The sequence below is a fragment of the Leptodactylus fuscus genome, chromosome 2 (assembly GCF_031893055.1).
Source record: "Leptodactylus fuscus isolate aLepFus1 chromosome 2, aLepFus1.hap2, whole genome shotgun sequence".
NCBI classification, from domain to species: Eukaryota; Metazoa; Chordata; class Amphibia; order Anura; family Leptodactylidae; genus Leptodactylus; species Leptodactylus fuscus.
The window spans coordinates 131,077,123-131,199,520 of NC_134266.1; the positions used below are offsets into that span (position 1 = coordinate 131,077,123).

The 122,398-nt window shown below is 43.1% G+C and overlaps 3 protein-coding genes across 3 annotated transcripts; all 3 read left to right on the forward strand.

The window, feature by feature from the left end:
• Positions 1-40,613: 40,613 nt before the first annotated feature.
• Positions 40,614-78,769, forward strand: IFNLR1 (interferon lambda receptor 1). The gene is made up of 4 exons (XM_075266404.1): positions 40,614-40,697; positions 73,112-73,259; positions 78,364-78,527; positions 78,723-78,769. Exons 1-4 carry the CDS (start codon positions 40,637-40,639, stop codon positions 78,767-78,769), a joined length of 420 nt encoding a protein of 139 aa, XP_075122505.1. The 5' UTR covers positions 40,614-40,636.
• A 1,775-nt stretch (positions 78,770-80,544) lies between these two features.
• On the forward strand, positions 80,545-88,818 carry LOC142193748 (uncharacterized). Its single transcript, XM_075262748.1, has 4 exons — positions 80,545-80,684; positions 83,082-83,229; positions 85,229-85,353; positions 88,102-88,818. The coding sequence occupies exons 1-4, from the start codon at positions 80,580-80,582 to the stop codon at positions 88,786-88,788; spliced, it is 1,065 nt and encodes a 354-aa protein (XP_075118849.1). The 5' UTR covers positions 80,545-80,579; the 3' UTR covers positions 88,789-88,818.
• A 19,605-nt stretch (positions 88,819-108,423) lies between these two features.
• On the forward strand, positions 108,424-120,612 carry IL22RA1 (interleukin 22 receptor subunit alpha 1). Its single transcript, XM_075262749.1, has 7 exons — positions 108,424-108,556; positions 109,911-110,043; positions 111,829-112,022; positions 114,256-114,437; positions 115,660-115,798; positions 116,544-116,665; positions 119,829-120,612. Exons 1-7 carry the CDS (start codon positions 108,514-108,516, stop codon positions 120,606-120,608), a joined length of 1,593 nt encoding a protein of 530 aa, XP_075118850.1. The 5' UTR covers positions 108,424-108,513; the 3' UTR covers positions 120,609-120,612.
• The last annotated feature ends 1,786 nt before the right edge of the window (positions 120,613-122,398 follow it).

The following is a 122,398-nucleotide window of genomic DNA, read 5'->3' on the forward strand; positions in this document are numbered from 1 at the left end:
ACTCTTTTGTAGTCAGGCGCCTGTATTTTATTGAGCCCTCAATTAGAGCGACAGGAAACAACATTAGACACCCAAAAACACTTTCACATACAAATATACTCGGTTGGTACTGGGTTTCCAGAATCCAAAGTCCCTTTACCTTGAGCAATCTGTAATTGATTTATTTTCATCAGTGCGGTTATAGGCATAATTTTTTTTTTATATTTACCTCAAAATATATTATTAGTAGCAATTTTGAGTGTACAAAGAAAATATGATTTTGAAAGGGCACAAGAACTTTCTGTGATACTCTGTTGTAAAGTACAGAAAACACAGCCTGTCTGATGTAAACCTCATGTTCCATTGTCTGTCTTTTTGATATATTCGTAAGAGGGTTAGGAAACCACAAGTGTCTGCTGGATAGCTGCTTGTGCTTCCTTTCTTAGATTTTATGCTTTATTACTTTTTATTTAAGGAGGAAAGCTGTAAAATATTACACATTACCTTATAATTGCACAAATAAAATTAAAATTGAAATTCCAGTTATTTGAGATTTAATACAACATAATATCACTTTTTCTGTGACATGGTCAACAAGATATGTGCTATTCTATATAGCACCAAAGTTCCACTTGCCCTATACGCATTCAAGAAAAAGTAATATGGCCCAACCAATGTGCCACAGCAATAATGCAGCATGTCTGGTGCAGCACATGGCATATAATGCTGAACACGTACAAAGGCTCACCACAAAGCCACAGATATAAAACACTCACTAGGTACATACATGTAGAGATAGATATCTATAGATACACACACAGTTATGGTGGCAGGCCAAAGGATGTGGCAGAGACTTAAAGCCCACTGTTGTCCATATACCAAGATACCAAGAATGTCACACAAGTTTCTGTGGTTAGCTCTTATAGCTGGCTAGTGATGGAACGGGGACATTTAATCCATGTCAGTGTCACATTGTATGGAACCTTCAGTCCCGTTAGACAATATAGTGTTCATATACATCATATACACCACGTCCTGCAGGTCACTAGGAACTCCACCATCTAGGAGCTCCAGATTTTTACTGTAGATGGTGAAGTAGAGCAAGTCTTGTACAATAACATCTCTTTCGGCTTGCAATTGGCTCTTTAAAAAATACTACAGTCAGCCATCAACTACTGATGTCTACTACGAGCTGTTGGCCGACTCCTGTTGGAGCCGACTGCCATTGTTCAGTTGAAAAAGCTGGCACCAAGAGCTTGCTCGTTCGTAAACAACACATCACTGCTGTCATTGTCCCCTACATGCCTAAGAAGATTGTTGTTTCCCCCACCCCAATTTTATTTATTGTCACAGCCTTTTATTAGGAAGGGTATGTCACTCACCAGTGGTGAGTGGATGGATATATATGGTCTTATTATCTGAGTCTCTGAGTAGATCTTTGTTGACATGGATAATTATTGTTTAACGTTATGTATGTATGAGTAACATTTTGGTTAATGGTTGTGCTTCTATATAATACTTTAATAAAATGGCTGTGGACATGCTCAGCCAACTAAATAATGTCCACGTGTTTTTTCTATTTAGTTAATTTTCATTATTTATGTAGAATGAATAAGATTATAGGAGTGTGATTTATAATGTGCCAACCTTATAGGTGTGAGGATAGGTGTTTTAAGGGGCTCAGAGCAACGACCCTGCCTGTGCCACAGGATAGACAGGGCAACTTGTTAGCTTTCATCCAGAGAGGGTTCTGGCAAAGACTATATGAGACTTTTTGTGTTAGAGAGAAGGTGGTACACTAACTAGCAAATCCAGCCTTAGTAAAGAGAGCAAAGAGTGCCAGCCAAGTATACCAACTGCCAGCTTAGCCCCTACTCACAATGGAAAAGTTGCAAGACATATGCCAATGTGTTTGGTAGCTGTTATATTGCATTCTACCTCAAATAAAATTGCAAGTTACCCTGTTAATACATGATGCACTATTACATATATATTCACTAGCTTCTGCCTGCGACTTTGTCTGCGGGTTGTTGGCGTTGATGACCCGTCCTATATTCAGCAAATTGCTGCCGTCGATGGTTTGCCTGCTCTGGTCTTTTGGCAGCTCGCAAGCTGTCCTGCTGCTGAGCTTGTTCCTCACACCGTGCCTGTGTTGGTTCCGGCATTTCATCAGCTCGCTGGGACGTCATATAATGAGCATGTTGTTGGTGTTGATGATCCGCTTGCTCCAGCATTTCTGCAGCTGTCAAGCTGGCCTGCCGCTGAACTCATTCCTCGCGCTGTGCCCGTGATTGTTCCGGCATGTCAGCAGCTCACTGGGATGCCATATAATGAGCATGTTGTTGGCGTTGATGATTCCCCTCAGTTCTGCTTGAGGAGAACTCTGTTGACTTCTAGTTTCCTTCATAGTTGTCGTTGTTTGCGACAAATTAGATTTTCTTTTTCCAGGCATGTTGAAAATTGGCAAACTGCCAATTTGGATTAAAGGTGTTTGCCCATGTCACTTTGTCTGCACTGGAGCAGATCAGATAATATGCAAATGTGTATACACACTGAGGGTCAGTGTGTGTTTACACAGAGAGATAACAGCCCTGGTTTTCTCAGAAGGTGAGATAAGAGCAGTGTAATATAGTATATGAACAAAAATTCATAACAGTCATGAAGTCATGTCATTTACCGGGATAAAAAGCAGCTTATGTGTTAATCGAGGTTACAATCTATCTTTGTGCCAAATTTTTATTCAAATCCGTTCAGCCGATTTTGCATGATTGAGGAACAAACATCCAAACACACAAACATCCAAAGATTTTTTTTTTTTTTTTTTTAAATGTAGATTGTGAGCCCCACATAGGGCTCACAATGTACATTTTTCCCTATCAGTATGTCTTTGGAATATGGGATGGAAATCCATGCAAACACGGGGAGAACATACAAACTCCTTGCAGATGGTTTTATGCCCTTGGCGGGATTTGAACACCAGGACTCCAGTGCTGCAAGGCTGCAGTTCTAACCACTGAGCCACCGTGTGGCCCCCAACATCCAAAGATTTTTATAATATTAGTAGGATACTTTTTGTTTGTACAGATAGGGTCCACTGGATATGCATAAACATATGTGTATTTACATGCAATATTTTATATGTTTTTCTCTCTGAGTATTTTCATGCAACTCATTGCTTATTTGAGGTACGATTCAGTGGGATATATGATTTGGCTATGTATGTATACAGGATTTAGTTGGCACTTTCCCTTTTATTTTCTGCTGTCTTGTGAGGGGTTAAGTACCAATTTAATTCAAGTATGTTTTAATTAATAGGGTTTTTTAAAAGTAGGTGTATTCTGTTAGTGTTCAGGCTATGACTAAGGGACATATTCCTGAAACGCATAAGCCAGATATCACTTTTTTATTATTGTGGTGATGTTCACCTATTAAAAGTTAAGTTTTACTTAATTCCTGAGTCTACTGTGTGTTGTGTGGTGAATGGTTCAGGTTTTTGCCAATCATTTGAGTTCAGTATATTTACTTCATTGTAATAGCAAAAATGACGAACAAAAGCCGGCAACTGCTCCGAAGGTGTACTAAACCACCTGAACCATCACCGGACCGAGTTCACCGGCCTGGAGCTACCACAGAAGCCGGACATTGAGTCTAACCTGAAGAGAATCTACACCATGCAAACAGTACAGAGTATCTGGAGTGTATATAACAATATCTCCCCCACCCCCACCCCCGTTGCACTGCGCGTGACTCGTGTATAAGCCAAGGGGGGCTTTTTCAGCACGAAAACTGTGCTGAAAAACTCAGCTTATACTCGAGTATATATGGTATTTCTCTATGCAAAATGCAAATAAATTTATAAAATTTATACAATGTGATTTTCTGGATTTTATTTTTGACATTCTATCTCTCACTGTTAAAATTAACCTTCCTTTAAAATTATAGACTGTTCAGTCTTTGTCAGTGGGAAAACTTACCAAATCAGCAAAATAATTCTTTCCTTCTCTGTGGATGCAAGGTGTAGAAACACTTCTGCAAGGTACTATGGTTAGGTTTATAACCAATTTACTGCTGACAGACTCTCTTTCATTTGACAGTCTGGTAGCTATAGTCAGATCATTTGTCAATCTGCAGTCATGGTTCATTGCCCTGCTCACCTTATGAACTATGCATATGTAGCAATGACTGTGAGGATAATTTTGGATGGACTTCATATCTACCTTGGTTTTTGTGATGTTGGAGATAATTGAAGCACACCTTTTAGAAGAAGAGGAGTACCATCACTCAGCCTCAGCTCCAGCCTTTTGGTGTTCCTAAGAAGTGTACCTCCATTCTATAGAAGAGTTGTTACTGCTACCTGCCTATTCACTGTGTCCTGAGTCCTCTGTCCTACATTCACCATACCGGGAACCTCCAATCACCATCAGGCTGAGGAAGGCTTACTATAGGAAAGTGTCACAGGGAATACTACTGCCACCACCTTCCACACTGCAGGACTTCTCTGCACTGCACCAGCCATGAAGACTGCTTAAAGGGTTGGTCGAACCAATTACAGCCATTGTGAGCCCTTTGGCTGCTGCACAGAGAACAGAGTTATATATTTTGTAACATAAACTGGTTTCTATAACTCCACCTTGCAAGAGAACTTTCCATAAATACTTTCCTATTACTATTATTTTTTTTAAATACCACATAGACCTTATGTGCGTAGCAAACCTTGTAATACAGTTATGTGCATGAGTTCTAAATGTCACGTAAAACTGAGTTGACATATCAATGACAGATGGAAAGTATATTAGGAAATACGTTAACCGTCATCGTCCCATCAACAACTAATGCACTTTTACACATATATGATGATTCAGAGCTGACAAATGAATAACTGGCCTTAGGGCGCCATGGCACATGCAAATTTCAGTCAGGTTTTTTAAGCAAGATTTGAAGATTACTCCAAGAGTTCTTAATACTTTCTTGCCTTTTAAGTTCCACCCCTAGTTTTAGCAAAAAAAAAACCTGTATGTGGGACATCAGTCTAAGAGAAAGGTGAATATATTGGGGTCCACCTACTATATATAAAGAAGATACTTAATGTATTATCACTAAAAGTGACTGCATGTGTCATGGGGTAGATGGGGTAGCAGTCAGGGCCGGCGTTAGGGGGGGCAAACTGGGCAATTGCCAAGGCCCCAGCACTTGCATGGGCCCCCTGGCGTTGGAATACTTTCCCTATTAATATAGGGACAGTATATGTCACAAGGACACTGTGTGTAACTGCAGCGTCTAATACATAGCAGCCAGCGCATGAGCTGCAGGTGTTGAGAGAGGAAGCTCCATTCAGTGCTGTCAGGACGCTTCTCCCCTCCCCCTCCCCCCCTTCTCAGGCTGCCCTCTGCCCACCAATGAGAGGGATGAGGAGAGCCCAGAAGGCGGGGCTTATCCCTATACAGAAGATGGACCCTGCCGAGCTCCTGCCGTTACATGCTGCACTAATATAGTTTTAGTAAATCCTTGTGCCTCATATTAAAAGCAATTAACCCCATCATGTCCCTCACATTAACCCCTTATGTAACCTTTACACTCCTAATTTCTTCCAGACTGAATTCCTCACTGAGGTACTTAACAAAGTGGCCACACTTCCTCCTGCTGCCATAATTTTTAACATGTCCTTTTCAGATGCAATGGATTATCAGACTTCTATTGGATGCCTGCCTCGTATTACCCGAAATCAGATGGTACTTTATGTATGACTTATCGCATAATAACCATCCTACAGACAGGTAATTTACATATTAGGGAATGCAAGTATTGGCAAAATTAGTGTATTAGTGTCACTTACCGATCCTGGCTGGGGCCGGAATCAGTAAGTTATGCCATGGGCCCCACAAACACTATTATTATACTTCGGGGGGGGGGCTTTTCAGCAATTAATTTTGCAGTTTCCCTCGGCAAAAGAAGGCAATCCTAATCCTTCCCTCTTCAATCTCAGACCCCTGTGTATAATGATCGGAGGCCCAGGAGAGGTAAGGGAACATAAAAAATAGTGTTAATTACCTCTCCGGGCAGGCTTCGGGCCTAGTTGTGTGACATCCATGACGTCAAATGACCGGGACCTGCATCCCAGGTCATGTGACGTCCCGAACGTCATTGAAGATGGCTGACACCACTGAGGAGTGCAGCGGAGCCAGAGCTAGGTAAATGACAGTGTTTTTTATGTTTGTTTCCCCCCCACCCCCAGTCTCCGATTATACTCTGAGGCCTGAAAAGACCCCAGAGTATAATAATAGTTCATGGCTGTTCACAATGGGGCAAAATACTGTGTATATCGGCCACTATGGGGCGTAATATTAAGTGCAGGGGCCACTCTGGGGTGTAATAGTAAGTGCAGGGGCCACTATGGGGCGTAATAGTATGTACAGGGGTCACTATGGGGTGTAATAGTATGTGCAGGGGCTACTATGGGGCATAATAGAGCGCGCAGGAATGCGTTGGGGTGGTCAGTCAGGGTCTTCAGCGCCGGTCGGGCATGTCAAAAGTTCACCACGGGGCCTCGCCATTCCTAGTTACACTACTGCTCCTGTTATGATAGACCTTACTGCTTGTAATATATGCACCAGAGTCTGTCATTGGTAATGAGGGCTTTTCCAGAGGGCAGAAATGAAGGAGCAGCTCTGGTCAGTCATTTTTTGAGCTGAGTGAGAAGTCAATCTACTTGGAGGCATTGCTCTGGGAAGCCCATAAAGCTGTGATTCGTTGTCATTGTATTGTATTGGTACTAAACTTACATGTGATGACACTTCACGCCTGATTGAACTCTCGTCCCAATTATGGACTGCAGAACAGTATCTGTTGGTCTACTCGATGAGGCATCTCCTCAAAACCCTAATAGACGTGAGAGCACAGATCAAGAACTTCATGCTTCAGGGAGTTCATAAGTTATTGTTATACACTAAACAGCGTTATTATGACCGTGCCATAAGCCTCATATATTTCTGGCTAGGCAGCTTAGGGATTGGGCAAAAAGGGGCACAGCAATTGCTCTGCAGCATGCTGACAGCATAGTGATTTATGATCCTACTGAAATAGGCCACATTTCATGAATTTTATTCCAAGGATTATTCTTTACGTTCTGATCTTCCCAGGTAAGAGGGAGACTTTAGGAGACTACTTGCATTCCTGTCATTTACCTGCCCTCTCTCCCTCTGCTCTTACCCTCCTAAATAAGATTATTTAAGTACACATCTTAAGAAAACATTGGGATATCGTAATAATAGATCCTGACATCTGAAAAGCAGTGGGTGAATATCCTTCTATGACGTATAAGAAGGGGAGATTGTTACGTGATCGATTTCTGCATGGTCACTTTGAACCACCCAGCCCTACCACTTTGCTAGATACACAACTTAAAGGTTGCTTTAGATGCAGCGGGTGTGTGGCACGCACAGCTCTGACACCGGGAAAGAGTTTTAGGTAAAATGTTTTAAATAAAACTTTTAAGATACGACCGTTTACCATCTGTAGATCTAGAGGATTGAGAGGGAACATGTACATGCGGATTACAATATATCAGAAAAGCCAAAAGAGAATTGAGAAGGAGAATAGGGGAACATCTCGGGGATATCACTCATGAAAGAGACACATCCATAGCTCATCATGTAAAAATCTTTCATTCAAATGATAAGGGATCTATCAAATTTATGGGGATTGATTGTGTATTTTATCCAGGAAGAGGGAAGGATTAGCATTGCCTTCTTATGCAGAGGAAAACTAGGTGGATTTTTTGGTTGAACACAAGTTGCTTTTTATAAAGTGACATATTATAAATCCAACCAATACCCATTTGATGAGATGGTATAGATGGTATTCTATACTTCCCTTTGCTTTAGTATCCCTACTGTTCCCCTTCCCCGACTTAATTTAATCGAACTTAATATAATTTATTATTCTCCCCTTTATCCGTAGTCATTTTTTGCTAGTGCTCAATATGTACTTGTTGGTATGATTACAGATGATTAGAGATGAGCGAACACTGTTCGGATCAGCCGATCTGAACAGCACGCTCCCATGTCTACAGATGATATATTTGACAGTAATAACAATTGTGGTATTGTTTAATTTGTGCTTGATATTCTATCGATTGATTAAGTTAGGCTGCCAGCTAAAAGTTCAGGTTTCTGTTTTCTTTGAGTTCTATGTGACTTTTTATATATGAATTTAGACAGGCTGATCTAACCTTATGGGATTCGATCCAGGGTCTATATGGGTATTCTTTATCCCAGCAGACTGTAATTTTGGGATGCTCTAACCCAGGGGTAGGGAACCTTTGGCTCTCCAGCTGCTGTGAAACTACAACTCCCATCATGCTCCATTCACTTCCATGGGAGTTCCCAGAACGGCAGAGCCAGTATGCATGCTGGGAGTTGTAGTTTTGCAACAGCTGGAGAGCCGTATGTTCCCTACCCCTGCTCTAATCGCTCTGCTATATGGACTGAGAGTAGTAGAGAGGCCCACAGTAATATGGAAGGTTGTCCAAATACCTAAAGTGTATTGATGCGGGTTCGGTTGTGAATGCCTTGAGGGATATGGCCGTGGGGGTAGGGATTCTGCTCCTGGTCACGTCTCCATCTGCTCCTCTCAAGCCACTCCTGATATTATGGGTGGCGGAGATGTGGGCGGTGCTCCAGAATTTGGAACCTGTCCTATTGGAAGACAGAAGTGTGGTGTGAGACTGCACCTGCCACTGATGACGTTCTCACAACAGGAAGTTGGTATGACGTGGGAGGATACAGGAAGTAGGGCGGTAAGTGTTCTGTAGTTGGGGCCATTAGTCGTTTGCTCAGTGTTTGTTATCTGCATCAACTGCCAGGTAATTGACCCCCTGACAACGGATGTGGTTCTTTGCGAGTTCATTTAAACTCCATGTTATATGCAGACTATCAGTGGCAGGATACTAGTCTAAAACGCTAACTTAACAGAATGGAAGTGGTCTGAGACTTGTTGCTATATTAGATATATATAATAAGTATCCCCTGATGAGTCATTCTCCACAAATGATGAAACGCATAGGGTAAGACAGTGGTACAAGGGTGAGCTGTGGACTGCCCTTATAAGGGCGGGAGCTTTGAGGGTGACGGATATTGGCTTAGTAAGGGCATGATAAAGCCCTGGACAGTGGACATAAACGGCTTCTACCTCCATGGACAAGAAGGACTGCTATACATATGTGAAATTGGTGAGATTGAACCATTTATTTTACTGACAGTCACACTGTTTTTACAGTTTGGTATGTGTACTCAGACTCTGGCAATTGAAAAAGTTTTGCCTTCGGATTGACATAGCTGAGTATTACATTTATTTGCTGCAAGTGGCTTTTTTTTTTGCATGCTTGATCTTTAGAATTTATATGGGTACTTTTTGTATTTTATATTGTTATAGTAAAAGTTAAGTTTTATTCCATGGTGCTGTACTGACAACTTTTGATTGAGAAATTTTGTAATTTACTTTATTAAAGAGGACCTTTCACCATCTGGGGCACATGAGGTTTTATACACCGCTAGAAAGCCAACAGTGCGCTGAATTCAGCGCACTATCGGCTTTCCTGCTCTGTGCCCCTGGTGAAGAGCTATCAGTGCCGGTACCTTAGCTCTTTTCTGACAGTCAGGAATGCCCTTCCTCACAGCAGCGTCTATTGCACTGTACTGTGAGAGCGGTGAGGAATGGCGTTCCTCAGCAAATGAGAAATCGTCAAAATAATAAAAAAGAAGCAGTGCTGTCAATTAATGCAAAGAGAACAAGATCATATTCATTTAGAAGCAACAATACGAATGTTTTAACTCAGGAAGTGTTCAGAAATCAGTATTTGGTGGAATAACCATGATTTTTAATCCCAGCTTTCATGTGTCTTTCTATGCTTTCCACCAGTCTTTCACACTGCTTTTGCGTGACCTTATGCAACTCCTGGCACAAAAATGTAAGCAGTTCTTCTTTGTTTGATGGCTTGTGACTATCCATCTTCCTCCTTCATCCACACATTGATTGACCTAGCTGTGTGGCATGGCACATTGTCATGAGATGGGGAACATTGCCTGAGTAGAAGGAGGCAGGGTTTTTTTCAGGATAATCTTGTATGCGGCTTGATTCACCCATCCTTCAAAAACATTAACCTGCTCAATTCCAGCCTTGCTGAAGCATCCACAGATCATCACAGATCCTCCACCAAATTTCACAGTGGGTGCAAGACACTGTGGTTTGTACACCTGTCCAGGTCTCCGTCTAACCATTAGATGACCTGTTGTTGGGCAAAGCTGAAAATTAGACTCATCAGAGAAGATGACCTTACTCCAGTTCTCTATGGTCCAATCCTTATAGTCTTTGGCAAACTTCAGCCTATAGCAACTCCAGTAGCCTAGCTAACGTCAGAATGGACGTCCAGGTGCTGCACAGATTCTGGTAGAGAGTGTAAGGGTAAGTTCACAGTGGGCTTTTTGGCGGCCTCAGGTTCTGGTCCAAAAGCCAGGCAGCCGCGACTGAAAGCCGGTGCACTGCACCGACATCCTGCTGTGCACTCCGCTCCGGATTAGGCCCAATGAATGGCCGTAGTCTGGAGGAGGGAGTGTCTTAAGGCTGAATTGCGAGGCGACTTGGCCTGAAGAATGAGCATCTCGCATCATTTTTCTGGGAACCGGAGGAAACGGCTCCCGGAAAAAAGAACTGACCAGCTCCCATTGATTTCAATGGGAGCCATCTTTTTGGTCAGGATTTTCAGGCGGATACAGCCTCAAAATTCTGGCCAAAAAACTATGTGTGAACTTACCCTAAGTGTCCCTAGGGAAAGGGACATCATCTTATACAGTAAATGCAAATGCAGATGAACCGCAGAAGCAAATACAAAAAAGCAAATGGATCAGATAAAAACATAATAAATAGAGATGAGCGAACAGTGTTCTATCGAACTCATGTTCGTTCGGATATTAGGCTGTTCGGCATGTTCGAATCGAATACCGCGTGATAAAGTGCGCCATTACTCGATTCCCCTCCCACCTTCCCTGGCGCCTTTCTTGCTCCAATAACAGCGCAGGGTAGGTGGGACAGGAACTACGACACCGGTGACGTTGAAAAAAGTAGGCAAAACCCATTGGCTGCCGAAAACATGTGACCTCTAATTTAAAAGAACAGCGACGCCCAGCTTCGCGTCATTCTGAGCTTGCAATTCACCGGGGACGGAGGTTTCCGTCCAGTTAGCTAGGGCTTAGATTCTGGGTAGGCAGGGACAGGCTAGGATAGGAAGGAGAAGACAACCAACAGTTCTTATAAGAGCTAAATTCCAGGGAGAAGCTTGTCAGTGTAACGTGGCACTGACAGGCTCAATCGCCGCAACCCAGCTTTCCGCGGATCCTGAATGGAATACACTGACAGTGTATTCCCGTATACCCGATATATACCCCCGATACCCGTTCCAACGGTGTGCCCCCCCACCTTCACCCCAGAAATACCCTGCAAGTCCCCTAGCAATAGAATTGGGGCTATATACACCCACTATTTTTGCTACTGCCATATAGTGCCATTGTCTCACTGGGAATTCAAAGAATATATTGGGCTTACATATAACTTCAATTCCAGGGAGAAGCTTGTCAGTGCAACGTGGCACTGACGGGCTCAATCGCCGCAACCCAGCTTTCCCAGGATCCTGAATGGAACACACTGACAGTGTATTCCCGTATACCCCATATATACACCCCAAATCCCCGTTCCAACGGTGTGCCCCCCACCTTCACCTCAGAAATACCCTGCAAGTCCCCTAGCAATAGAATTGGGGCTATATACACCCACAATTTTTGCTACTGGTATATAGTGCCATTGTCTGACTGGGAATTCAAAGAATATATTGGGGTTACGTGCACCCACAATTTTTGCTACTGGTATATAGTGCCATTGTCTGACTGGGAATTCAAAGAATATATTGGGGTTACGTGCACCCACAATTTTTGCTACTGGTATATAGTGCCATTGTCTGACTGGGAATTCAAAGAATATATTGGGGTTACGTGCACCCACAATTTTTGCTACTGGTATATAGTGCCATTGTCTCACTGGGAATTCAAAGAATATATGGGGGTTACGTGCACCCACAATTTTTGCTACTGCTATACAGTGCCATTGTCTCACTGGGAATTCAAAGAATATATGGGGGTTACGTGCACCCACAATTTTTGCTACTGGTATATAGTGCCATTGTCTGACTGGGAATTCAAAGAATATATGGGGGTTACGTGCACCCACAATTTTTGCTACTGCTATACAGTGCCATTGTCTCACTGGGAATTCAAAGAATATATTGGGGTTATGTGCACCCACAATTTTTGCTACTAGTATATAGTGCCATTGTCTGACTGGGAATTCAAAGAATATATTGGGGTTACAAATACCCTCATTTCTTGCTACTGGTATATAGTGCCATTGTCTGACTTGGAATTCAAAGAATATATTGGGGTTACGTGCACCCACAATTTTTGCTACTGGTATATAGTGCCATTGTCTCACTGGGAATTCAAAGAATATATTGGGGTTATGTGCACCCACAATTTTTGCTACTGGTATATAGTGCCATTGTCTGACTGGGAATTCAAAGAATATATGGGGGTTACGTGCACCCACAATTTTTGCTACTGCTATACAGTGCCATTGTCTCACTGGGAATTCAAAGAATATATTGGGGTTATGTGCACCCACAATTTTTGCTACTGCTATATAGTGCCAGTTTCTGACTGGTAATTCAAAGAATATATTGGGGTTACGAGCACCCACAATTTTTGCTACTGGTATATAGTGCCATTGTCTGACTGGGAATTCAAAGAATATATGGGGGTTACGTGCACCCACAATTTTTGCTACTGCTATACAGTGCCATTGTCTCACTGGGAATTCAAAGAATATATTGGGGTTATGTGCACCCACAATTTTTGCTACTGCTATATAGTGCCAGTTTCTGACTGGTAATTCAAAGAATATATTGGGGTTACGTGCACCCACAATTTTTGCTACTGGTATATAGTGCCATTGTCTGACTGGGAATTCAAAGAATATATGGGGGTTACGTGCACCCACAATTTTTGCTACTGCTATACAGTGCCATTGTCTCACTGGGAATTCAAAGAATATATTGGGGTTATGTGCACCCACAATTTTTGCTACTGGTATATAGTGCCATTGTCTGACTGGGAATTCAAAGAATATATGGGGGTTACGTGCACCCACAATTTTTGCTACTGCTATACAGTGCCATTGTCTCACTGGGAATTCAAAGAATATATTGGGGTTACGTGCACCCACAATTTTTGGTACTGGTATATAGTGCCATTGTCTGACTGAGAATTCAAAGAATATATGGGGGTTACGTGCACCCACAATTTTTGCTACTGCTATACAGTGCCATTGTCTCACTGGGAATTCAAAGAATATATTGGGGTTATGTGCACCCACAATTTTTGCTACTGGTATATAGTGCCATTGTCTGACTGGGAATTCAAAGAATATATTGGGGTTACAAATACCCTCATTTCTTGCTACTGCCATATAGTGCCAGTTTCTGACTGGTAATTCAAAGAATATATTGGGGTTATGTGCACCCACAATTTTTGCTACTGGTATATAGTGCCATTGTCTGACAGGGAATTCAAAGAATATATTGGGGTTACAAATACCCTCATTTCTTGCTACTGCCATATAGTGCCAGTTTCTGACTGGTAATTCAAAGAATATATTGGGGTTACGTGCACCCACAATTTTTGCTACTGGTATATAGTGCCATTGTCTGACTGGGAATTCAAAGAATATATTGGGGTTACAAATACCCTCATTTCTTGCTACTGGTATATAGTGCCATTGTCTGACTGGGAATTCAAAGAATATATTGGGGTTACGTGCACCCACAATTTTTGCTACTGGTATATAGTGCCATTGTCTGACTGGGAATTCAAAGAATATATTGGGGTTACGTGCACCCACAATTTTTGCTACTGGTATATAGTGCCATTGTCTCACTGGGAATTCAAAGAATATATTGGGGTTATGTGCACCCACAATTTTTTCTACTGGTATATAGTGCCATTGTCTGACTGGGAATTCAAAGAATATATTGGGGTTACAAATACCCTCATTTCTTGCTACTGCCATATAGTGCCAGTTTCTGACTGGTAATTCAAAGAATATATTGGGGTTATGTGCACCCACAATTTTTGCTACTGGTATATAGTGCCATTGTCTGACTGGGAATTCAAAGAATATATTGGGGTTAAAAATACCCTCATTTCTTGCTACTGCCATATAGTGCCAGTTTCTGACTGGTAATTCAAAGAATATATTGGGGTTATGTGCACCCACAATTTTTGCTACTGGTATATAGTGCCATTGTCTGACTGGGAATTCAAAGAATATATTGGGGTTACAAATACCCTCATTTCTTGCTACTGGTATATAGTGCCATTGTCTGACTGGGAATTCAAAGAATATATTGGGGTTACGTGCACCCACAATTTTTGCTACTGGTATATAGTGCCATTGTCTGACTGGGAATTCAAAGAATATATTGGGGTTACGTGCACCCACAATTTTTGCTACTGGTATATAGTGCCATTGTCTCACTGGGAATTCAAAGAATATATTGGGGTTATGTGCACCCACAATTTTTGCTACTGGTATATAGTGCCATTGTCTGACTGGGAATTCAAAGAATATATGGGGGTTACGTGCACCCACAATTTTTGCTACTGCTATACAGTGCCATTGTCTCACTGGGAATTCAAAGAATATATTGGGGTTACGTGCACCCACAATTTTTGCTACTGGTATATAGTGCCATTGTCTGACTGGGAATTCAAAGAATATATTGGGGTTACAAATACCCTCATTTCTTGCTACTGCCATATAGTGCCAGTTTCTGACTGGGAATTCAAAGAATATATTGGGGTTATGTGCACCCACAATTTTTGCTACTGGTATATAGTGCCATTGTCTGACTGGGAATTCAAAGAATATATTGGGGTTACGTGCACCCACAATTTTTGCTACTGGTATATAGTGCCATTGTCTCACTGGGAATTCAAAGAATATATTGGGGTTATGTGCACCCACAATTTTTGCTACTGGTATATAGTGCCATTGTCTGACTGGGAATTCAAAGAATATATGGGGGTTACGTGCACCCACAATTTTTGCTACTGCTATACAGTGCCATTGTCTCAATGGGAATTCAAAGAATATATTGGGGTTACGTGCACCCACAATTTTTGCTACTGGTATATAGTGCCATTGTCTGACTGGGAATTCAAAGAATATATTGGGGTTACAAATACCCTCATTTCTTGCTACTGCCATATAGTGCCAGTTTCTGACTGGTAATTCAAAGAATATATTGGGGTTATGTGCACCCACAATTTTTGCTACTGGTATATAGTGCCATTGTCTGACTGGGAATTCAAAGAATATATTGGGGTTACAAATACCCTCATTTCTTGCTACTGCCATATAGTGCCAGTTTCTGACTGGTAATTGAAAGAATATATTGGGGTTACGTGCACCCACAATTTTTGCTACTGGTATATAGTGCCATTGTCTGACTGGGAATTCAAAGAATATATGGGGGTTACGTGCACCCACAATTTTTGCTACTGCTATACAGTGCCATTGTCTCACTGGGAATTCAAAGAATATATTGGGGTTACGTGCACCCACAATATTTGCTACTGGTATATAGTGCCATTGTCTGACTGGGAATTCAAAGAATATATTGGGGTTATGTGCACCCACAATTTTTGCTACTGGTATATAGTGCCATTGTCTGACTGGGAATTCAAAGAATATATTGGGGTTACAAATACCCTCATTTCTTGCTACTGCCATATAGTGCCAGTTTCTGACTGGTAATTCAAAGAATATATTGGGGTTACGTGCACCCACAATTTTTGCTACTGGTATATAGTGCCATTTTCTGACTGGGAATTCAAAGAATATATTGGGGTTACAAATACCCTCATTTCTTGCTACTGGTATATAGTGCCATTGTCTGACTGGGAATTCAAAGAATATATTGGGGTTACGTGCACCCACAATTTTTGCTACTGGTATATAGTGCCATTGTCTGACTGGGAATTCAAAGAATATATTGGGGTTACGTGCACCCACAATTTTTGCTACTAGTATATAGTGCCATTGTCTGACTGGGAATTCAAAGAATATATTGGGGTTATGTGCACCCACAATTTTTGCTACTGGTATATAGTGCCATTGTCTGACTGGGAATTCAAAGAATATATGGGGGTTACGTGCACCCACAATTTTTGCTACTGCTATACAGTGCCATTGTCTCACTGGGAATTCAAAGAATATATTGGGGTTACGTGCACCCACAATTTTTGCTACTGGTATATAGTGCCATTGTCTGACTGGGAATTCAAAGAATATATTGGGGTTACAAATACCCTCATTTCTTGCTACTGCCATATAGTGCCAGTTTCTGACTGGTAATTCAAAGAATATATTGGGGTTATGTGCACCCACAATTTTTGCTACTGGTATATAGTGCCATTGTCTGACTGGGAATTCAAAGAATATATTGGGGTTACAAATACCCTCATTTCTTGCTACTGCCATATAGTGCCAGTTTCTGACTGGTAATTCAAAGAATATATTGGGGTTACGTGCACCCACAATTTTTGCTACTGGTATATAGTGCCATTGTCTCACTGGGAATTCAAAGAATATATTGGGGTTATGTGCACCCACAATTTTTGCTACTGGTATATAGTGCCATTGTCTGACTGGGAATTCAAAGAATATATTGGGGTTACAAATACCCTCATTTCTTGCTACTGCCATATAGTGTCAGTTTCTGACTGGTAATTCAAAGAATATATTGGGGTTACGTGCACCCACAATTTTTGCTACTGGTATATAGTGCCATTTTCTGACTGGGAATTCAAAGAATATATTGGGGTTACAAATACCCTCATTTCTTGCTACTGGTATATAGTGCCATTGTCTGACTGGGAATTCAAAGAATATATTGGGGTTACGTGCACCCACAATTTTTGCTACTGGTATATAGTGCCATTGTCTGACTGGGAATTCAAAGAATATATTGGGGTTACGTGCACCCACAATTTTTGCTACTGGTATATAGTGCCATTGTCTCACTGGGAATTCAAAGAATATATTGGGGTTATGTGCACCCACAATTTTTGCTACTGGTATATAGTGCCATTGTCTGACTGGGAATTCAAAGAATATATGGGGGTTACGTGCACCCACAATTTTTGCTACTGCTATACAGTGCCATTGTCTCACTGGGAATTCAAAGAATATATTGGGGTTACGTGCACCCACAATTTTTGCTACTGGTATATAGTGCCATTGTCTGACTGGGAATTCAAAGAATACATTGGGGTTACAAATACCCTCATTTCTTGCTACTGCCATATAGTGCCAGTTTCTGACTGGTAATTCAAAGAATATATTGGGGTTATGTGCACCCACAATTTTTGCTACTGGTATATAGTGCCATTGTCTGACTGGGAATTCAAAGAATATATTGGGGTTACAAATACCCTCATTTCTTGCTACTGCCATATAGTGCCAGTTTCTGACTGGTAATGCAAAGAATATATTGGGGTTACGTGCACCCACAATTTTTGCTACTGGTATATAGTGCCATTGTCTGACTGGGAATTCAAAGAATATATGGGGGTTACGTGCACCCACAATTTTTGCTACTGCTATACAGTGCCATTGTCTCACTGGGAATTCAAAGAATATATTGGGGTTATGTGCACCCACAATTTTTGCTACTGCTATATAGTGCCAGTTTCTGACTGGTAATTCAAAGAATATATTGGGGTTACGTGCACCCACAATTTTTGCTACTGGTATATAGTGCCATTGTCTGACTGGGAATTCAAAGAATATATGGGGGTTACGTGCACCCACAATTTTTGCTACTGCTATACAGTGCCATTGTCTCACTGGGAATTCAAAGAATATATTGGGGTTACGTGCACCCACAATTTTTGCTACTGGTAGATAGTGCCATTGTCTCACTGGGAATTCCACAAATAATTTGGGGATTCATTCACCCTACATCTCAGGCTCTTGCCATATTCACCCAGGTTGTCAGTGCTGCACCAGCTCATTCCCAGACAGCTCGGCCCGAAAAACACGTTACCTATATAGAGGATTTGGACAATGAAGACAACATGTTCTAAATCTAATGTCTGCACCTTCTCCAGAATTAAAATAAAGGCAGCGTTTAACTTTCAAATAGCACTGCACAAAGGAAGAGCTTATCAGCTTGTCTCATGACATGTTACTGAACAGTGTCATTTGTGTATCTTAATGTAAATATAGTTGTATAAGCTTTTTGGGTTTTAGGCACTGCCAAGTTATTTATTACCACCCGCTCCCTTATAATGATGATGACGCCAAAGTCACTGTGCGTGTTCAGAGCTCACAGCTTTGGTTGACATTTGTCTTGCTCTCTGTCGGTACCAGCTGTCTTTTTGGATACCGTAAAGTTATGTTGACTTTATTAACAGCTATAGAAGCTTTAGCCAGGTTGTGACGGTGTGTAACCCTAACAACACTAAGTGGGATACACATTAATAGTCAGTCTATGTACGCTAAACGTATCACTGAAGTAATTTTTTTTCCCTCTCCCCTAATATAAGAAAGGAACAGACATTAGACCTAGACCGGGGTTCGAGGCTTGTAAAAATCCAGTATTATTTGTTCTTCATGATGTGAAATATGTGTTGAAAAGCAACCCAAGATGAAGTCAGCCATGTGTGCCAGTGTGTTACTTGGCATGCCTTTGCTGGCCCCAACTGTAAGGGTCACTCTCCATTTCCGCCATTTTCCACTCCCCTTCACACCATTTGTGGTGAAGCAATGGGATGCACTGAAGTGCACCCTCTAGCCTCGTGTGGGACAGGGACATCAGATGCCACTCCAACCCCCTTGTCTTCCTCCGCCAGCCAACGGTGCGAAGATGAGAGGAGTGTGCTCTGAATGTTTTCTGCCTAGCAGAGGCTAGTTCTCACTTACGAAAATGGCCCCACTTTGACCTGTATATCAGGCACAATGGTGTAGGTTTCAAAGAAACATGGCACCAACAAGTTGGAAAACGTGGGCCATGCGTGGACCGTGTTTGAGTCTGGCAAGCTCCAGATCTGCTACCAGGTTCCAGCCATTATCACAGGTGCAAAAATGCCAGGCCCCAGGTGTAGCAGGGAAAAAAAAATGCCATCTCAGCCAGGATGGCATCCCTGACCTCGGAGGCACTGTGCTGTCTGTCCCCCAAGCTGATCAGTTTCAGCACGGCCTGCTGACATCTCCCCATGCCAGTGTTACAGTGTTTTCCGCTAGTAGCTGGGGTGGAGGTTGCAGCATCGTAGGGTTTCAGTCAACTCCTGCCATGAATTTTGGCCTGGGAGAGGAGATAGGCCACCCCAGTTTGCACCCGGGGAACAGACTCCACCACATTCACCCTGCCTGTCATTAAAGATAAGCACTGCAGCATCCCTGACCACAGGCGCTTGTCCATGTGTCGGTGGTCAAGTGGACCTTGCAGCAAAGCGCAGAGCTCTGGGCCCGACTGATGTTATGGGACACATGCAGGCGCAAGGCAGGGACAGCACACCAAGAGAAGTAGTAACGGCTAGGCCCAGCATAGGGAGGTGCCCCAGCTGCCATCTGCTGACGGAAGGCCTGGGTCTCCAGAAGCATAAACAAACACCAACATCTCCAGGGCCAGCAGTTTATCGATGAGGCTGTTAAAGGCTTGGGCATGGGGGTGGGTTGTGTTGTACTTCTGCCTGCAATGAAAAGCTTGGGAAATGTGGAGTGGCTGGGAAGAGGCGCATGATGGTGCAGGCCAAAAGGGCGCATGAGGGTGAACTCCCCAATGTGTCAGAGATAGGTGTGTAGGTGTCGTTGCATCATATACTTGCACCATATTTGGCTTTGGAAGTTAATTTTGTGCCAAAAAGTGGTTAAGACAGCGATCCCTCAGCTACTCCCGTTACACTGTCTAGTGAAATTACCATCTTTGGAAGTGGACCACCACTTGTAAGATCCCAAAGGAAGCAGGCAAGAGATGTGCAGTGCAGAAAAAAAGATGAGAAAATAAGTGTAGGCTGTAGAGCACAGAGGGATCGGAGAGGACAGAGCTGGTGTCGGCCAGGTATTCCCACAACATGCGCCTATACTTGTCCCTCCTGGTGACACTAGGCCCCTGAGTGGCAGTAATTTGTCCAGGGGGGCCATTAACGTGTTCCAGACCTAGGAATAAGTCTTCCAACAGGGTAGAGTTTTGCATGCCTTTGCTTCTACCCACTGTTTTTGCTGCTTAGCTTCCCTCCACATCTACACTGCTTTCACCCCTAAACATCACCCCAGTTTATGCCTTTGTTTCTACCCTTTTTTTTTGTTGAATTAGCTTCCCTCCACATCTACACTGCTTTAGCCCCTAAACATCACCCCAGTTTAAGCCTTTGCTTCTACCCTGTTTTTTTTGTTGAATTAGCTTCCCTCCACATCTACACTGCTTTAGCCCCTAAACATCACCCCAGTTTATGCCTTTGCTTCTACCCAGGTTTTTTGTTGATTTAGCTTCCCTCTACATCTACACTGCTTTAGCCCCTAGACATCACCCCTGTCCATGTGGGGTCGGTGGCCTCGTCATCCACCAACTCCTCTTCCAATTGCGCACTGGCCCCTTACTGCAAACCGCACATGACCACAGCTTGCCCTGATGGCAACTGTGTCTCATGATCCCCACTTAGGTCCAGACAAGTCGGTGGCGGGTCCAAAACCCCAAAATTGGAAGGAAATGGCGGATGCTGCAGTATTTCTAACACCTGTTCCTGGTGCTCGGGCCTGGTCTGTGTTGTACCCTGCACCCTGCTTAACGCAGCTGCCATATCCGAAGTTGTGCTGAGCGCATGCTAATGTTTCGTGTCCAGTGCAATGGATGGGATGGGATTTCACATAAGTCTGCCACCCATGGCCACTCATGGTTGAGCAACTGAGGGAGTTGACTTTGACGAACCCGAGGGTTTTGGAGTTGGAACTACATCAAAGGTCTGTGCTGCTCACACACTCTGCTCAACACATGATATGTTTAGTGCCAGCAGTGTGGAGACGTCGCACAACAGCCGTTGTTCCAGCAGGTACAGGCGTTGTAGGAGTGCATAGAGGCTAGCAGCGGCAACTATAGACTTTAAAAACTATCCGCACAAGCGCCACACTTTCACCAGTAGCTCAGGAACATTGGGGTACCTTTTTAAAATGATTAGCAGCAATGAGTTAAAAACGTGGCCCAGGCATGGAATATGTTGCAGGCTGCCAAGCTACAGAGCCAATCCCAGGTTACGGCCATTATCACACATGACAACATGCCTGGGCCCAGGTGCAGTGGCAAAAACCACATTGCCGTCTCATCGAGGATGGCATGACTCACTTTGTAGGCAGTGTGCTGTCTGGTCCCCAAGCTGATGAGCTTCAGCACGGCCCGCTGACGTCTCCCCACACCAGTGTTGCAGCGTTTCCAGCTCGTAGCTGGGGTCAATTTAACAGCGGAGGAGGGTGGTGTTTCAGCCCTCCTCCCAGGAATGTTGTGTGGGGAGACAAGTCAGGCCACCACATTTTGTGACCCGGTCCACGCCTCAACTACATTCAACCACTGTGCCCAAATTGAAAGGTAGCGTCCCTGTCCGCATGCACTTGTCCATTCGTAACTGGTCACATGGAACTTTAGGGCTAAGCGCTGAATTTAGGGACCGCCTCATGTTTGGGGGAAAGTGCTGGTGTGGACGGCACAGTGCGGTGGCGCAGTAGACACTCTGCCCAAAAAGGGCAGAGTGTCCCCCAGCCGGGATTCCAACATCTCCTGGGCCAGATTTCTTGAGATGAGGCCGTTGAAGCCTTGGGCATGTGGGTGGGTTGCGCTGTACTTTAGCATGAAATGAAAGGCTTGGGAGATGGGGAGTTGCTGGGAAGAGGCGCATGATGGCGCGGGCAAAAGGAGAAATGGCAGGAAAAGGTGAGGATAAGGGTGAACTCCCCAAAGTGTCAGAGGCAGATGTGGAGGTGTCCTGGCTGCTGGTCTGGACTGCAGTGCCAGCCCTGTCAACAGTGGGAGAGGCAGTGGCCGCCAGGCCAAACGACGATTATCCTGCGCTTGCTCTCACCCACTGAGCCCAGGGCTTGCCTTCCAAATGATGGCACCCGCAAGAGGTGGTGAGATTCCTCTCCGCAGATCTCCAACCCATCTTGGACTTGCAAATTGCACTAAATTTGTCATGTAACTGACATGTATATGATGAGTCTATCCATTGTCTGTTCATTTTGGTGAAAGTCAGCCTGTCAGCTGACAGACAGCTGTGCTTGTCAGTGATGATGCCACCGGCTGCTTGTACCCCCAGTTTTTGCTGCTTAGCTTGCCTCCACATCCACACTGCTTTTGCCCCTACACATCACCCCTATCCATGCCTGTGCCTCTAGCCATAAGTCTGCCACCCATGGAAACTCATGGTGCAGAAAGTGAGGGAGCTGACTCTGAGGAACCCTTGGGTTTTGTAGCTGGTACTCCATCAAAGGTCTCTGCTGCTCACACACCCTGCTGAACATACGGTATCTAGGGTTAGAGCGTGTGGTGACCTCGCACAACAGTAGGTGCTTCAGGCAGATGTAGGCCTTGCTGGAGTGTATTGCGGCTAGCTCCAGGTACTGTAGACTTGGGAAAGTGGGTGTCCAAGTGCCGCACTTTCACCCTTAGCTCAGCTAATTTGGGGTATGTTTTTAAAAATCATTGCACCACTACATTGAACACGTGGGCCAGGCATGGAACGTGTTGGAGGCTGGCAAGCTCCAGAGCCCTCCAACAAGACAAAAAAGCCTGGCCCCAGGGGCAGCGGGGATAAACAAATTGCCATCTCATTCAGGATGGCATCCCTGACCTCAGAGGCAGTGTGCTGTCCGTCTCCCAAGCTGATGAGCTTCAGCCCAGCCTGCTGACGTCTCCCCACACCAGTGTTGCAGCGTTTTCAGCTCGTAGCTGGGGTCAATCTAACAGTGGAGGAGGAGGAGGGTGGTGTTTCAGCCCTCCTCCCAGGAATGTTTTGTGGGGAGACAAGTCAGGAAAATTCTTGAAACAGGGGAGAGTTTTGCATCTTTGCCCTTTCTGCCTATGGACATCCCTTTGCCTCTAGCCACCATTTTCCCTGCTTTGCTTGCCTCCACATCCACACTGCTTTTGCCCCTAGACATCACCCCAGTCCATGCCTTAGCTTGTACCCCCAGTTTTTCCTGCTTAGCTTGCCTCCACATCCACACTGCTTTTGCCCCTAGACATCACCCCAGTCCATGCCTTAGCTTGTACCCCAGTTTTTCCTGCTTAGCTTGCCTCCACATCCACACTGCTTTTGCCCCTAGACATCACCCTAGTCCATGCCTTAGCTTGTACCCCCAGTTTTTCCTGCTTAGCTTGCCTCCACATCCACACTGCTTTTGCCCCTTGACATCACCCTAGTCCATGCCTTAGCTTGTACCCCCAGTTTTTCCTGCTTAGCTTGCCTCCACATCCACACTGCTTTTGCCCCTAGACATCACCCCAGTCCATGCCTTAGCTTGTACCCCCAGTTTTTCCTGCTTAGCTTCCCTCCACATCCACACTGCTTTTGCCCCTAGACATCATCCCTATCCATGCCTCTGCCCCTAGCCATAACTCTGCCACCCCTGGAAACTCATGGTGCAGAAACTTTGGGAGCTGACTTTGAGGAACCCTTGGGTTTTGTAGATGGAACTCCATCAAAGGTCTGTGCAGCTCACACACCCTGCTCAAGATATGGTATTGTAGGGTTTCAGCGTGTGTGAATGACGGACAACAGCCTGTGTTTGGACAGATGTAGGCCTTGCTAGAGTGTTTTTAGGCTAGCAGCGACTCCTGTGCACTTGCAAAAGTGGGCGCACAAGCACCGCATTTTCAACAGTAGCTTCGGTACATTTGGGTATGTTTTCAAAAAACTTTGCACCACTAGGTTAGACGTGGGCCAAACATGGAACGTGTTGGAGGCTGGCAAGCTCCAGAGCCGCTACCAGGTTCCAGCCATTATCACAGGCGTAAAAATGCCAGGCCCCAGGTGTAGCAGGGAAAAAAAAATGCCATCTCAGCCAGTATGGCATCCCTGACCTCGGAGGCACTGTGCTGTCTGTCCCCCAAGCTGATGAGCTTCAGCACCGCCTGCTGACGTCTCCCCACACCAGTGTTTTAGCGTTTGCCGCTAGTAGCTGTGGTGGAGGTTGCAGCGTCGTAGGGTTTCAGTCTACTCCTGCCATGAATTTTGGCCTGGGAGAGGAGATAGGGTACCTCAGTTTGTACCCCGGGACCAGACTCCACCACATTCACCCTGCCTGTCCTTAAAGATAAGCAGCATCCCTGACCACAGGCGCTTGTCCAAGTGTCGGTGGTCAAGTGGACCTTGCAGCAAAGCGTGGAACTAAGGGCCCACCTGATGTTGAGTGACACGTGCTGGTGCAAGGCGGGGACGCCACACCGGGAGAAGTTGAGATGGCTAGGGACGGCATAGTGAGGTGCCACAGTTGCCATCAGGTCCGGGAAGGCGGGAGTTTCAACAAGCCGGAACGCCAACCTCTCCTGGGCCAGCAGTTTAGCGATGTTGGCGTTCTAGGCTTGCGTGGGTGTGTGGTTAGCGGTGTATTTTTGCCGGCGCTCCAATGTCTGAGAGATGGTGGGTTGTTGTAAGGAAGCGCCTGATGGTGCCTTTGATGGTGCAGGAGAAGGAGATAAGACAGAAACAGGGGAGGATGAGGGAGAAGTCAACAAAGTGGCGGAGGCAGATGAAGTGGTGTCCTGGCTCGTCCTCTGGAGTGCATCGCCAGCACTGTGAGCAGAGGCAGTGGCATGAACGGCGGGCGACGTTTGTCCTGCCTTTGCTGCCTGCCACTGATTCCATTGCTTGGATTCCAAATGACGGTGCATTGAAGTGGTGGACAGGTTGCTCTTCTCAGGGCCCCTACTCGATTTCGAGAGGCAAATTGTGTAGACGACACTATATCTGTCCTCGGCGCATTCCTTGAAAAAACTCTACACCTTCAAGAAACGTGCCCTCGATGGGGGAGTTTTTCTGGGCTGGGTACAAAAGGGAACATCTTCGGACATTCCGGGTCTGGCCTGGCTTCGGCAAAGCAGCTGACCTCTGCCTCTGGACATGTCTCTTCCTCTAGCTACCCTTTTTGGTGCTGCACCTGCCTCAACATCCACACTACTTTCCCAGCTTGACATCCACCTTGTCCAGGTGGGGTCGGTGTCCTCGTCGTCCACCACCTCCTCTTCCAACTCCTGTCTCGCCTCCTCCTCCTGCACAATGCGCATGTCAACTGGCTGCCCTGACAGCAGCTGCGTCTCATCGTCGTCGATGAGGGTGGGTTGCTGGTCATCCGCCACCAAATCGACCGGAGATGGAGGAAACTCTAGTGTTTGAGCATCTGGACACAGATACTCGTCTGTTAGGTCTGTGGAATCGCAAAATGGAGGGGCAGGTTGCGGTACAGTCAAAGGAAGGGAGAACAGCTCTGGGGAGCAGGGACAGTTGGGGTTATTGTTCTGGGAAGATTGGGAATTTTGGGTGGAAGGAGGACAAGACTGTTGGGTAAGAGGAGGTAGAGGCTGACTGGCTGGTGGACAATGTGCTTTAAGCGTTATCCGACAGCCATTGCAAGACCTGTTCCTGGTTCTGGGGCCTACTAATCTTTGTACCATTCAGCCTAGTTAATGTGGAACTTTTGTGCAAAGCGCAGAACTTAGGGCCCGCCTGATGTTAAGGGACACACGCTGGTACAAGGCTCAACTCACCCTAAGTGCCAAAAACACTGCTGGTGCAAGGCTCTACTCATGCCAAGGGCCTCAATCTCTGCTGGTAGCTCAGCTTAAGGTCCTGTAACTTTGTTTGGAAGGGCTCATGTTAAGGGCTAGAAAAGTGAATTTTGGAAGGTCTTACCACATCACACACACACACACACTCAAAATGACAGTTAAGGGTGAGGGCTTTTGGAATTCCCATTGCCTATTCCATTTGTGGTTGTCATGGGGAATGTGATTTAAAGGGGTGGTTGTTACTGTTTGTTGAGCTTAAATTGGGGTTTGTGTCCATCCATTTGGGGAGTAAAGAAGGTTTCCAGGTATTTTCCCACTTTGATAGAGGTTTTTTTGAATGTGGAAAGTGTGTAGTTGTTAGGCAGTGATGTTGGGGTAATAGAGGGTCTTTGGTGTGTTAGATGCCCCCAGACATGCTTCCCCTGCTGTCCCAGTGTCATTCCAGAGGTGTTGGCATCATTTCCTGGGGTGTCATAGTGGACTTGGTGACCCTCCAGACACGGATTGGGGTTTCCCCCTTAACGAGTATCTGTTCCCCATAGACTATAATGGGGTTCGAAACCCGTTCGAACACACGAACATTGAGCGGCTGTTCGAATCGAATTTCGAACCTCGAACATTTTAGTGTTCGCTCATCTCTAATAATAAACAAAATATTATAATAAAAGGCATCATGTTGCGGCTAGCCTCCGTGTCAAAATCCGGTCCAAAAATCTGCGTGTGAACTTACCCTTGTAATCCTAGGCTCAGTCATGGATTGAAGGCAAAAGCAATATGTCGAATATCAGTCCATTTGTTTTGCCCTATGAACAAATAAGACCAGCAGGGCATCCTTAGGGTCTGTTGACGCTGAGTTTTTTGGCAATGGATTAATTTTTTATTTATTTTATTTATTTTGGGTGGGCAGCAAAAATAGTGAGTTTATTGACCCATCAATCGTGCATAGGAATGAAAAAATTGTAGATACTTAGTAGGGAAGATAGAGTGGCTTGCAGAAGTTCTCACACCCCTTGACCTTTGTCACATTTTGTCACAGCCACAAACTTCAATGTATTTTCTTGAGATTTTCGGTGATAACACAAAGTATCAGATAATTGTAAAGTGGAAGGAAAATGCTGGAAGGTTATCACATTGTAATTCAATAAACATCTGACAAGTGAGGTGTAAAAGTCTTCACCCCCCTGCACACTCCCCACACTGCACCATATATTCCCTTGGCAGTGAATTTTGACATGGAATCCACCTCAAAATCCTCTGCCCAAAACGGCTCCCATTGACTTCAATGGGAGTGGCTCACTTCTTTTTTCTGCTAGCTAGTAGTGGAAAAAAGAAGCAAGCTACCCTATCGCCATATCTTGCTGTGGATTCCGCAGCTGACTCAGCCGTGGAGTCTGCGACGCGAGGCTCCCTCCGGATTAGGCCCATTCATATGGGCCTAATCCGGAGCAGAATGCTGCGACAGGATGCCAATGCAGTGCACTGGTTGGCCGCACGGAGTATTCACACACGCAATGCAAATTCCACTGTGTGAACATACCCTTAGCTGGTCACACACTACAGTTTAGCCATTAACCCTTTAGAAATGCAGTGGTATTTTGAGTATAACACATAATACAAGAAAATTACAAACGTCATAGGTTTATAATAAAGGAAGAGCTATTCTAGTAAATATAAGTGACTATCTTGTGGATAAGCAGGAACTATCTGATCAGTGAGGGGTTAACTACTGAGATTTCCCCACCGTCATGAGAATGAGAGTCCTGTGTGAATGTAGTGACAGCTCACGTGTGCTTCACTCCATTTAATACCATGCCACTGCCGGAGATAGTCGAGCACTGTATTTGCCTGGTTTAAAAGCCACATAAAAAACCACAACTAAACGAAAGTCTGTGAGAAATGAGACATTTCAGCATTGTATTACCACCTACGATGTGCAAATTGTCTGTCGTCATAAAACTTTTCCACCCTGGGTTCTCCCTCTCATTTCTTTCTGCCATTTAATATTCTTTTAAAGCAAAACTTAAATGTCAGTACATGGAAAGTAAATCTTAGGTGTTCTTCAGTCCAGTCCAAGTCAGATGTTATTACTATGGGTCTGGAAAGCTAGAACCATTTGTCAGAGCAATTCTATCATGTAAAATGACATGCTTTGCCTCTTCGAATGCAGGGTAGTTTTTTTTGTTGTTGTTGTTGTCTTTGTTTTTTAAGACCTGGCGACTTTTCTCATACTTTCACTGTTTTGTAATATCCATAACTTTTTTGGTGACAGAGCCATATAATTGCTCTTTCTATGCAGGGCAAGTAGTTGCTTTTATTTATGTCAATTTCGGTATATACAACTTTTTGATCAATCTTTAATCCTCCTGAAGATCAAGCACGATGTTTATTTTTCTTAGCTGGTGGAAAAAAATCAGCATCTGCCGTTCATTGACATCAATGGTGACTGGTTTAAAGGGGTATTCCCATGTCGCATACTCACCACTCTTTGCTGCAGTAAATTCTTCTGTCTTCCGGCTTTGTTGTGTCATTGGTGGGCGGGCGGGGTTACATATGCAAAGCCAGCGGCGAGAAGTCGTCGCTTCTATGCCGCTGGCCCTGCGTGTGCGCTGCTGATGCACTAGGCATCGGACATACAGCCTTCACAATGTAATACAGACCCGGCATCCGCCTCTCTATTACAGCTCTATTACAGGAGCGATGCTGCTATTCCGCTCCTCCGCCCCTCCCTCCCCTCCGGAATATCAGAATCACTCCTGCCCCTGCTGGCTTCACCTGTGCCGGCGTCTACACTCCCCGGCATCCGCCTCTCTATTACAGCGGATGCCAGGTCTGTATTGGTGGCCCCTTCCCCCCCCCAAAGTGTAAACTACCCCCCTCCAGGCTCGCTCCCGTGCACTTAGCCCCTCCTCCCTCCCCCCTTAGAGCAGGCAGATACATCACTTGACTTATGACCAGATAAGTCAAGGGATGTGTAAAAAAAAAAAAAAAAAAAAAAAAAAATTGAATAAAGTGATATAGTGGACAAACAAAGCAGTTTTGCTGAAGCAATTTATTTAGGAAAAGTCTTACATTCACATTATCAAGCAGTATAGATAGGATCCTTGTGATGGGACAACCCCTTTAAGGAGGAATCCATTAGTGGGATTTCATTGCAGTAATATCCTCCCTATTAGAGATGAGCGAGTACTGTTCGGATCAGCCGATCCTAACAGCACGCTCCATAGAAATGAATGGATGCACCTGGTACTTCCGCTTTGACGGCGGCCGGCCGCTTAACCCCCCGCGTGCCGGTTACGTCCTTTCATTTCTATGCGAGCGTGCTGTTCGGATCGGCTGATCCGAACAGTACTCACTCATATCTACTCCCTATCATGGTGTCACATGCCCCATAGGGAATATCATAAAGAACAACATAAACAACATTGTATAACACTCACTTAAATAATCAATAACAAAAATAAAGACACAACAACTTCTTAGTGGAAATAAATTGGCCGTGGTGTTTTATTATGGGGTTACCAAAATTAAATAAATAATTCATTCAAAATTACTTTCCATAAATAAAATAATAAATAAATAAATGTTATAATAACAGATAAACCATAACCACAAATAACCAAAACTGGAACATTGCAGTCCTCCCAGCGATTAAAACCCCCACTAATAAAAACTCCACAACAGTAATGTAAGAAAACAATGGATGGGCAGGCGGGCTTCTTCTTCCTCCAGATGTTCTCCTCAGAGACTGACAGACCAGTGACAGCTGCACCCTCCTTTATACCCGAATCTTCTTCTGATGACAAAACAGCTGTCCAATAAGCTGCTGATACCGTTGCTGAGCAGAACATCTGGTTACCATCCGACAAGCCCGTTGCTGGACAGAACTTGAAGCAAAAAACTTTCTAGAACCTACTCATGCACTGGCATAGCTGACCTGGATTTGACCTCCACCGACAAGTACCATTCATAGAAATTACCACAAAGATATAGGAGTATAAGAAAAGACCAGATCAATACTCAGTTTAATCAAATGAATATAAACCAGAAAACTTCCCAGGGACAGTGATACCATGAGCCCCCTATTCGTATTAAACTCCATGGGGCTTTACATTGGTAATAAGTCTGGCTCCTGCTGGTATGGCACTAGGCCAGTACATGCTGAGTCACACTGGTGAATTGTTCGTACCTTTTGTGTTTTTGTGAGGAGGAATTAGTAGCACTGACTCCATTTGTGTATTGAAGGATAGGTAGGGATTGTTTCTCTCTCTGCCTTTCTCACAAAGGATTTGTGGCCAGTCGTATTTAGTACTGATCATCTGGCAGGAGACTTACTATATAGTGCTATGTACTAACCTAAAGCAGTGTATTCTGGCTCAAACACGGTCATCTGTATATGGCTCCATTCTCACGGAGTAACGCGTCGCTCATTTAGACACATATACACGTGTCAGGGCGCGGCGCTTCAAAACAGATCCCATAGACTTCAATGTGTGCCAGCTTACGTGTGATACACATTGAAATCAATGAGAGGCTTTGTAACCCATTGATTTCAATGTGTATCGTGCGTATGCCTGCACACATTGAAGTCTATGGGATCTGTTTTGAAGCGCCGCGCCCTGACATGTGTATATGTGTCTAAATGAGCGACGCGTTACTCCGTGAGAACGGAGCCTAAGAGTTTGTTGTACAAGACGAATGGCAAATATTTATATTTGGACTTTTATTAAACGTTAAGTTTTATCTGCTACTTCTGAGAAGGTGACAGGCAGAGTGCTGAAGTCTAGATGTATCAGCCCCAGGTTTCTGACATATGTGTGATCCAGGGCGGATCTGGAGTAGGCCTCAGCCCAGGCGTAGATCCGTGGCTCATTACTGGGCCATAAAAGGCTGCAGCTCCTGCATTGTGTGCAGTTCTATGAGGTAAAAGGTGTGTGGTTCTCTCCTGTAACCCTGATCCCTTTCTTGGCTGTTTGGGTCCACACCACTGCTTCTACTGAGCTAACTTCCCCAACACTTTACACAACATATTCAGCGAATATTGCACACTTTGGGGGAGACTGAAGACTGCAGTTTTCATATCTTCTGTGCTGAAGGAGGATTCCGCAGATTTATGATGATACAGTTCCTATCATATATCAAGCACATCCTCCAGCGGGTCATGCGTCTACAGTGATAGTTATGCCACCAGGCATCATTTATACCAGAAACTCCTCGCACACCCTCTTTTCAGAAAGCAGTGATGTAGCATAAAAATGAAATTTCTCTTACAATTGGTTTTTACAAAGTCGCTGCATCTTTTTTACACTGGAAAAATGGCATAGCCAGATAACAAATATGCACCTTTGTGCTCTTTATTAGAGATGAGCGAACAGTAAAGTGTTCGAGGTTTGATATTCGTTTTGAGTAGCCCCTCAATATTCGACTACTCGAATCGAATATCGAACCCTATTATAGTCTATGGGGGGAAAATGCTCGTTTGAGGGGTAGGCAACGTTCGATCAAATTATACTTACCAAGTCCACGAGTGAGGGTCGGGATGGATCCTCCGAGAAGTCTTCTCCTTGCAGCATCCCCGTGGCATCTTCCGGCTCTGAATTCACTCTGCCAGGCATTGGGCCTGGGCAGAGCCGACTGCGCATGTCCGCTTGTAGTGCGGGCATGCGCAGTCGGCTCTGCCCAGGCCCGATGCCTGGCAGAGTGAATGAAGAGCCGGAAGACGCCGCGGGGAAGCTGCACGGAGAAGACTTCTAAAGGTAGGAGAAGAACCAGCGTTGATTGGCCAACTGTATAGCATTCGGCCAATCAATGCTGGTTCTGCATCAAACTTTTACATTCGAATAGCGAGTGGTACTCGATCGAGTACAAGTATTTCGAATACCTACTCGATCGGGTACTACTCGCTCATCTCTACTCTTTATTGTTACAGGGCAGATACTTTTTTTGTTACAATTCAACCCTGGTGTAAAATGTGCCAAACTGTCATTGCACTTTGGTTCATATTGCTGCTTCTTTTTGAAGTCCAAATTTTTCTGGACTTGCTTGCGCTGCATAAATTTTTTTCTGTCTAAGATACTGTACTAAGGACAGCCAAATTATGTTCTGTTTTTTTGTTTAACCCTTCAATGAGGGCAGATAGATAGAAATTTAATTTTCCATATTCTTCAATCAAAAAATGAACATCCTAAATAACAGCACTGGTGAATAGCAAATGGGTAACAGTGCCAGGGCACAGGGAGATTGTGCCAATGTACAGTATAAATGGTTAAAATCAGGCAGTACTCCCAAAATAAAGCGAAAAAAGATCAAGGTACTTTAGTAACTCATAACAGAGACATTTCATCTCGTATGCTCAAGCCTTTCTCAAGGTGACCAAATTTAGGGGAAAAAAACCCCCCTCAAAACCTACTTTCTACCTTTTTTTTTAAATGTACATATATTTTTCACATGTATCTCATATCTGATCAAATAAAATTTTGATGGAAGTATACTAAAGTAATCAGAAATGTATCAAAATGTCACCAAGCACTTAAAACATATGAGTATTCCTGCAATGTGGAACCGAAGCGATCAGGACACTTCCTGATCAATGCTGAGTACTAAGTTTACAGAGAGGATTGCTAAATAATTCTTGCCTGACCAGAATTTCCACCATGGAGGAGCTAGCATTGTAATTTTTTATAACCCCTTCCTGCCGATCCCATCCCCCCCCCCCCCTTCCCTTCCAAACCCCATAACTTTTTTATTTCTTTGCTCCCAGAACCATATGAGGTCTTAATGTTTGCGGGTCAAATTTTTCTTCATGATGCTACCATTAATTATTCTGTACAATGTACTGGGAAGCTGGAAAAAAATTCAGAATGGGGTGGATTTGAAGAAAAAGTGTGGTTTTCTTACGTTCACTTTGCAACAAAAATTAAATATCACCTGTATTCTATGTTTCGGTACGATTCCAAAGATACCAAATTTATATGCTTTTATTTACATTTTAACCCGTTAACAAAAATCCAAAACCGTGCCAAATTTTTTTTTTTTACTAAGTCGCCATATTCTGACACCCGTAACTTTTTTTTAATACTTCTGTCTATGGGGACGTATAGGGTGTCTTTTTTTGCGGGGCAGGGTGTACTTTTTACTTCTACCATTTTGGGAAATTGGTATTGCTGTGATCATTTTTTATCAGAGGCAAAACAGTGAAAAAATAGTGGTTTAGCACTTTTGACATTGTTCTCTCTACAGTGTTTACCGTATGGGAATTTTTTTTTTATAGATTTGTAGAGCGGGCATTTTCGGACACAGTGATACCTAATGTGTATGTGTTTCACAGTATTTAAGTACTTTTATATGTGTTCTAGGGCAAGGGGGGTGATTTGAATTTTTTTATACTTTTTTAATTTATTTATTTATTTATTTTTTGCTGTTATTAGACCCCCTAGGTGTCTTGAACCCCAGAGGGTTTTCAGGGCTATAAATTTTGTTGGCCTCTGTTAAAGATAGATTACTAATATCAGATCTGTGGAGATCTGACACCCCATCCAAGTCCCACATTGATTGGTTGATTTCTGCAAGAATGGAGCAGGACGCTAACTCACATAGCACTATTCTCTGTGGCGGAACAGAGCCATTGCAGCTTAGCTCTCATTCAAATAAACATTAGTTGAGCTGCACTACCAGGTCTGGCCATTACTCAGAAAACTGAGCTGTCTGCTTCCTGCTCCATTTTCTGTGTGTAAGATCCTGAGTACAAATGATCAATGGGAGTGCTGTCAGACCCACACTAATCTGATGTTGGTGACATTTCTCCCAACAATCCTGGATTAAGTGAGACAGTTCTAGATTGTGGTTCCTGTCCCGGCCGTCAGGAGGTATATCCTGGCTTCAACTCTTCTGCATCCTCCAGAAGCAGATGAATTGAATACAATGGTAAAGCAGAAGCTGTCTGTTCTGTGCTTCACCACTGTGCACCTCTGTGTTCCAGCCCTGGGAGATGTAGGCATGATGTGTTGACATCAGACACATCATGCCTGCAGCTCCCTGAACACTCCAGGGGCAGCGATGGCTGACAGCAGCAGGGGAGTATCAGGTATTTTTTCCATGTTAAACTTTGGGGGCAGATGGAGGGGGACTTTAAAGTGGAGGGTTGTACAGTTGAAGAGAGATATTAAACTGGGAGAAAATAAAGAAACATTAAACTGGGGAGGCAGACTGAGGGGGGCATTAAACTGGGGTAAACTGGAAGAGGACATTAACCTGGGGGAGACTGGAGGAGGACATTTAATAGCTGGAGGGGGGAATTAAACTGGTAGCAGCTGGAGGAGGGACATCAATGTTTGCCTCTAAATGCCCCCAGTTTAATGTCCCCCTGTAGTTCCCCCAGTTTAAAATGGGCACCAGCCATATTGTGGGGGCAATTGCAGGGGAACATTATAATGTGGGAGCATATAATGTTGTGGTGACTCTAATTGCACTGTGTGGGGTACCAAAGAGAAATGGATGGGAATGGGTGGAGTTGACGTAGGAGTCAGTGGAGCTAAATTTGTAATGGAGCACATTCTTTCCTTCTTTCTGCCCTTTGAAAATTTGGAGGTATGGGAGACCTCTCTGTCAGGCGTATCAGAAGCCTCTGTGTGTCAGAGATTCTCTTGTCTAGTAAGGTGGGACAAAAAGGCAGATCCTTTAAAAAGGAGGCCTGCATGGCAGCTTAGGACATGAGAGTACACCTATGGGCTAAAGGGTTAAATTGGCTGTTATGTAGTGGAGGATTATGATTGTAGGTGGAGGTGTGGGATATAGGGGGCATATTTAATTGAAGAGGGGAAAGCCTAGTACCAGTTTCTCAGGAAGCAGCACCAGAGCAACGTCCAGTGGCAAATGCAGAGCCCATCACGGGACCATCTCTTTTCTGGTTCAGCACGTTGCGCTGTCGGGTGGCACATCCAGAACCTAATGGAATCCAATAGCTCAGCGAGACCTGCAACAGGTGAGAGGATCCCCCTCCCTTAGCGAGGAGTTCTCATTAGAATGTTAAAAGAAGCTAAAAAGAAGGGGATAAAAGAGGAGGAGGAAAAACTGTAGGCATTTTGACCAGCATGATAGGAGGGAAAAGCACAAGAAAATTGTTCAGAGCTTTTTTGTTACCTAAACATAGTATACATAGAGTGTATGGGAACCAAGCGTGGCTCCGATATGATAAGTAGTTTCATCAACGTGAGGCGGTTTGGTTCAGCATATGCTGGGACCATAAAGATATAGGTTTGTGGTTTGCGTATTATGGCTCAGGCAAAGTATAGTCAGTCTTTATCCAGAGAAGCTGGGGTTCCAAATCTTGAGGGTGCTTGGTTGTTGCCCAAAAGGGCTCTGTTTTTAATTGTGAAAGGGTTTGCAAGTTTGGCTCAGATTGTAAGTTTAAGCAGTGCTTCTCTTGTGGGGGAACTCATGTAGCCAACCAATGCTTTCTGAGTAAACAAATGTGACTGGAAAAGATCTTGAAAAGATGGAGTCGTTCCTAGGTAGGTACCCAGATAGTGTTGTCGAGTTTGTTGACCGGCGATTTTCGTTTCAACTTCAAAATTCAGAAGTTGTGGGTGTGTCGGTCAGGAATAATTTGCACAGGAGCATCCAGTGGTGGTGTTGGATAAACTTGAGAAAGAGGTTTCCTTAGGAAGGATGGATGGTTTGTTCTGGGAACCCTCTCTGTCAAATCTTAGGGTATCACTGTTTGGCATCATCCCCAAAAAGGCGCTGAATATGTTTCGGCTGATACATCAGTTGTCACTTCCGGAGGGGTCGCCTATGAATGACGGGATTAATCTGGAGTTGTGCACAGTGGTGCGTATGTCCTTTGATACTGTGAATTATTGGGTCCTTCGTTTTGGGAAAGGTTCAACGTTGGCTAAGATAAATATCGATGCGGACTTAGGCTCCTGCCGGTGGACCAGCAGTTTACAGTTGTTGGGTTTTTAAAAAGGGGTTATTTTGTGGATTGTTGCCTTCCAATGGGCAATTACTAGAGATGAGCGAGTACTGTTCGGATCAGCCGATCCGAACAGCACGCTCGCATAGAAATGAATGGACGTAGCCGGCACGCGGGGGGTTAAGCAGCCGGCCGCCGTCAAAGCAGAAGTACCAGGTGCATCCATTCATTTCTATGGAGCGTGCTGTTCGGATCGGCTGATCCGAACAGTACTCGCTCATCTCTAGCAATTACCATTATCATGCTCTTACTTTGAAACCTTTAGTTAATTTCTAGAGTGGGTAGTTGGGGACGTTTGTAGTTGTCCATCTCTTATTTTTTCTGTATTGGCCCGGGTGATTCTTGTTGTTACACTTGGTGGAACTAGTTGTGGTAGCTTTTGGGGTGCCTCTGGAAGCGGATAAGACAGAGGATCCTGCAATGGTTCTAAGTTTTTTGGCATAAACATTGATAGTGTTAACATGGAATGCCAACTGCCAAACAGTAAATTTAAAAAAAAAATTGCAGTTGAAGGAAATGCAGTCTCTTTTAGTCAAGCCCAACTTCGCCTGCTGGATTATGCTTGCGTGTTTGTCGGTCCCCACCCATTATATTCATCTAGGCAAAAAACTGTGGGGCAATTTGTTGTTGTGGGATTCCTTTTTGGAGCAGTGTCGTGGGCATTCCCTCTGGATGGAAGAAGCTGATGCTTTTGATTCCGAACTCTACACTGCTGATGTGCATTTCTCATTTTCAGTTTGTGGGTGTTTTTCAGCATCATTTGCGCTCTTTGGGAGAAGACAAGGGCCAGTTTAGCGAACACTCTTTCCGCATTGGGCAGCGACTGAGACGGCGAGGCTTGAGTGACAATATAATCAAGCTCATCGAGTGTTGGAAATCTGCGTGTTTCCACTCGTGTGCGCCCCAAAATGTTGTAACAGTGGGCGCCGATGGGAGTGGCTTTTTGTACCTTTGTAATTTTATTTTGTACTTTTCTCTGGAGTTTGTCAGGAGTTCCTGAGTGATTTTTTTTTTTTTTTTTTTGGAGAGGGGGGGGGGGGGTCTGTTGTGTTTCAGATGGTGAGCCCTGTTTGGTCTGGCTACTGAGCCATTCATACAGGTTTTGGGGACCTTTGTGGGCGGTGGTGCATTCAGATGACAGTTGAGTTTTGCAAGGGACAAGGCGATTGTCCAGAAGCTCGATATGTAAACTATGGTGTAGAATGCTTCCAGAGTATCACTGTTAAACGCGGCTCCACTGGCCACCAGATACCGTATTTTTCGGACTATAAGACGCACCTAGGTTTTAGAGGAGGAAAATAGGGGAAAAAAAATTTGAAGCAAAAACTGGTAAAATATTTAATATATGGGAGTTGTAGTTTTGCAACAGCTGCAAGGCCACATTGACAGGTGACCCTGCAGCTGTACGGGGATGCATAGAGCGTTTTTTTTGCGGGGCCAGCTGTAATTTTTAGTTATACCATTTTGGGGGATATCTATTGCTTAGATCACCTTGTATTGAAAAAAAAAACAGGAGGTGATTTAGAACTTTTATTTATTTCATATTTTTAAAGCTTTTTTTTTTTTTTTTTACTATTTTATTCCCCCCCGGGGGCTTGAAACTGCGGTCACTTGATCGCAAGTCCCATAGACGGCAATACAACTGTATTGCCGTCTATGGGACATTCTGTCTATTAGTATTACGGCTGGTCATAGACCCAGCCGCAATACTAATATATAGCAGTGACAGGCCGGGGAGCCTCATTAGGCTCCCGGCTGTCACCCGGACAGGTCGGCTCCTGCGATATCACCGCGCAGGAGCCGGCCTGCAACTTTACAGGTACGGGGCCGGTGGGGACCGGCCCCGGGGGAGAAGGGGCCATGGATACTGACCCGGCATCCGCTGTACTAGAGGGGCGGATGCCGGGGAGGGATACACGCCGGGGCCTGAGACATCGCTACGATCCTCTGCCCTGCATGAAGCCAGCGGCGGGGGCACGGAGGAGCCCCTGCCGCTGCTGGCTTCATGCAGGGCAGAGGAGCGCAGCGATGTCTCAGGCCCCGGCACCTGTAATGGCGTCTATCACTTGCCGGCTTCCGTCTCTCTATTACAGCGGATGCCAGGCGCCACCTTCAGACTATAAGACGCACCCTTCTTTTCCCCAAAAATTTTGGGGAAAAAAAGTGCGTCTTATAGTCCGAAAAATACGGTATATTATTGGTGCATGTCAGCAGAAGTGATTTGGTGCTCTGGCTGTTCTGTGAATTAAGGATGTAAATTTTGATTGTTGTGGTTGCTGTTCCCTGGAATGGCCACAATTAGGTTGTATATGATTCCATGGAAGTCATGCCATGAGAGTTAGTTGAGACAACAAATAAGGCTAGGTTTAAAGTCAATACATTGGTAGATTCATAGCTCACAATGGGGCGGTCTTGGTGTGGCTTTTTGAGCTTGAGTCCAAGGAGGGGGCTTTTTAAAGACAGGACAGCGTCCATTTAAATGCAGTCGGTATTGGCTTATGGTGCCTGGCATTGCAAAGCGGTATTGAAATGGTACTTGGGGTGTGGCAGGATACTCACCTCATCGGCGCTTGTCATGGGGATCCTCAAAGCTAGTGCTTTTTGGAAATGGGTGGGGAGGGCCCTAAGGTAGGGGCTTGACTCCACGGACCATTGGCAGTGTTCAGATGGGACTGGGCTTTGGTTTGGAAGGCTTAAAGGGATAATGGCCCAATTAGGCCAGGAGGTTATGGTCGAGCACCAAGAAGCTTTAGTAGGTCGGTGCCCCTGAGCTGGTGTGGAATAGTTGGTGGTAAAAATAGCTGGTGCTATGGGTATGCATTATTTCTAAAACGGTGTTTCGATCTTTGAGAGCCTCCTCCTCGGGTCATTAGTAGGATCATATTGACTACATATGGAGTGGGATAGGCACTTGTGGTGTCTATGGTATTAAGTGTTGGTTGTATTTGTCACTTTAATGTTTATTTTTAATAAAGTAACTGCTGTAGCCTATTTAATCCATCCTGGTGTCAAGTATTTATTTTGGGAATAACTATGATTTAAAGAATATTGGTAATAGCTTACCTTACCCTTGTCTTGCTCTATTTCATGTTTCTTGTCTCCCCACCCGTGTGCCTGCAATTGTTTGGCTTTGAGACCTGCTTCTCCAGTTAACTGTGTTCAGATTGATCTGGAATAATGACCTCTTGGCTTTAATTATCAACTATGACTTGTCTACCCTCCACATAACCTCCTGGTCCAGATATTCTCAATAAGTAAATAGTAGTTTCTGGTTTATTCTCAGTAAGTGGACATTTATTATCTGTACAGTTACTGGTGATAACAATTCAGGCGCCCAATTTTACCAAGCTGGTGAAGGAATATAGGGGTCTGTCTCAGCCTTGCAGTGCTGTACTGGTTTAAAATGGGTTTTTTTGTACTTCTATCAGCCAATATCTGCATTTTCTGAAGTTTGCTCCTGGAACTCAACGAATACACTTTCTTTATTACCTATCCTTTTTAGGGTGAATTCACACTGAGTAAACGCTAGCTTATTCTGAACGTAAAACACGTTCAGAATAAGCAGCGTCTAAAGCAGCTCCATTCATTTCTATGGGAGCGGGGATACGAGCGCTCCCCATAGAAATGAATGGGCTGCTTCTTTCACTCCGTGCAGTCCCATTGAAGTGAATGGGGAGTGCCGGCGTATACGGCAAGCTCTGCTCATGCCGGAGCGTACACGCCGGCACTCCCCATTCACTTCAATGGGACTGCACGGAGTGAAAGAAGCAGCCCATTCATTTCTATGGGGAGCGCTCGTATGCCGGCTCCCATAGAGATGAATGGAGCTGCTTTAGACGCCGCTTATTCTGAACGTGTTTTACGTTCAGAATAAGCTAGCGTTTACTCAGTGTGAATTCACCCTTAGTCTGTAAAACCCTTTTAGGAATTACATTCCTTCTAGTAAATTAGCTGTGCCTTTGTCCTCTGGGCATGAAATATTTGATCTATATTTTACACTAGTTTTTGCCATAAAATTATAAGTCTGCTTGGCTGCTGAATTCATAACTTTAATTTTTTTTTTCCTTTTTTTTCCTTACCAAGTTAGCTCTGTAGTGTTATAATTGCAGCAATACAATCAATGTGTATATATTTTTATTTTTACATTTTTGCAAATTGAAACCTTTTTTATGCAAAAATATTTTTTACATTTTTATATGAACAATTTTAACAAAATAGACTTTATTTAACCTCTTGTGGGGGTCACGACCTCAGAGTTGAGAAATGCTTAGATAGAAAATCTGCTTTTAAATTTACTAAAATATATAGCAGGGGTCAGCAACTTTCGGCTCTCCAGCTGCTGTGAAACTACAACTCCCAACTTGCTCCATTAACTTCTATGGGAGTTCCAAAAGCAGCAGAGCAAGTATGCATGCTGGGAGTTGTAGTTTTACAACAGCTGGAGTGCCAAAAGTTGCCTACCCGTGATATAAGGCATAATATACAGGACAAGCCATACAGGTGTAGGAATGATACAGAAATCCCCTCACGATTTCACCCCTAGCACCGTAATGGCACACTTGTTACGTATACTCTGTATGTTTATTGCAGTCTGTCTGCAGTGAGATCCTGACAAGAAAGGGTTGCAGGCACAGTGTACACCCAGATGGACTTCCCCAGTGGGCGGACTGAAACTATGGGAGTGCTCAGGTGCTCTTTGGTTTAGTCAGGAAGCCTGGTATGGAAACACTTCATGTATACATAGAATTACGATGTCTGCCGGTCTGACATGGACTGTGCTGTTTGTCAGCAGCATGCTGGGCCACATTGCAGGTAAGTGTAATGAATTGATTTACTATAACTGTAGTAAACCACAACATGACCAAGAATTCATGTGGTGGGCCTGAATCTGAGATTTCACTTACTGATTTACTTAGTGAATTACTTTCTGTTCTGTGTAATATAAGCTCTGGTACATTTACGAAACATACAGGGAACAAGGGTCAATGTAAAGTGGCAGTGTAGATATCGCAGACCGCACATTATAATAATACCGCACCTTACTGCACTGTAGCTTGTTGTCTAACTACAGATGTCGGTGTACATTTTCATTCAGGCTCCTTTAATGACATGAAAAATAGATCTGTTGTAGTCTCATAGATATGAAGTTGGATAAGTCATACATTTTGTAACTATATAATAAACAATTGTACATGTCATAATTCTGTACGGAAGATGTAACCACAGGTGAAACTTGCTTATGACAGCATAAAGGGGTTGGAGCTGATAGCGAGTCTATCATATCACCTTAGACAGACCCCATTTTATACAGCAATTTCCCTGCACATGACGTAAAACTTGTGTGACGAAACTACCCCCTCCCTACAGAATACCTTTGATAGTGATTGTTATGGTTACTGCAGAGGTATCTCAGATACTAGAAGGGAATACAACTAGAGATGAGCGAACACTAAAATGTTCGAGGTTCGAAATTCGATTCGAACAGCCGCTCACTGTTCGTGTGTTCGAACGGGTTTCGAACCCCATTATAGTCTATGGGGAACAGATACTCGTTAAGGGGGAAACCCAAATCCGTGTCTGGAGGGTCACCAAGTCCACTATGACACCCCAGGAAATGATGCCAACACCTCTGGAATGACACTGGGACAGCAGGGGAAGCATGTCTGGGGGCATCTAACACACCAAAGACCCTCTATTACCCCAACATCACAGCCTAACAACTACACACTTTACACGCTCAATACCACCTCTCTGACAGTAGGAAAACACCTTGAAACATGTGTATTTGGCACTTGCAGTGAGGAGAGATTGTCACCAGCAGTGAATTTGGCCCTTGTAGTAAGTTGAGGTTGGCACCAACATTTGTTTTGAAAATCAGGGTGGATTGAGCCTCTAACCAGCAGAGTTTGGGCAAATTCATGGTGGAGGGAGCCTCTAAACACCCCAGTTTGGGCAAATTCATGGTGGAGGGAGCCTCTAAAAACCCCAGTTTGGACCAATTCATGGTGGAGGGAGCCTCTAACCAGCCCAGTTTGGGCAAATTCATGGTGGAGGGAGCCTCTAAAAAAACCCAGTTTGGACCAATTCATGGTGGAGGGAGCCTCTAACCAGCCCAGTTTGGGCAAATTCATGGTGGAGGGAGCCTCTAACCAGCCCAGTTTGGGCAAATTCATGGTGGAGGGAGCCTCTAAACGGCCCAGTTTGGACCAATTAATGGTGGAGGGAGCCTCTAACCAGCCCAGTTTGGACCAATTCATGGTGGAGGGAGCCTCTAACCAGCCCAGTTTGGGCAAATTCATGGTGGAGGGAGCCTCTAACCAGCCCAGTTTGGACCAATTAATGGTGGAGGGAGCCTCTAAACAGCCAAGTTTTGGGAAATTCATGGTGGAGGGAGCCTCTAACCAGCCCAGTTTGGACCAATTCATGGTGGAGGGAGCCTCTAACCAGCCCAGTTTGGACCAATTCATGGTGGAGGGAGCCTCTAACCAGCCCAGTTTGGGCAAATTCATGGTGGAGGGAGCCTCTAAACAGCCCAGTTTGGACCAATTCATGGTGGAGGGAGCCTCTAACCAGCCCAGTTTGGGCAAATTCATGGTGGAGGGAGCCTCTAAACAGCCCAGTTTGGACCAATTCATGGTGGAGGGAGCCTCTAACCAGCCCAGTTTGGGCAAATTCATGGTGGAGGGAGCCTCTAAACAGCCCAGTTTGGACCAATTCATGGTGGAGGGAGCCTCTAACCAGCCCAGTTTGGGCAAATTCATGGTGGAGGGAGCCTCTAAACAGCCCAGTTTGGGCAAATTCATGGTGGAGGGAGCCTCTAACCAGCCCAGTTTGGACCAATTAATGGTGGAGGGAGCCTCTAAACAGCCAAGTTTTGGCAAATTCATGGTGGAGGGAGCCTCTAACCAGCCCAGTTTGGACCAATTCATGGTGGAGGGAGCCTCTAACCAGCCCAGTTTGGGCAAATTCATGGTGGAGGGAGCCTCTAAACAGCCCAGTTTGGACCAATTAATGGTGGAGGGAGCCTCTAACCAGCCCAGTTTGGACCAATTCATGGTGGAGGGAGCCTCTAACCAGCCCAGTTTGGGCAAATTCATGGTGGAGGGAGCCTCTAAACAGCCCAGTTTGGGCAAATTCATGGTGGAGGGAGCCTCTAACCAGCCCAGTTTGGACCAATTAATGGTGGAGGGAGCCTCTAAACAGCCAAGTTTTGGGAAATTCATGGTGGAGGGAGCCTCTAACCAGCCCAGTTTGGACCAATTCATGGTGGAGGGAGCCTCTAACCAGCCCAGTTTGGACCAATTCATGGTGGAGGGAGCCTCTAACCAGCCCAGTTTGGGCAAATTCATGGTGGAGGGAGCCTCTAAACAGCCCAGTTTGGACCAATTTATGGTGGAGGGAGCCTCTAACCAGCCCAGTTTGGACCAATTCATGGTGGAGGGAGCCTCTAACCAGCCCAGTTTGGGCAAATTCATGGTGGAGGGAGCCTCTAAAAAACCCAGCTTGGACCAATTCATGGTGGAGGGAGCCTCTAACCAGCCCAGTTTGGGCAAATTCATGGTGGAGGGAGCCTCTAACCAGCCCAGTTTGGGCAAATTCATGGTGGAGGGAGCCTCTAAAAAACCCAGTTTGGACCAATTCATGGTGGAGGGAGCCTCTAACCAGCCCAGTTTGGACCAATTAATGGTGGAGGGAGCCTCTAAACAGCCAAGTTTGGACCAATTCATGGTGGAGGGAGCCTCTAAAAAACCCAGTTTGGACCAATTCATGGTGGAGGGAGCCTCTAACCAGCCCAGTTTGGACCAATTAATGGTGGAGGGAGCCGCTAAACAGCCCAGTTTGGACCAATTCATGGTGGAGGGAGCCTCTAACCAGCAGAGTTGGTGGAAATCAGGGTGGAGGGAGCCTCTAACCAGCAGAGTTGGGGGAAATCAGGGTGGAGGGAGCCTAGTATTAGCAGAATTGTGCAACGCTTATGGTGGATGAGTATGAGGATGCGGAGGAATTGGAGAGGTTGAGTACAGACATGGAGTTTCATGTTGGGGTGCTTTACACAGGTGGGCACAAAAATGACGGCTCTACCCAGTGGTGGTTCATTTTTATCAAAGTGAGCCGGTCGGCACTCTCAGCTGACAGACGGGTGCGCTTGTCAGTGATGATGCCACCGGCTGCACTGAACACCTCTCAGATAGGACGCTGGCGGCAGGACAGGACAGCACCTCCAAGGCATATAGGGCAAGTTCAAGCCACAGGTCCAACTTCGACACCCAATACGTGTAGGGCGCAGAGGGGTCGGAGAGGACAGGGCTGTGGTCGGAAAGGTATTCCCGCAACATGCGCCTATACTTCTCACGCCTGGTGACACTAGGACCCTCCGTGGCGGCACTTTGGCGAGGGGGTGCCATCAAGGTGTCCCAGACCTTAGACAGTGTGCCCCTCGTTTGTGTGGACCGGTGAGAACTTGGTTGCCTACTGGAGGAACTGCCCTCCCTGCCGCCAACGTCACATGCTGGAAACATCTCCATCATATTCTGCACCAATTGCCTGTGGCAAGCATTGATGCGATTGGCCCTCCCCTCTACCGGAATAAAAGACGAGATGTTGTTTTTATACCGGGGGTCAAGGATAGCAAAGATCCAGTACTGGTTGTCCTCCATGATTTTGACAATACGCTTGTCGGTTGTAAAGCACCCCAACATGAACTCAGCCATGTCTGCCACAGTGTTAGTTGGCATGACTCCTCTGGCCCCACCGGAAAGTTCAATCTCCATTTCCTCCTCATCCTCCATGTCTACCCATCCGCGCTGCAACAATGAGACGATTCGAAGTTGCCCGGAAGCCTCCTGTATCACCATCACATCATCGGACAACTCTTCTTCCTCCTCCTCCTCCTCCTCCTCCTCCTCCTCCATTAAACGCAGTGAAGCGGACAGATGTGTGGACCTACTCTCCAGCTGTGACGGATCGGATGCTATCCCTAACTCCTCTGTGTGATCTGAGTTATCCCTGATGTCAATCAGGGATTCTCTCAGAACACACAAGAGCAGGATTGTAAGGCTCACCATCGCATCCTCAGAGCTCACCCTCCTTGTGGACTCCTCAAAGACCCGTAGGATGTCACAAAGGTCTCTCATCCATGGCCACTCATGGATGAGAAACTGAGGCAGCTGACTTTGTGGCACCCTAGGGTTTTGTAGCTGGTATTCCATCAAAGGTCTCTGCTGCTCAACCACTCTATTCAACATCTGAAACGTTGAGTTCCAGCGTGTGGGGACGTCGCACAAAAGCCGGTGTTGTGGCACATGCAGGCGTTGCTGGAGAGATTTTAAGCTAGCAGCGGCTACTGTCGACTTGCGAAAGTGGGCGCACATGCGCCGCACTTTCACCAGTAGCTCTGGAACATTGGGGTAGCTCTTTAGGAAACGTTGCACCACTAGGTTGAAGACGTGGGCCAGGCATGGAACATGTTGGAGTCCGGCAAGCTCCAGAGCTGCTACCAGGTTCCGGCCGTTATCACAAACGACCATGCCTGGGCCCAGGTGCAGCAGCTCAAACCATATTGCCGTCTCATCGAGGAGGGCATCCCTCACCTCGGAGGCAGTGTGCTGTCTGTCCCCCAAGCTGATCAGCTTCAGCACAGCCTGCTGACGTCTACCAACGCCAGTGCTGCAACGTTTCCAACTCGTAGCTGGGGTCAATCTAACAGCGGAGGAGGAGGCGGTGGCGGAGGAGGAGGCGGTGGCGGAGGAGGAGGCGGTAGAGGAGGAGGAGGAGGGGGGTGTTCTTCTCGTGTCCCTGCCAGGAATGTTAGGCGGGGAGACGAGGTACACCGGGCCAGTTTGGGAAGCAGTCCCAGCCTCAACTACATTCACCCAGTGTGCCGTCAGTGAAATGTAGCGTCCCTGTCCGCATGCACTTGTCCACGCGTCGGTGGTCAAGTGGACCTTTGTGCAAAGCGCGGAACTAAGGGCCCGCCTGATGTTGAGTGACACGTGCTGGTGCAAGGCGGGGACGGCACACCGGGAGAAGTAGTGACGGCTAGGGACGGCATAGCGAGGTGCCGCAGTTGCCATCAGGTCCAGGAAGGCGGGAGTTTCAACAAGCCGGAACGCCAACATCTCCTGGGCCAGCAGTTTAGCGATGTTGGCGTTCAAGGCTTGCGCGTGTGGGTGGTTAGCAGTGTATTTCTGCCGCCGCTCCAATGTCTGAGAGATGGTGGGTTGTTGTAAAGAAGCGCCTGATGGTGCCTTTGATGGTGCAGGAGAAGGAGATAAGACAGGAACAGGGGAGGATGAGGGAGAAGTCAACAAAGTGGCGGAGGCAGATGAAGTGGTGTCCTGGCTCGTCCTCTGGAGTGCATCGCCAGCACAGTCAGCAGTGGCAGTGGCAGAGGCAGAGGCAGTGGCAGAGGCAGTGGCAGTGGCGTGAACGGCAGGCGGCCTTTGTCCTGCCGTTGCTGCCTGCCACTGATTCCAGTGCTTGGATTCCAAATGACGGCGCATTGAAGTGGTGGACAGGTTGCTCTTCTCAGAGCCCCTAATCAATTTCGAGAGGCAAATTGTGCAGACAACACTATATCTGTCCTCGGCGCATTCCTTGAAAAAACTCCACACCTTCGAGAAACGTGCCCTCGAGGTGGGAGTTTTTCGGGGCTGGGTACGAACTGGAACATCTTGGGAGATTCCGGGTGTGGCCTGGCTTCGCCTAAGCTGCTGACCTCTGCCTCTAGCTACCCTTTTTGGTGCTGCACCTGCCTCAACATCCACACTACTTTCCCCGCTTGACATCCCCCCTGTCCAGGTCGGGTCAGTGTCCTCATCATCCACCACTTCCTCTTCCAACTCCTGTCTCATCTCCTCCTCCCGCACAATACGCCGGTCAACTGGATGCCCTGACGGCAACTGCGTCACATCATCGTCGATGAGGGTGGGTTGCTGGTCATCCACCACCAAATCGAACGGAGATGGAGGAGACTCTAGTGTTTGAGCATCTGGACACAGATGCTCCTCTGTTAGGTTCGTGGAATCGTGACGTGGAGAGGCAGGTTGAGGGACAATGAAAGGAGCGGAGAACAGCTCTGGGGAGCAGGGACAGTTTGGGTTATTGTTCTGTAAAGCTTCGGAATTTTGGGAGGAAGGAAGACAAGACTGTTGGGTAATAGGAGGAGAGGAGGCAGAGTCTGACTGGCTGCTGGACAATGTGCTGTAAGCGTTCTCTGACAGCCATTGCAAGACCTGTTCCTGGTTCTCGGGCCTACTAAGGTTTGTACCCTGCAGTTTAGTTAATGTGGCAAGCAACCCTGGCACTGTGGAGTGGCGCAATGCTTGCTGCCCCACAGGAGTAGGCACGGGACGCCCTGTGGCTTCACTGCTACCTTGCTCCCCAGAACCATTCCCCCGACCTCGCCCACGGCCTCGTCCACGTCGCTTTCCGGGAGCCTTGCGCATTTTGAATTCCCAGTTAGAAATTGGCACTATATACCAGTAGCAAAAATTGTGGGTGCACGTAACCCCAATATATTCTTTGAATTCCCAGTCAGAAACTGGCACTATATGGCAGTAGCAAGAAATGAGGGTATTTGTATTCCCAATATATTCTTTGAATTCCCAGTCAGACAATGGCACTGTATACCAGTAGTAAAAATTGTGGGTGCACGTAACCCCAATATATTCTTTGAATTACCAGTCAGAAACTGGCACTATATGGCAGTAGCAAGAAATGAGGGTATTTATAACCCCAATATATTCTTTGAATTCCCAGTCAGACAATGGCACTGTATACCAGTAGTAAAAATTGTGGGTGCACGTAACCCCAATATATTCTTTGAATTACCAGTCAGAAACTGGCACTATATGGCAGTAGCAAGAAATGAGGGTATTTGTAACCCCAATATATTCTTTGAATTCCCAGTCAGACAATGGCACTGTATACCAGTAGTAAAAATTGTGGGTGCACGTAACCCCAATATATTCTTTGAATTACCAGTCAGAAACTGGCACTATATGGCAGTAGCAAGAAATGAGGGTATTTGTATTCCCAATATATTCTTTGAATTCCCAGTCAGACAATGGCACTGTATACCAGTAGTAAAAATTGTGGGTGCACGTAACCCCAATATATTCTTTGAATTACCAGTCAGAAACTGGCACTATATGGCAGTAGCAAGAAATGAGGGTATTTATAACCCCAATATATTCTTTGAATTCCCAGTCAGACAATGGCACTGTATACCAGTAGTAAAAATAGTGGGTGTATATAGCCCCAATTCTATTGCTAGGGGACTTGCAGGGTATTTCTGGGGTGAAGGTGGGGGGGCACACCGTTGGAACGGGTATCGGGGGTATATATCGGGTATACGGGAATACACTGACAGTTTATTCCATTCAGGATCCTGGGAAAGCTGGGTTGCGGCGATTGAGCCCGTCAGTGCCACGTTACACTGACAAGCTTCTCCCTGGAATTGAAGTTATATGTAAGCCCAATATATTCTTTGAATTCCCAGTGAGACAATGGCACTATATGGCAGTAGCAAAAATAGTGGGTGTATATAGCCCCAATTCTATTGCTAGGGGACTTGCAGGGTATTTCTGGGGTGAAGGGGGGGGGGCACACCATTGGAACGGGTATCGGGGGTATATATCGGGTATACGGGAATACACTGACAGTGTATTCCATTCAGGATCCTGGGAAAGCTGGGTTGCGGCGATTGAGCCCGTCAGTGCCACGTTACACTGACAAGCTTCTCCCTGGAATTTAGCTCTTACAAGAGCTGTTGTGGTTGTCTTCTCCTTCCTATCCTAGCCTGTCCCTGCCTACCCAGAATCTAAGCCCTAGCTAGCTGGACGGAAACCTCCGTCCTCGGTGAATTGCAAGCTCAGAATGACGCGAACCTGGGTGGCGCTGTTCTTTTAAATTAGAGGTCACATGTTTTCGGCAGCCAATGGGTTTTGCCTACTTTTTTCAACGTCACCGGTGTCGTAGTTCCTGTCCCACCTACCTTGCGCTGTTATTGGAGCAAAAAAGGCGCCAGGGAAGGTGGGAGGGGAATCGAGTAATGGCGCACTTTACCACGCGGTGTTCGATTCGATTCGAACATGCCGAACAGCCTAATATCCGATCGAACATGAGTTCGATAGAACACTGTTCGCTCATCTCTAAATACAACTATAGTTCACACAACTGCGGTTATCAAGAATATGCTGAGTGAGCAGTGCAGCGCCCGACATGCAAACAATACTGGGATCTGTATGTCCCGGAAAACAGCTGATCTGTTGGGTCCTATCAGTCTAAGAGATCAGTGGGGGTCCAATACCCAGGGTCCCTGTTGATAAACTGTTCGAAAGGGCCATAGTGCTTTTGAAAGTGTCGTGGCTCCTTCACTATTTACATGGAAGAGGATCTGTTTTATAGTGACCATGGAAAGTTATTACAGCCTGTAGTAATATCACATGACTGCAGAGGCTGACCATCTTCATCACCAATGTAGCAGCTCTGCCATTACCAATTAATAAATAAAGACTCTCACATCGGTTGATGGTATAAGTGGCGGTTGGCCACAGCTTTATTTAAACTCTATCTTAACACAGTAATTTAACAATGAACCTTATAACTATTTCCATGCCTAGCCTCATTCTTCTAACTTCATCTTTGTGAGAATGCCGAACCACAGCAATTCTGCTGGCATGTAGACCTCCATACTGTTAGCGTTTGGGCATGGCAAAAAAAACGCCATGCTGTGACTGAAAAGGAAAATTTTTTAAATGGTAACAGAGCCAAATCCCAAACAGCTAACCATTGGGGTGGGTGGGTGCTCTTCTTATCAGATCCAAACCTGACAGAAGGTGAGCTCCCACACCTGACCTTGTGTTGTATAACCCAGGATATGGCTCCAAATCTGATGTCATACCCAAATCAAAAGGCAGAGTGAATATTGGCTCCAGATTTAAATTTAAACTAGTGTACTATTCTCCACAGAGGCTCTCCTGCACAGTATACTATGCTCCACAGAGGCTCTCCCGCACAGTATACTATGCTCCACAGTGGCTCTCCCGCACGGCATACTATGCTCCACAGTGGCTCTCCCGCACAGTATACTATGCTCCACAGAGGCTCTCCCGCACAGTATACTATGCTCCACAGTGGCTCTCCCGCACGGCATACTATGCTCCACAGTGGCTCTCCCGCACAGTATACTATGCTCCACAGAGGCTCTCCTGCACAGTATACTATGCTCCACAGTGGCTCTCCCGCACGGCATACTATGCTCCACAGTGGCTCTCCTGCATAGTATACTATGCTCCACAGTGGCTCACCACCATGGTATACTATGCTTCACAGTGGCTCCTCCTCATGGTATACTATGGTTCATAGTGGTTCACTCGAGTCGCTACAGGCTAATCCTATGAAATTTGTTTGAATATTTGTGAAGTTCAGCTATCCGATATAAAAGTATAACAAATGAAAGCCCAGGGGAGATGAGTAGAAATACCAAACAATTACCTTGCCTCACCTCTCCTGGGCGTCCAGCATCCTCTTCAGTCCTCTTCCCTTGCAACTGAGGCAACGCGCCCCAGTTTTATGGCATGAGTTATAATAAATACATTGGTCCAAGGCATCCCTGGCCTGCACCACTTCGTCCACCCTCCTAGAAACTGACAGGTCTGGAACATCTTTGGCATAAGAAATTGGCAAAGACAAAAGATGTCATCCTAATGCCCATCTACACCAAAAACTGGCGGTTAACACATCACCCATATTACCCCCAGAAACATACACTAGATTCTTTCCTATAGGTATTTGTTCTTTTGAAATGAAGTATAGCACTACCTTTTTTTTTTTTTTTTTTTCCATCCAAGAAAATTGCTTATAAGAACTGCTATAAACTGAATCAACCTAAAGACAAAAAAAACAGTTATGGGTCAGAACAGACTAGCATAATTTTTGTTCAAAGTTTCCCTTTAGATAACCTAAAATATAATACTGAAACTCTGCCAGTCCACATACCATAAATAGCCATATCTCTTACAGTGCTAGCCATAAGTCAGCCCTTCATAAAAGCTGCAGTCACAGTGCCCCACATAGCACTGACACTCACAATGTCTATGAAGTGCAGCCACAGTGCCAGAAAAGCAGCAACAATACCCAAATAACACTGATAGTCAAAGTGTCCTCCATAACCATGATACCCACAATGTTCACATAATAGTAGTAGTGGCGTCTACAGTATTTTTTAATTTTATTTTTTTATATGTTGGGAGGCATTTATCAAAGTATTTATGCAAGGTTTTGGTGTAGATAATGTGGGACATATGGGGCAAGGATTTTATTGCACCAGAGATGCACCACATTCCCTGTTCTAAGCTTCATTCAACACTTCCCATGGATATAAGTGGAGGGGGGCTGAGAGTGGGAGGGCAGGAGCAGAGATGCCTCAGCACGCCATATTTATTATAGATCATGTAACTTATCTGGCATGTTATATAGGAATTTTACGCCAGTGACTTACTGGCGCAACCATCCTCCATAGCACAGCAACCGTCCTCCATAGCACAGGTATTACCGTATATACTCGAGTATAAGCCGACCCGAATATAAGCCAAGGCCCCTAATTTTACCACAAAAAAAACTAGGAAAACTTATTGACTTGAGTATAAACCGAGGGGGGAAAATGCAGCAGTTACTGGAAAATTTCAAAAATTAAAATGGTTGGAGTTTTTGGGTGCAGTAGTTGCTGGGTGCTGGGGAAGGGGAGGGGGTGTTTTGGTTGTCTGTCTGCCCCTTCCCTGAGCTTGAGGACTGTTTTTTTTCCCCCACTTGGAATTCAGCCTGGCTGAATATAGGGGATCTGCAGTGCTCCTATTAATCCCTTCCCGACGGAACAGGAGCACTACAGATCCCCTATATTCAGTAGACTGGGCACTTTCAGACACAGGGATACCTAATGTGTATGTGTTTCACAGTCATTTTCTACTTTTATATGTATTCTAGGGAAAGGAGGGATTTAGAACTTGTATGTACTTTATTTTTTTAAAGCTTCTTTTTTTTCCACTATTTTTTGGCATACTCTGTACATTACTATTGCAGCTGGTCATAGACACCCCCCCCCCCCCCCCAAAAAAAAAAAAAAAAAAAAAGAATTTTTTTTTTTTTTTTTTTTTTTGCTTGACTCGAGTATAAGCCGAGGGGGGCTTTTTCAGCACAAAAATTGTGCTGAAAAATTCGGCTTATACTCCATTATATACGGTAATTACTAGTGAGATCAAAGAAGGTCAGCGTCCAGGGGGGCCAGAGTGATGCTTCCAAAAGTGATCCAGTGGGTGGTGACAAGCCTGGAACTCCTGAATTAGGACCCCTGGACCTGTTAACCCCTCTAAGCCTTAGTATGGATGCTGGGGTTTATTTACATTTGCTTTTAGGTCCATGACCACTAGCATTTAAAAGATTTATAGAGGCAAACGGAAGTAAAGAAAATAAATGTGATCAGGACAGAAGACTAAAGAATGTTGGTCTTCTAACAAACCATTGATACCATATAGATTTCAAAACCTGCTACCAGGAAGCCTACAGGTAACTACCATATATACTCGAATATAAGCCGAGTTTTTCAGCACAGTTATACTTATATGGCTTATACTCGGGTCATTACGGTCATTCAGCAATATCATAGTTACAGACCTGGCATCCGGACCCGGCATACAGACACCAGGACGGGTGCTGGGCCGCAGCATCGCCACGCTCATAGCAGGAGTGTAGCAATGCTGCTCATTTAAAACTGCAGAAGTACTTACGGTACTTCTGCTAACAGGCCCGGAATACAGACCCCACCCCCTCTACTCCATCACACGCCGGGTGATGTGGCCAGGTAAGCTCAGGCCCAGATACAAGCTCAGCGTGTATCTGCGTTTCGGGCCTGCTAGCAGAAGTACCGTAAGTACTTCTGCAGTTTGAAATTAACAGCATCTCTACGCTCCTACTATGAGCGTGGCATTGCTGGGGCCTGGCACCCGCCCCGGTGTCTGGATGACGGGTCTGTAACTATAATGGCGCCGCTCTGCTTCAGAGCGGTCACTATACCAACTGGAACCTCTGCTGTAACTTTTACAGCGGTAATGTCGGAGCTCCCTTCAGTCATGCCTGCAATCAGAGATTGCAGGCATGGGGAGATAGGACATCTCCGCTGTAAGTGTTACAGCGGAGATGCTCTACGATGTCCCGGTATGAGTGGTCCGGGCAGGTGCCAGCATGTTGCTGGAGGGAGCGAGCGCGACCGCGCTCTCAGGGGCGATCCTTTAGATAGGAACTGTGGCTGGCCACCGACAGAAGAGCTTCTGTCAGGGATTCCCGTCAGCGCTCCTGCACGGCCGGCTGCAGTTCTCCTTCAGGTCTGGCCGGCTGGGGATTCCCTTCAGAGCTCTTGCCGGGGATTCCCCTCAGAGCTCCTGTAAAGGCTCCCCGGCCGGCAGTGCTTCTCTTTTGCAGGCTGCTCCATGCAGCCTGCAAAAGAAATGACAATATTTGCAATGTATTGCAATGCATTAGCATTGCAATGCACTGCATTAGTGATCAGACCCCCTGGGGTTGAAGACCCCCTAGGGGGTCTAATAAATGCAAAAAAAAAAGTATTAGTAAATTATTACTAAATACAAAGTAATAAAAATTCTAATCCTCCCCCTTTCCCTAGAACACACATAAAACTAATACTGTTAATACTGTGAAACACATACACGTTAGTTATCCCTGAGTCCAAAAACGCCTGCTCTACATACCTATAAATATATTTTTCCTGTATGGTAAATGCTGTAGCGGGAAAAAAAAGTTGTCTAACTGCCCCTTTCCCCCCCCCCCCAGGCTTATACTCAAGTCAATAAGTTTTCCCAGTTTTTTGTGGTAAAATTAGGGGGGTCTGCTTATATTCGAGTGTATACGGTAAGTTATGAGATTACATTTCACATTCGGCCTTATTATGATAAAGCTCTTTTATGACCATACAAAGTACAGTTCCATAGTTTGATGTCATAAAGTTGAACAGACACGTCAGATTTTACATACAGTCATTACTGGTTTTCTTACTGTGGAATTCCTGTTAAGGGCTCGTTCACATCTGCGTTGTGAACTCCATACTTGAGGTTTCCGTTTCCTGCCTAAAACAGAGGCAGGAGACGGAAACCTGCAGGAGTCTCTCTCACCCATTCATTTGAATGGGTGAGAGAGATGTCCGGCCGTGAGCGGCGGTGAGCGTTTTATGCTCTCCGCCGCGAAACTGGGTTTTATAATCCGGACACAGAGTCGGACATGCAGTACTCTGTGTCCGGATAAAAAAATCCGGTTTCGCGGCGGAGAGCATAAAACGCTCACCGCCGCTCACGGCCGGACCCGGTCTGAGCTTTCCGACTTCTGGCATGCAGAAGACGGAAAGCTCAGAACGGACAGGTGAACGCTAGTGTGAACCTAGCGTAACTAGAATATCTTTACAGCCAAATGGTACAGGAATCCAACGTTACCTGAAAAGCAAAGAAATTCAGCTTTATATTAGGTGTAACATACATAAGAAAGAATATAAGTACATATGCATCAGAGACCAAAAAGTACAATCTGCCATCTGTTACATTCAAAATAAGAAATTGAAATGGATAAACATAAGGAAAACACAGTAAATTTATATGGCAGGGGAGATGAGGTTACATGGGAGCACCGACTGTTCCAAAATATTAGATACGTCAAGTAGGAACATATCACTTCTTGTGTAGCAATTTTAATGAGCCCCGTGTAAAGAGCACAACTTTTATGTAGTCTGTTTAGTAAATACTTGTGTTCCAAAAGGAATATTCATTATATATGTTCATTTCAATATATACATTATAACTCTGCTTTGTGCCAGTCTCTTTGTTATTTCTGAATGTTCTTGGTACTAACACTCCCCTTGTCCCTGGGACATGCCCTTGCTCGGTCTAACATTGTTAATGATGAGAGTCTGATCCAACAATAACAAACACTGTAAGGTTATGCTTCTTTGCCAAAGGGAGTGATATAATTTATAGTGTGGCGTACAGTCTTTCCTCCCAGATTCCTAGTAGTTGCATATAGAGCCTTATCTCTTTGTATACAGTTACTACCTTACTTTATCTAGACATTCAGCATACTGCAGTTAGTATAAACTTCTTTAGGTAGTATGGAAAAAATGCTGTATTTTTCTGGTCCTGTGACAGACCAGAACAACAGATTAAATTAATAGAGATAGCATGTCTATTGAAGGACAGCAAGGGAACATGAGGGACCCCATCGAAGGATGTAAAAAAGATTTTAAAAAATGTATGTAACTGTAATAAAGTGCATATGTATTGTGAGAAGGTGAAAGGCACAGTGCTGGAATCAGTCTATATCAGCCCCAGGTTCCTAACGTATGTGTGGTCCAGGGCAGGTCTGGAGTAGGCTTCAGCCCCAGATGTGGGTCATACGCTTGTTACTGGGCCAGGCTGCGGAGCATACACTTAAGGGCAGATCCTGAGAGGAGAGGAAGTGGTTGGTACCGTGTACGGTACGGTTTTTTTTTTTTGTTTGTTTGTTTTAGTTTATTTCATGTGGTTGGTAGTAAGCCACATGTACAGTTAGTATTTTCTGTTTATTTAGCGCTGAAATGAGCGGGATTTTGACATTATTTTGCCTGAAGTTTAAGCTGTATTTTATTTTGCTCATTTTTGTGCCAATTTAAAGGTTTATTTATTTTGCTGTTTTTCTTAAACTGCTTTGTTGCATTTGTTTACCTGTCTCTGACTAGTTGGATCCGCTCCACTGCTTCTACTTTGCTACCTTCCACACAATGTGTGGGTATGCATGTATTTATGTATGTAGATAGATAGATCGATCGGTCATAAAAATAGGTTGTTTGGGGAAAAAAATGCAAAGTGAATGAAAGAGAAATTAAAATATTTAAATTAAATCAATATTTTGACACCCCCCCCCCCAATTAGCAGATAAACAAGGAATCTTTCATCTAAAACTTTTCAACTTTAGCTTTACTTTTATGACCCTCTCCTACATGACTGGAACTGTCCTCCTCCCCTTTCCGATTAAGTATGTTTGTACTGCTTGGGCAAGCATAACACCTACGTTAATGAAGAAATTGGGTGTGATGACTTGGCAGAAGATCATTATACCAACAATTGTGTATGGCCAGCAATAGTACTAGCACTGATACTGTGAAGTCATGCTGCGGCAATGTTCAAGCTGCTGGTGTTTTCACTTATATTTCTTGATTATTGCTGATTGACTTAAATGGGTTGTCCAGGATAAACTGATCTTCCTAATGTTACCCCTCTAAATTACTTTCTGTAAGCTATATCACTGAGGTGGTCATGTGACCACCGCAGACACATTTTCAGATTTTTCCAGTGACATTCCAGTTCCCTGTTTCCAGAAATAGAGCGTCACCAAAACTAAAGGCCCACTGGCATGGTTTGGGCAAACAATGGTCTTAATCATAGTATAAGTGGTGCTGCATCGTTTTTATCCTGATAAGTTTTAAGTGTAGCCGCAGCCCATAAATATACACAAATTGTTTATATTTTTCATGCATTCAAGAGAGGCGGGAGTAGGCAATGGATCCCTCATATACATGGCATGCAAAATGGCTAGCAACTTTGGTCTTATCAAATTTTGCATAATTCTATAAAAAAAAAAAGCAGTATTTTTTAAAAAAAATAAGCCCGATGACATTGTTTATTAAAAGGACTTGCCTAGAGACTCAAAATTTCCAAAAATTTTTTCTCTGACAAAACCGAAACTTTTGTACTTTATCTTAGACAAACTAAAATTACCAACGCCCCCTCTAGCACATGGTAGAAGAACAGAGTAGGAAAATCACATGGTCCTTGTGACCAAGGTGGGCTTCTGGCATCAACTGACTCATATTCAGTGCCAAAAATCTTATTTTAAGGGGGGTTCCCATACTCTTGTTTCAGCAGCTTTGCCTGCTGTCTCTTCTTCTCACTTTCTGTATTCCTTATCAAACAGTAAAAGCTGCCTCCCTCCAACTTTCTGAACAGGACACTATGAAGTATCACAATTCTTGTTATAATTACTAGAAATCTAATCCTGTATAAATGCAGATCAGATAATATGCATATGCTTCTAGAGAATGGACTTGGTGTTATCTGTGTGTTTTCATAGAATGATAACAGACTGGGCTTTATCAATTCCAAATAGCTGTAGATACCAGAGCAGTGAGTGACTTGTCCTGTATTATCACACAGATATGGTGCTATGGAAACTCTGTATAAACAATGACAGGAATAATTTCATATACAGTAGCAGGAAAACAAAGCAGCGTTGCTACAGTGATATATTTATGAAAACTCAAATTTACATAAGCTAGCAATATACACTCACCGGCCACTTTATTAGGTACACCTGTCCAACTGCTCGTTAACACTTAATTTCTAATCAGCCAATCACATGGCAGCAACTCAGTGCATTTAGGCATGTAGACATGGTCAAGACAATCTCCTGCAGTTCAAACCGAGCATCAGTATGGGGAAGAAAGGTGATTTGAGTGCCTTTGAACGTGGCATGGTTGTTGGTGCCAGAAGGGCTGGTCTGAGTATTTCAGAAACTGCTGATCTACTGGGATTTTCACGCACAACCATCTCTAGGGTTTACAGAGAATGGTCCAAAAAAGAAAAAACATCCAGTGAGCGGCAGTTCTGTGGGCGGAAATGCGTTGTTGATGCCAGAGGTCAGAGGAGAATGGCCAGACTGGTTCGAGCTGATAGAAAGGCAACAGTGACTCAAATAGCCACCCGTTACAACCAAGGTAGCCAGAAGAGCATCTCTGAACGCACAGTACGTCGAACTTTGAGGCAGATGGGCTACAGCAGCAGAAGACCACACCGGGTGCCACTCCTTTCAGCTAAGAACAGGAAACTGAGGCTACAATTTGCACAAGCTCATCGAAATTGGACAATTGAAGATTGGAAAATGTTGCCTGGTCTGATGAGTCTCGATTTCTGCTGCGACATTCGGATGGTAGGGTCAGAATTTGGCGTCAACAACATGAAAGCATGGATCCATCCTGCCTTGTATCAACGGTTCAGGCTGGTGGTGGTGGTGTCATGGTGTGGGGAATATTTTCTTGGCACTCTTTGAGCCCCTTGGTACCAATTGAGCATCGTTGCAACACCAAAGCCTACCTGAGTATTGTTGCTGACCATGTCCATCCCTTTATGACCACAATCTACCCAACATCTGATGGCTACTTTCAGCAGGATAATGCGCCATGTCATAAAGCTGGAATCATCTCAGACTGGTTTCTTGAACATGAAAATGAGTTCACTGTACTCCAATGGCCTCCACAGTCACCAGATCTCAATCCAATAGAGCATCTTTGGGATGTGGTGGAACGGGAGATTCGCATCATGGATGTGCAGCCGACAAATCTGCGGCAACTGTGTGATGCCATCATGTCAATATGGACCAAAATCTCTGAGGAATGCTTCCAGCACCTTGTTGAATCTATGCCACGAAGAATTGAGGCAGTTCTGAAGGCAAAAGGGGGTCCAACCCATTACTAGCATGGTGTACCTAATAAAGTGGCCGGTGAGTGTAGATAGAATACTTAAGATGGGAATAACCCTTTAAAGTTGTCCAGAGAAGAGCAACCAAAATGGTGGAAGGTCTGCAAACCATGTCCTATGAGGAGCGGCTAAAAGAACTGGGATTGTTTAGTTTGCAGAAGAGAAGGCTGAGGGGAGATTTAATAGCAGTCTACAAATATCTGAAAGGTAGTCACAGTGCAGAGGGATCTACCCTATTCTCATTAGCACAAGGAAGTACAAGAAGCAATGGGATGAAACTACAGGGAAAGAGATACAGATTAGACATTAGGAAAAACTTTCTGACAGTGAGGGTATTGAGAGAGTGGAATAGGCTGCCACGGGAGGTGGTGGGCGCTCCATCAATGGAAATCTTCAAGTGGAATCTGGATAAACATATAGCTGGGATGATTTAGGAAAACCTGCACTCGCAGGGAGTTGGACCCGATGGCCCTTGAGGTCCCTTCCAACTCTACCAAAAAAGAAAAAAAAAAAAGAAAAAAAAAAGTTTTTCAATAGTTAGCTTTCCTTTAAAACAGTGTCAGATTTGCTGTTAGTTTTACACTATGATCTTTGACAGTCCACAAAATGTCTTACATTACATTGACTAGTAAGCCAACTTTTCAGTAGAAAATCTAATTTTGTTGAGTGTTACATATAGCCTTTCTTCACCGTCAACGATGTTATTTTTACCTTTACTTATACTAATCCATAGTAGTGAAGTTAAAAATTTCACTTATTCCTTCCACCTCTTCTTGATCAGTTGGATGAGAACAGTCAGCATTTTTGGAAGTAGAGGAGGCAGAGATGTAAGAGGAAGACATGACTGTTAGTGAAGGTAGAATTGGAATGGGGCTGTTAGTTGTGCTGGTAGACGAGTTGGGAATTAGGAGAGTGTACAAGAATCCAGGTGTGATAGTCAGAAAAAGTGGGTGAAAACGATGACCTTGCCAATGATTCTATGGAGGAAGAGGTTGATGGGCAGATGGTGATAGTAACTATTCCAACCAATGTGCAGCCCCAACATCCAAAAAACTTGCTCAGGCAGAACTAGAGTACGCTGAGTTGGTAGTGGCAGTGCCAGAGACTTTTTCCAGCACTGCTGCTGTTGTAAGCAGCAGCTAAATGCAGTCATCTCCCATGTGGGATTTTTTTTTACATTGCAAAAGAACAAATCTATGGCACAGTGTAAGATAAATAAGCAGAAAATTAGCTGTAAGGGAAAAGGAAAAAATGAAGGAACTACATTTTTATCTACTCGCATGGTGGTACTGGCAGGGGAAGTGAGCAAAACTGTCCAACTCCTTCTCCTTGTGATTTTTCTTGTAGACAGGCCACATCCACACCTAGCACATCGTCACCACCAACATCATCATCATCACTGTCTGCGGTTTCTCCTCTTCCAAGTCAGTGTCAGCCATTCATAAGGGACTGTGTGTCCAAGAAGCTGCAAGATGCAACCAGTCAGCTAGTGGTTGTGCAACTTAACTCTTAGGGCTCATTCACACTACGTAATCGCCAGCTTATTCTGAACTTAAAACATGTTCAGAATAAGCGGCGTATAAAGCAGTTCCATTCATTTCTATGAGAGCCGGCATACGAGCGCTCCCCATAGAAATGAATGGGCTGCTTCTTTCACTACGAGCACTCCCATTAAAGTGAATGGGAAGTGCCGGCGTGTACGGCTCAGCATTTGCCCCAAAAACTTTACCAGGGCGAGCTATTGCTTCTGCTGCTATATCCTTCAGCAAATATCCCACTGGATGACTAACTCCCCTAACAACAACTGGAGAGTGTTGGCAGTGACAATGGTATGAATAATGTGACTGCACTGCGGTTGATTAGTACAACACATTGTCCCTGCTTGGCACATGTGCTAAGTTTGGTTGTGTGCACTTTAATAAAGTATACAGCGACCATAAGGAGGTTCTGCTCATGCAGGGGCGTGTCTACCGAGGTAGCAGCGGTAGACGCTGCCACATGGTCTGGGACATTAGGGCTTTTTAGATGTTTTGTTGTGTGTATTTAATAAGCAGTCATCTGCTGGAGCCTTTACTGTCTCAGTCTAATCTAGAGCGTGTCAGCAGAATGTGCAGAGGAGACAGACTGAGGACTTAGGCCTAGTGATTTCTTATACGGCCCCGAAGGATGAAAAATACAGCCCAAGGCTCTTAAGACAGCCAGGATCTGCTGCTGGAGTAGACGTTGGAGTGGAGTGTGGCACTAGAGCCTTATCATCGCTGGGCATCCTCCTGCGGCTGGGAAAGCTGAATGCTGGAGGACTGCAACCCCCATTTGGAAGCTATTTGCTGTTCAGTTGCTGAGTAAAGTATCATTCTGTTTCGGCTACACAACTGCCTTCTTGAGTTGTCCCTGTCTTACCGTCGGGGCCCTTCCGACTTCCATCTTACCAGCTCGGGGTAGAGAGGTCCCCCCTCCAACTGGAAGCGCCATGGGCCTAGCTGGTGGTGTGTCATCTACCGCTGCTGCTCCCATCCTCTGATTCTCTCCATTTGGACTGTCGCAATGAAGGAAGTGTGTAGCCTTCTGAAGTACCTTAAGAAGGCCTCCAAATTTGTCAACAGGGACAGCTGCAGCTTCAAAAATGCACTCCCCTATGGAAGGGAGCAGTGGAAGGAGCTGCCCCAGTTTGCCATGGGAGCTTTATCTTGTCCACCATCTGACCTAATGGTTCAGAGGTTGTTCAGTGCTGTTGGTGGTCTTTTAACACCTAGACGGACCAAACAGTCTACCAAAAGCATTCAAAAATACCTCTATCAAAATGAATGTATACATGAGGATTTTTATACATCTCTGGCTGTTGCCAGTGACTAGATCTGTAATGTTAATGCTGCCTTCCTGCCTGCCTCCCCTAAACAGCTGGATGTCACCTCCTGCAGCCTACTAATGTTGCCACTGCTAACCCCACTCAGCAAGACATCTCTAGCAGCCTGGTCTGACACACTATTATACCATACTGTGGGTGCCACAGTGTTGGTATAAAAAAATTTAAATAAAAAAAAGTTGCCCACTTCAAAAACACCATGCCATTACTTCTTCTACAAACATGCTTGTTTGATCGGGTTTGTGGTCTCTGCAGTCCCAGTGCATGGAGGGTCGGTCACACAAGTGCATCAGCACTTTATTCACAGGGAGGATGCAGGGGAACTTTCAGTGCGCTCTGTACTCGGGATCTCTGGGGGACCCATAGATCAGAACTCCAGCAATGTGCCATTTATCCCCAACAAATGCAAACTGTGTTCGTAATGAAGGATAGGTTCATCCCATACAACCCTGATGACCTGCTGGGAATTATTGGGAATGAACACTGTTGGTAATGTCCATTCCAATGACTGCTGCCTGATCAGATCATATAAAGGAACCTTAATATGTTTTATAATGTGTGTGTGTTTAGTTTTTGTATTATATACAGGGTTATGCAGGGAGATATGGAAGATTTGAACGGGGCGCCACGCAAGGTGGGGATAACCTTGGTGAATAAAGAGTGGGGGTATCTGCTCGTCAGGAGCTGCCATTTCAGTAGCAATGGAGACGTGGCGGATAGAACATTGTGTGTCCGTGTAAACACCTTTATCGAAACGGGCCGTTTTGTCATTCAAACACAGAGACGTTTACGGAGTAATTTCAACTTTGGCCGTCATGGTCCTGTTCCGAAGTTTGACACGATAACAAAGTGGGTGAATAACTCACCCACTGGTGGTGTTCTTATAGATGGACATCTTAAGTTGGAGAATGGACCCACTCCTGGTTCCCTTTCCCCCTCCTCCATAAGCACCACCAGATTTTGAAAGTCTGCCATGTCTTGTGGTGCAAGACCCAATTCAGCACCCAGTCTCCTATCCCGCATGTTAAAAAAAACCTTTTTCCACTTTAGTTTTTGAATAAATAGGAGGAAGTCCTTAACCCAGTTAAACGTATCGTATCCTGGGCGCATGCGCAGTAGCCATAGTAGAAGCAGCATGCTGCTGCGCATACGCCCAGGCCATTTTTTTTTTTAGCAATGTCAGTTCACGAGCGCCGGAGGAAGATGGGACCTGAGGACATCGCAGTAAGAGGAGGCGTGGATGAATAAGACAGCGGACCCTGAATGCCCGCTCACCGTGCACGATGGGTAAGTTGATCACATTCTTTTTTAGGGTATTATTTTAAAACTGGGCAGTAGTTTAATATAACATTTACGGTGCATGAATAGCCTTTTTAACGCATATTCGGGGCTCTATCAGCATGATTTTGCTGATAGAGCCCCTTTAAAGCTATCAATTGTTAGATTCCATGCTGTGTAGTGAATAGGATCGTTTTTAAAATCCGATCTCCGATTAGTAAAAAAAAATCCCATTGACTTGCATTGGGATCGAGATCGGGTTCGAATGAAAATTGATCGGAAATCGGATTTCAAAATCGATCCTGAAAAGTCAAGATCGGCTCAACCCTACACATTGGTGCAACAAATAGAGTGGATGAGGAATTTCATTTCTACCATCCATGCACCTTGAACAGATTGGGCCTGTTACGGTTCTGTATATACAGTCCTATGAAAAAGTTTGGGCACCCCTATTAATCTTAATCATTTTTTTGTTCTAAATATTTTGGTGTTTGCAACAGCCATTTCAGTTTGATATATCTAATAACTGATGGACACAGTAATATTTCAAGATTGAAATGAGGTTTATTGTACTAACAGAAAATGTGCAATATGCATTAAACCAAAATTTGACCGGTGCTAAAGTATGGGCACCCTTATCATTTTATTGATTTGAATTCCCCTAACTACTTTTTACTGACTTACTGAAGCACAAAATTGGTTTTGTAACCTCAGTGAGCTTTGAACTTCATAGCCAGATGTATCCAATCATAAGAAAAGGTATTTAAGGTGGCCAATTGCAAGTTGATCTCCTATTTGAATCTCCTCTGAAGAGTGGCATCATGGGCTACTCAAAACAACTCTCAAATGATCTGAAAACAAAGATTGTTCAACATAGTTGTTCAGGGGAAGGATACAAAAAGTTGTCTCAGAGATTTAACCTGTCAGTTTCCACTGTGAGGAACATAGTAAGGAAATGGAAGACCACAGGGACAGTTCTTGTTAAGCCCAGAAGTGGCAGGCCAAGAAAAATATCAGAAAGACAGAGAAGAAGAATGGTGAGAACAGTCAAGGACAATCCACAGATGACCTCCAAAGAGCTGTAGCATCATCTTGCTGCAGATGGTGTCACTGTGCATCGGTCAACAATACAGCGCACTTTGCACAAGGAGAAGCTGTATGGGAGAGTGATGAGAAAGAAGCAGTTTCTGCAAGCACGCCACAAACAGAGTCGCCTGAGGTATGCAAAAGCACATTTGGACAAGCCAGCTTCATTTTGGATGAAGGTCCTGTGGACTGATGAAACAAAGATTGAGTTGTTTGGTCATACAAAAAGGCGTTATGCATGGCGTCCAAAAAAACAGCATTCCAAGAAAAACACTTGCTACCCACTGTAAAATTTGGTGGAGGTTCCATCATGCTTTGGGGCTGTGTGGCCAATGCTGGCACCGGGAATCTTGTTAAAGTTGAGGGTCGCATGGATTCCACTCAGCATCCGCAGATTCTTGAGAATAATGTTCAAGAATCAGTGACGAAGTTGAAGTTACGCCGGGGATGGATATTTCAGCAAGACAATGATCCAAAACACCGCTCCAAATCCTCAGGCATTCATGCAGAGGAACAATTACAATGTTCTGGAATGGCCATCCCAGTCCCCAGACCTGAATATCATTGAACATCTGTGGGATGATTGGAAGCAGGCTGTCCATGCTCGGCCACCATCACACTGAACTGAACTTGAATTGTTTTGTAAAGAGGAATGGTCCAAAATACCTTCATCCAGGATCTGATTAAAAGCTACATGAAGCGACTAGAGGCTGTTATCTTTGTAAAAGGAGGATCTACTAAATATTAATGTCACTTTTCTGTTGAGGTGCCCATACTTTTGCACCGGTCAAATTTTGGTTTAATGCATATTGCACATTTTCTGTTAGTACAATAAACCTCATTTCAATCCTGAAATATTACTGTGTCCATCAGTTATTAGATACATCAAACTGAAATGGCTGTTATAAACACCAAAATATTTAGAACTAAAAATGATTAAGATTAATAGGGGTGCCCAAACTTTTTCATAGGACTGTGTATATATATATATATATATTTTTTTTTTAAAACTACAGAACCTCTTAGCTGCAGAACACTACAGCGAGGTCCACAGGCCCAATGGTGGGCGGCTGTATGTCTGAACTCAATGTGAACTACTGCAAGGACACTGCAGCGTGAAAATCAATGTGAACTACTGCAAAGACACTGCAGCGTGGACTCAATGTGAACTACTGCAAAGACACTGCAGCCTGAAAGTCAATGTGAACTACTGCAAAGACACTGCAGCGCGATACTTAATGTGAACAGTGTATACTGTGCGACACTCCATGTGAACAAGGTGCAACTAAAACCCTGACAGTTTAGCTCACTGGCCAGGTGCACCAGTACAAGTGAAACACACACGGCTGCCAAGGGTTAACACTCACCCCAGGCCAGCAAACACACACACTTACCCTTGCGACAACTAGGGGCCACCACAGAAGTTTTAGAACATTCTCCTGCACACAGCTTGGAGTTACCAGGGGAGTTTGCATGCTCCCGCACACAGCTAGGAGCCATACAGGAAGTCAGACAGTACACATAGGCTATCTCAGAGACCATACCTGCTGCAGATCTACAAGCTGGAACAGCATCTACTGCTCCTAGCCCTGATGTAGCTCTAACAGTTCAGGGTTTATAGGTCCTACCTAACAGCACCCAGAGGAACCCCACACAGAGGCCTAGTCTGAAACCTGTCTGAATACTGGAGCCTATCCCTGCAAACTACTGTCATTCACTCCGTGGACTTTGAGGAGATTTTAGTCAAAGTGGGAGCACCCTTGCAGGCGTCGGCTCACACTATTTAAAGGGAAGTCCCCGCCCAATAGGGGCGGTGGCCATGACCTCACAGCTCATGCTCAGTAGGGGAGAAATGGCATTTAGCTTGTGAGCAGCTCCATTACGTCTGAGCAAGGTGAAAGCTGGATGGTTAGACTGACCCGCAGGTGGCGCTGTGCGCTATGATAGCAACCTGCGGGACCCAATCCTAACACCTGTATATTTATCCGACACTCATTATTACACTATTTTAATATAAATATTTATTAAGTTATATTTTAGCTCACATTTTTTTGTTTTGTTGTTATACACCAGCACAGCAAGAAAAGTATTGTATGTGTTGGTAATGGATATAGATGTTGTTAATGTATGTCAAGTTACTGTTGATTTAGTGTTTGTTAATAATACAGATAATTGCCTGAGACTCCATCAATACTGAAGTATCTATTGTGCTTGAAAGTATTGTGCAAACTGTGTAATGTCCTGGAAGAACAGGTTTTTACTTACTAGACACACAGTTACTATATTTGACCATGTTTCCATGCTTTTTGTTTACACATCTCATACTGGCTCAGTTCCTCTTACCACAATGTCTATATGATTTTCAAAAAAATTATAATCTTTCAAGATTTGTCAGTGACTCATTTTTGTTGACTGCAACTTAAAGCCACCACTAGATGGAGCTCACTGCATAGTGTTGTATTACTGAATTTAACAATTTTCCCCTACAGCCATTTATTTTTTGTTATTTACACTCCACCTTTGAAAAGCCATAGATCCTCAGTCATATGGACATATATAGTTTTGCAGGTGAAATTGTACCTTGTAATGGTACCCTTTAATAGTCTGTACATTGCATTTGGAAGCTGGAAAACAATTCAGAATGGGGTGGAAGTTAGGAAAGAGCTTCATTTTCAGTGTTTTCTTATGGGTTTTTATGGCGTTCACTAGTCAGACAAAATGACATGCTGCCTATATTTTACAATTCAGCCTTCAATAGGTTTCCGTCTGTCATGGCAATAGGGGGCCGGCCCAGGATCCCCAGAAAATGGCGCCTTGGTAAGCCTTGACCGAGGTGCCAGGGAGGTTAATTCCTGTGATCAGTGTCAACACTAATTTCAGGCATTAGTGCCAGGTCTCTGCTGTATACTCAGGAGTTGAGCGTCTGCCACATTTAAATACCTGACATCTGCCTTTTAACTTGGTCATGGGGACATGGAGCTAGTCAAGCAGTCATGGAGGTAATCATGTCATGTGAGGTGTGACTGACAGTATGTAATGCCTCTTAAACTGCTGCTTTCTTGCAGCATTCTGTTGATCCAAGAGCCTGTTTTGGGCACATACTTATGGATCTAAGTGTGAGGTGCATGCACAATAGTCTCCTACAGCTGACCAAAGTACATGTAGAAGGGGACACTATGTCTTAAAGATTGTATAGATGGAGTTTTTGATCACTAGATTTGCATACGAATGAAGAGGGAGTGCTGGTTAGGCTAGGGCCACACACAGCAAACCTGGTGCTAAATTTCTGCCAGAGAAATGGCAGCAATGATAGTCTTTAAGTTTCTCAGTGACAGTCCACATCAGTGCCAGGTATTCCAGCTTGAAGAAACTACAATTCTGACCGTTTCATTCAGCTCCTTTCAGAGACTGGCCAGTGAAAACAATTACTCTGTCCTTCCCATCTTGCACTTTAGAATGGATAGCTCCTAAGACCTTGGCACTGGCATCAGTATGAAGGGCGAAAAGGTAAAATGTAATCCGGATAGCCCTAGGTAAGCAAAATATAGAAAAATAACTCCAGCTCACCCAACAGCTTGTGAATAATTTCCAAATACCTCTAGCCGAGATGCACGGACACCGATGGACTCCCTCGGTCAGTGTAGACTTAGATAGTAAGAACAAAATTCCAGCATTCACGGACAAGAAGATAATATAAAATCTCTTTCTTTATTTCTTCATATAAAACAATTCATTTCATAGTCCTAGAGGTGCTGTATCGGCAGATCCAGCATATCGTTAATGATAATAGCTACGCGTTTCAGGACATAGTCCCTTCCTCATGGCATCCTTGCAATATAGGAGTCTGCTGATCAAATACAACTGCCGCCTTAGAGGCTCTGCCGGCTGACAGTATTAAAGAGGTATAACTCACAGATGTATCCATGTTATATATCACAGCCCAGGGGAGACTACGAGAAAAGTCCAATCACGGAAAGCAAAATATAGAAAAATAACTCCAGCTCACCCAACAGCTTGTGAATAATTTCCAAATACCTCTAGCCGAGATGCACGGACACCGATGGACTCCCTCGGTCAGTGTAGACTTAGATAGTAAGAACAAAATTCCAGCATTCACGGACAAGAAGATAATATAAAATCTCTTTCTTTATTTCTTCATATAAAACAATTCATTTCATAGTCCTAGAGGTGCTGTATCGGCAGATCCAGCATATCGTTAATGATAATAGCTACGCGTTTCAGGACATAGTCCCTTCCTCATGGCATCCTTGCAATATAGGAGTCTGCTGATCAAATACAACTGCCGCCTTAGAGGCTCTGCCGGCTGACAGTATTAAAGAGGTATAACTCACAGACGTATCCATGTTATATATCACAGCCCAGGGGAGACTACGAGAAAAGTCCAATCACGGAAAGCAAAATATAGAAAAATAACTCCAGCTCACCCAACAGCTTGTGAATAATTTCCAAATACCTCTAGCCGAGATGCACGGACACCGATGGACTCCCTCGGTCAGTGTAGACTTAGATAGTAAGAACAAAATTCCAGCATTCACGGACAAGAAGATAATATAAAATCTCTTTCTTTATTTCTTCATATAAAACAATTCATTTCATAGTCCTAGAGGTGCTGTATCGGCAGATCCAGCATATCGTTAATGATAATAGCTACGCGTTTCAGGACATAGTCCCTTCCTCATGGCCATGAGGAAGGGACTATGTCCTGAAACGCGTAGCTATTATCATTAACGATATGCTGGATCTGCCGATACAGCACCTCTAGGACTATGAAATGAATTGTTTTATATGAAGAAATAAAGAAAGAGATTTTATATTATCTTCTTGTCCGTGAATGCTGGAATTTTGTTCTTAGCCCTAGGTAAGCGGTTGCTGATTGAACCACCTAAGATTCAGGAAGACTGCATCTTCTCTCCATTCCCATTCTATGGGGATTTTTCTCTTCAACGCCTCTGTAGTAGTTCTTGTAGCAACTCTGCAATATGAGCAAACCTCCTGTAGTAAATCTGAATGGATAAGGGAATACCAGTTATTAACTAATGGACAAAGAGGGTACCCTCAAAACAAAAATTAAAACGTATATAACTCCATAAATCCCATAGCGTGAACCCCTAAACCATAAAACAGGGACTGTACAGTTGGTTAGTAACCCATAGCCCCTAAGTCCCAATAACAAAACAAACATATGTGTGAAACGGGGCAAAAAATTACGGTCCTTTAGCATCTTCTTTCTCAGCCAGCAACTTCTTCACAGCTTGATAGTTAGCCGGTGGAATAGGCCTGTACCTTCTCTTGATAGGAGGATCTGAGCCAGTAGGGATGGTGTTTTTAATGAGCTTGTTGTGTTGACTAAAAGTTGACTTACACTTCTTGACCAAAGACAGAACTCCTTCATTCTGCTGACCTGGAATGTCTGGAGTCCCAATATGCAAGTTCTTCCACCAGCCCGGTCAGTACCTTTCTCTCCACTGGGGGTGGATTTCTGTGAAGACTGGTGTGTATATGGAACATCTGCACCTACCAGCTTCACAGGTTAAAACTGCTTAAAATAAATATATAATAAGCAGAAATAGTGATACTCCTCATGCACATACATGGCTGTTTATCCTTAAAGGGCAAATAAAATTAAAACTACAGACACACTTGAAAGTGCACATCTGGCAAAAATCCTGCAACAAATGTTTTCTTCCATACATATATTGGTCTGTATTTTAAGTATTACATGGATTCGACAAGCCTCTTTCACATAAATGGGACATTCAGAGAAATTTGCCGCCATACTGGTATATGTATGTATGTATATACATACATTAAAATATAAAACTACTGAAAACCTCTTTGTGATGGCGCTGACCACTGCAGAAGATTCCTAGATACACGTCTGATGCTATGTGACTGCAATATGTGTACCAATCCTTATCTCCCGGTCAGTTATGGTCGATGGTACAATAAGCATTCATACCCTGGAGGTAGTTACTGTGAAGCACCCAAAGGTCATTAATTATGTCATTGCCTTATATTGCTACTCCACAAGACATTGTATGTTACTATATCTAAAAGTCAGTGGTATAGCTCACATCACCACTAGCGTAGTCGATAAGAAATGTAATTTCTAGTTCTAGGAAGTCAGTGTTACATCCTGTAACTGGTGGTCATCTGCACACACTGAGAGTGAGAGGTGCACTCTGCAGCCGTATTCTGGTGGTTTGAGTGTGGGCAGAGGTGAAACTATGAGTTCAGCAAGGGGAGGGGGCTCCTTGAAGATTGCCATCGTATTGACCATTTAGTGATAGCAGCTGTATACTGGCTCTGCAGATCATTTGTGTGAATACAGTACTGATAAAATTTAGCTACTTACAGGTGACATCTCTGACTATAATCATTTACATTTCTTGTCTTTTCCATTTGGACCACCATGACCAGTTCTACCAGTAGTCACTTGTATCTGTAACATTTGCAACTCCGACATCTTTGGCTTCTCATGTAACTTACTGCTACCCGCAATTATAAAATATATAATATAAAACTCCCCTGGAAATGAATAATGAATAATACCCCCTATGTGGATCTTTAGGTTAATAATACTTCTTGTGAGCCCCTTAAAATAGTAATGTGCCCCTCTATTAATAATACAACTTTTAAATTGATAATGCCCTCTAAGGTGCTAAAGTGGCGCTGTGAAGAAACTTTGCAACATTGTCCACTGGTCCAATTGCCCTCATAAATCGATCTCATTATTGGCCCTAAACATCAAAAAAGCCTTCGATAGTCTATCCTGGTCTTATCTTGTCCATGTTCTCAAATTTATGGGCATCATTGGTTGCTTCCAGAGGACCTTTTGTGTCTTTATTGCGACCCCATTGCTTACTTAAAGCTCCCCACAGACTCCCGAATGCCCAATAATATTTGTTGTAGCACTCAGTAAAGTAGCCCCCTATCCCCTGCTTTATTTACTTTTTGGGTTGGGTACCACGAGTATAAGACCAATTTTTTTCGATGATGACATGTTCTTAACTATCATAAGTCATCCAAGTCCGAAATACTACATTGCAACGTCCTTCTGGCCACCGCAAAACTGTTCAACTTGAACTTTGGCATTTTGACTAGGGACAAATTTTTACCATGTCTTGGCATTAACCTTTGCAACTCCCTAGATGCACACTTTAAATGAAACTACAATATGCTGATCCCAAAACTTCTAAAGAATTTTACAGCTTGGCATTCCCCCATATTTTCTTGGATAGGTAGGGCGCCTTTGGTTAAGATGGTTACCCTTCGACGTATTCTTTAATACTCTCGCACTCTTCTAACCCTGGTGACATCATCTTCCCATGACACTCTTCAGAGGGATAGGTTCGACATTGGGCATAAAAACGACCACAAATTTGCTTGACGCGTTACGTATTTTCATAGGCGATTAGGATACCTGTCAGTCCCTCGCCTTTTATAAATATTATGTCAGTGCTCGGCTTTCTCAATTGTATGTTATTGTATGTATGTTATTTACAATGAGCTAGATTTCCTGCAATGGGTTGCTTTAGGATCATCCTTTTTTGCCACAATGTCTTTACAAGTTTTACTCTGGACTCCGAAGTCAGCTGCCCATAAAATCCCAGCAACCACTAAAGTCACAGACTATATGCTGCAATTGTGCAGGGGAGTCCACTTTATCACCTAGAAAGCTCAATTTCTTCATTAATCCCTCTGTTTCTTAATCCCCTCTTTACCCCTGGCCTATCTCTTGAGGTATCTGGTGGAGACATGCTGGGTTTTGTTATGTAACTGATTTCCTCTGTAACTGGAAGTCTTAAACAAAGTATATTTTATTAACACATACTCCGCGTCTCCTTCAAAAGCATTTTGGACTACACAGGTTTTTCGCTTCTTATGCTCCCTCATCTGACTTGATTAAGACATTTCTTACACTAGTTTTGAGAAATTGCGTCTGTTCTGAGTAACGGATGAGGTCTCTCTCATATTTATATATGACTTCTTGAATTCCCTATCTGATGCTAAGTTGGACTTCAAGGCAGCCTGGGAGCAGGACCTTGAATCAACGTTAACTACAGTCCAATGGAATGACTATTGTACGTCCATCAGCAAAGGCAGTTAGTAGGTCAGTTTTATGGAACCCACTATGAAAATTCTTCATAGGACCTACTTAGTCCCCAGTAGACTGCATAGCTTTTACCGTATGTTCTCTTTTCTTTAGCAGTTGTAATGTCTTAAGCACTATTCTCCGTTTTTCAGTCAGTTATTCATAGAGTAGCACAATGGCTTTCTGGTCAAACCTTTCCATTTTCTCTTCCAATCCATGTCTTAAGCTTTAAGTCATGTCTTGTTTTAAATATACCTAATATAAACTACTTCAGTTCTTCTTGATGGCAGCTTGTATCCTTATTGCATTCACCTGGAGGAAGCCATACCTCTCCCTGACTAATGTGATGTGGCGAGTTGATTCCACAAAGCCTAAGATGGCGAAATGCACGTTGGGCTGTGTATGACACATGGTAGGACATTCTGACAGTATTTTTACATGCTTATAGGGGCTCTATCATATTATACTCCATGGCACTTCTTTCACTAATATAATGAGCATCCTTGGCATGATTGCATCGAAAATATTGTGATTGTTCTTTAATATGAAGTGTAAAAGGCAACATTTATGCATTATCTTCTTTGCCCCTTGATTTACAATATTTATTGGATTTTGTTAGATTTCCTTACATGTGTATCTATTTGGATGTGTTCTTTTCCCCTGTGTTTTCATGTCTTTTTGTGAATGTTATTATTTCCAAATAAAATTTTGTAATTTTATAGTATATTTTTTTGGTAGTATCTCCTTCATTTGGCATATGTTTTCCTTATTGTATAGATGTATCATTTTGTCACAACATGTTAGCATTTTGTGCAACTTCAATCGAATACTTGCTCTGTTATATGACTATTTTTCTGTATGTCCGATATCTTTCAATAAATGCCTGAATATAAATAAGCACCCAGTTCCTACATCTTTACTTTCATACCACTACCTGAGCAGGTTCAACCCCACATGGCATCCCCAAGGATGTCTGGATGTTACTTCATAGCGCAGCTTTACTGCCACATCTGTCTGGCACAGCAGTGCTTGGCCTGTGATGAAGGAGGCGAATCTAACACTTCTATGCATTACGCCACTGAGGACGTCCAGACACTAACGCCGAAGTGAGGCCGGGGAATGAACAACCCAATTGGTTAATAATAAACCTTCTTACTGACTAATTGGCACTTTCATTCAGAACGTCCTTAGTGGCGTAATGCTCGTAGGTGTTAGATCTGCCGCCTTCATCACACGTGGCTCAAGTTCCACCTTTGGTTTTAAATGCATGTTTTTTATATTTTGCTATAATGTATATTCTTTTTTGCATTTTTAGGGTATCTCTATCAACCACAGAATGCGAAAATAGAATCTAGGAACTTCAGTCTCTTCCTTACATGGCTTCCACCTCCTGGATATCCTTCTGAAACTTACGAAGTACAGTACAGCGATTACTCTTCTCAAACTAACGTCAGCTTATTTAGGTACCTCTATATTACAACTTCTAAATACTCTTTTATCAGTTTTTTTTTTTTCTAGTATACGATAACAATCATTTGCAAAGTAACTGTCTTATCTGCAATAAAAAATAAAAAGTCTTAAGGCAGAGATAATATTGGTAATAACACCAAAATCATTATATGATTATTAAGTAATTGATTAATATTGACGTTTCAGGAACATTTAATTTGAAGACTGCTATATGCACTACAGCCACTAGTTGCCACTCACAATGTGAATTTAGTGGAAATATAGGGCAAATTTATCAGACCATAATTCAACATAGTTTTTATGAGTCACAGTAAGTATAATAATAACTTGTATAGCAACAACATATTCTGTAGCACTTCGCAAATCAGAGGACATATAAACGGACAATATGAGACATTACAATGTGATAAAGAAATAAACAATAGGAGTGAGGGCCCTGCTCGCAAGAGCTTACATTCTACGAGGAGACAGGGGGAAGTATTAGGCATAACTGGCTACACACAATCTTAAGCAGTAGGTGCCCTTGGCAAAAAAATGTGTAAAACAAGAAGCTTAAGGGGATTCTACCATTAAAACCTTTTTTTTTTTGTGGATAAGACGTCGGAATAGCCTTTAGAAAGGCTCTTACCTTTAGACGTGGTCTCCGCTGCGCTGTTCCTTAGAAATACTGGTTTTTACCGGTATGCAAATGAGTTCTCTCGCAGCGATGGGGGCGGGCCCCAGAGCTCAAACAGCAATGGGGGCGTCCCCACCGCTGTTAGAGAAGTGTCTCCAGCGCTGCCTCCTTGTTCATGCGCAGTGTCATCTTCAATGTCTTCTTCCGGCGGGGGCTCGTAACTTCGAGCAGAGCAGGCGCACAGGCCACGGGAAAATGGCTACTAACAATACTGTGCAAGCGGCCATTTTCCAGTGACCCGGAAGAAGACATTGAAGATGACTCTATGGACGAAGAAGGAGGCGGCGCTTGGAGACACTTCTCTGGCAGCGGTGGGGACGCCCCCATTGCTGTTTGAGCTCTGGGGCCCGCCCCCATCGCTGCGAGAGAACTCATTTGCATACCGGTAAAAACCGGTATTTCTAAGGAACAGCGCAGCGGAGACCACGTCTAAAGGTAAGAGATGAATAGCCTTTCTAAAGGCTATTCCGACATCTTATCCTCAAAAAAAAAAAAAAAAAAAAAAGTTTTAATGGTAGAATCCCTTTAACTGTAGGTCACCAAATAAACTTTGGGGATCTGTAAGTGCAATAGTTTGGTGTTATTCTGAAGACAAATTAGTCTTAGTGTGCCTGGTTAGAAAAGTGAAGAAAAGGCTTAACAAGATTACAAAAATTATACCTTTGTGGCAGGAGATGAACACCCACATGGTGTTGGTATTGGAAGTAGCAATTGATTTTCACATCCAGGCTTAACACTGCAATGATGTGTATATAGGTCCTAGCAGTGTTAAGAAGATGCATGAAATTGTGCATGAAATAGGGCTGCCAGGATCAGTTTACTAGCATCCCTGCCTTCCCATTGCTGTGTACACAGTGCTCAATGAACTATGCAATACTAACTAGTAGACTTACATTCCTAAAAATCTATGTTGTACCAATGTGTATAAGAGAAATCCCTGATAAGTGTGAGCAACAATCTCTTGCACAAGTAATGGAAAATGGTGACACCGGTTACATGCACAGCTCTAGTAAGGAAGATGCTATAGATATATAGTGTCTTGCGAAACTATTCGGCCCCCTTGAACTTTTCAACCTTTTGCCATATTTCAGGCTTCAAACATAAAGATATCAAATTTTTAAATTTTTTTGGGGAAGAATCAACAAGTGGGACACAATTGTGAAGTGGAACGAAATTTATTGGATATTTTAAACTTTTTTAACAAATAAAAAACTGAAAAGTGGGGTGTGCAAAATTATTCGCCCCCTTGCCTTAATAGTCTGTAGCGCCACCTTGTGCTGCCATTACAGCTACAAGTCGCTTGGGGTATGTCTCTCTCAGTTTTGCACATCGAGAGACTGAAATTCTTGCCCATTCTTCCTTGCAAAACAGCTGGAGCTCAGTGAGGTTGGATGGAGAGTGTTTGTGAACAGCAGTTTTCAGCTGTATCCACAGATTCTCGATTGGATTCAGGTCTGGATTGTGACTTGTCCATTCTAACACCTGGATACGTTTATTTGTGAACCATTCAATTGTAGATTTTGCTTTATGTTTTGGATCATTGTCTTGTTGGAAGATAAATCTCTGTCCCAGTCTCAGGTCTTTTGCAGACTCCAACAGGTTTTCTTCCAGAATGGTCCTGTATTGGGCTCCATCCATCTTCCCATCAATTTTAACCATCTTCCCTGTCCCTGCTGAAGAAAAGCAGGGCCAAACCATGATGCTGCCACCACCATGTTTGACAGTGAGGATGGTGTGTTCAGGGTGATGAGCTATGTTGCTTTTACACCAAACAGATCGTTTTGCTTTCTCCAATTCCACCACATTTTGAATTTTTTTCCAGCTTCTCAGTACATTGTACAGAATAAGAAATGGTACCATTCAGAAAAAATAACTTGTCCTGCAAACATTAAGCCCTAGTATGGCTTTGAGAACAGAAGAGTAAAAAAGTTATGGGGGTTTGGAAGGTGGGGAGTCGAAGACAAAAATCGAAAAATGTCACAGGCAGGAAGGAGTTAAGCTCTGTACTGTCAGAAGGGTGGTGTCAATCAGAGCGGTGTGATTCAGAGCTCCAATTGGAGACAGCCAGGGTCACATTTTAGAATCGCACCCCTTGCCTACTTCTTCCTGACGCCACCCTCCTTAAAGTACAGAGCATAAATAGCATATCAGTCACCAAAACTAAAAGCATTGATTGCTCAAACAATGGGGGTATAAAAAATTTCAACTGTGACAGAATCAGGGGAAAGAACGGAACTTCTTGGAGGTGGTGAAAGGTCCTCTTTAAGTAAACAGGAAAACATTGGGTCAGATTTAAAAAGACTGTTTACATTTTTGACAGTGCAAACTTATAAATGCAGGATGATAAATCTTACATTTCATAGAATGAAGGGTCCACAGTTATTGTTAAACACTAAAGTTCCTTCACTAATGTTTCCTTGCACATTTTTGGGCACTTTCTGTTCCAGGAACTACAACACTGTTCTATTGAGTTACGTTCCCTTCACGTTCTGTGGCCAGTTCTGTCAGAGTCCCAGTGACAGCTTCTATCTTCTTCTGGAGAGACTCTCCGAGCGTACTGTGTAAGCAGCCACAAGAAAATGGCCGCAGACATGCGCAGTCGGCTCTGCCCGATGACAGAGCCGAGTGCGCATGCGTGAATTCTAAATCCAGAAGAATACGATGGAAGAAAACATCATGGGGAAGCGTGCCAGAAGAAGACAGGCCGTAGCTGGAGAGTTTTGTCGCAGCATTATTTACATATCATTTAAATATCAAAGAAAATCAGGATTTCTACTCAACAACGGCTTGGAGAAGACTTCTAAGGGCTAGTTTTTTTTGAAAAAATAAGTGACGCGCTTTTTTTTGCAAAAAAACGCGCGGAAAAAAACACGATGCAGTTTTTTCAGCCCATTCACTTTACAGGAGGGGAAAACAGCCTGGCTTTTTTTTTTTTTTAATCAAAAAAAAAAACTCCAAAAAAAGCTTGGCAAGGTCCAAAATAAGCCACACGTTATTTACGTGAGAACTAACCCTAAAGGTAGGAGAATAGCCTTTCTTAACCACTTCAGTACCGGGCCAATTTGTGGTCCAGGACCAGACACATTTTAGGTTTATTATGTATGTGCGGTTTTTAGGTCTGTAAAATTGTTCTCGTATGTCTTAGTCAACTAATTTTTGTGTCTTTTTTCGGGGACACATAGGGCTTTATTTTTATGTTATTTTTATTTTCAAATGTGTTTTATTTTTTTTTATATCCAGGAAAATATAAACAAAATAGGAGGGAAATTGTGTCTGGTTTTCAATTTATAATTTTTTTTTTATTTAATAACACAAAGTGTCACTGAAAAACTTTATAATATAGTTTTTCCTCTCCGTTACGGTAATTTTTATTTTGTATGGTGTCGTCGGGGGTGGGGCTATAACCTTTAATAACGGCGTTGTATTAGCGTATTATTTATTTATTTTTTTATTATTATTTTATTTACTTTTTTTTTTTAAACTTTTTTATTATATTTTTATTTTATTTTTTTTCCAGATTGTGTCCCCGTAAGGTGATAAGAGACCTTTGGGGACATCTGATCACTTATTTTTTTTGTACTTGAGGCTGATTTCTCCTATAACTGGGGCTGCTACATTTAACCTCAGTTACAGGAGAAATCCTACCTCCTGCACACTGTATATACAGCTCACTGAGCTGATCTGGGGTCCTGTTTCGAATAGTGTTCGCTCAGCTCTACTGTTTATCATCTTTTTTAATAAGTCACATGATCCTTTTTTTTATTATTATTATTTATATAGCATGAGTTGCTGTGTGAACTCTTCTGTCAAAATGTCCCTCTGTTCCTCCTCTATTTCTCACATAGTTTCCCCATCCCACAGTCAAGTCACCATGTCCCTGCAGCAGCAGTTAGTGTAGCTTATAGTATCTGGTGACATCATCAGTCTCATGTGCAGGGAGTTCCAGTTTAGTGTCAGTTTTGCAGTGTTTTGCAGACAAAGGAATAGCTCTAAGTCCAGGTACTCGCCATGGGTGACAGCATCAGCAATACCATATTTTGAATGTAATTTAATATCTACTTTGCTTAGCCAAAAAAAAGCTGGAGTGCCGCTTTAATTCTGTTCTCAAGAGGGGACCAGAAGATGAGACATCTGGATGTCTTGCTAACAGATGCAGCTGGTCATTTTGACAGTCGGATGAACACATTGCTGGAACTGGGCACGGGGAGTAACAGTTTGTGAAATACTTGGGAGACTTAATGTTATAAGTGAGCAAATGATGTAAAAATTGCTAGATCCTATAACTACAGTATATTGCACAAACATGCTCAGTACGCTGATAGATTTCTGTGAATATATTCTGTCATACATTTCTAGAGCTCATTTATTATCCAATTTAACCTGTGAATTGATGTCTGACAAAACGTTTCTTTATGTTTAAGCTGGAGTACGGTCCCTGCATGTGAAAACCTCTCCATAACGGAATGCGAGTTTACCTGTGCGCTTATGAACGCTTTATATTTTAAGCACACAATAAGGGTGCGAATACTTTCTCCTTCCATATCTTCATGGGTGGAAATTCCGAACGTAGAATACATATTTACAGGTATGCGGTAATCAATGTATCCATACTGTATATCATCTTTATTCAGTTTATGGAGTACACTTGTGTGGTTTTCTCATTGGCTCATTGAACTTATCCGCTTTTCCCATTGGCTGCTTGATGCTTACTCAGAGTATATGGTGCAAATTCTGGAAGTTTGTAAAAGATTGTGAGAAATTTTTCACTCTTCATTTACAGGGAGATATTCTATTATTAAGTTCAGATTCCAGAAAAGCAAGAAGTAGCTTGAAGATAATATAGAATAAGTCAGCCAGTGTCCACATAAGTAGGTCAGTGAGGCAGTTAATGAATTAGCTGATGCCTTTGATTAATATTTCTTGGTTTATGTACAATGCCATCTCTTAAAATATGTTCACATGGCGGAAACCTTTTCTGCCGTATGAATTCTCAGCACGGCTAGCCACGTCAGAATGAATGGGGCTAATCAGGAGGAAGTCTTGAGCCGCGGAATCTGCAGCAAGATAGGGCATGTCGCTTCTTTTTCCCACTAGTTGAAAAAAAAATTGTCAGTGGGAAAAAAAAGCGAGGGCCTCCCAATGAAATGAATGGGAGGCCTGTAATACAAGCGGATTTTGAGGTGGATTCTGTGTCAAAATCCGCCTGCAAAAATCTCTTTGTGAACTGACCCTTAGATAACCTATATGTGCATGTATTTTTGTGTGTTTGTATTCAAATATACACTACTCAAAAAAAATAAAGGCAACATTAAGCAACACAATGTAACTCCAAGCAACACTGACAACCAATTTCACATGCTGTTGTGCAAATGGGAGAGACAACAGATGAAAATTATTGACAATTATTGAGTCACACTTAATAGAGGATTGGTTCTACAGGTAGGGACCACAGACCACATCTCAGTACCAAGGCTTTTTGGAAGATGTGTTGATCACTTTTGAATGTTGGTTGTGCTTTCACACATGAGACGGACTTTACAACCCACACAAGTGACTCAGGTAATGCAGCTCATCCAGGATGGCACATCAATGTGAGCTGTAGCAAGAAGGTTAGCTCAGTCTGTCAGCGTAGTGTCCAGAGGGTGGAGGCGCTACCAGGAGACAGGCCAGTACACCAGGAGACATGGAGGGGGCCATAGGAGGGCAACAACTCAGAAGCAGGACCACTACCTCTGCCTTTGTGGAAGGAGGAACAGGAGGAGCCCTGACAGAGCCCTGCAAAATTCCTTCCAGCAGGCCAGAAATGTGCATGTGTCTGCACAAATGGTTAGAAACAGACCCCATGAGGATGGTATGAGGGCTCCACATCCACAGATGGGGATTGTACTCACAGCCCAACATCGTACAGAACGCTTGGCATTTGACACAGAACACCAGGATTGCCAACTGTGCCACTGGTGCCCTGTGCTCTTCACAGATGAAAGCAGGTTCACACTGAGCAAATGTGACAGACTTTACAGAATCTGGAGAAGCCGTGGAGAGCAATCTGCTGCCTGCAACATCCTTCAGCGTGACTGGTTTGACAGTGGGTCAGTAACAGCGATTCATGTGCTCACCAGAGGTAGCCAGAGATAAGATCTTCAGACCCCTTGTGAGACCATATGCTGGTGCAGTTGGCCCTGGGTTCCTTCTAATGCAGGACAGTGCCAGACCTCATGTGACTGGAGTGTGTCAGCAGTTCCTGCAAGATGAAGACATTGAAGCTATCGACTGGCCTGACTGTATTCAATGTATTCAATATTTCATTCATTCAGATCTACCATGTGTTATTTGAGTGTTCCCTTTATTTTTTTGAGCAATGTATATTTCCATTTGTTATTTTAATTTATGTACAAAATATTTGATTAAACTAATAAGGTCTTTGAAGGACCAGATGTTCTTTTCATTAATGGTCAATTAGTTACCCCGTGGAGAAGAAGGTTATTGTGCTGTGTACTTACTGACACCCCTTAGTCCAGTAGTTTCGGTGATAAAACAGCCTGACTCATTTTCCTTTTTATTATGTTATAGATTTGTTTTTGCCTTCACAGTGGACCCAGAGCCTCCAAATCTAACTATAACTCAAGGAGATGGTTCCATGATAATTGAAGCCTTTACAAAGAAGCCATATTGTGTACCAGAAATTGTCTTTAAGATGAGTTTGAAGTATCTTTTCATGATTAAAGGAAACAGTCCAAAAGAGGTACCAACAGTACATTGAAATGCACCAATAACATGTTAAAATAGAACATTATATCTACATCAACATATGTACGAGTGGACTTAACTAAAGTCCAAGGTGTCAGAAGTCTTGGTCGACCTTCTTTAACTGCTACTTGCAGCCATGTGGGTGTTCAAATTGTGGCTGGGAGGGTTTTTCTTTATTACTTTTTTTCCTTGTCTGCTGGTAAGAACCTATGGCCCGTCCAATATTTCACTTCACGCCATAGGCGTAGCTAGAGGTTCAGCACTGGGAAGGGAAGGGGAGGCGAACATAAGGCTAAGCCCCCACATGGCATCCTGCAGCAAAAAAGAGCTGCAGGAAAAACTGCAATGCATCATAGTTCTTGCTGCAACACTTTGCACAGAAAGTTTACGAAGGTTTCCTTTGTGGACTTTCTGCTTCAATACAAAGCAGGTATAATATACAAAAAGGTATAATTGACATGCTGCAATTTCCAAAGCCGCAACTGTTTTGGAAATCACAGCATATCCGCTGCACACATTTTACTGCAAAGTGGGGATGGGATAGGGATCCCACGTGCTGAAAACACCACAGAAAAAAACCCCGGCATTCTGGCAAATCCGATCCACATGTTGCAGAAAAATACTTGCAGCAGACACACTGCAATTTCCAAAACCTATACCATCGCATTTTTTCCTGCAGCGCCTTGCTTGCTGTAGCCCGCTACTTCGGGTCTTAGTCTTAATAAAGCCAAGTGCCAATTTATTTAAATTAATTGACCCTCATATTATGCCCTGGATTACCCCTGATCAGTGGCGTAACTAGGAATGGCGGGGCCCCGTGGCGAACTTTTGACATGGGGCCCCCCCATCCCAACTGACGCCGAAGACCTCGACCAACCCCCTCCTCCGCACTCTATTATGTCCCTTATTGGCCCCTGCACACAGTATTAACCCCAATAGTGGCCCCTGCACACAGTATTAACCCCAATAGTGGCCCCTGCACACAGTATTAACCCCAATAGTGGCCCCTGCACACAGTATTAACCCCAATAGTGGCCCCTGCACACAGTATTAACCCCAATAGTGTCCCTCTGTGGACACCCATAAACAATTATTATACTCTGGGGTCTGAAAAGACCCCAGAGTATAATAATCGGAGACCTGGGGAATAAAAACATTTAAAAAAAAAACCCCACTGTTGCTTCTTACCTGTTCCCCGGCTCCTGTGCTGTGCTGTCCTCCTGTGCTGACCACCGCTCGCGTCCTTCATTAATGACGTCGGACGTCACATGACCCGGAAAGCATGCCGGGTTCATGTGACGTCAGAGACGTCAGACAACAGTAGGACGGAGGCCTGGCAGGATCGCGGAGAGGTAAGTAACAGTTTTTTATGTTTATTACCTCTCCCGATCCGCCAGTCATTATACTCGGGGGTCTGCAAAGACCCCCGAGTATAATGATAGCCCCTGTGGGGCCTGCGGTGTCACTTGCCGATCCCGGCCCAGCCAGGATCGGCAAGTGAATAGGGTCCGTAACAGCCTATTTTAAAAAAACCGCAGCGGTAGCGGCTGTCACCGGGCCCCCTAATGGCCCGGGCCCTGTGGCAGCTGCTACTGCTGCTACCACGGTAGTTACGCCACTGCCCCTGATATAAATACTGCACCTCTAATGACCTCTTATATAGATGACCACCCCCTTATGTTCCTAATGCTTTTAGTATCAATGATGCTCTCTAATAATCCTTTATATAAATAAAATCCCCCTTGTATTCATAATACATCATAATACCCTTATATAAATGACCCCCTTATGTTCACAATGCCCCTTATATAAATGACCCCCCTAATGTCATAATGCCCCCTTTTGAATCTTCCCATATAGTTATATTTCCTCCTTCTAACCACTCTTTATGCTATTAATGTACCCACAACTGCGCTAAAAAAAAAAAAGAAATTGTACTCCCCTGCTTGCAGTCCTGATGAATGGAGCCATAGCCTCCCTGTCCACGCACAGAACATCTGTATCTTAGCATAGGAGGTGCAATGTCACACCGCCGCCTGTGCTGAGAAGCAGACATCCGTCTGTAGTCTCGGGGTTTTGTAAATCATAGGCTTGTATTGGCTTGCAGTTTATAAGACTATTAAGTTGCAGGATACATTTTATCTAGATCAGTGTCTGCAGACACCAATGTAGTTAGAAATAAAGGATGTGTTACTAGAGGCCTCAGGGTGGGCCCCACATAGTCAGTAGGCCCAGGGCAGCTGCATCCTCTGCCCCCATGTTATCTGCGCCTCTGTTTCTCACTGAAATATTGTCTGATGCAAATTGTGTAATCTAAATTTCATATGTTTGGTTGGTGGAATTGCCCTTTGAACATTGAACTCCATTTGGTATGCCTTTTTTTTTTAATCAGGTTTTACTTGAACAAGAACTGAATGATCCATCAATGACGAGTAAAACTCTTGGATACAAAGGAGAATATTGTGTTGCTGCCCAAACAAAATTTCTAGCTAAAGAAAGCAAATTCTCCCATCCTGTTTGCATCAACTTTACCCAAAATGGTATTTAAATACTAAAAATGTGCACATACCAGTGAATGGAAATACATTAGATTATTCTTAAGCAGATATTAGAGATGATATACTAAGCAAAATGTAACTTAATTCTGTTTGAAATTGTGACCATAAAAGTTGCGTCAATTTTTAGTTGCAACAAATTCCTTATACATTTATTTCTTTTACTTTCTTTATGACAATGTCTGTAAAGCACTTCAGAATATGTTGGCACTATACAATTAAGAAATAAATAATAACTATACATTGTCATCATAAAACCAGGTACTACATTTCAGAGAAAGAAATGAATGGCTTATCTCATGCGATACGTAGGAGAGAATTTACTAAGGCTACATCCAGAGCTACACAGGGATCTCCATTGTTTGGGTTTGCCAAGGGGGATCCGAATGACTGAAAGCCTCACCTCCAAAACAGTGGTTACACGTGGACATCAACAGAGTCCATAATGGAGTCCATCAGGTGTCCCCCATTGTTGTACTGAAGCCGGAAAAGAGAAAAGTCCCCCGTACATTAAACTTGGCCTTAAGACTGACATTTCATATGGATAGGGCTACACAGTGACATGTTAAAATTTATACTAAAATGTCACAACAAAATGTGGTAAAATGTTTATACAATGTGATGGAGCACACTGTGATGTTGTTGGATTCACATGCGTGTGCGATTGCCTGTATTTTCTTTAAGAGTAAAGTGAACTTTCTGCAGCTGTACAACTTCACATTAACTAAACAATACAGGCAATGATCTGGATAGCAATACATACTACTTGAGATTGAAAACTGATCAAACTTCCATGTTGAAGGTCTTGTTCAGTGGATGCCCCTGTGACCGTTCCAGTGTACCTTGCAAAACTGTGAGTGACTCGGAAGGCCCAGTTTATAAAACCAAGATAAGCAGAAAAACACATACAAGGTCTAACTATTTTAGTCATGAGAAATTCGCTGTCACATGTAACACACTTGATGTCTATGCTGCATGCGACACTGAGAGAAGATGGAGCATGTTTGCCTTGTGTTTGACTATCGTGTTGCAATCGCAACAATGTTGTATGCAACAACATAGACATTTTTTTTTTGTCTCGCAATTTCTACTGCGTCACAAAAATTTGCCATGTGGCGCTAGCCTTAACCTGAAAATGCGGCAGTTTTATGATGAAAGAGATAACAGAATGAATGTGGCTTAGTATGCTACTAAATACTAAAGCACATATTTTTGGCAAAGTGAATATTAAAAAAAATAGGTGAAATTACTATTATACATGTTTGAGTATGCATAGCTGACATTGTAATACATTTTCTATATGGATCAAGGTCAAAGTTTGGATTCACACTTGTGTCGGGTCTCCATAGGAGACTGCGCTGCAGAATCTGCCTAAAACGGCAGAGAGAAAAGTCTTGCAAGGAGGACGTGTCTCTTCGCTGATTTCAGTATAAAGCCGGGGGAAAGCTGGCAGACAATACTATAGTCTATGGAGTCTGCGGGTTTGCACATGTAACCACTTCTTAAGCAGACAGGGCCTTGGAGTTTTCGGTCAGAGGACTGAAACCCAAACACTAGTGTGAACCTAATGTGTAGTGAACTCTTTAACAACACCTGAAATTAACCTGCAGAGTCTGCATTGATCATAGCTGTTATTAGGGGGCATTCACATGGAGTTCTGTGGCTCTGTTTTTGCCACAAAACCCATGTAAAGAAGCAGTAAAACTGTAAAACTGAATTCCATTGAGTTCAATGGGTTCCGTCTTACGCGTGCTACACATTGAACTCAATGGGAGGCTTTTTTACCCATTGATTTCAATATCTTAAGTGCAACATGTGCCATGTGGGGTGCAGGTCTACTGCTTTTTTTTTTTTTTTTTTAATTTTTATACCTCGCCCGGACCCAACACACTTCCTGGCCAACCCCTTTGATTTTCATCTAGTTCCATGCTTTTTAGTTTTTCTAATGTTTTCCATTGTGTAAAATATGGTCTTTTCTTTTTAGATGGACAATATCACACTGTATTATCTGCGGTTCTACCAGCTTCTCTAATCTCTGGCACAATTGCTTTTATCATTCTTCTAATCTTGTATATATCACCAGTGAAATCAAAAATACCCGAAGCTTTGGTAAGTTTTACAACATGTTTGTGCAATATTTTAAATGGAAAGTACAATTTTTCTGTTCAGTTAGATCTGGTGCCTGAATTATTTTATATCTTATAATGTTTTTTTTTCCCATTTCAGCCGTTGTCTGTTGGCTGGTACATGTTACTGTCCAATCAATAATCAGCAAGACACACAGCTAGTAACAAGTAGCAGCCAATAATCGATAAGTGTCTCATATTGTTAAGTCACCGGCACCTCATCGGAAGCCACTGCATGTGGCAGTACCCTTAGGGTCCATTCACACGGAGGAAAATGACGCCTTTTGTTTTCCATGCTGAAAAAAAATCCTCCAATTGATTTCAATGGACTCCGCTATCTTTTTTTTTCCGCTAGCAGAAAAAGGAACCCATTGAAGTCAATGGGAGGCTTTTTTGTCAGCGCTGAAATTCCACACCAAATTTCTCACCATTAACTTCCGTGTGAATGGCCCATTATACAGGCCAGTTATTGGAAATGAGTGTTTATAGCTATGTATGTTCCCAATAACTGGCCCAATAATCAATTTATGTAATAGGTTCATATATCTTTGCTTGGCATTTGGATCCCTGTATCAGAAAAACAGATTTTATACTGCTAAATTAAGAAATTATTTGGCCCAGAATATTTGTCAAGATTTTAATTTGCGACAGCATAAATCTATTTCTAGGGCCAGATTATTACATGCAAATATCAATGAGACATCTTCTGAGATGTTTGTGTGCCTACTAGAGGTTGCTTAAGACTTTGACCTAACAAATGTTTTCTTCAGCACTTCACAAATCCAAAGGACCATGCATAAGGATAAAACCCCACGTTGCAGAAACACAATTTTTTTGTTGCAGATTTTGCTACTGTTTTTTGAGTCAGTCAGGAGCGCATTAAACAGAAGAGAAATGTCTATGAGCTTCCTATGTATTTCCTATTCCTTTTTAAGCCACTGCTGACATTGGCTTAAAAAAACGCAGCAAAATCTGCAACAAAAAAGCTGAACTTCTGCAACCTAAAGTATTAGCCTAAGACTGCATTCACACTGAGTAACGCTGGCGTTTTTTGTGCTTATTTTTGCACATAGCGCCGCATTAACGCCACGTATACGCCGCGTTTGCGCTGTGCAACGTGACCGCAAAATAGCGCGGCGCAAACGCAGCGTTAACGCGGCGCTATGTGCAAAAATAAGCACAAAAAACGCCAGCGTTACTCAGTGTGAATGCAGCCTTAGGGTACATTCACACGGAGGAAAATGGTGCGGAATTTGGTGTGGCATTTCAGCGCTGAAATTCCTCACCATTTCCCTCCGTGTGAATGGACCCAAAGGCTTCTTTTGTTGCAGATTTTGTGCCAAACCTAGGAAAGGCTAGAAAAGGAATGGGAACTTTATAGGAAGTTCCTCATACTTCTACCTTCTGCGCAATCCACTCCTGACTTTGCCTCATAAATCCGCAGCAAAATTTACAACAAAAAAGCTGTGTTTCCGCAACTTAGGGCCTTAGCCTAAAGCTAAGACCCCAGGGTACTTTCCACAGCAAAAAAGCAGCAACGCAGCGCGGATCTTCCTGTATCACTTTAAACAGAAAGTTTATGGCTTTGTTACACCTATGGGGAAACTGCCGGCGTTTTCGTAGATATATTGACATGCTGCTATTTCCGTGCCGGTTTTTACCGCAAAGTGGATATGGGATTCGCTAGAATCCCATATCCACTTTGCACATACTGTAAAATGCCGTGATTTTTTCCCACGTCGTTTCCGTCCGGCCTAAAACGGGGAAATCTGCTAAATAAGTTTCATGTAGTTCTAGCATTGATTGAGAGTTGCAATAAAATCATGTTCTTGCCACCAATGTTTGATCCATTAATGTATTCAGCATGAAAATAATTTTAATGCAATCTCACCATAATTTTCAGAAAACAATGTATAGTCATGTAACCCTAGCCTTAAAAATAAAAAGGTTGTAATTTTCCTCTTCCCCCATATACCATAGCTGCATACCCAATAGTGGTGGGGTTTTTTTCAGCAGTTTGTACTGTCTTTTTTTTTTACGTAAAAAAAAAATAAAATTGAAAGTTCAAACTAACTTTGTTACATGTACACACAGGCATTGAGCAATGAAATGTTTCCACAATCTATTTATTTCCTATGCAGCCCCTATATTTCCTATCAAACACACGCTATAGAGCACACCATAGAAAGCCAGTTTACTAATGGATATGTTTTTGGAGTGTGGTAGAAACTGGAATTGACCTTAGGACCTCAGTGCGACAAGGCAGCAGTGCTAACCATGGGGCCTCATGCTAATGTGTATTATGACTGCAATGTGATATTACTTATTGTATGGTTTGTAATATACTAGTATATTAAATTTATACATCATGCATAGAAATATAGAAGATTGACATGAAAAAAGAACACATGGTTCATGCAGTTTTTAATCTTAGGATATACATATATTTATTCCAGGCATGCTTGAATTCACTTTCTGCAGATTTCCCAACTACATCTGCTAGAAGTTTATCCCAAGTCTCAACTACTTTCAGAGGAATAATATTTCCTTACGTCTGAACCCCAAGACACCACCAACCCCCAAAATCCACCCGCCCCCATCTCGCACCTATAACCACCAGCCCTACACAGTAGCATTTCTTGAGCAAATTTATGCATTCAGGAAACGTAAATCAAATCCTGACTATATTTCTGTATTTCATTGTAATCTCTTTTTTTTTTTTTCTTTCAAGGATTTTCCAAACAACAAGTATTGCCAGAAGGATCATTGTTTGCCAGAACCTTACTCAAATATCTATGATTCAGTTACCATTTACAACATAGCAGAACAAGATTCAACAAGAGACTCCCTGCTTCCTACTAAATATGGTGGTAGCAATATCTACCCAGTAAGTGGCCGTGGATACATGGTGCGCCCTGCTATGCAAGCTTCAGGTTCTCACAATCAGGAGTCCTATTCTTCTAAAGGATCGGCTTTCAACTCCAGCAGTGATCAATCTTCTTCAGGCTGTACCTGCCCAAATATATCCGGATCCGATTCAGACATGCTACTCAAATCAATGAATGACCATACCAATAATTGTCTTGAAGAAAGCAACATAGATATCTCAGAGAATCTTCAAATGTGTTCCTCTACATCCATTTCTGTAACTCACCTACTTGACAGTAACCCCATGCTGGGACCTAATTTATTAGTGAATATTCCTATTGATACCCTTTGTATAGGGGACAATAATACACATATAGACATTGCAGATGGAGAATCTGATAACCAGTACTTCACAGACTCTGACGAGAGCTTGGATTCATTAAGTACAGACTATAAAATGTCTGATCACAGTCATACTTTACAAGAAGAAGAAACATGTAAAGACTGGAATTCTGGATATACACAGAGGACTTGCATGGCAAGAAATTAATAAATATGCAGAAATTAGACCTATTTATGGCAGATAAAAACTAATATAGATTTTAATGGCTTATATACAGTGTATACAAGTGTGTGTGTGAGTATATAAGAAATTAATAAATATGCAGAAATTAGACCTATTTATGGCAGATAAAGACTAATATAGATTTTAATGGCTTATATACAGTGTATACAAGTGTGTGTGTGAGTATATATCACATTATATTAAATGTGAACCTTATATCATATGCATTGAAGGATTGTTGTATTTATTGCCTATAAAATGTATTTCTCCAATTCATCAAAAATTAGTTTAGTTTATAAAGTGTTTACTTGGTAACAGACTACAAAAAAGATGTCGTCTTGTCATGCAGCCAAATTGACATTGATTTGTCCACTACTTTTGCTAACACGCCAGATTAATTGGTAGAAATAAGGATTCGTCCACAGGGAGGAAAATGGTGAGGAATTTGGTGCGGAATTTGTATGCTGAAAAAAAAGCCTCCCATTGACTTCAATGGGTTCCTTTTTCTGCTACCAGAAGTCAATAGGAGGCTTTTTTTTTTTCATCACTGAAATTTCACACCAAATTCCTCACCATTTTCCTCCATGTGAATGGACCCTAAGACTAATGGATCATACTAAACAGGGTTTGTATGTAGTTATGTAGTCTGTTTTTTGTGTGTATCACAGCTGACATCCTCCTGTAACTGATGCCAGTGGTGAAAACACTGTTCACAAACATTTAACCCATTAGATGTCACCATAACACATAAAAGAGGCAAAAATGTAAACTTATGTGTGGGTATACAATCATGTCCAACAGTACAAAACTACCACACAATTGATTAATAAAACATAATGGAGGATTATGTAGATAATCTGTTTTCCCATAGTCCAAACAGCAGCACAACAGATGGGGTATTCCTGCCCCTGCGTGCAATCAGGACAGGTGGAACTTTTACTCAATCAAAGAACCTCCCCTATAAGAGGTCACCAGACCTCCCTCTCCTCGTGTTAGTTCTAAAGTAGAGATTTCCAAACCCTTCAGAAAATTAACAAGCCAAACATACAGGGAGGGAGCTTTGTGCTGCTGTTTGGACTATGGGAAAACAGATTATCTACATAATCCTCCATTCCCCATACATCCAACACAGCAGCACAACAGATGGGGAGGTAGCAAGAAATCCCCCCCTAGGGTGGGCCTTCCTGACAAACTGATGTCAATACCGAGCGACCGAAGGCAGCCGCCTCCGCGCTAAAATCGTCCAACCTATCATGTCTCACAAAAGTTAAGTGAGAACTCCAGGTCGCTGCCGCACAAATCTGGTCCAGGGAGATGGAATATCTCTCCCCACATGTCGTGGCAACTGCACAACTAGAATGTGCCCTTAAAACTCAGGCGGAAGTAGGCCCTGAGTACTGAATGCTTGAGAGATGGTGATCCATCTCGCCAATGTTGCCTTCAAGGCTCTACACCCCTTGTATTTTCTGAAAAGACTTACCAGAAAGGTTTTCTGGGTCGACGGGACTTTTTGGAATAAATCCCGGGAGATATCTTAATTGTACCCTGTCTGGAAGAATAGTAAATACGGCTCAGAGGCTGCTAAAGCCTGCAGTTCTCCAGTACGCTTAGCTGATGTGACGGCTAAGAGGAATTCCACTTTGCAGAAGAGGAACCTTAGTCCTATGTCTTGTAGTGGTTCAAAGGGGGGCCCACAGAGCCCCTGCAGTACCATAGCTAAATCCCATTGGGGGATTAGGACTTGGATTGCGGGTCGGAGCCACCGGCCCCTCTTAAGGATTAACTTACCAACGAATCTTGAGACAATCTTATCCCTAATACGGCTGAAAGGGCAGCTACATGCACTTTTAATGTCACCGGGGTGAGGGCTTTCTCCAGCCCGCTTTACCAAAACTCCAATACCGTCTCCATAACTGGTATTGCACGTTGATTCTCTGTGCACCATTGCTGGTAAATTCTGCCAATCCTCATGTAGCTTCTATTCATAGAATCTGCCCTTGAGCAGGCCAGTGTTGTCCGCATGGCCTGTGACAATCCCCCATGTCCGTATAGGGTGCGGTCAACCTCCAGGCTGTCAGGTTGAACCTCTTCAGGTCCTGGCATAGCCACTTGTTTCGGGTTACCAGGTTGTGAAGAAGTGGAAGCCTCCAGTAATTCCCTCGACTCATCTGTATGAGGTGGGTAAATCATGCCCTTTTTGGCCAGAACGGTATGATGGCAATCACCCATACCTGGTCTTGACTGATCTTGGCCAATACCTTCGAAACTATGGGAAGTGGAGGGAAGATGTATGCCAGCCTGAACCTCCAAGGTATTGATAGGGCATCTACTGCCAAGGGGTTGTCCTCCTGGTAGAGGGAACAGACCCTCTCCACCTTGGCATTGTACTGGGTGGCCATCAGATCCACCTCGGGGAGACCCCTCATCCGAGTCAACTGACGAAAGACCTCCTGGTTGAGGGACCACTCGCCCGACACTGCTTCTCCCCTGCTGAGCTGGTCTGCCAGCACATTCAGATGTCCCCTTATGTGCACCGCACTGAGGTGGCTTAGATTTTCCTCAGCCCAGGAAAAAAATCTGATCTGTTAGCTTGATGAGGGAGGGGACCTCATCCCTCCCTGCTTGTTCAGGTAGAGGACCACCGTGACGTTGTCCGTCCTGACTCTGACCGCCTTGCCGCGTAGATCCTGGGTGAAGTATAGCAGGGTTCAATACACTGCGCAGACTCGCGCCAATTCGATGACTGAGCAGTCTCCAGTCGGCTCCATGTCCCTTGTGCCAGGGTCTCCCCCCGATGCGCTCCCCAGCCATGGAAGGAGGCATCCGTTGTCAACAGGGTCCAGTCGGGCTGGACCGTGGACATCCCGTCCTTCAATAGGGACCACCATTGCAGTGATCGACGGGTACTGATGGACAACTGGATAGGCTTCTTCAGCCCTGAGGGGCTGCGGCTCCAAACCTTGAGGATCTCGCTCTGTAGTGGACGCATATGCTCTAGTGCCCATGGAACTGCATCTGCAGCTGCTGACATTAAACCTAGGACCTTCATTGAGGTTCTTACCCGAACCTCCCGCGTATCCGCCAGATGTTGCAACGCCCGACAAATCTACTCCTTCTGACTGTGAGGGAGAGATATCTCCATCCTCTGAGAGTCCACAATGAACCCAAGAACTGGATTCTGGTGGTGGGGACGACTGCCGAGTTTTGACCATTGATCAGCCCGCCTAACTCTTCTAGGAAGGCGATAGTGATCCTTAGGTGGGCCGCGAGAACCTCTGTTGAGTGGGCCTTTAACAGCCAATCGTCTAGGTACGGTATGATGAATATACCTTGGAGCCGAAGAGCTGCAACGACCGGGGCCACGACCTTTGTAAAGGTGTGGGGGGGGGGGCGAGGATATTCCGAACGGAAGAGCTGTGAACTGCAGATGACACAGAGTACCGTTCAGCACAACCCCGATCCTCAAGAACCTTCTGTGTGGCGGAAATATCGGGACGTGTAAATATGCGTCCCTTAAATCTAGGGTGACAAACCTGTCTCCTCGGTGCAGAAAAGGTGTCACTGACCTGATAGTTCCCTTCCGGAAACGGGTCTTGAGGACGTATTGGTTGAGAAATCTTAAATCGACCACCATTCTCTGACTCCCGATGTTTTGGGTCCCAAAAACACTGGAGAGTAAAATCCGGTCGATTGCTCTGCCAGGCACTGGCTCTAGAGCGCCTTTGTCCAGGTATCCCTGAACAGCGTTCTCCAGAAGGATCTGCTTTTGAACACAAAACGCGGGTTTACACAAATTTGTCGGGTGGGTGAGATGTGAACTTTATTTTGTAGCTCGAATACACGAGCTGGAGGCCCCATGGGTCCTGAATGTGATGGCTCCATGCCGCCGAGAAGTGGGAAAGTCGACCTTCCACTGGCAAAGCGGATACAAGGGGAGGGGGGAGTAGACGTCAGAAGGTAGTTTCTCCTTCTCAGGCTCTCGGATGGTGTGTCAATTTATACCTCCATAATGGTATCCAGCTCTTTCCAAAAGAGCCTGCCCGGCTCAAACGGAAGTGCGCACAAGTTGTATTTGGAAGTACTATCTGCCCTCCAGGGCTTCATCCACAGGGGGCGTTTTGCGGCCGTGGCTAATGAGATAGCCTTCGCCGCAATCTTCACTTGATACAAACCTGCTTCTGCCAAATAATCCGCTGCTACGGAGGTGGAGGATAGGAACGCCAGAAGATCATCACAGGGAACACCTGTATAGATATCTCTACACAGAGTAGATCTATTACCTCGCAGGAACTGAACGACTTCTCCTGTTGAACTCCCACGGAGGCCTGCGCAGATGCTGCAGTATAAATTCGGTGCAGGGAACCCTCTGCACGCCTGTATATCGCCTCCTGGAGATTTGAGCCATCTTCTGATGGCACTAACGTGCGCCTCGATAATTTAGAGACAGCCATATCGACTCTTGGGGGACGACCCCAATGATCAAATTTGTAGTGACGCCGACACAGTAGGCGTTAGTCAGGCAGCCCACAGGCAGATGGCACAGATGGAGAAGGCAGATCTAGCCTTCGGGTAGAGTACGAACAGTATAGAACTCTAGACCCGCTGCACTTAACATAAAAGTCTGTTTCCTTACAGACAGCAACACGAAAAAAACTCCCCTTTTTTTTTTTTTTTTTTTTATTTATTTTTTTTTTTTTAAAGGGACTTGTTCACTCACAAAAGTAGTCTTGGTGCACCTTAGCTTACCTCACCAGAGCTGTGGGAGTTGCTGGATAACTCACTGCCATCTCATAGGCTGCAGTTCCCATTAGCTGCGCTTTAGGGCAGCGGGAAGACCCGGCCAGATAGGTGCGGTAAAGCCATAACAATCGCACAGGGCATCGCAATAGACATGCACAACTATGCATAAGCATAAAGGGAGCAGAAGCTGACACACAAATTCCATGCCTGTGAACTGTAACACAGCCAGGCACCTACAGGCCACAGTAATAGACATAAGTGCTCACACTATGCACTAAGCATGAAGGGAGCAAAGGCTCCACCCAAATTCCATGCCTGACTGTAACACAGACAGGCCATTGCAATAGAAATGAGTGCTCACACTATGCACCAAGCATGAAGGGAAGCAAGGCTCCCGCACAAATTCCATGCCTGCCTGTAACACAGACAGGTACATACACACCACTGCAATAGACATAAGTGCTACACTATGCACTATGCATGAATGGAGCAAAGGCTCCACCCAAATTCCATGCCTGACTGTAACACAGACAGGCCATTGCAATAGAAATGAGTGCTCACACTATGCACTAAGCATGAAGGGAAGCAAGGCTCCCACACAAATTCCATGCCAGACTGTAACACAGACAGGCTATTGCAATAGACATAAGTGCTACACTATGCACTAAGCATGAAGGGAAGCAAGGCTCCCACAAAAATTCCATGCCTGACTGTAACACAGACAGGTACATACAGGCCATTGCAATAGACATACAATCGACATAATAGAGTGCCCATAGCAAAAAGTATCAGTGCTTTTAGTTTTCAGAAAACACAGAGGAAAGCTAGGACTCAGCTTACCTTATTGGGCAGTGAATGAGCTGTGCACAGCTGAACCATCAGACATCCTGCAAAGCAGGTAAGACAAAACCTAAATCTTTCTCTCAGAAGGAAAGAAAGAGAAGGAAAGAAAGGGAAAGAAGAAGGAGCTAACAGCCACCTTCTTCAGATCCCGGAGGAGGCCACAGGCCTCCTCACCACCTGTCCCTGTCCGCAGGACAGAAAAAAACACGAGGAGGGGGAGGTCTGGTGACCTCTTATAGGGGAGGTTCTTTGATTGAGTAAAAGTTCCACCTGTCCTGATTGCACGCAGGGGCAGGAATACCCCATCTGTTGTGCTGCTGTGTTGGACGTATGGGGAATAAATTTTATTAATACCTACTTAAACAGTAGAATCACATGACATATATGAGAGACAATTACATAATACAATTCTGTTGCTATAAGCAAGTGGGGGTAGACAAAACTACATAGTACCAACTAGCCAGTAGTAGGTAGAAAACAGATGGCCAATAACAGTTACATGAAGTAGGAATGGTCCTGGATAAGAACAACAATATATAATAATGTATGGTGCAGGATGCACCTAACCATTAACAGCAGTGCGACAAAGCCAGGAACCCAGTATCTCTCCTAGGTGGTATAACAATACAGTGTTGCCATCTTACCTACCAACAAGAAAGGAAACGCCCGACGCGCGTTTCACCTGCACATAGGCAGGCTTCGTCTATTGCTTATAGCAATAGAATTGTATTATGTAATTGTCTCTCATATATGCCATTAGATGTCACCATCAATAATAGTGACATCAAAGGGGTCTCTGTGTTTCCCCCACCATTGGCACCCAGGGACTCTGCAAAAATGCCATGGCATCCAAAAACCAAGCTGTCTGAAACTGTGCTCCAAAACCCAAATAGTGCACCTTCTTTTCTGTGCCCACACAGCAGTGTATACCCACAAAAGTCATTATCCTGAGTACACCAGTGTCATACATGTGGGCATAAACCGCAGTTTTGGCACACAGCACGTCACAGAGGTGAAGGAGCTGTATGTGGCTATTGAAGTGCAGATTTAATTTGTTCAGTCTTTGGACACCATATCATGTTTGCAAAGAACCTAAAATGGCCCCTACCAAATGGAGTTACTTCTTGGGGAATTCCAATTTACTGGTACCTCTGTTGCTCAAAAAACAGTCCCTCTAAATCTATACTCCAGTAGATAAAAAGTGCAGTGCCTGTTCCCTTCTGAACGCTGGTGTTTGCCCAAACAGCAGTTTACATCCAAATATACAACTTTTAAGTACAACTTTTGATAACCCACTTAAGTTTTAGGAGTGTATATTGATAAAAAGTGGGCATAAGATATTTGGTACTAAAATGGCGTATTATTTCACTTTGCACATTAATTTTAAAGAAGCACTCTTGGACTCCAAATGATGATATCCCTTGATAAATTCTGTAAGGGGTGTAGTTTCCAAAATGGGGTCCCTTTCAGGGGGTTTCTATTGTATTGGTACTTTAGGGACTCTGAAAATGAGAACATGGCACCTGAAACTATTCCAGCAACCGGCCCTCTAAAAGCCAAATGGCGCTCTTTCTATTCTGAGCCCCACCATACTGTACACCCATGAACACATATGGGATATTGCTGTGTTCAGGATATATTTTGTAATGAACTGTGAAGTGCTTTTTCTCCTTTAACCCCTTGTGAAAATGAAAAATTTGGGACCAAGTAGACAATTAATTGGCAAAAAAAAGTAATTCTTAATTTTCATGTTCCAATGTTAATAAAATCTGTGAATCATATGTGGGGTCAAAATATTCACTATGCCCCTTAATAAATTTCTTGAGGTGTGTAGTTTCCAAAACAGATTCATTTTGGGGGGGGGATTCCATCGTACTATATACATTTCATGGGTATTAAAACAATAAAGGGTTAGCAAATAGAGATGGACGAGTACTGTTCGGATCAGCCGATCCGAACAGCACGCACCATAGAAATGAATGGATGCACCTGGTACTTCAGCTTTGACGGTGGCCGGTCAATTAACTCCCCGCGTGCTGGCTACGTCCATTCATTTCTATGCGAGCGTGCTGTTCAGATCGTCTGATCCGAACAGTACTCGCTCATCTCTATTAGCAAACTTCCCAAATGTGGTTTTGAATGATTTGAAGGGTGCAGTTTTGAAAATGGGGCAATTTATGGAGGTTTCTATTATATAGGCCTTTATAATCCTCTTCATAACTGAAATGGTCCCTAAAAATTGGTTTATAAAATTTATTTTGTGACTCTGTAAAATCATTGATGGACTTGTAAGCCAAAATAATTTTAAAGGACAAGTAAAAGATGATGGCAATATAAAGCAGAGATATGGTAGATAATATTTATTAATGTATTTGGGTGGTATGACTATCTTTATGAAAAAAAGTATTTCACATTTTGAAAATTGCTAATTTTTCCAAATTGTCATCAAATTTGCTGTTTGTTTTTTTTAATATAAATAAACACAAAAAATATTGATCTTCACCATTAACATGAAGTACAATGTGCCACAAAAAAAACTTTTAAAATCACTTGAATAAGTTAAAGCATCTCAAAGTTATTGCCACATAAAATAAAACGTCAGTTAGGAAAAATGGGGCAGTGTCCTTAAGGCATTTTTGGTCTTGTCCTTATTGGGTTAAAATGAAAAAGTTATGGCTTTTAGAATGTGACGAGAGGAAAAAAAAATCTAAAAGTCCCAATATCCTAGTATCAAACTAGGCCAAAACCAAAAAATTCAAAGACAATTTCTACTTGCTGCTCCAGTGATGACATCCTGAGATGATAATGTAACTACTGCAGTTGATCACTGGCCGCAAAAGTGACCTTCAGAAAACAGCGATTTGATTGGCCAATTAAGTAGGACTTTATTTCTGAATATTCTGAGCTGTTTACTAAATAACTTTCCCTTGCTGTACAAACCCTTTAATAATAGGGGAATTATTATACACATTATCATTGTGCTATAATGAATATAGTATTGATATGAAATACAATAAAGGTTCTTATGCTATGAATGCTATACAATACTTTTTAGAAGACTACTATTCAATGTAAAATTTCCAAATACACCAGTTACATTGGTGTTTTAACCAATAATTTTTGTCATTGGTGGCATTACAATGTTTTTCATATGTAGTTGGACACTTTTAGGCTTTACAATGTTGTCATAGTAAAAAGTTTTGTAACTTTGTAATTCTGTAAAATCCTCAATTTTTAATAGTGTTTACATAGGTAAACCTGTTTGATCATGGAAATAGGTTTGGAAACATGGAGGGGGTCTGTCACCAGAATCCAGCATATCAACCTACCCCTGCAGATCTATAGGTTTGGAGTGTAGTGGATGGGACTTCAATAAATGTAACTCACACGCCCCAGAAAAGTGTCGGTCAATTACTGCTGCATGTTCACCCTATGTGTTCAACCTTTGCAACTCCAGATATGGACAGTTTTAATTGGTCATTAACAGAAAGGCAAATGTTATATGACAGCCGAGAAAACAGAACACCACCATAAGCCAATGGGCAACCTGATGCCACATAGGCTGTACCAAAGAGTACACCATAAATGTCTATGGAAGTCAGTGCAATCTTTTAAACTAGTCACTAACTATTCCACATTGGGTGTGATCTTCTAAAGTAGTGCAACATTGTATCGTATCTCCTCATCTATGAATCCTTCTAAATAAACTGTCACAGCACCATAGAAAAAGTAACAGTTGTTACAGGTGAGTGGAGGTACTAGAGCTACTAGTTTTCCATCTACTGTAATAGCTCTAAATATTAAAAAATGGTTGTTCCAAGCAGGGCCGTCATCACGCTTACACACGCAAGCCGGGCCGGAGCTAAGCAGGAGCTGCGCTCACAGCTCCTGCATCGCGTATGTGACTGCACTGGAGTGAGAGAGAGGAGCGTCGGGGGAACGATGGAAGGTGAGTGATAGAAGGTGAGTGTAAGTGTTTGTTTTGTATTACATATTAAGGTGAAACATAATGAAGGGGGCCCATGAAACTGGGGGGCAAATGAAGGGGAGGGGGGGAACGGCATGACACTGGGGAAGATGAAGGGGGTAGGGAGAGAACGGCATGACACTGGGGACAAAGATGGAGGGGGCCCAAAGAAACTGGGGGGCAAATGAAGGGGAGGGGGGGGAACGGCATGACACTGGGGAAGATGAAGGGGGTGGGGAGAGAACGGCATGAAACTGGGGACAGAGATGGAGGGGGCCCAATGAAACTGAAGGGGCAAATGAAAGGGAGGAGGGGAACGGCATGACACTGGGGAAGATGAAGGGGGTGGGGAGAGAACAGCATGGAACTGGGGACAGAGATGGAGGGGGCCCAATGAAACTGAGGGGGCAAATGAAGGGGAGGAGAGAGAATGGCATGAAACTGGGGACAGAGATGGAGGGGGCCCAATGAAACTGAAGGGGCAAATGAAGGGGAGGGGGGGAACGGCATGACACTGGGGCAGAGACGGGGGACATGAAACTGTGGGCAGATGAAGGGGGAGAACGTGATGAAACTGGGGACAGAGATGGAGGGGGGGACATGAAACTGGGGGCAGAGGAAGGGTGTATATGAAACTGGGGGAGAGATGGAGGGGGGGCATATAATTTACAGGTGACTGTAGGAGGATTATACTGTGTGGGAGCACATAATAAATGAATGAGAGTGGGTGGAATCAACATAAAAGTGGGTGGAGCTAAATTTGCAGCGGCGCGTAGAGCCCTTCTTTCTACTCTTTAAAAGATTGGGAGGTATGGCGTTGGTGACGCCACACTCCTGCATGACGTCACTCGCTTCATCTGCAACGCACAGTGTCTCGACTCCCCCACCTCCTTTACAAGGTGGCCCACTGAGGCTCTGTCGCCCAAGGGCCCATAAAAACCTGGAGCCGGCCCTGGTTCCAAGTGTACAGCCTAAGAACTCTCCACAAGATAGGTGATGAATGTTTGATTGGTGGTCTGACTACTGGCTTCCCCATAATTACATGAATGGTGGTCCCTTGTACCTCCTTAAAGAGGACCTTTCATGTTCTCATGCATGTGTGGCTTTATATACCGCTAGAAAGCCTAGAAAATGCTTTTTCCACTCTGTGCCCGGGGAGGAGATATTGGTGCCATTAATTTCGGTACCGATCTCTCACCACTGTCAAAATTGATAACCAAATCACCAGGGCCACCAGAACACCAAGATCAGAGTTATTAAAATACAATACCAAACAGGAGAACACTCGGGTGCCCCTGGTTGTCACATATAACCCCCACCTGGAGACGCTGAAAGGAATTACACGCAAATTACATCCACTACTGCAAAAAGACAACCATCTAAAATCCATATTTCCAGAACCCCCTCTCCTGTGTTACAGACAGCCACCAAACCTCAGGAACATGATTATTAGCAGCTCACTGTCACCTCCAACTAACAAAGGAACATTTCCATGTGGACAGAAGAGGTGCAAAACCTGCCCGCACATACTGACTACGGACAAAATAAAGATCCCGAACTCTGATGGACACTACAAGATCCCAGGTAACTTCACCTGCAGCACACCTAATGTAGTGTATTTGATATTGTGTACTAAGTGTCCTGAGGGCCTGTATGTAGGTGAGACAGGACAGTCACTTAGGATGAACTCACACAGACATACGATTAGAGAGCAAAGAATGGACCTCCCGGTGCCAAAACACTTCTGTAATCAAAATCATAATATGACCCAGGATATGAAGATCCTGGTACTAAGGGGGAATTTCAGAGACAGAAAAGATCGCCTCATATGGGAATTTAAACTTATGATGACCCTTCGCACTCTCCAACAAGGTTTAAACAGGGCCCAGGGTTTTATGGCCTTTTATAACCACTAGACACCACGTCACTGATCAAAGAAGCCATAAACCCAGAGAACTTTCCTGTGAACTGATATATATGTGTATTTTTTTAAAAAAACTGTTTATGTTCTGTTTTCCATCTATTTTGCATCTAACACTCCATTTCTCTGTATATATATGCCTACCTTCAGACATTGTGTTATACCATCCTGATGAAGGGACCTTTATAGTAGTCCCGAAAGCTCGAAATATGTCATCAAAAAACTCTTTGAGTTAGCCATTAAAAAAGGTATCAACTACTGAGGACTTCTCTCAGAAAATTTCTTTCATTTCATATCCACTGGCAAACACGGTACAAGGATATATATTTTTTCTTTTACACTGTCAAAAGGGCATTCCTGAAAGTCTAGATGGACAGTGAGGAACGCTTTCCCCCGACAGTACTCTAACATAACCTTGTGCTGTCAGAGGGGGCATTTCTTACCACCCAGCAATGATGCTAGACAGTCAGGAACGGCATTTTGACAGTGGGGAGAGATCAGTGCTGAAACTAACGGCACTAATATCTCCAGCTCGGGGCACATAATGGGAAAGCCAACAGTGCACTGAATTCAGCTCAATGTTGGCTTTAGAACAAGTATATAAAACCGCATATTTATAAGGACATGAAAGGTCTGCTATAAGAATATTGTAGTGGGTGTGGTGGCACACTCCTGCTCCATTCACCTCTATGGCAATGCTGGATTGTGATGCACAGTCCATGGTCATGTGATGCACAGTCCATGGTCATGTGATGTACAGTCCATGGTCATGTGATGTACACACAGGTGCATGACTCATTAGTCACAGCACAGTAATCAGACATCTGTCTGGTAACGAGCTGTGCACCTGTGCACATCACATGACCATGGACTGATTTCATCAACCGGAAATCAGCAGGATGGATGACAGCAAGCAGAGATCTGGGAAACCCATGAGGAATTGATATAAAGTATATTGGAAAATTGTACAACTTTTCATTATACTAACAATAGTATTTGTCTACCAATATTGGTCTGAAACAGGACAACCTCTTTAAGTATCAAACAAGGTGGCATTTCTAATGGGTTAACATACTCTGCCTGTCCCGCAGTGCCATAACATCGCAAAGACTTGTGTCCACATAATAAGCTATATTTATTTTATTTACATAGCTGTGGGGCATGATATGGCATAAACAGAAGCAGGCATCAGGCAGGTAATATCTCATCTTGCACATACTCCTTCCTTCAATAAGGGTCTGTGACTTTCTTCTGCAAATTTCTGCACTGCTGCACATTAGATCAGGATAAGTAGTGAGGGTCCCCTCTGACACCCTATTCCTCTTTTAAAGCCTCCTCTGTAACACATGTTCTCAGTTGAGTAGAGGGGGAGCTTAGATCAAAGAGCAGGGTAAGTAACAGAGGAAGCTCCAAGAATAGATATACGCTGTGAAGTTGTATGTTGTCCTGTGATTATTCTATGCAGTCCTATGATGTGCTGTCCTAGCCTGTCCTGGTCTGTGCATGCTGTGTAGTGCAGTCATGCCTGTCCTGTACTATGATGACTTAGTCTATGCTGTTCTATGCTTTGCTTTCTTATGTGATAAATGTGCATCTTTGTAATGTGCTGTCCCATGCCATGCAGTCTTGTCCTCTTTGCTGCTCCTGTGGTGTTGTTGGTGTCCTGTAAGCCTGCTACATGGAAATGCTCCACTGGGTAACGTCCTATGTGACCGCAGGAAAACAAGCGTTTCCTCTGGCAACTACCTTCACCACAGGACATCACAGACACTAAGTCTGATGTCTCTTTTTGATATTGGAAAACTAAAAAGTGGATTCCTTACTCAGGGGTCTGTGCTGATGGTGAGTGTTGCTCTTAAATACTGCTGCACACCTCCATCTTCCTCGACACATGGATGAATAGTTACATCCATGTGTTTTTTTTTTTTTAAAAGCCAGCTTTCATTAAGAATACTCCTCTTAATACTCAATTGTAAATACATTTAAAATTTACAATTACATGGAAAGAATCATATGCACACTTAAAGGGATTGTCCGGGCAAAAATGGACAACCTTTTCAACGTTTAAGCTGGGGGCAGTGAAAAAGTTTAAAATACAATGTATTCCCCAATCCTCTGGTGTCCTCCCGTGCCTCCAGTTTCATCTGCTCCGGTGGGTCTCTTCCTTGGTTGTGCTGAAGTCAATGATTGACCACTGAGGTCAATCAATGAAGGGCCTGAATGTCACTACCTGTGACATCATGTGACCTCTTGCCGAGGCCGCTTATTGGCCTCAGCAGTCACATGAATGACCAAATCAGCAGCTTCAGTACAACTCTGGAAGAGACCCACTGGAGCAGATGAACCCAGGAAGTGCGAGAGGACACCGGGGAACAGGTGAGTGTGCTTTTTTTTTTTTTTTTCTACTGCACCAACTGATTTAAACAAACATTAAAAGGGTCGTCCATTTTCGCCAAGACAACTCCTTTTAATGTTGCATCATTACACAGTACATGATAATTGATGCAACAAAAGTGTGCAGAGCTGTAGCATTTTTTATAATGCAGGAGAAATATTTTCAGAAAACACAAAATTGAGTTTCTCGAGTAAAATATTTGCTTTATACTGGAACACTTACATGTTACTTCATATATGAAGGTGATTTTTATCTCTTCTTCAAATACGAAGTACGGCTATGGGGACCACATTTGCCCCAAGCTACACTAGTTTATATAGAGAGAGATAGGACCATCTAAACATATTCCCAGAAGATGAGCTACAAGCGGGTCTGCAATTCTCGCAGCGTTTTATTGACAATATTCTCGTTATTTTGGATACCAATGATGATTGTGTAGAATCTTTTCTGAATACAATATAATATAAAGAAATGTTGTTCCAGCGGACATTCACTCCATATTTGAATAAAAATAGTCAACGTTTTGGATTTGACAGTTTTTTTTTTAATAGAGGAAGATCAGATTATGATGAAAAGTTATAGGAAACCTGTCAACTAAAATAGTTTTATTGTAATAACAAGCTGTGATCTTCCTGTGTGTTGAAACAATATTCTGAAGAGACCATTTATGGTCTATGTACTATGTAGAAGAGGCTGCAGTTTATAGACAAAGGGTATAGTAATAAAAAGCTTCAAATGGTAAAAATAATGCTACCAGCAAATACTCTCGAAAGCAATATATTCAATTTTTGTCATGTTAAACACATGATTATACATAACAGATGGACTGATACAGATGAATTTACAGATTGCAAGTTCAGCAGCACAAACACCATTTATATTTACTAGGAGTATTAATCTCAGCGAAGGAGCACGTCTGCCACCCACGTATTTATAGTCTGGCCATGGACAAAGAAGAAGACAGTGATGGAGATCTAAAAAGGAAAATGATCCAGAACTCTAAAATAAATTGCACTACAGATGTATCATGAATAGTTCAACTCCGTATTTCATGTTCTACCATTTCTTCTGCCTGCTGTACTGATTGAGACTATTTTGTGTATTTAACAAACAGAAAGGGAACCCCGCAAAAGAAACAGATAAACCCTTAAAACATAACTTTTAATGAAGAGGTCAGTTAAAATTCCCTATAAGCCCGTAAAAAACATCAGGACCTCTCTTAGCAAGCCCTGCTCGGGTGGGGAGGCAGATGTCAAGCATCCAATCACAGATGTGGTCTAGTCACTTAGGCTGCTATGTTGTGTCATACAGCCCCAGGTTTAACTAGCACCCACGTTTCTCCTCCACCACAGGTATAGTATTACTATCTCTTAAGGTCATACAGAGATATTAATCCCATTCACACAGGCTGCACTGGCGCACTCAGTGTTAAGTGCCTGCTATACTAGCGCTAGATAGTTCAGCTACGGAGTGGCTACTGCTGCTGTATAAATTCCTGATCAGACCCACCGCTATGCAGTAGGCTGTGCTCCTAGCCTATGTTTCACTGCTGTGCAATCTTCACACCAGCGCTAGAGCAAATCTACCTACTATTTATAGGCTATGCCAGCTTGTGGAATGCATTATTTGTGTGTAAATAGCCTCTCAACGTGTTCCGCATAATAATGGCTCCTCAGGAGAGCGTAAGTGATAAAAGATGAAATTAGAGAGAGTTTAGTTGCAGTAAAAACCACAGTTCCTGGGACCTTGGTAGGTCCCAGTACTTCAATAGGTCTGACTCTGAGCATTCAGCATGCTGGGTTTAAATAGCCAAGATCAGGCATAGTCCACGCCCCTAAGCTCACGCCTCCATCTGTTCGGCCAATCGGATACACCACTGGCTGACCTTGTGACCGGAGGCGTTACTGTAGGCAGGGCTCTTGTTATACACACAATCGTATTGTGAAAAGGAAACCATGCAGTTTTTAAATCAGGTAAGTATAAAGTTGACCATTCATAAAAACCAGATTAGACTTCACGGCAGAGTGATGCGTCCCTGTAACAGCAGGGTCAATAGCACTCACCTATTTAATATTAGATGTGTCAACATTATTGAACGCCAAATATCTGATAAGCACAAATGTATCCAATGGGACAATATTAACAATCACAGGGACCACCACTATTTAAATAATCCAATGTAGCCGTTCACCACAACCTCCGTCTACTCATGTTGTTTTAGAGTGAGCACCTTTTAGCATATAACCGTACTTCTAAAGCTTTTAGAATCAAGGCATATATAAATCTCACCAGGTGTGCACAGGATCCTATTGCTCCAAAAAACCATATCTGGCTAAGGAGCCCCTATTTTAATCTGTTCATGTATTCACACACTCACATCGTGTGAACAAGGTCCTATAACAGAGAGGACCAGCCTGTGGCTGGAACATACAGGTTCTACATTAGTAGATGCACATCCAAATCGTATGTAGTGTGTACATGGCCCAACAATTCAGAAGCCAAAGATGCAACTGGGATGCTTGAAGTAGTCATACCGGGTTGTCAAGCCTCATTAGCGATACATGACTGCATAATGTTCGTCCATATGCACATAACCCGATGTGGTGAACACTGAGGTCCTAAACTCTAGTTGTAGAAATATCTCCATTATAGTCAAAGCCAATGTCTGCATGGAATAAGATTAATACTAACTCCCACTGAACACCAATCCTATAGTTACACTTCATCAAAAGCACTCACTTTGCCTAATTCAGGGTAAACAACTACAAAAAGGCAAGTAAAAAAGATGGTACAGCACATATGGTAATAAGATAGATGTCCGTATGCAATGGTTTTAAATGAAGGGAGTAAACAATAGTCATTCAGACCCTTCGGTTTCAAACAGTTAAACCGAAAGATCCACTGCGCCTCCCGATGCAGGATCGCATTATCCTAATCCCCCCTCCTAACTGATCACTGTACACACTCTATGCCACGAAATTTCAAGGAGAAGGTGTCACCATTATGTGCCTCTCGCATATGATTGGCCACCGGTGTGTCCGTACCCCTAACAATGTCCCCAATATGTTCCAGCACACGTCTCCTAAATTGTCGTCTCGTTTTTCCAACGTAGTTCATGGGGCAAGGACAAGAGGCGACGTAGATTACTCCTTCTGTACGGCAATTTATAAAGTCATAGGTCTGATAGCTCTTGCCAGTGGTGAAGGCTGTCACCTCTCGTCCTTTGCGGATGTATGCCCAAGCCCGGCATGACCCACATTTGAAGGTCCCTTCTGGTGGTTTCGTTCCCAACCAGTTAGAGGTCGGTGCCGGTTTTAAATGGCTGTGTGTAATTCTGTCTCTAATATTCCAACCCCTACAGTACGTCACTGATGGGTTAGGGGTAATAACACCCCTGATGTCCGGGTCTTATTGCAATATACCCCAGTACATCCTTAGGATGTGAACCACCTCTTTAGAATGTTGGTCAAAGGTGCCTATCATTCTGATGACATTGGCATCAGTTTGTTTAGGTCTTGGTACCAGAAGGTGTTCCCTTGGGGTACTTCTTGCCTGTATCCTGGCCTGTTCCAACAGAGGTCGGAGGAAACCTCAATTAAGGAAGCGGTTCAGTAATACTTCACTCTGTTGGTCAAAATCATCCAAGTTGGAACAATTTCTCCGCACACAGAGAAATTGTCCCTTTGGGATACCCCTTTTTAGGGGTTGAGGTGGTGGCAGTGGTGGTGATGGCAGTCCCACATTACCACAACCTCATTGGATTGCTTGTAGTCCTGGAGTGTGTGTAGAATTTCTAGAATATTGAATTTACTTGTCCCTTGCCCCTGTCACTTTATTTGGTACTCACTACTGTTGAGCGAGTAGTATTCGATCAAATACCTCGCAGGCATAGGAATGCGTGTAATCAAATCAAATACTACTCGCTCAACACTAGTACTCACCACTCCTAAAAGTAAGACTGCATTTACTCCTTATGAGACATTATTCGGGACCCCTTCCCAGAACAAGCTTGCATCTTCCCTAGCAGATGCGAGAATTTCATGGAGTGTTAACCATTTATGTTGGGGTTTTTTTGCTAACCAAAGTGACAAATGCTCACAAATATAGATGAGTGTACTGCTGCGTCATGAACCAGATTCATCCAAAATATTCCAAAGTGTTCGGTTTTCAACTAAACCGAACAAATAATGAATTATCTTGGATGAACTAAAATGGCTGCTGCCACATGTTTGAGCAGGAAATACAAAAAAGACATGTGGATGTCATATCAGATGACAGCCAATAGCAGTGGAGAAACTAAAGGCTTGTTAGCCCGGTGCAATCTTTTGTCCGGGGTCCCCTACCTCATCCCTACTGTGAATTCTTGATAGTGATGGTTATGGGTGCTAAGGAGTTCAATCAACCTTAGTGTGGTTAGGGTAATCTGTCAGTCTACTTGGCTTATGGGCCAGATGGAAGCTGCAAACTCTATACTGATGCCAGTGCTTATGGGTCCCCTAAGGATCCTGGGCACTGGTGCCACTGCACCCTCTCAAGTTACACCCATGGCAATGGCTAATTTCATTATTTTGAGATTGGCTAGTGCCTGTCACCTAGACTCCACACAGTGCATATAGCTGGAAGCAGACTGCTTCGTACACTGTATGCTAGTTGAGAAATCTGGTGCAACTTTCTACTGTCTAGTATAAGTTTACAACACCTATTTCATCTGCTTCGGGGTTTGTTTGTTTTTTTAAAAAAAAGACTAATTTTTTTGTCATATGACATAATTACATATTAAGCCACGACCCCTTTCAGTAAGCTCCACCCATTGCCAACAAGACAAGGAACTAAAACATTAAATGTGGTGCACAGCATACACTTCTGAATTCTAGCACATTTTTCTTAATAAATTTGCCCCAAGAAATTGTATATAGTAGATTGTTAAAAAATGTAATCTGTCTGGAACTATCAGACTGTATTAACAACCTAAACAACACAAGACTATAGGCTTGTTATAGTATAGTAATAGCATATAGTCGTGGTGGCGAACCTATGGCAAGCGTGACAGAGGTGGCACTCAGAGCCCTCTCTGTGGGCACCCATTTATGGAACAGATTATACTGTGTTGGGGCGCTACTTTGCAGCATATTGTACTGTATGGGGACCACTGTGGGGTAGATTGTACTGTGTGGGGTCACTTCACTATTGATATCACACAGTATCTGTTTTATTGCAAACATCTGCTATTAGTACAGACTGTAATAACATTGCACGGTCACTATAAAACAAATCCTGTGCGATGAAAATAGTAAACATTAATTGTTCAAAAGTACCAAATGCAGACTATTACCTTTCAGTACAAAGTTAATTGTTTGCATTATTGAAAATTCTGTAAAGCCCCATTCACATAACTGTATTTTGCGGGTCCGTATTTGTGGATCTGCACAGTCTTAAGGTTACATTGCCATGTTGGCACTTTTCAATAAATTAGTGGGTTTTGGGTTGCAGTTTGGGCACTCAGTCTCCAAAAGATTTGCCATCACTGGTATATAGTTTTGACCTTGTCCAGAATAACTGAGACTCTGCAGGATGTAACATAAAAGCGTATCTCACTTTGCATACATGTGTACAACCATTCAGACTATTTCACAAGACCTGACTTTCAGGTTGGGATATAATTGAGGTTTTAGTCATCAACAACCTTGAAACAGGAAACTCCCTTCTGGCATAAGAAAAAAAAAAAAGATGTTTGACACCAATATTTTCCTGAGTGAATGATACGCGACATGGATCGGAGCTCTGTGCCCACCGTCTCCCTCCCCTAATAGCGGTGAATCGATGGTCTCTGCGTTCCAGATCTAAATGAAGGCAACACTTTTATGTCTGCTTTTCAACTTGATGTCAGGTAAGTGTGTTAAACATATTACTTCATCAGATAACGTACAGGAAGTTTAAGGAGGTCGAGTGCGCCGATAGAAGCCTAACAGCTCGTCCTACTTTCTTAGCATTGATGGAAATGGTGCTGTATAACACACACATTATTCACACAATCTATATTGGACGCATTCTAGTAGCCACAACCTTTTTTCTATCAAAGTAGCCATATGAATGCATGTTGTGGGGAAAATGAAATCCCATTTTTCTCAGATACATTGCTACTGACTGTATTGTCTTAAGCAATGAATTCAGGTTTTGCTTGTGATCCAACTTTGGTCGAGTTTGTGTATGAAGGCCTCGTGTTGAGCTCCTTGGAGGGACACTAATAGCTCAGTGATATGCGCAGGACATTCTGCAGCCACATGTATTGTCTCTCATGGCTGGGCTTTCAATTGGTATTTTTCAGCAGAATAATGCTTGACCACACACAGCAAGGGTTTCTAAAGAGTGCCTTTGCCACCCAGTTGCCAGATTCATCACCAATCTAGCATGTATGGGACTAGCTTTGGCTACCTTTGACTGTATAGTATCTACAGAGCAAACTGCAACATCTGTGTGCCAATGTGCCGCAGGTTACCATACGTCACCTGTACGCCTACATGTCCTATCATATCTCATTTTATTCAGGCTAGAGGCAGCTCACTGTAATATTGTAATCACTTACATATATCATCATTACATTCACACATGGAAAGTTTCATTCCATTTCAACAACTCCTTCTTGGTGTATTATTTTTTTGTCAGTGGATGTACATCTCGTAAATAGTAGTGATGTTAATTATTATGTTAGTAATTAATTCCATTACTTTGTTGCCATATGCTGACTTTATGAATCCTATAGTGTTTTTAGCGGAGATTGGAAGGCAGACTCTATGTATTACTAGGAGGGTTACTCACCTTTTTAGAATTGATATCCTCTCCTTAAGACAGGCCATCAATTTTAGATTGGCAGTAGTCTGACTGTCAGGCATACAACATACAGTTGTGGGTACTGCAGTGGTGTCCCAACTTGAGTGGGACTTTGCTGTAGTACCAATAACTGCCACATATGGTTAGTGAGCATGCAGACAATGTCTGGAGCTGGCGCACCTGGGAAACAGCTTATCTGCAGGGATCCCCTGACTATATCAAACTGATGTCTTGAAGATCTATTTTCAGTTTGGAAACAGTGGATAATCCCTTTAATATGAACCTCATGGGAATATACAGCTAGAATAATAATTGGTCCACACTGAAGACAACCGCACTCTGAAATGAATATTTTTATTATTATTATTATATAATATTATATATATAATAATTATATTTTTTATTTATTGCAGTGCATATTTGTCACACCTGCTTAAACTTCACTATCTACAATGTGACCTTTAGTGCAACAAATTTTGAATATATGTTACACTGGAACAAAGATGACTTGCCACAAAATGTATCATTTAACGTCCAATACAAACGGTAAGTTAGTATCTGCTGGAAACGTAAATATTCTTTAGATACAAGTTTTGTGCCATTTCTTTCTATTCTACCTGAATCTGGCGCAGACATCATCTCTTTTGGGGACTACAGACATAGTTAATGTAGTTTTATAAATTTCATGGTCAACAAGAATCTTACTGATATAAATCTTACTCATCACCATTTGCATTATTCAGTGATGAAGTCCATACCAAACACTGTTGAAAACTACATTATAAATGTTGGTAAATGAAGAAAAATATAAATCTGCAAGTGGACCACAAAAGACATATGTACTAATCTTTACCATGATTTTTCAGGTAGATATGATCAAATTCAGAGGCCTTCATTGTCTTATGTGGTAGAAATACAACAATGCTAGCAATTTGCACCTTACTGAAACATGTTTAATTCCGCTCTATATAATAGAACAGACAACTCTACAATCACATTGTTTCCTTGTTTTTAGAAAATTGTAAGCTTCTTATAAATTAAGATTTCAGACACCAGGGGTGGGATGCAGCCAGATCGCAGAAGTGAGCCCAGACCCATTTCTGCTACTGGCAGTGGTGAACCTAGCCTTTCTGCTGCCTGAGGCGGATGACAGAAAGGCGCTAATGGTAACATTACAGTGAGTAACATTTTGTGGTGACTTACCCCTTAAAGAGGACCTTTCATCAGTTGGGGCACATGCGGTTTTAGATTAGATACGCGCCACTGCACACAATACCACACGCCAAAGGATTAGATACATGCTATTGCGCACAATACCACACAGGGAAGGTTAGATACATGCGTCTGCACAGAGTACCACACGCCAAAGGATTAGATACGCGTGTCTGCAGACAGTACTACTCACTGGAGGATTAGATACGCGCGTCTGCACACAATAACACACGCTGGAGGATTAGATACACAAGTCAGCACACAGTATCACACGCCAGAGGATTAGATACGCGCTTATGCACACAATACCTCTCACTGGAGGATTAGATACACAAGTCAGCACATAGTGCCACACGCCCGAGGATTAAATATGCATGTCTGCACACAGTACCACAAGCCGGAGGATTAGATACACACGTATGCACAATGTACTAAGCGCCAGAGGATTAGATACATGCGTCTTCACACAATTCCATAAGCCAGAGGATTAGATACGCACCACTGCACACAATACCACACACCAGAAGATTAGATACACGACTCTGCACAGAGTACCACATATTAGAGTTTTACTCCAGGTTTTCATAGCAACCCAGCCATTTTAATTCACTGCTTTATGTCAGCATTAAAGGGGCAGGGTGCTCTGGATGACACTGTTACTCAAGGTCACATACACACAGCTTTACTCCAGGTCTCCATAACAACCGATCGCAGGTTTTTCACTGATATCCGAAATGAGATGCTTATGGACACAAACACAAACGATATACAAAATACACCAGTGCAAAACTGGACAATTCTTATGGGGCCACTACACAAACAAAAAATGGGGGGACGGGGAACACTCAGGATGACAGTAGGCACTGTGCAAGTCTCTAAAGCTGTTGTGTCTTTGTGCTAGAGGCTGAATATTCTCATAGCACGCTGTGTTCCTCCTCCCGCTCACCCCCCTTCAAAACTAAAATAATTATGCGGCACAGGCACAGTTGTGTGAGGATTTCACGGGTCCATTCTAACAATTTTAAGATATTTTAATTTTTAGGAGTATTCTGCATAAAAGCAGTGCCAGCTCCAGACTCACGTGTGGACTTTCTAAATATTCTTCTCATATTTCTTTAGATATGGGCAACCAGAGTGGTTGCTCATTCATGACTGCCAAAATATCACAAGAGTCTACTGTAATTTAACAAATGTAATAACTGATGATGAAGAATACTTTATGGAAAACCAATATTTTGGGAGGGTCAAGGCATTGTCATCAAACTGCACCTCAGATTGGTTCATATCAAAAAGACTCAACCCAAGAGATGACAGTGAGTATTTATAAGAAGGAAAAAATATTATTTGTAAGTAAAACTTTATATTATAATACAATGACATATCAAGTTACCTTGATGTTACTCTATATTCTGAAGGCCTATTAAAATATATTTTTTTGAGCTGTCAAAAAATATTTTTATCTGTTTTCATAGATCCGTAAATAGACTCAGGTCTATGAGGGATCTGTGTAAATGTTTGCCCTCCAGATACTAAAATGGCTTTGAAAAAAACAAACGCATCCATTTCTAACAGCTGTCTTTTAAAATGTTTGTGTGCAGGTAGTGTAGTTTAAATGTTCTTTAATATTACAGCATAGTACATACAGTGTAATGTCCATGATGGGCCCCTCCATGCAGTATGATATCCTTGAGTGGCCCTTCTGTACAGTATAATGTATAAAAAGCAAATACATGGGAAACTAGGAAAATGGATCACACAGTCCATACATAACAAGCAGTGTCATCCACAAAATCATAAATAGGCTCCAAATAACAGTATAATGTATAGGGATTTTTTTTACAATATCAGGTTTAGCCAAACTTTCTCTGGTGTTCAGCCGGGAAGGAGGGGGGGTTGGTACACACAAACTACAATTATACTCCGAGGGTCTCTTTGGACCCTCGGAGTATAATTAGCAGCGGCCATGGGGAGGTAATTATACATAAAAATAGTGTTACTTACCTGTAACATCAGGCATCATTACTCTAGGTGATCCATATGACTGTCTGATGTCAATATGTAGGCCAAAGGAGCATGGGGAGAAGCGTCAGAGCCCAGGACAGGTAAGTGATGCTGTTTTTATGCTTGATTACCTCCCTGTGGCCTCAGCTATTTATACTCTGAAGCTCCAAAGTATAATTGTACTTTGTTGATGATGAACCCCACAAGCTACCATTGTGGGGAGGGGACTTTTACCGTGGCACACACCCCTGGGAATAGTTAGACGTACCCCAAGAGGTACACGTACCACATGTTGAGAACCATTGATTTAGAAAAACTTGTGAATTTACAAAAGCTAGCAGTATAGCTAGGATCCTTGAGATGGGAATTCCTTTTTAAAGTGTCACCAAATGATTGGTTGCTTCTGAAGTCCTTGGACTTTATAAAAGTTGGTGAAACATTCTTCACATCTTCCTGTACATAGTATTGTCACCCCTCTCTATTTGAAAATGATCCCTGAAGTCTTCCTTGCTCCTCTGATGCACATAGTGTATATTGTATGAACAGGAGGTCAGACTTACAGTGCAAGTCTATAAGACCTGCACTGTGAGTCTAACCCCCTGTTCATTCAAGAAACTGTGCGCATAGAGAGGAGCAGAGAGGAGGTCAGTGCTCTTATGGGGAGCACTTAACTTCACAATAAAGCTGTCAGTAAGTCATTCATTTACAGTGTACATACAGGATCAAATGAAGGGGACCATGATTTTAACAGATCCCTCCATACACTGAATTGTGTGGAGGACCCATGAAAACGAGAGCCCCATGGGTGCAAGATGCCTGTGAAAATGGATGCTTTTCACGTCTGTTTTGCACCACTGTTGTGTGAATCTAGCCTTGCACAACAGTTTAGCATCAGCTGAATCTGATATCTTCAGCAGGTTCAGTTAACAGACTAATCTGTTACAAGAAAGACATATCCCACAACTTATTTCCATAAGAAGAAACCATCTCCAGAGGTGTCTTATACGGGTGCATGCACACTACGTAACGCCGGGCGTGTATGAGAGCCGTACACGCCGGCGTTACAGCAGGGCTGCCGAACACTTCCCATTCACTTCAATGGGAGCGCTCGTAACAGCGGCGTTTACGAGCGCTCCCATTGAAGTGAATGGGAAGTGTTCGGCAGCCCTGCTGTAACGCCGGCGTGTACGGCTCTCATACACGCCCGGCGTTACGTAGTGTGCATGCACCCTTATACTCATATTCTGCAAATCTAAGTGTGCAAACTTAATATAACTAGACCTGGGTAAATGTAAATTCACATAGACACATCAAAGGAGGGATGCTTAGATTCTAATAATCAGCATTTCACGTGCATTATTATTATTGTTTATTTATATAGCACCATTAATTCCATGGTGCTTTACATGTAAAATTTCCTATTGTACATCTTTCCCCTGTAGTTTAAGTGCTTATGTCTGACAGATAGTATGCTATGTTTGGACTTTGCCCATAGTATAGTTAAAATATGACATAATTTTCCTTATTTTTGTCTCCTTTCTGCAGCATATCTAGTTTTACCAAAATTGAACTATGTTCAGCATGTGAATTCAATAACAATTGTCATTCCAACTCCATCCGTACCAATAAGCGGTAAAGACAAGCAGCCTGTGACAGTGGAAGATCTGTACAGAGATGATCATGTTAACTACCATTTGAACTTTTTTGACCCTGAGAAACAGCACACAGTAAGTTGTTTTTTAATAGAAGGTATAACTGAGAATTTCTGGAAAGCACAAAACCATTTTTTCATTTCTGTGGCCATTATACCTGTTGTGCTGTGGCACGGACTGACTACAGGTTACACAGGCAACATTATGTTTCAAATAAAACTTATTGTGATTTGCACATTCCCTGTTTTGTATCATTTACAACTTAGGCCGGGGCCCCACGGGCCGGAAAAATTGCAGCATTATACATTACATGCAAAGTGGATGGGATTCATGTGAATCCCATGCCCACTTTGCGGGAAAAACCGCAGTATGGACACGCTGCGATTTCTGAAACCGATGCGTTTTTGCAAATCGCAGCATGTCAATTATATCTATGGAAACTCCAGTGGCTTTCCTGTAGATATAATGGTAACAGAAAGTCCGCGGAGGAAAACTCTGTGAAGTTTCTGTTCAAAGCGCTGCTGGAACACCGCCACCGCGGTTGTCCTGCAGCGCTTTATGTGGCGTTTCCGGCCCGTGGGGCCTCAGCCTAAAACTAAACGTTTTGTATAATGCCTGCATGTTCAGGATTTCTACATTGTTGTTTGTGTAATGTGTGAGAAAAAACATTGGTGTGAGAGCGGCTGCAGCACTGCTCTTACGAAAGGAGTGTTCACTATCCCTGCAGAAGCACAATGAGGTGTGTAATACGTGGCCATTTTCTTATTGGAGAGGCTTTCACAAGTGAACTTACTAGTTTATCATCATTTAACTAAAGAAGCGCACTTAGTCTTGCATACATTTTTATGGAAGAGATGACTGCTGTGTCTGGAACTGCACAGTCCGGCAAGGTGGGGAGATTTTCCTGCGTTTTCCAGTCTTTATGCTCACTAGCTTGTTGACTGAGCCACAAATATACTTAGTTGTCACCCCTCCTTATGGAAAGTCATCGAATTACTCAACAGGTAGGATAAGAAGAATGAATAAGTACACAGTATTTAGCTTTTTTAATTCACTTGACAAATCTTGCTTGGGTTACTTATTATATTTAGTAAAACAGTTGTCCTATAGACACCCCCTTTAAGTAGTCTCCATATGTAAGAATGATTAGATTCTCATACACACGCATCTTAAAGTGAAATACACATTACAGGATATTTGCTAAGGCAATGGTAATGTTTTGTGTGGTTGCGATTGGTGACTGTTGTTTGTGACACAATATGAATCTAAGTGCTGTATTCTCTTTTTTATGTTTCAGTGGCAAGAAGCCCAGGCAGGCAGAAAGTTTGAAGTGTCTGGCTTGTCCCCTGATATGGAATATAATGGAAGTATATACATGTCGATAGGTAATAAGAGGAAAAGCGATTTACAATATTTTGTCGTTCGAACACTTCCAGGTAAGAAAATACTTTGTAATTCTTCTTTCACTATATTTCTTATATTGTTTCAGTGTCACTGATGCATGTACAAGTAACTCAGGTCAAGATAACATCTTTTTTGTCAGATAAGCATTTGCATTTAGTATTATTTTCTTGTTCCGCATATAAAATAGAAGCAAAATGTATACAATTGATCATTGACAATCAAAACTTGGATAAAGGTTTGTTCCTGTGAGAGTATCTGCTGGTTTGCCTCTTGGTTTCCCTGTGTATCGACCCGACTTACATCCTGTTTTCTGACCCTGTATCTGCCTGTCCATTCTAATGTTCCCGATTCCTATTACATTGGCTTCTCTCTGAATACTGAACCTGTATTGCCCACCCCAACCTACTACCTGCATGGTTCAAATGGATTGTACCTGCGCACAAGTCTGCTTATATTTGACATGGGTGTATCCTATACTCTGTTGTCTTTGGCAAGCTGCCACCTATACCATGACCACTCCAACCTAGTAATAAGCCACCCTCCCCCTTTCCTCCCCAACAAAGTCCAGTGAATACCAGAGTGGCTACTTAGGCAATGCCCTTGGGAGGGGTCCCACAGTGGGTACACAACCCCCTGTTCCTTAATGATACTTAATGAGTTAAGATGAGGGGCCTTTTGCAGTTTAATGAATTATGTCATACTACATGAATGACACAAATGTCTACAGAGAATTTCTGAATTATTATTTGTGTACTTATGTGCATTTTGTCTTTGCAGATCATTCCTTGGTCACACTCATTGCCAGTCTTATTGCTGTTTTTGTCGCTACCTTGGTTGCTGGGTTACTTTTGTTTAGCTGTAAATACATAAAGCAACAAGTGCAAACACCAAATTCTCTAGTAAGTGGAAGACAGAGAAAAGTTGGCTATGTAGTGACAATGAATCTGTGTTAGATATTATACATACAGGTTAAATGAATTCAGACTGAAGCCGATAATACAATTGAAATCATAACAAATACAGATATCTCAAAATATGGGGCAGGCTTAAGAAAACTGTCTTATTTACTCACAACAACCATTCACAGAGCAGCTTATCATTCTTACAGTACTTTTGAAAAATGAAAGCCGTGCTTTGGTTGGTTGCTATAGGGAACTAAGACAGTGTTTCTTTAAGGCTGCAGCCCCACATTGCGGAAACGTAGCCTTTTTTGTTGCAGATTTTGCTGCAGTTTTTTTAACCAAAGCCAGGAGTTGGATTGAGCAAAAGGTAAAGATTTAAGAGCTTTCTATATATTTCCATTTCCATTTGGAGCCATTCTTGGTTTTGGCTCAAAAAACTGCAACAAAATCTGCAACAAAAAAAGCTGTGTTTCCTCAATGTGTGGCCTTAGCCTAAGACAGTTTTCAAGGTTTCATAATTCTGCCCCATGGATTAATTATCTGCCCAAACTATGTAAATGATATGTGGTATATCAATAACACTAGAGGTAGCTCTACATGTGTGGAAAAAAATGATTTCTAATACTAATTAAATAATAATAATTCCCCTTTTGCACAGTTTGCATACTATGATGTTTGGTTATATCATGGTGATGGCATGGGCTCAATGTTCCCATTCTATCATTGTGGGAGCCTAACAGTGATAGACATTGCACTTATCAATTGACTGCAGTGTGAGATCCCCTAGCAGGAGTAAGAAAAAAAAAAATGCATAGCAACAAAAATTATAATAATTTTTTTCCATACATATATGGCAAATAATACATTATGTAAAATGCATGATGAACACTTAAAAAATGAATCAAGTCCCTTAAAATAGTACGAATAAAAACTGCATTTTGTAATGCAAAAAACAAGCCCACATACGTCTTTATCAACATATAATAAAAGTTATAGCTCTTACAAAGCAGTGACACACAAAACTGTTTTTCCTTAAAGTGCTTTTAAGTGTTGCGCAGAAGTAGTAAAGTTTAAAAAACCTATACAAATTTTGGATGGCCATAATTGTACCAGCATATAGAATAAAGGTAACACATTGGTAATATAAAAACATTAATAGAATTTGTTTTATCCCATTGCCCTCCCCTAAGGGTTTAATAAAAATTTATTAATAAGTTTTATGTACTCCCAAACAGTGTCACTGGAAAATACATCTCATACCATAAAGGCAAGCCTCTAAACAGCAAAGCAATACTGAGGAAAAATTTTGAAAAAAAAAAACCAAAACCCAAATAATTGTCTTAAACCCCCCAAATAGGTCCTAAAGTAGATACAAACCTGCATTTCAAAGCCGTCAGTAAGGATGGCTTTATGAATACATGGGCAGACAGATAGATATTAGATCTCCTTACTTGTTTATTATATATCATATAAAGAAACATTAATAAATAACTAATAAACTAGCACTTTTTCTAGAATTTAGATACAACAGGTTTCTGGCATTAACTTTTAACTGACAGAACAGGAGACCTAAAAAAATTACATCACTGACATTTTTTTAGGGGTACTTCATTAAATGATATATAAGGCAATGCTTAGTACATTCAGGCATGAATGCTTTGTGCTAGACTTAAAAAACAAGTCACGTTCTCATTTCCACAAATAGACATATGTGTTATGCAGGTCAGATACATTCTTCACAGGAAAGAAGTAAAACAGGTATTTTTGCATTTAGAATTTCTATTGCAAATGATCAAAACCATCCAACTGGTGACTGTTCATACAGAACTCAGGAGGCTTCACCTTCCATGGTTGTGCTGACATAGATACAACACTACTGTAAGCATAAAGTAAGGATACTGCAGCCCACAACATCCAACATTTTGTTCCAACGCCCATTTGATGCAGAAGGTGTGGGTACCTTCAGATATCTAGGATTAGACAATACCAGTGAGGCGCTAATGGCAATCCAATATATGGAAAGGTCAACTAAAGATTGGATAGACCAGGTTATCTTTAATGCGGGCTCACAAATGAATATAAAAGGTTCAACAGATCTCTTTCTCAAACCAAATGGAAGAGATACACCAATGTGATCTATACAGTCAACATTGATATTGTCCACTCCTGAAGATACCCACGCCTTCTACATCCAAAAACATAGTATACTATTTGGAGTGAATTTCAACGGTTATGCAGAGAGAAATAAAGCTTAACAGGGTGTTAATTGTCTAGTCCAAGTAAGAAAAACAAGCGGGATTGAGGAAAGCAATAGGTATGTCACTAAAGTCATGTTGGCCTGAGAGAAGATTTGTGGTGATCTGTTTCTAATACACAAAACTGAAAACATAATGTCATTCAATACTCTCCGTCGTAACTATCACTTAATTTACACCGCTGCTCTACATGATGTATAAGTAGATAAGCAGATGCTTCGCTGCTTCTCAGGAAAGTATTACTATACTGGTGTTATAGGATTGATAAAACCCAATAATGCAATCTAACCAGTTTCAATGAGATGCTTTACTATTTTAAATATGATATTATTGAATGATATTGTTCAGTTAAAGGGGCTGTACTATGATCAACACTTATCTACTATGACAGTAACAGAGGACCAGAGCCCGCCTTTTTGTATGGAGCAATGGATGGGCATATTGCCAATGTATTAAACTGTATGGGACTGCTGAACGTACAGCGCTCTATTCAAAGAAGGGAACTTCAGACTACATTCTTGTCATCAATGGAGTCCCAAAGAGGAAAGGGTTGTTCATGATGCAGCCTGTTAGTGTTCAACAGCCCTTGCTTACCATAAGAGCTCATTTTGGTGGGAACTTGCCAGAAATACTAATGAACTTAGTCAGATATGATTTGATCCTAAACAGGTTTCCAAGTTCTATCTCAATTAGTGACTGTATACCTTATATAATATCTTTATTGTAGGGGGTATATTCCCTTCATTATCTGCAGAATGCGTAAGCCATTAATAGACAGAGCTTGTGTCCCAGGACTGTAGACATGTAGTTTGGCTACACCTAGCCCCCCCAAATATTCCTGATATTTAAACAATAGTGTTCCAGTTGTCCATAAATTAATATGTCACTAATATGCTTATCAACAGGTTTTCAAGAAATCTACAGGCTTGCCTCTAATGCATGTGCCAAAGGAGAAGGTGATCAACTCCTGCTCTGTGGGATTCTGTCCAACTATATTTACGCAAAATTATGAACAGAACTATAAGGAGACATCAAGAAAAACCTGGAAAGAGATATCTGGGAACTCACAACTAAAAATGTACGCAAGTAAATCACATGGTGCAATGACACAGGGACAGGACTCGGTGGATACACAGGAGTCATATTGCTCTCAGAATAATACTAGTAGTTTAGTCTCCTCGGTACAATATGGTGAGGTGTTACACCGGACAAGCAGTAACAAGTCGTACCTTCAAAACACTACCCCAAGTTCTTGCAGTAAAGCTTCATATGACTTTGAAGGACACCTTCAGATAAACACCCATCAACCTTTTGGAGACATTGATGGTGACATGTCCAATGCTTTTGTTGATGATTCCTTTAAATTTGATCTGTTCTCCTCTTTACTTGGCGAAGGGACAAATATTCTCAACAGCATCCCCCCAATGGGATTAATATCAAGTGTGACTGTCAGAAATGATGAGGATTTCACTGCACAAATGGAACAAACTGAAGAACATCCACCAGTTTTACTAACAGACTTAGACTTTGATGGCTTTACAAGTAACCACATGGAGGAAGACAACATGCAACACATTTTATTGGGACATGGCAGTAGATCATATACCTTACAGTGTCCTGTCATAAATTCTACAACAAATATATTGGACGCAACAAACGGATACAAAAAACAATGCATTCTGTAAGATGTTCCTTTGACTGGTTTATACTGTGAAAACCTAAAGTATATAGAAGATGTGTGTGATGTAAGCAGCACTTTTCGCTCCAGTTGATTTGTGCAGACACCACACGGAAAACAAATGGACCCCATTAAAGTCTATGGGGACTGTGTGCTTTCTTAGCTAACCATTTTTTAATATATTCGGTATTCCATTCGAGGGGGTCTCCAAGTGGACTCCTCGCTTGGAATACTGAACACAGATGTGAACCAGGCCTATCAGAATATATGACAGCAAGGAGACATCTAATAATATTTGGTTGAAGCTGAACAACACCTTTATTTAGGTCACGTGCGGTGAGGAGCAGATTCATCTTTCACATTGCACAGGGTGAGATTTGGTGCAGTGACTTCATGACTAGATGAAGCCGCTCTCTATTCCATGTGATTAGTTAAGGTAAATTTGCATAAAGTTCTAAAATCTTATAAATTAACTTTTACAGATAGTTTAGTGAGGGACACCAAAGCAAAGGTCATTTTTGATGCTGGGACCGGTTTAAGGAGGAAAAGAGTATTATGCAGGAAAATATACTTTGTGTTTACTTGACTTTACTGTCAAATCGCTAAAAAAATAAAGAAAAAAAGGAAAAAAAATATCTATCATTAGACTCACTCATCCTACTAATATTATAAATGTGAAAGTTTTTGTGTTAGGATGTTTGTGAGTTTGGATGTTTGTTCCTCAATCACGCAAAAACGGCTGAACGGATTTGCATACATAGATAGGAACCCCGATTAAAACAGCCTTCTTTTTATCCCGGTAAATGACATCGCTATACTACCGACACTACCACAGTGAAGGAATTTAGGTTCACACTACACTAAAGGACCTGTGATGATATCATCACAGGTCCTTGAGCCATTCTCCAATAGGATCATGCTAGGCAATGGGCGGAGCTACACACTATTTTGTGGGCGGAGCTATATAGGATGAAGCTGGACAGTGTGAAAGCTGAAGAAAATGGAGTCTCATAGAAGATCAGGAGACTACAGAACATGCAGGCTGTGTGTGGGCAAGAGGACTATATCGGGTGTACAGTTTCAGTGAGTACTACAGGGAATGTGTTGTTCTGCCTCTGATGGGGGAGAACTTTGGCACATTTCAGCAACATCCGTTCAGCCCTTTGTAACACAGAAGCTGCTCAGACAATTACATAACCAAACCCCTGTAATTACAATTGCCCGATGTAGCAGAGTTTAGACAACACTGTAGCACACCTCTATAGGCTCTCCATATGCAAACATGTACATACAGCTGGGTATCCTATGCATATGCAGTGATGTAGCAGAGCCAAGACGCGGGAGCAGAATGATCGAACTGTGGCAAATTTCTGCAACATCCGTTCAGCCGTTTCCAACACAGAAGTTGCTCAGACACTGACACACCCCTCTAATCCAAATGGCCAGATGTAGTAGAGCTTAGGCGGTGCTGTAGCACAGCTGAGTACGCTCTCCATATGCAGAGATGTACATACAACTGAGTATGCTGCGCATATGCAGCAATTTAGGAGAGCCGAGATGCGGGAGCAGGCGGATCATCCACAACAGTAATTGGCTAAACATAAGCGGCTCAGCACCAACACCATCCCGCAGACGAAGTTGCGGGCAGAAGCTAGTTATACATATATATTATTACATAGTGCAAAGAAAACCTGCTTACAGGCCTTGCTGTATTAGGACAGCTCATCCAACATCACCCCTTTCAGAATGCAGCCATTGCGTCAATCTGCCTCTGCAAATCAGACTAGATTTGCAAGA

What these genes read in the sequence shown, in the direction of transcription:
- LOC142193748 (XM_075262748.1), top strand. Translation starts at nt 80,580, where the DNA reads ATGATAATTGAAGCCTTTACAAAGAAGCCATATTGTGTACCAGAAATT. An exon ending in AAGGAAACAGTCCAAAAGAG is followed by an intron (nt 80,685 to 83,081) that starts GTACCAACAGTA and finishes TTTTTTAATCAG; the next exon opens with GTTTTACTTGAACAAGAACT. An exon ending in CAAAAATACCCGAAGCTTTG is followed by an intron (nt 85,354 to 88,101) that starts GTAAGTTTTACA and finishes TTTTCTTTCAAG; the next exon opens with GATTTTCCAAACAACAAGTA.
- IFNLR1 (XM_075266404.1), top strand. Translation starts at nt 40,637, where the DNA reads ATGTCTGCCGGTCTGACATGGACTGTGCTGTTTGTCAGCAGCATGCTG. An exon ending in CATGCTGGGCCACATTGCAG is followed by an intron (nt 40,698 to 73,111) that starts GTAAGTGTAATG and finishes TTGCATTTTTAG; the next exon opens with GGTATCTCTATCAACCACAG. An exon ending in ACTAACGTCAGCTTATTTAG is followed by an intron (nt 73,260 to 78,363) that starts GTACCTCTATAT and finishes TTTATGTTTAAG; the next exon opens with CTGGAGTACGGTCCCTGCAT.
- IL22RA1 (XM_075262749.1), top strand. Translation starts at nt 108,514, where the DNA reads ATGAAGGCAACACTTTTATGTCTGCTTTTCAACTTGATGTCAG. An exon ending in GCTTTTCAACTTGATGTCAG is followed by an intron (nt 108,557 to 109,910) that starts GTAAGTGTGTTA and finishes TATTTATTGCAG; the next exon opens with TGCATATTTGTCACACCTGC. An exon ending in ACCCTGAGAAACAGCACACA is followed by an intron (nt 114,438 to 115,659) that starts GTAAGTTGTTTT and finishes TTTATGTTTCAG; the next exon opens with TGGCAAGAAGCCCAGGCAGG.